The 131418-nt window shown below is 39.0% G+C and overlaps 1 protein-coding gene and 2 pseudogenes across 1 annotated transcript; 2 read left to right on the top strand and 1 right to left on the bottom strand.

Annotated features, from left to right (window-relative positions):
- The first annotated feature begins 12475 nt into the window (after positions 1–12475).
- Positions 12476–12809, top strand: LOC115301436 (annotated as a pseudogene).
- Positions 12810–23168: 10359 nt separating this feature from the next.
- EGF (epidermal growth factor) lies at positions 23169–123667 on the top strand. Its single transcript, XM_029919099.1, has 24 exons — positions 23169–23271; positions 49478–49677; positions 52610–52791; positions 53142–53369; positions 54107–54309; positions 70070–70195; positions 71407–71529; positions 75713–75835; positions 76717–76842; positions 78682–78818; positions 81059–81207; positions 85529–85633; positions 87113–87336; positions 91423–91590; positions 92478–92627; positions 96151–96273; positions 100768–100884; positions 101487–101612; positions 105735–105857; positions 107201–107345; positions 112739–112903; positions 117330–117447; positions 120373–120478; positions 122383–123667. The coding sequence occupies exons 1-24, from the start codon at positions 23169–23171 to the stop codon at positions 122631–122633; spliced, it is 3621 nt and encodes a 1206-aa protein (XP_029774959.1). The 3' UTR covers positions 122634–123667.
- On the bottom strand, positions 73276–73658 carry LOC115286635 (annotated as a pseudogene).
- Positions 123668–131418: the final 7751 nt, after the last annotated feature.

The raw sequence follows: 131418 nt of genomic DNA, 5'->3' as shown, positions 1-131418 counted from the left end.
TACATCAGCAGGGTTCTTATTTTGCATATATAGTGTAATATTAACCGAAGCTTATGACAAGGCTATTTTTCTTTAAAGATTCAAACAATAGTCTGTGAGTAAGGTGCCTCTAACTAGGGAGGAAGTTTCAATCAGAAAATCTGCCCATTTACTGAAACCACAAATACCAAGAGGCATGAATAATAGGAGAACTAACCCCAGTCTCTGATCCATTTAGGTCAAGCAGTCAAGCGCACACATACTCAAGTAGGGGGAAGCAGGGTCCCAAAGGCCACACAGCACTGTACCCCAGTCTCCCAGGACCTATGTTCTTTTTGTCCTGATCCTCAAATGGGGGGAGGGTCAACCATTATCCAGGGTAGCGCCTTCCTAGACAAAGCTAGGGATTTTGCGATTACATACGCTCCCCCCGGAGGCTTTGCCGTCACAGTGGAATCACCTCCTCAGGCTTTTTGGCTGGATGGGCCCCAACAACTTCGTAGTTCCTGGCATAAGCTACAGAGAAGAGGCATGAAAGTGAGTAGGACCAGAGTTGGAAGCCTTGGAAAAACACTGCGTTTAGTGGAGAAGGAGCTGGAGAAGGGTGGTACTTGTCAAAGACATGGTAATAAGAGAAAAGAAAGAAACAAGAGGGGGGAAATGAAAGCAAATGCATTGATAATTGATCATTTAATACATTTAATTGTAGAGCAAAGACTAAAGCAAGAGTAGATATACGAGCGGAAGAATTGTATGTGAACAGTGTCCAAACTCAGAGTATAAAGAATGCAACTAAAAAATGGGAGGAGAGGAACTAGAGAAAGAGAAGAGTAGAAGATTGATTGTCTGCTACATAAGTAAAATGTGGGAGTCAAAGGATACTATATAAAAATTATAGACCAGGGGCACCTGGGTGGTTCAGTAGGTTTACATCCAACTCTTGATTTCAGCTCAAGTCACAATTCCAGGGTCATGGGATTGAGCCCCATGTCATGCTCTGTGCTGAGCGTGGAGCCTGCTTAAGATTCTCTTTTTATCTCTCTGTCTCTGCCCCTCTCCCCCACTCTCATGATCTCTCTCTAAAATAAAAAATAAATAAATAAAATTATAGACTGGATAGTAAAATGTTAAGCAGGAAAGAAGAGAGTGGGAGGAATAGGGGAAAGAGCACACTTTTCTGAGTGTGCATTTTGAAAAATTTTTTCCTTCTGGAAGCATATTAATGTTCTACATACTCAAAATAACAATTGAAACCAAAGGTATGGGAAGATAAAAACATAAATGCAAACAAAACCAAAATATTCCAACTATAGCCTGTCCACATTGAAGTGGGGGGTGGGAAGGAAGAAATAGTTCAAATGTTTTTCATTTCTGTTTTAAATTGAATTTTTAATTTGAAGATAATTGTAGATTAATATGCAGTGGGGAGAGGCGAGGATGCTTCCTTACAGTCTGGCAAGGATGAACGTCTAAGCTCCTCATCTGGCCTTTGCTGGCAGTGAAGGTGGGGCCCCAGGTTTGTCCCCAGTATTTGACTGGAGTAGAGTGGTTACTGTCCAAAAGTTTCCTGTCTCACTTGGCTGTCCTTTCCTAACTCGTTGGCTAGAGAAGGGAGCCTTTTGTCGTTTTTGTCTATGCTTGTTGGCATTTCTGGATCGCCAGTTTCATCAGCTCCAAGTGTGGCACACAGAAGCCAAAAAGAAAAGCCAGGGAACTGATCATCATATTGTCCCTTGGATCTTGAAGTGCATGGCTAGTTTGCCTTCTCTCCCTGTTTCGGAGTCTTCTGTTTAAGTATAAAGCCCATATTTTTTAGTTGTAGTGAACAGAAGGAATAAAGCATATATTCCATCTTACTAGGAATGGAAGTTTCTCCCAAGTGATTTTCGAATATAATCCTTTTACTACATAATCTTGGTCTAGGGGGAAGAAAGACCCACAAACAAATCTCGAAGTCTTTTGTTTTTGGCATTTTTTCCTGGTATATTATAAGTGTAACAATTCTAAAATGATTTCCTATTCATTGTAGGAATTATGAGCAAATGGGTTGATATTCTTGGAAAACAGGATTTATACTGTGCAGGAAGTTACAAATATGGAGAAAAGAAAGGCAAGGAAAAACTTGGTCGGGTGGATTGAAATTTGGAATTGAAGGTATGAACTGATTATTTCATCTATCTATCCACCCGTCTGTCCATCTGTCTACATCCATCCATCTACATATGTTTGTCTCTTTTAACTTTCTGCCTTTTGAACCAGCTATAAGCAATTACATTACAATAGTAATCAGCACACTTAGTACCCAAATCTTGCTTACTAAAAGGAACATTCCTTGTAGAAATAGTTGATGTCAAGACTGTGGTAGGAAAGGTAAGAGTTGAATCTGAAGCACCTTGTGTCAGAATATAAAAAAGTGCTAAAAAAAAAAAAAGGGATGGGGTAATGTCAAAATTCCCCTTGAAACCACTTTGGAATTTCTTCTCCTGGCTAAATCTGAGACAATTTGAGCATAAAAATAAGTAAGCACAGTAATGAATTATAATCCACTAAGTAAAATAGAAATCCATGAGTCAATCCATTGATAGTATATAACAGACAGGTAGGTAGATAGGTAAGAAGATAGATGATAGATAGATAGATAGATAAATAGATAGATAGATAGATAGATAGATAAGAAGTCAGAGCTGTTCCTTATAGCAGAAAGCTGACTGATAAATCAGGAGTTGGAAAATCACCATTTTGTAATCATCATACTGAAGGTTGGTTTGAGCAAGAATCACCCATGAACGACAAATCTGGGGTAGGGGGATGACATTGAGGAGGATCAGGATATTTGCATGATTTTCCAAGTGTCTCCCCACAGACTGCTCATTATTGCAATGAGAAAAAATAATTATACAGTAGATAAGCAGAACAAACCATTAAGAAAAGAAAATTAACATCACTAGTCAGGGGACAACAGACATAACCTGCCTTGATATATGATTTCCTGAGAAGGACACAGTATCAGTTACATAGTATTCTGGCTGGGGATGCAATAAACGGAATCTTATGAGAAAACAGCAGACTAGCCCAAATTGAGGAACACTTGAAGAAAACTGACCTGTATTCTTTGAATGTACTTCTGTCATTAAAGACAAACAAAGACTGACAAAACTGCTCCAGATTAATGGAGACTAAAGACTAAATGACAACTAAATGAAATGTGTTATCTTGGACTGGATCCTGGACTCTTTGAAGAGAGAAAAAGTATTAAGCACATAACTGGTAAAATTAGGATAAGGATGACTGATTAGGTAAAAGTATTATATCCATGTTAAGTATTCTGAATTTAGTAACTACTGAAGTTATGTAAGGGAATAAAGTCAATATTCATGTTCTTAAGAGATGTGCATGTAAGTCTGAGGAGTAAAGAGGCATGATGTATTACAATGATGCAAACTATGCTTTGATACATATTTGGAAAGTGCTAGAGGTTGAGAGGGCAAATGTGGCAAAATGTTAACAATGGGTGAATCTGGATAAAGGATATTTTGGAGTTCACTTTGTAACTTTATGAATTTGAAATTGTTTCAAAGTATGAAAAACAACCAACAATGCAGCATAGTAGACCAAAGATTAGAATGAGGGGAGGAAAGGAAAATCCTGCCCCCTAGACAGAAATTTGGAATGAAACTATTTTTGTTCAGGTTGGCAGAGTTTATGATCATAATCATTTTTCACATATGCGACCCATCCTGGAACAAACAACAGAACTTCAATGAATATAAATGGTTAAATCAGGTTCCTTAGCTTGTTAGGGAAGACTAACATTTAATTAGCAGTGAAAACCAAAAAATTGAAAGTTGATTTTGATATTAATGCAATTAAAGTGCATCTTTTTTAAAGTTTATTTATTTATTTATTTATTTATTTATTTATTTAGAGATCACGTGAGCAGGGGGGAGGCAGAGAAGGAGGGAGAGAGAGAATCCCTAGCAAGCTCTGTGCTTTCAGCACAGAGATGGACCTGGGGCTTGAACTCATGAACCATTAGATCATGACCTGAGCTGAAATCAATAATCAGACGCTTAACTGACTGAGCCACTCAGGAGCTCCAAGGTGCATCTTTAGATAGAATTCAATGGTGCATATGTATTATTAGAATACGACTGCTTCAGGCAGGCATTTTTGGTATTTGTTTAAACATGATCTATGCCATATGTTCCAACACACTATATCTATAGCCAATGTCCAAACACAGCAGCTGATTCTCTTTCTTCTGGACAAATGGAGTGTTTCTTTGGCCCAGGAAAATACTTACAAACTCAACATTCATTGAATTCTCTTTCCTCAGGACTCCTTCCCCCATCTCTTCACACACTCCTGCCAATCCTGATATCCTTTTACTCTTAGTAGAATCTTATTTCACTTTAGCAGTTTGCACATTTGTAAAATTGGACACCTGGGGTTTTAATTTTCAAAGCATTGCTCAATGGGTGTGTCCCAGCTTCTTGGCTTCTTTGAATAATGCGTGTGCATCTAGTGCTTATGTGCACGCATGGCAGTCTGCTCCTTGATAACCTGGCCCTCTAGTACTCTCTTAGAATTCAAATAGAGTTTTTCATGTATGGCTACAAACTTACTGATTGTGGTCATGTTTCAGAGTCCAAACTCTCATAAGACAGTGACCATGTCAGTCAATTTGACAGGTGTCATATATGATTATTTAATAGGTGATATCATGACCAAGGAAATTCCTTTGGAGAATAGTTTTATGGCTCTGGTATACTTTTACTGAAACAGGAATGAGCTAAATTATTAGCTTTTTGCTTGATGGCAGAAAACAAATTCTTACAAAGGATAATCAAAGATTAAAATAGAGACACACATGTAAAATTGGGGAGTAAAGAGAAATGATATATGATGATGTATGCAACCTTTTCTTCAATATGTATTTGGAAAGAGCAAGAGATTGATAATGCAATGCGGCAAAATGTTAAAAACTGGTGAATCTGGAAAAAGGATATTTTGGAGTTATTTCCCCACCAAGAAAATAAAGACCTCCTCACAGTCTCATGAGAAGTCATTTATTATTTCAATTTGAATTAATTTTTTTCTTGCTGAGATTGAACGTCTATTTGCCCATATATTTTAGTTGTTTATTTTTTTGTAAATAGCTTATTTTTTGACTTCGCACATTTTTCTTTTGGGTTGGTCTTTACCTTTTTAATTTGTAAGAATATTTAAATATTAAGCATATCAACTGTACATCTGCTATCAACATTGCAAATATTCTTCCCTTGCTTTTCACATTCTGTTTAACATTGTGGTGTTTTGCAAAGAGAAGTTTTACATTGCTGTATAGTTAATCCGCTCATATTCACACTTAGGATTTCTGGCCTTACTCCCGTACTTAAAAAGTCCTCAAATCACATATTCTCCAAATGTTCTCCTACACTTTTTGTAGCTGTATCTACCGTGAAACTTTTAATTTATATGCAATTTTAATTTATGCATGATGTGAAGTAGAGAGCAAATATAATCCAAAATTTTGGTGAATTAAATTTTTGGTGAATTAACTTAGTTTTGTAAATTTAAAAATATTTCTTGGAACTTCACAATAGAAGGAGCAGACTATCTATGTTTAAAGTATTTTTATAATGAAAAAAATTAAATATATAATTAGAAAACAAAAAAATATGCCCTGTCTCTGGTTAGCTTTAATCTACATTTGTGGGATAGGAGTACGGTCAACTCGGTGAAAGATATTCTATGCATTGTGTTATTGGAGGTAGAAGTGCAGTGTTTTCTCCCTAGAGCAGGACTCTCAACCTTGATTGTACATTGGAATCACCTGCTTTTTACAATGCTAATACCAAATCCCAGAGATTCTGATTTCACTGGTCTGAGCCTACCTATCTGGGATTTAAAAATCTCCCCAGTTGGTTATATGATGCACTGCTGAGGTTGAGACCACTGCATTAGAGCTTCTTCCTGATGTCTAACTGATATTATTTGCTAAAAGCTTAACTATGATTCAAGTAAAGTTTTGTCTCTAAATTTTAATACTAAAACTCTCCCATCTCTGAGCTATAATCTTAACTGAATATAGCCTGGAGAAACCACTAGGACCGTGGCACTGAGTTGGATATAATCTTTACCTCCTTCTGGGTACATTGTATACACAATGAATTTAAGAGATTGGAAGAAGTGATATGTCTAAAGAATTTTCAGAATAATTTCCAATGAGAATGCAAAGTTACCTCAGCATTTACCTTAGAAGTATATGAATTTACCTTTAAAGTATAACTAGACAAGCTTACCTCAGAAGTATAACTTTCTACAACGATTTCTTTGCAGATTCAAAATCAGGGACTTTCATAAAAGCTTTGTAAGGCAAAACGTTGGCACTTCATGTTGCATTTTCCTTTTGGCATAAAGTAAGAATATACCAATTTTGGATTTTAGACTGATTTTTATTTTCTATATCTGCCAAGAATTATTTTTACAATGAATGCTTATTACTTTTGTCATTAGAAAACATGCTATTTTTTAAAACTAAAATGAACATTTATATCATATGATCAAAATTCTAGAATATATGCTGAAGGAAATGCATTTGTTATTAATTGTTGCCTCCAGATGGTTGAGACTATGAGCAATTAATTTTTTCCCTCTTGCTGTGTTTTTATATTTTCCAAATTTTCTGCCATAAACATATATTACTTCCATAAAGAAAAAATATTTATTTAAACTAATTAACAATTCACATATTTTACCCAAATATTCTCAATAGGTTTTATTTTATAAGACCAATACAATCATTTAAATAGTATTCTGGGGGCATGTGGGTGACTCAGTTGGCTAACCATCCGACTTTGACGCAGGTCATGATCTCATGGTCCATGAGTTTGAGCCCTGCATCAGGCTCTGTGCTGACAGTTCAGAGCCTGGAGCCTGCTTCAGATTCTGTGTCTCCCTCTCTCTCTGTTCCTCCCCTGCTTGTGCTTGCTTGCTCTCTCTCTCAAAAATAAACATTTAAAATGATTTTATTTTATATTTTTTATTTGATTTAAATTCTTCACAATTTAAATAACTGTTTTATTCTCAAGGGGAGAAATTGTTTTTCTATCTCAATATTTCCATTCAACGAGGTATTATCAGGAGCTCTTTTGGTGTTCTTTCACCTGTTTTTTTTTTTTTTCCCCCTCCCCTTTCTTCAAGCCTCTTTTTCAAAGGGGAGCTGCTAATGTGAAAGTCAAGTGTCAGCTGGGTCTTTATTGCAGTCAACAACCTCACAAAGTTGAGCCTGCCCCCTACCTCCTGCACTGCCCACCTATGGATTGGTCAGAATTAGATGTTTTCCCTGGTGTCTGGTCTTGTGTAACCAGGCTATGAGGGGGCAGGCCCACTTGTCCGCTCTGTGGGCATGCCTGGGTGATTGTGAAGGCAGTTTGTGGTACTCTGCCTTCCCAATAGTTCCCAAAGCTAGAAGGGGGGAAGAATAAACCTCATTTTGGCCTGAGTCTAAACCATATTTGCGAATCCATCTTCACCAGGGCATCTTGTAGGCTGAAACTTACTGTGCCTCCAATAATAAGGGTTGTCACGGTTATCTCTATGTAGGTATCTCTGGGTTGTGTTTATGGGCTATTGGAGCAAAATCTAGAAGAGAGTAGACCATGGAGTAGAGGAGGAGTAAACTGTTGGTACCTCAGCTTCTCTTTCATTCTCTTAGAAGCATTTCATGACATCCAGCAAATATTTATGGGGTGTCTACCATGTGTAAAAAGCTTTGGAATGGACAAAGTCCTCAAAGAGTTCACAATCTAAGTGTGCGTAAGTGCCGGGGGTGGGGGGTGAGCATGCTTGTCTATGTGTGTATGTTGTTCAAACCTGCACTCAACTAATTATAATGCAGTGTAGTAAGCGGTAGAAGAAAGATTAGCAAAGAGCAACAAGAATAGAGAGAAGAGGCATTTGACTCCTCCACTCCTTAACTCATGCCAGACTTCCATTTTCAGTAGATTTGACAAGTGTGCTTGACAGCCTGTTGGAAAAGTACATGACAACATGTCAAGAGATTTGGGTCTCAGTCTGTTGTTCCACCACTAACTGGGATACCTTTTTTCTGTGGGCCTCATTTTCCCTATTTTGGTAACAAAGGGTGTTGGAGTTAGCTTTCCATGATTCCTTATAAAATGCTGTGATTTATTCCTTTTAGTAGATGAACAATTAACTGTAATCGGCAATTCACTGCCAATCATAGCACATATTATCTGTGAGTCAAAAGACACCTTGTAAGTCATCGGTACAACCCTCTTATTTCACAGAGAAGGAAACCAGCACCCAAAAGGATAAGTATCTTATCCAAGGTCAGAGCCATTACTGGTACCCAGGCCTCCTCACTTCGGTGCAGCTGAATTAGTTGCAGCCTGATGTTAGACTAGGAGAACAGAATTTGGTTAAGAACTGCTGGACTAAATGCCCAGTAGAATTTGACACAACACAATCAGTATAAAACAAATGCATGCAATCCAAAGGATTTCAGGTGAGATACATTCCCTTGAGCAATCAACTGGACATTCGCGGCAGGAGGCAGTAATGTGACTGGGGAAATATCTATGATTACCATTCTTTCTGTGTCCCAGAAATGTCACCCTTCTCAGGAATGTGATTAACTGGGTGCTTAGAAACATAAAAAGGCATGTGAAATAGACTTCTCAGATACTGAAAATTTTCCTCTATTCATTGTAGAGCAAGTGGCTTGTTTACAGCAGATTAAGTAAAAGGCATATTATTTGGTTTTGGTGAGCTTGGTGTTCTCTCTTGATTCGTTTCTTGATTTTATCAGTGACTTTTAGGTGAAAGTTAAGGACGGAGTCAAGAAGTATGAATTGCTCCAAGCACTGTGTCATGTTGGTAAAAACAAAGGAACACAGCCATCAAATGAAGTTCTGGTTTAAAAAGATTTCTAGCAAAGATCAATTTGTTTAAATATTAAAGGAGTCTAAGCACCAAATTCACTCCTGTGCCCTCTGACTTTGCTCTCAGTTGGCCTCCTTGTCCCCATCCAAGCATGGACAGCTGTAGTAGAAAACAGGGTGTGTCTCTGGCTATGGGGCTCAAATGCCACACACTGGATTCTCTCTCTCATCGTGGCATTTGAGGTTGAGATCCACGCGTTGGCTTTGTTCCCTAGGCAGCTGGGAGGTTGTGTGGGGTCACAGGGCTTCTCACATGGGTGCATGGCTTCCCCTTCCCGGTGGCCTCATTTCCTCCTAGGGTAGAAGTGACGCATTTCCATTCCCCTTTAGTATTCCTCAGTTTTCCAAATGATGAAGTGGGGTTTTACTTTGGGATGATGCTATATTTGGGGGATGACCTGTATGGGGGAAAGGTACTTCACAAAACCATCAGCTTCACAGAGGACTTTGCTATTATTGGGTTTTTGGAAACTATTTGACTGTGGGTAGATTTTTGTCTCTATTCACACAAACACACACACACACGCACGCACGCACGCACGCACACATACCACAAGATGTTTTCAGTCTTGGCAAGGATATACTGAGTGCCTGTTCTGTGCCAGGCACTATCTCTTTATTGACAAGATGTATGTTTGGTCATACATCATGTGACTTAGCAATCTGGTAAGGGTACTCTGGAGTAGTTCCCTCTGTGATAATTAACTTTAAATAAAAATAAGCCAGTCATCCACATGAAAAGATGCTCAACATCACTCGTCATTAGGGAAATATAAATCAAAACTACAATGATATAGCACCTCAAACCTGTCAGGCTGGCTAAAATCAAAAACACAAGAAACAGCTGTTGGCAAGGATGTAGAGAAAGGGGAACCCGCTTGCGCTGTTGGAAGGAATGTGCAGCCACTCTGGAAAACAGTATGGAAGTTCCTCAAAAAATAGAACTATCCTATGATCCAGCACTTACACTACTATTTACCCAAAGAATACAAAAATACTTTTTTTAATACAAATTCAAAGGGATACATGCACCCCAATGTTTATAGTAGCATTAGCTATAATAGGCAAATTATGGAAACAGCACAAAAATCCATCAACTGATGAATGGATAAAGAGGTAGTATATATATATACACATATACATATATACATATATACCTATACATATATACATATATACCTACACATATACGTACCATGGAATATTATTCAGCCACAAAAAATAATGAAATCTTGCCATTTGCTATGACATGGATGGAGCTAGAGAGTATTATGTTAAGTGAAATAAGTCAGAGAAAGACAAATACCATATGGTTTTGCTCATATATGCAATTTAAGAAACAAAACAAATGATCACAAGGAAAAGAGAAAGAGAGAGAGAGGCAAACCAAGAAAGAGATTTTTAACTGTAGAGAGTAAACTGATGATCACCAGAGGGGAGATGGGTGAGGGATGAGTGAAATAGGTGATGGGGATTGAGGAGTGCGCTTGTGCTGATGAGAACCAGATGAGATTTGGAAGTGTTGAATCACTATACTATATACTTAAAACTAATATTACACTATATATTAACTAACTGGAATTTAAACAAAAACTTAAAAAAATTAAGCCAGTCATCAAGCAATAATAATTTTAGAGAGTCATAAAAGGAAATGGGAAGTGTATAATATCCAATGACTATTCCCAGCATCAGCTTTCTTATTTGTGTGACCATGAGTTAATTTACGTAGTTGCTCGTTTCCTCAGAGTGAAGGAGTTCTTCGGCATCAGAAGTAGAATGTGATTCCTGTGGTGCTGCAAGAATGAATCGAACTACACCAATCCCTTCAGATAAATGCCAGGCCTATTATAAATATTTTTCAAAGCCAGAAGACCCTGTAACTTTATACATGAATTACTACTGATCTATTCCAAAATGATTTCTAACTTTTGATTCTATGCTTTTGGTATACCTCTCTATAAATGTAAGATATAAAAAATTATGTTTTTCCTCATAAATATAAAAATCTTTAATTTACAGCCACAATTCCTGCCTGTATCTTTTAATCCCTAGCCAATCTAATCCAGATTTGACTATCTGCCTGGGGGCTATGTTTTCTACTCCAGGCATGTATTTTTTCTCAAAGAATGGTGAATCATGAGACCATTTGTCATGCTGAAGACTCAGATGTGGATAAAGATTATTATACATCTAGGGGCGCCTGAGTGGCTCAGTCAGTTAAGTATCCAACTCCTGATTTCAGCTCAGGTCATGATCTCATGGTTCATGCGACTGGGCCCTGAGTCGGGCTCTGCACTGAGTGTGGAGCCTGCTTGGGATTCTCTCTCTGCCCCTCCCCCACTCATATGTGCACACTGCCAAAATAAATATTAAAAAAGATTATTATATATCTAAAATTTCCTACACATGAAATGTTCCACATGGAAATTTGTTTTAAAGCTCCTGAATCATATCACATTACCAGGTTAACACTTATCTGAGGAAAAGAGAAATATTTGACAGTATTAAGACAAGCTTAATAGGAAATGACGGAGAGTCTCATCTTGAAGAGACACAGCAGTGGGCCAACTCCAAATAACTCTCAAAAGAAATTTTAAAGGAAATGCTTTAGTAAATCTGTACATATACATAAAAAATAGACTGAAAGAAACTACTTAATAGGATGGAAATATGAAGTTATCATATAAAATAGTGTTAAGTACATGTTTCCACCCACACATGCCTACTTTCAATAATTATGTCAAGTAAACATCTACTTTCTCAGTAATTGTCAGGGAAAAACTATCCTGTCAAGACTTCATGTTTCTCCTCGTATGCTGGAAATATGTAAATATGTTGGATGAAAATTAATTTGCTAACAATGGGAATGATAGAGATTTGAAATTTTAAACCAAGTATCCTTTGGAGAATCATTCCATCTTATGTCTCAGTTTTTAAGTAGAATGTATGTTTTGGACTCCTGACTGTCCTTGACATGAACTATTGAGGCTGCAGTGTAGAACCTGTACATGTGAGGTCTTGAATTCCAGGGGAATTCTGAGTAGTTTAAATGTGGCTCTCCCAGAGGCAGAGAAACATCCTAAGGGAATTACATTATTATTATTTTAATATTTATTTTTGAGAGAGACAGTGTGAGCGGGGTAGGGGCAGAGAGAGAGAGGGAGACCCTGAGTCCAAAGCAGGCTCCAGGCTCTAAGCTGTCAGCACAGAACTTGCCATGGGGCTTGAACTCATGAACCATGAGACCATGACCTGAGCTGAGGTTGGACGTTTAACCGACTGAGCCATCCCAGGTGCCCCAAGGGAATTATATTATTTTTAAATATTATTTTCCTTTTAGTAACCAAGGCAGTCTGAAAGAGAGCACTATTAGAGGCTGCACACATGAGAAAGGGTTTTTGGGTTATAAGAATACTGAAGATAATGCTCCTCATCTGAAGGTCAGTGGATATCTTACTAAATTCCCTTTAAAATTATAACTTCAGGCCTTAAAGACTGGGACTTGCTAGGACTGCGAAAGGATCCACATGCCTTTAGCTAGAGATTTACTACACCGTCCTTGGAATAAGAAAAGAAAAAACATAAAAAGAAGTGGTTAGTTCTAAGCCCAAATTCCTAGTATTTAATGGATGTAAAATGTCTAGGTTGCTACAAGATTATCAGTTTTTAAACCACACTCAGATGGTCCTCCGTGTAGGCTGTTCAGCAGTGTTGAGCCAGCCAACAGGAGGGAAGGCCAGACTCACGGAAGGGTGCTCATCTAGAAGAAAGCAACACTATGATCCATATAAACTCCTGAATTTGTGTTGTATTGCAGAAAGCTTTATCAGTTCAGTAATTCGAGTCACTCTACCAATATAATCAAATATAAAAAATTATGTTTATTGGGGTGTCAGTTTTTCAATAAAGCTTGATTATGGGCAAAAATTAAATATTTAAAATTACAACCTAACTGACCAAATCTTAACTTAAAAAGGAAGAAAAACCCATAATCTTACTGCTTAGTCAAATAAATTATTATCAGTTTTTCTGTGTCTTTTATCTGTTTTAGAAAAATAATAAGTACTATAATTGTAGGACAGATAAGAGTTTGTATTTTTTTTCTATTAATACTGCAGCAAACACTTCCCTTTCAATCATATTCTCATAATAATTTCTTAACTATTTCTGTTATTGTAAATGAACACTTTCTAATTTTTGCTATCGTGAGTAATATTATAATACCTTTTTGTATGATTATAACTTCTTTTTTTAGAGGAGACATTATTCCTTTAGGGAGAAATTGCCAAGTGTGAGATTACATGGCCAACGCCTATGAATATTTTTATGGCTCTGAAATGTGTTGCCAAATTGCTTGCTAAAAGGGTTGTACCAAATGCAAGTTGGCTTTTAAAGGTCAGACTTATTTTGATACAAGATCAACATATGTGTTATATTAAACTGGCCACTTACCTAACTGGTGAGATACAAAACATTATCATTTCCTGATATATAGAATAAGAATATAATCTAGGAATCATGCCAAAGTCTGCTATATTGTGAGTGGGCTAGGCAATCACAAACCTCAGTTCTGTTCATTTTGGATGTAATTATAAAGTGGATCCCTTCCGGAAGTTATATTTTGGGCAAGCTATAGACTAAGACCCAGAGAAGATAATCTCAATGCTTCATTTTGCCTCAGCATGGGAGAACTGAGGCCATCATTTTACTTGTTTATATGCATAGTGAGCTCAATTTTATTTTGTAGTTTCCTTCATTCGAGAGGATTAAGAATGAAGATGACAGTTCCCAAACTCCTTGGAAGCAATGTAATTTTCCTTTCAAGAAATAAGGCAGTCAGATTCTGATGCATAGTTTAAAAATAGCACCCACAAGTTTTATCTGTACAATGCCACAGTTGTATCATTTTGTTATTCTTGGTTTAGCAGATACATTTAATGAAAGGGCTAAAATGAATACATGAATGCATCCAGGGAAACGAGCTACAGGTGACCTATGAGAATGAATCCTTTCTACTACACAGATTTAATTTGGGTGAGCTATCACAGGATCTGAGATTCAAGTGTTTTACCAACTGTCCCAGGATATCTTGGTCTCAGCAAAAGTGGCTAAATCTCTTCCTCTCTTCTTTCTCCAATATACGTAAAGTCTTTGTGTAGAGTTTGGAATAACACCATTTATTGGTTATGCCACAAACACTTGCATTCATTCTTCAGGTTGTTTTCTTAAGTTCACATGTGACTTCCTTGTCTTGAGTACTGAATTAAACTTCCGTGATGACCAGGAAATTTATTTATGCAATGTAATGGCTGCCTCTTTTTCTTATTATCTCCAGGCACATCTTTATGGATCACTGAAAAAGACTACTTTGTTTCTCAGACAACACAACCAGCACCCACAGGGACCTTATCAGGTAGAATTCTCAACATAGGGGAGACACCAAGAAGTTGGCAACAGAGAACAGGAGGATAGATAGGGTAACTCATATTTTCCTATTGGTGCCCTGGTTGCACGAGCCTGCGTGGAGGATGGGTGCCCATCTTGACATTATTAGTGAAATAAAAGAAGTCCTAGAGACTAGTGGTTTAGGCACAAGTTCTAGAGTCAGAAGGACTCGGAGTGTACGTCTGTCTCAATTATTGATACCATTTCCATCACCCAATAGCTCTGAGACTTTGGGCAAGATCCTTAACTTCTCTAACTTCAGATTTACCTTCCATAAAGTGGAGTTAATGTCTATTTTTCATAGGGTCAATTAGAGGTTTTCTTTTCTAGTTTTTTTTTCCTGATGTGGCTCCTGACTGATGGCTGATATTTGGTAGTGATATTTGAGAAAAAAATGACTATGTGTCTTATTTTAAATTTTACATGTGGTATTGTGGGAGAAACATATTGGGCTTTGGACTCATTGAAAAACTCCTTGTATAATGAAATATTTAATAAGGCTGGAGGATATGAAGTCCATATATAAAATTTAATTTTATTTCCATAAAGGAGCAACACAGAAATAGAAAATAAAATTGAGAAACAATTGAAAACCTATTCATTTATAGGGACACTGAAGAACATAAAATACACATAAATTTAACAAAAGATAGGTAAAGCTCTACACTGAATAGTGAAAAATATTGATGAGAGAAAATAAAGAAGACTTAAAATAAATGGAGAAATATAGAATGTTCATAGACTGGAAGACTTATTATTGTTAAGATGTCATTCTTCCCAAATGGAACTATATATTCAGTGACTATATATGTAGAGAAAAATAAATCTTTACCTCAACCTCACATAGTATACAAAAATTAATAAAGATGAATCATAAACCCCAACATAAAAGCTAAAACTATAAAGTGCAATGAAAAAAAAAGGCAGAATATACTGAGCCTGGAATAGGTGATAATTTATTAGAGAGAACACACACAAAAAATGTAACCATAAAGAAAAAAATTAATAAGGTAGATTTCATCAGACTTAAAATCTTTTGCTCATCAGTGACACTATTAAGAAAATGAGTGGACAAGACATGGACTGGGAGAGAATATGCATAATACACAGAGCTGATATACATATTTATATATTTGTAATACACAGATAGGAATTTATGTCCAGAATAGAAAGAAGTATAAATCAAAAAATGTTTGAAAATGAAAAAAAGTAGAAATGGGCAAAAGATATAAATAGACATCTGGCAAAAGGGGCATCACAATTAACATATGAAGAGATGGTCAACACCATTATCGATCAGGGAAAGGCAAATTTAAAATTGCAATGTAATGTTAGGTCACACTTTTTGAAATATTTAAAATTAAAAAGATGGACAATACTAGATGTGGGTGAGGATGTGGGACAACCAGAACTCATATGCATTGCTGATAAGAGCATAAAATGGAGCAGCCCCTTTGGGAGAAATGTTTGGCAGCTTCTTATGAAGTTAAACATATACCTAACCTATGAACCAGAAATTAGGTATTAACTAAACAGAAATAAAAACATTCATTGAGCCAAACCTAAAAATAATCCAAACGTCTGTCTATAGGAGAATGGATAAACAAATTGTGATATATTCATACTAAAGAATACTCCCAGCAATAAAAAAGAAAGAAGTATCAATACATGCAACATGGATGAATGTCAAAAACATACTGAACAAAAGAAGTCAGATACGAAAGTGAACCTACTGAACAACTGCATTCATATCAAGTTCAAGAACAGATCAAACTGAACTATGATAGAAATTAGAACAATGGTTGCCTGTAGACATGGGTGGGGTTGACTAGAGGGAGCACAGGGGGTAATTGGTGGTAATGGAAACATTTTAGATCTTGGTCATAGTGTTTGTTAAATATGTATATACATTTACCAAGATCAGACTATGTGTAAGATCTGCTCCCTTTAGATAAATTTTATTTTATTTTACTTTATTTATTTTATTTTTGGAGAGAGAGAGCATGCGCGCATGTGAGCAGAGGTGAGGGGCAGAGGGGTAGAGAGAGAGAGAATCACAAGCAGGCTCCACTCCCCAGAGAGCACAACACGGGGCTCGATCCCATGACTGTGAGATCATGACCCAAGCCGAAATCAAGAATGGAAGCCCAACCAACTGAGCCACTCAGGAACCCCTACATAAATTTTATTTTAATAAAACAAATAATGAATGCACCTAAATTAGAAGTCAGGCTGGGAAAACCAAATGAAAGCAACTTAACTTATTTTATTTCTCTGGTACTTGAAATTTAAAAAAATATATCATTTACTCAAATATTTTCCACCATCTCTCCTTCCAATTTTAAATGGTAAACTATGATTATTTACCCCCAAGTAATTTCTCTCCTAGGGTAGAAGAAAGAAGATACTGTTTCACAGTTTTATAAATATAACCAGAACAAAGAAACAATGCAAACTGTGGTTTGCTTTTTCATTAGTTTCCAACAAGTAGTTTTAATTACGTGAAGTTTATAGCGTCTCGAGTACTTCTGTCAGCCTTCGAACACACTGCACTCAACACAACTATGCGTCTTAGAGATTCGGCAGAACCGAAGGTCAGGGAAAAGACTGTATCGTGGATGATTTAAAAGAAAAAGCCAGAGGTCTTTTCCCTAAACCTTAACATTTTTAGAAGTTAAAAATACCTGAGAGTTGGGGTCAGTCAGTTAAGCATCCGACTTCAGCTCAGTCGAGATCTCACAGTTCGTGGGTTCGAGCCCCGCGTCCAGCTCTGTGCTGACAGCTCAGAGCCTGGAGCCTGCTTCAGATTCTGTGTCTCCCTCTCTCTCTCTGCCCCTCCCTTGCTCACGCTCTCACTCTCTCTCTTTCTCTCAAAAATAAATAAAACATTAAAAAAAATTTTTTTTAAAGAACAAAATACCTGAGACAGTGGTGATGGAGGCATTGCTGGAGGAGGTCCTCAAGAGGATGTGACCTCCAGTTGACCCACGAGCTGGACCAGGCAGTTGGAGGCTCCTCACCTCCTGTCCTGGACTTGGAATGTACGTTCCGCTGGTTGTTCCCGTAGCCGGAGCCATTTCAAGGATGCAACCTTGAGAGAGCGGAGCGGTGCTGAGACTCTCTGTAGGATGTATGTGATAGAATCCAGTTAAGGCCTCTGTATAAACTTTCAAGATTTTGGCGAGTGAGTGCAGAGGTCCGCTCCTCTTGCAAGCCTCCTATGTTAAGCCTCCTATGTAAGTTCCCTTGCTTATTAAAACTGTCACCTCTCCGGCTATCCTAAAATGTGTGTAAAAAGCAGGTATTTTATAATAAAATTGTGCAGTGCATGTTTTTTGTGGAGTTCGGAGGAAAACCCAGATTCAGTGATTAACAATGCCAAAATATGCAAGTAATTAGCCATTGTTCACGTAAAATAGGGGTGCCATTTCTCTTTTGTGGCTTTTTAGACTTTTGTTGCCCCCAAATTCCATTTTATTGGAAATCCATTTTCCACCTGGTCTTTCTTGACATGGTTTCCCCCCTACTTTAAATAATTTCTAAATAAGATTCTGTATTTCAGGAGCAACAACAAAAATTTAAAAAACAAACAAAAAAACAAACTGCCACCTACCAATCTGGAATAGCCTGCCTCTTTCTTCTGTCTCTCCAGCCCCAGATCCGTGTACAAGAGCCAGTTTCAAATTTCACCCAAGAAACTCCTCAGGTTGCAAACAAACAGGCATGGTGAGATTATGTAAATAAATGCAATGCAGTCAAAAAATTTTTAATGCTTTTTATTTATTTTTGAGAGACAGAGAGAGACAGCGTGAGCAGGGGAGAGTCAGAGAGAGACAGAGACACAGAAGCTAAAGCAGGCTCCAGGTTCTGAGCTAGCTGTCAGCACAGAGCCCGACAGGGGGCTCGAACCCACGAACCATGAGATCATGACCTGAGCCGAAGCCAGACACATAACCGACTGAGCTACCCAGGCTCCCGTGCAATGCAGTCTAAAATGAGCTGTTCTTTTAGATTTAAATTTTGTTGCTGCTTCATAGAATTATAAATTATATATTATAGATTGCTTTGCTCTTCTTTTTTATTTGTTCAGTTTCTGGAGTCATGTTTCTTCCTCTCAGTCAGAGGAACCTTTCTAGGTGACTGGGGTGGACTTAACTGAAAAATGGAGAATGGGCAGGATTCCTCTTTTACTCTTGTTGGCCAAGTGCTTTTTAAAATCTGATTTCATCCGGTAGGAGCGTGGCATTACTTGATCTGCACATTAAGCATAGCATTGCTTACCTGGAGAGTGGATAGTGACACCTCTCTTTTTCTTAAAAAAATGGACTATTTTTCATAAAGCAGTTTTAGGCTCACAAAAAATTGTGCAGAAAGTACAGAGAATTGCCATATTCCTCCCCACCCTGCCCTGTTTCCCTATTATTAATACCTTGCATTGATGTTCTACATTTGTTACAATCGATGAGCCAATATTGCTGCATTATTATTATTAATTGAAGTCCATAGTTTAGAGTTCACTCTTGTTGTACATTATGGGGATTTGGACAAGTACATAAGTTGTAATGGCATGTATCCACCATTATTGTATCATGCAAAATAGTTTTACTGCCCTAAAAATCTTTCCCTGTTCATCTCTCCCCACCCCAGCCCCTAACCACCACTGATCTTTTTACTGTTTCCATAGTTTTGCCATTCCCAGGATGTTATAAGGTTGAATTCATGTAGTAGGTAGCTTTTCAAATTGACTCCTTTCACTTAGCAATGCACATTTATGATTTCTTCGTGTTTTTAGTGGCTTGATGGTTCATTTTATTCCTGAATGACCTTCTATCATATGGATATACCACAGTTTAGTTTTCCATTCTTCTCTTAAATGACATCTTGGTTGCTTCCATCCTTAGGCAATTAAGAATAAGGCTGCTCTAAACACTTGTAGGTGGTCTTTGTGGATGTAAGTTTTCAGCTCATTGGGAGTAAATACTAAGGAGCACAATTGCCCTTTTTCAATAAAACTTTTACATCTCTTATTCATATCTTGATAAACTGTTATTTGCCTTTTGCAGCAAAGTCTTGTGACTGTGTCTCTCCCAATTTCTTTCCTTTCAAACCATTTAAATTTCTGCACATATGAGTCCCAAGAATGCCAGACACATGCCAACAGCCTTCTCTTTGAAAAGCAGAAACTGTTTTCAAACTTGTAGGAACTACCCTGATACACCTTATAGTCATTGATAGAGATAGCCCATGAAATAGTTTGTATACTCTTTCTGCAGGTGGATGTTAAGTGCTAATAGTTATTCTTACCAAAATACTCTGCCTTGTCGCTTGTGGTTCCTGCAGTCATATGCACATGTGTAGTATAAATTTTGCTTTTTCTTTTGATGATGCCCCAGCCCGTTTATTCTGACCAAAACCAAGGCTCACAAGGAGATGATAAGGACTTTAGAGTTCATATAGTCCTCAAATGTGTGTGACACTGGGGAACTTTCTCAGCCTTTCTGATCTCCAGTCACTTCATTTGTGAAAGGGACCAATAATATCCACATGGCAAGGTGACGTGGAAGATTGGAGGTGATGTGAATCAAGCATCTATTTCCTATATGCCTGGCTCATTGGGAGCAATCTGTTGATGGTGTGGTGGTGGTGATGATTAATAGCAGCTGTGCATGGAGCAACTCAGTAACCCAGGAGAATTAGATGCTTTGTGCTTCAACAGGAACATTGTATCTGAAAAGTAAGAAGGATGACCAACACATATAACCATATCTCCCAATAGCCCTCTGTGTCCTATTGATATCCACTTATACTTAAAAACATTCAGAGCTGTGTCCTTGCCATTAATGCCTAATTCTCTTACTGATCTGCCAGCAGGTCCTATGGAGTTGTGTCCCATCAGGATCTAATAAAGAGGCATTTCTTTTCTTTATCCGCTCCTGTTCCACATCCTCTTGTCAGCATGGCTTTCTTTCTCCCCATGCTTATCTGAGACTCCCTATGTATCACACAAAACTTTACTGTGTGCTCCAGTCCACAGTTTGTTGCTGTTGCCCCTTCCTTCGTGACACCCCCAGAATAATTGGTGACTGGCCGTTCATTAGCTCATACTCATAAACTATTTTTTGTTGTTGTTAATACACCTAAGCAAGCTCTTCTTGAACTTAGGGGAACATGACTTCTATTTCATGTACTCCACACAGTGCCTTATCACATATAGATGTTTAAGTAATCAATGAATTAGTTAACTCAATCCCAGAAACTAAAGTGGGTATTTGGCTCATAAAACTGATTTCTAGGCAACTTTAAAATAAGGAGGATTTTCATTTGCCCAGGAGAGGTTCAGTTTTATCTAGGAGTAAGACTATGGAGTATTAAAATGTCCTTGCCAAGTCCTCTCTGGGTAGGTAGCTGTCTTAAGATTTTGCTATCTGGTAGCTGTGAAATTAGGTGATTAACTAGTTGTTACTTAACCTTCTAATTTCTGTATAAGTCTAATTACATGAAATAGAATTTGGGGTTCTGATTTTTTACTTTGCTTATCCATTTGGAGTGTCATTGTAACTACTGTATTGTAAATGATGGAAAATAATTGCATATGTTAAAAAAATAGTGTTATATTCTTAAAAAAAAAATAAAGTTACAAAAAAAAAAAAAAAGATTTTGCTATCTGGGAAATCCTGGATTGTCTATGGATTAGCCGAGCTTGATCTTTCCCATCAGTCACCGGTCTTGGTGTCCACCACAGCCATGCTGACACCGTCATCTCCTAAAAGGGGCTTATGCTCAACATTAATGACAACCTTAGCCCAGGTGGCATGTAATTGGGAAAGTGAGCCTTGTTACAACCTAAAGTAATATGAGAGATATTCATATCCAAATAGAATATAGTTGTGGATTACCTCCTATTTGTGTTCATATCACTCTCCTCGCGCCTCTCCACTAATCCAACTTGATGCTTGACTGTCCTTCTAGTTGTTGTCACTTGTAACACTGACAACACATTTTGCTGAAGGGGAAGCTTAACAAAGTTAGTAACTTAGTGCAGGTTATTTGTAGGACACTCATGCCAACTCCTGAGTCCAAATGAGTCCAGAAAGCAATGGAATATTCCGTATTTCCCCCCACATGACTTCTGCTGCCCTACAGGGTCTGTTTCTCCTGTAAGAAATCAGAGATGTCTGGCCGAGGCTGGCTAAAATCAGAGAAAACCTGACTTTAGCTGTTTCAGAAAGTGACCCAGTATTTGAGGAATGATGAGGACATAATTAAATATGAGTAAAAGGCTTGGAGTTCTTCCTGTTCTCTTCCAGGATGGGTGTTCAGTAGTGTGACTGTTAATTTTGTGACTATCACTTTATCTACATTTTGACTAGCACTTGGAACACTACCTCTGGGCAACTTACATGAAAGCTTGTTTTCCAGGATGAAGTAAACTGGCAGAAATTTCCATTGTCCACCAATTCTGGGGTAAATGGTTTGCGCTTGATGGGTATTTCTGGGCCCCGGGTGTACTCCTGACGAAATAACTGCTGTTTCTCCAAATACAATGGGGTTGAAGGAGACAGTGAATGAATACTTTAAGCTTTTATTTTCTATCCCTGATATGTGAAAAGATAGCTTAAATTGTCTGAGAAGGAAGAGCATTCAGCTCTGCTGGATTTCCAGTGCTTCCCAGATTTTGCACTATTAGCTTATTTTTTCCAACACAGCTCTTTAATAACAACCCACTCCTTTCTCTGACTCCTGGCCCCTCATGATGTTTTATTATGTTCATGCTGAAAGAAAAGGTGTCTGTGCATACTATATCTCTTCATTTGGCTTCAGGGATTTCCCTTTGATTTGGAAAGAATAATCTTTCAAATTCCGCTATAAAATATACAGGAGAGAGAAAAAACGATTAAGCTCCAGGAATGTGCACTGGTGTTGACATTGTGTTCTGATATTGCTCCTGCGAATGATCAATTACTCTAAGTCTGAATTATCGGCACTGCTGTTCACCACCGATTTGTACGGCATGGTTTAACTTTGTTTCCATCCTTCATGGCACTAAAGCCTGACCACTCTTCGCTAGGTCCCTCCAAGACACCAGGAGCAACTCCACAGCTCCCTAACTGCTCTCTCCCTAGTTCTGCCCGGAATATTTATGGCGAGTAGCTGGTTATCTCCTCTCTGGCAACTGTCCCTGCTTTCCTGTAGCGTGGAATTGCCCACATTCACATTTGCAAACAGAGGCTCACTCAAGTGTCACTAAGGGAGAGAGGAGGTGGAGCCAGAAGGCCTTTAAAAAGGAAAGGGAGTCATTCTCCTTTTCATAAAGAGAAACTGTTTGGGGAGGAATCCTATCTCTGTACTTCTCCCTGCAGCCTCATCAAGGGTTGTGGTTGGAACTTTCCATCACTTCTTTCCTTTTCTCTCTCACTAGCCGTTGCCTGCACCGCTCTGCCTGTCACAGCAAAGTCAGCTGCAGGCTTCCAGACTGCGGCTGTTCAACTGCGAAATTTGTCATACGGGTGTCAGGTATTTCTTCTGGACTTGGACTTCCCAAAGACGCAGAGAAGGAACTCTTTACTGGAGTGTCCCTTTCAGGCTGCAGGCCACTGTCTCGAGTTGAAGGAGACAGAGCTGGAAGACTACAGCAAAACAGCCAAGTAAAAGATGCCCCAGGGCTGCAGGCCAACCCAGGGGCACACGCGTGGGGTCAGACGGACCCCCTTTGCCCGGGCTATGTTCGAGCAAAGTCAAGTTATTTTCTATTGAAAGTTCAAGCCCATCAAGATTATGCTGCTCTTCCTTATCATAGTTTTTAAGTTTAGTTTTGTTAGTCTCTCGGTACTGCCAGGCGGGGACTGTCCTCAAGGAAAGGGGAATTCTACTTGTGTGGGTAAGTAATCTCATGAAAAGGCATTCACATCTTCCCAGGAACTGCCTTCAAATGCCTGTTCATTCCATTTTGTGTACTTGGGCATTTTTTTTCTGATTTGTCTTTGGGTGTATATATTTGCTTAATTGTTGTTTTCTAATGCATGTATATTTCCTTCCTGGTTGTTAGAGGTAATCTGCTACCAGCTATAAAAGTTCACAGCTCTCAGACTGTTCTTACGTGTGTGAGTGACTATGTTCTCATTTATAACTAGCTGAACATTTCATGTAAACCTCTGTGTTTATTCTGACATGAGGAGTAACTACTCAGTTGCTCAGCTTTATACTGGAAGCTGAGGAAACAGATGAGTTTTGTTTTTGTTTTTTTAACTGTTTCTATGTAAGCTATAAAAAATCCTTCTTTCTGATAACTTTGAGTAAGAACTCAGAAGTTGCTTAAAAAAGCAGTGAAAAATGGGAAGGGAATAGGGAACAAATGTGATTCTACCACTGTGAAAGTTAAGCTAAGTTTCACGTTAAATCTCCACTCTCTCCTGCCCTTTCTGGAGCCCTGACTGCAACTTCAGTTTTCTAATAACAGGTGCATTGTAACTTTGAGCACCCCTAAGAAATAGCAGAGAGTAAATATGCCACGCCCCCTCTGATATTAAATGGGTTTTTAATCAAGGAGAAATAAGACTTTTACTGAATGCAAATAACAATCCTGCCTAAGGATTTTGCCTGAAAAATCTCTCTCTCTCCTCCCCTTCCTCTTCTTCTCCCCTTTTCTCTTATTCTCTTCTCCCCTGCCCTCCCTCCTCTCTCCCTCTCTTGTCATCTTCTTCTTTCTCACTCTCTCTTACTGTTGATTTGTTTTATTTATTCCTTGGGTAGGTCTCCAACCTGCTGCTCAAACACAGCAGCCATTTCCACTCTTTAGAGGGCACTAACTGCCCTAACATACCTATCCTGTCATTCTGACCTTTTGTAAAGGGGTCTGGCTCCCAAAAAGAGGTATAGTGAGGGACACACACTACAGATCTCAGACGAGAAACCTTTGGAAGACAGCACCAAGTAATGGGAATAAGGAGAACAATTCTGAGTCAAACTGCCGACCTTGGGCTCCTGCCCTGGCTCTCCTATGAAGGAAGTTATGAATGAGGAAATCAGGTGCTCTTGCTCCGAATCTCAGGACTCTGTCTCCAGGCAGTACTCACTGTAACAAGTAAGGGGAACCCTAGGGCACTGGAAGGAAGGGCTGAATTCTAGTGATCGCTGTGTCTCCAGCACCTAGAACATTTCCCCCTTCATAATGTACTCTGTACATTCTTCCTGAATGAATGAGAAGTCTCTCCCTGATCTGCTAATCATATCATGCCAGAGGATAGCTACAAAAAGGGGGTGCTCTACAAAAGGCCAAATGACACCATGAACCAGTTACTCAGCTGTTGGAGCAGAAATAAAAGCTTTGGGACAGTTATGTCAAGTGGACTGGAGCTTCTCTGGGGTGGGAGAATTTTCTGAGAGTAGTTGGCAAGTGACCAGAGGCAGGCACTGCCCTCTCCCTGGGATGTGAGGGGAAATGGTAGGAGCCAGTCAAGAAGCAGAACCCGAGAGAGCACAATAAATTACAGAAATGAACTGTTACACATAGCTTTAGAATCCCGGGGAACACCCCGATTCCTGCTAGCAAAGGAGCCTCTGCTTTGTGTTCCTTGCTTTCCCTGTTGGTGGCTCACAAGTGCCTTCACTAAGGCTGGTTGCACCAAGTACACCTGAAGCCCAGGATAGAGATAGTGGGTCAAGGAGGCTGTGCCAAAGAGCGGAAGGTTTTAGAAGTGAACACATCTCATTTCAAATCCATTCCACCTATTTAATACTTGAGTAATACTTGAATGCTGCTGGGAAATAATGATACCCCTTTCAGGATTGTTGTGGGGATCCTTAGAGGCAACACATGACATGCACCGAGCACAGAGGGCTGCGGATTGTGCTCAGTAAATGTTCTGTTGGCACCATGTCTTGTCTAAAACCATTTGATCTAATCATATTATGAGATGCCTTATTTGAATAGTCGCACAGACCCCACAGAGTGTGGAATGTCTGGATGCTGCTTTGTGACTCTGCGTCTGCTCCCTCGTTCCTTACAAGTCACTGGTATAACCCTCCTACTTTACACTCCATCTCAGGTTAGCTGATACCTGCCTGGGTCACACCCTGTGCCCCCTGCATTTCAGAGGATAGTATTTCTCCTCTCTAAATAGATAGATTGCTATCATCTTTTTTTTTTTTTCCCAATTAAATTCTGCTCACCTTATTTCTTGCCTTTGGCATTGAGACAGACCACCTCTGGCCAGCAGGAAGAAAGCTTTGTGGTCTGACAAGATTCGGGTTACTTTATGCAAGGTTATCACTCATGTGACTGGTAGCCGGATAAACCTCCTGATAACACAGCATTGAGTTTTCTTCTCGTTCCTCTCTACCCCTCCTGCCTTTAAAAAAAAAAGAAACTAAACTAAATGAGTATGTTATTAGCCTCTATTTGAGCCAGAATAAATGAGGAGTGCAATAAGGAAAACTGCTGGCAAGTGGCTTCTGAACTTTCAAGCCTATTTGCCCCGGAGGAGAAATATCAGTTGAAAAAAGGAACTTTTCCTGTTTGCTGTGTGTACCTATGTTATTTATTTGAACTTTCTTGGTAAATAAAGGGTGAGGAAGAAGGACAGGCCAACCCTGAGACAGCTGGCTGCAGGAGGGATCCTGGGACACCACGTTAGCCAACTGGGGAGATCACTCTTAGCAGTAAACAGTGAAATCCCCAACTCAGCACTGGCTAAGGCTTGGTCAGCTTCCCAGTCATGTGCAAAGCAGAGTAATTCCAGGACCAGAGTCTTGTTTGTTTTTACAGCCAAGGTTATGCAAAAGTTTTTTTTTTTAAGTTTATTTATTTATTTTGAGAGAGAGAGAGAGAGTGGGAGAGTCAGGTTAGGGCAGAGAGAAGACTCCCAACTCCCACCAGGCTCCTGTGCTGACAGCACTGGGCTCGAACCCACAAAACATGAGATACTGGCCTGAACCAAAATTAAAAGTCGGACGCTTCACTTTTGCAGGTGAAATCCAGCCATCATTTTCTTTGTTATTCTCCCTTGGCGATTCTAATGGCCATCATGGGCAGCCTGGGTTCGGGACCACTAAATTAATACATATTAGTGCATAAAATAGAGCCTGGCACATAATTAGCACTCCTTGAGTCTTTACTGTTATTAATATTTTTATTGTTGTCAAAATTATTTCTATTGGTGGTAATAGTAGTAGTATTTTCTAAATATGGCTTAGTTTCATCTACAATAATTGAAATTTTTTGTACACAGAAAAATATCACATTGAAAAACTTGATGATAGTTTTACATTTTAAGATGTAGCCAAAATAATTTTAACACTTATATTTTTGTATATGTTTTTTGTAATCAGAAGAAATGTTTATTAAAAACATGAGAAATTTCAACCTGTTTTAAGTTAATGTCCTTGTGGAACTATACTTCCAGTGTTTTCTTTCTGTGACATCAACTGCTAAAAAATTCCACTGAGCACACGTTAAATCTGCTTGTTAGATTTCTTACCAATAATAATTTTGTTTTGATAACAATAGCAAAAACAAGCCACTTGAAAAAGATTATTTTAATTTTTTAAGGTTTATTTATTTATTTTGAGAGAAAGAGTGCGAGCAGGGCAAAGGCAAAGAGAGAGTGAAAGAGAATCCCAAGCAGGCTCAGCGCTATCAGCATAAGCCTGATGCAGGGCTAGAACCCATGAACTGTGAGATCGACCTGAGCTGAAATTAGGAGTCCAACGCTTAACTGACTGAGCCACCCAGGCACACTGAAAATGATTATTTAAATTCTTGCATATTTTTTCTTACATTTGTAACCAATTTCTCTAAGATATTTTTTAAAAATTTTATTTTTAAGTAATCTCTATACCCAATGCGGGGCTCGAACTCATAACCCTGAGGTCAAGAGTCACATGCTCCTCTGACTGAGCCAACCAGCTCTCCTTTCTCTAATATTTTTAAAGCTGTTGAGGGCATATAAAAATTATAAAAATAATTCTTTAAATAAGTTTACATTTTTGGGCAAGTTGGGGTTGTCCAAATGTTTGGCATTCAGTTTAGAAGTTGGAAGGTGGGAATTTGTGTTCAGGAGACAGCAAGTAATTGACTCCCATTAAAAGTAAATAGACTAGTAAGTTGGCTCATGTAAATTGAAGATCTGGCTTTACCAGCTATAAGTTTTCCTTCATGAAAATCCATTTGAGATAGTTTCTGTTTAAAGTGAATGAATGGTTGTTTTCTTTCTTTTTTAACATCAGTAGTCTCCAATACCATCCCATCAAGTAAACAATTAAAATGTGGGCAAATGCTCTCAGGATGTATCTGTTTGTCAGTTACATTCTGTTGAGAACTACAACTATGAACATTACACAACACATAATGTTTCTAATATTTCCTTTCTACACAGTAGTGGTCTCTAAGTAGTACACATCCTACTTGGGAGAGACTGTTCTAGAGAAGTAATAACATGATGGAGCAAACGCTTTATCTTTTTTCACTAATACCTCATCCCTGTTCACTTAGGTATGAAGAGATAAAAGGATTGCTAATTTCTTTTTCAAGTAAAGGGGACTTATTCATAGTGAATGACTTTTCTCAGAGTGCATAAGAGAAGAAAGAAAAAGGCAGCAGGGCTGTGCTGAGATTCTTTCATAAGGACCAGAAGGCCATACCACATCCCTGAGGATGGGCTGGAGTTTCTGATATTCCAAAGCTCTATGGCCTTGAGTCACTATGTGTTCAGTTGTTAAAGAAACATATCTTAGTCTAACATCCTATGTTAGGGGAAAACCCATGTCTCCTCCTTTTATCTTGGAGGGTTCCTGGGCGTGGGGACAGTGACGTGGCATGGAAGGCTCTGTTCCCTCTGGTCCTTCCATTGAATTACTCATCTACTCTGGGCCTCACTTCTCTCATGTGCTGACCCTCTCCCACACTCCATCACCTCACACTGGACACTACCCTGGTTTATTTCTCATGTATAAGTCATAAGGGTATAGACTTTAACTAAAGACTTTCAACGAAAAGTTCTAGCCACGTCCTAATCCGGCACATTAAACAGAACAAAATATTTTTCATTCTTGTTCTTGAAAGGTAAGTGATTGTTCTCTGTGGCAAAGACTTACCGCTCATCTCTTTTTCATGGAATTAGTGATCCACCATGGCAGCTGGCCCTCTTTCTCCCTGGGTTGTGTGATCTGTACCTAGCCCTCTTTGCTTAATCTATTAGGGAATTCTATTAAGGCCTTCTTAGTCTATTTCAAATGACCTACGTTCCTCTGCAGAACACTTCATATATTTATTTATATTTACAATAGAGTTAACATGCAGTGTTGTATTAGTTTCAGGTGTACAATACGGTGATTTGACAATTCTGTACATTACTCAGTGCTCACCATGTTAAGTGTACTCTTAATCCTCATCACCTATTTCATCCATCCTCCCCCCACACTTCCCCTCTGGTAACCACCAATTTGTTCTCTATTGTTAATTAAGAGTCTGGTTTTTTTTTTGTTTGCTTCTTTTTTCTTTGTTTATTTGTTTTATTTCCTAAATATAACACATGATCAAGTCATATATTTTATCTTTCACTGACTGACTTATTTCACTTAGCATTATACCATCTAGATCCATCCATATTGTTGCAAATGGCAAGGTTTCATTCTTTTTTTTTATGACTGAGTAATATTCCTTAGTATGTACACACCCACCACTTCTTTTTTTATCCATTCATCTGTTGATGGACATTTAGGTTGCTTCCATAATTTGGCTATTGTAAATAATGCTGCAATAAACATAGGGATGCATGTATTCCTTTGAATGAATGTTTCTGTATTTTTAGGGTAAATATCCAGTAGTGTGTGATCACTGGGTCGTAGGGTAGTTCTATTATTAACATTTTGAGGAAACTTCATACTGTTTCCCAGAGTGGCTGTACCAGCTTGCATTTCCACCAGCACTGCACAAGGGTTCTTTTTTCTCCACATCTTCATCAACACTTGTTTTTTGTGTTTTTGATTTTAGCCATTATGACAGGTATGAGGTGATATCTCATTGTAGTTTTGATTTGCATGATGAATGATGTTGAACATTTTTTTATGTGTCTGCTGACCATCTGTATTTCTTCTTTGGTGAAATGTCTCTTCATGTCTTCTGCCCATTTCTAACTGGATTATTTGGTGGTGGTTGTTTTTTTCTGCTGATGTTTAGTTATATAAATTCTTTATATATTTTGGATACTAATCCCTTATTAGATATGTCATTTGCCAATATCTTTACCCATTCAGTATGTTGTATTTTGTTTTGTTTTGTTTATTGTTTCTTTTACTATGAAGAAGCTTTTTCTTTTGATGTAGTCCCAACAGTTTGGTTCTTTTTGCTTTTGTTTCCTTTGCCTCAGGAGATATATCGAGAAAAATGTTTCTATAGCTGATGTCAGATAAATTACTGTCTGTCTTCTTTTCCATGATTTTTTAAATAGTCTCTAGTCTCATGTTTAAGTCTTTGATCCATTTTGAGTTTATTTTTGTGTATGATATAAGAAACTGGTTCAGCTTCACTCTTTGGCATGTGCCTGTCTAGTTTTCCCAGAATCATTTGTGGAAGAGACTGTTTTTTCCCCTCACTGCATGTTCTAGCCTCCTATGTCAAAGATTGTTGACTCTATAATCATGGGTATATTTCTTGGCTTTCTGTTCTGTTCCATTGATTTAGGTGTCTGTTTTTTTGCCAGTACCACACTGTTTTGATTACTACAGTTTTGTACATTACAGTTTTGTAGTATATCTTAAGATCTGGGATTGTAATACCTCCAATTTTATTGTTCTTTTTCAAGATTACTTTGGGTATTTGCGCTTCTGTGATTCCATTCAAATTTTAGGATTATTTGCTTTATTTCTATGAAAAATGCAGTTAGTATTTTGATAAGGATTGCATTAAATCTGCTTTGGATAGTATGAACATTTTAACAATGTTTGTTCTTTCAGTCCATGAACATGGAACATCTTTCCATTTGTTTGTGTCATCTTCAATTTCCTTTATCAACGTTTTATAGTCTTCATACTACAGGTCTTTTACTTCCTTGGTTAAGTTTATTCCCAGGTATTTTATTATTTCTGGTATGATTATAAATGGGATTGTTTTCTTAATTTCTCTTTCTGCTACTTCATTATTAGTGTATAGAAATTGTGATAGATTTCTGCATACTGATTTTATATCTTGTGACTTACTGAATTCATTTATTAGTTCTAGAATATTTTGGAGGAGCCTTCAGGGTTTTCTTTATAGACTATTGTGTTATGTGTAAATAATGAAAGTTTGACTTCTTCCTTACCAATTTGGATGCCATTTATTTTTTTGGATTGCTGTGGCTAGCACTATGTTGAAAAAATAGTGAGAGTTGACATCCTGGTCTTGTTCCTGATATTAGGGAAAAAGTCTTCAGTTTTTCACTGGTAGCTGTGGGTTTTTCATACATGTCCTTTATTATATTGGGGTATGTTCCCTCTAAACCTACTTTGTTGAGGGTTTTTATCATGAATGGATATTGCATTTTGCCAAAAGCTTTTTCTGCATCTATTGAAATGATCATATGGTTTTTGTTCTTTCTCTTGTTGATGTGATGTATCTGATTGATTTGTGAATATTAAACCACTCTTGTATCCCATAGATAAATCATTTGATCGTGGTGAATGATTTTCTTAATGTATTATTGAATTCAGTTTGCTAATATTTTGTTCAGTATTTTTGCACTTATGTTCATCAGAGAAATTGGCCTGTAGTTCTCTTTTTTGTAGCGTCTTTATCTGTTGTTAGTATCTGGGTAATGCTGGCCTCATAGTTTGAACTTGGAAGCTTTCCTTCCTCTTCTATTGTTTGTAATATTTTGAGAAGAATGGATATTAACTCTTTAAATATTTGGTAGCATTCACCTGTGAAGCCATCTGGTCCTGGACTTATGTTTGTTGGAAGTGGTTGGATTACTGCTTCAATTTCATTGTTGGTGATCAGTCCATTGAAATTTTCTATTTCTTCCTGATTCAGTTTTAGAGGTTATATAAATATATGTATATATTTAATGTTTATTTACTTTTGAGAGAGAGAGAGACAGAGTGTGAGCAGCGGAGGGGCAGAGAGAGAGAGGGAGACACAGAATCCAAAGCAGGCTCCAGGCTCTGAGCTTTCAGCATAGAGCCTGAAGTGGGGCTCCAACTCATGGACTGTAAGATCATGATCTGAGCTGAAGTTGAATGCCCAACCGACTGAGCTACCCAGGCACACCTACAGCCTTTGTTTTAGAGCCTGTTTTTTCTGATACAAGTATTGCTACCCTGTCTTTCTTTTCATCTCCATTTATTTATGCAGAACATTTTTAGATTTCTTCCTTCAACTCTTTTTTTTAATTTTTAATTTTAGATAGAGTGCTCTTGGAGGTGAGGGGCAGGGAGGGAGAGAAAGAATCTTAAGCAGACTCCACGCTCATCATGGAGCCTGATGCAGGGCTCGATCCCACAACCCTGGGATCATGACCTGAGCAGAAATCAAGAGTTGGGCACTCAACCAACTGAGGCACCCAGCCGCCCCTTCATCTGTTTTCTGATCATATCCTGGGCCTTCCTTCTTAAATGATAGAAAAAATTAAATTACTAAATAGCATAATGAAGTGTTTTAATAAACAAAGTGTTTCTCAGAAGAGACATTCTGACCATAGGTTTTGAACCATTTTTTCTTCCTCTTTTCTTTCCACAATGGGAGAATGCTAATTTTGAGACAGAAATGAAGATTCTTGGAGGCAGGTGCCAGGTGGTGGGCATTCTACCTGGAGAGGAGACATCTTCCTGGACTCTTAGGCTCTTTCAGGATTCTGGAATTCCAGGGTTGAAGAGTGTCCTTTCTTTGGCCAAGTCAGAAGTGGGGCAGGGTACTGACTTCAAAAGAAACCTTCCTGGGTATGGCCTGACCAGTGATTGGAAGCTACTTTATGATTTATTCTTCTTTCCTGTTATTTCCAGTCTTTAAAGAGGGTCTTATTAAAAATTAGAGATTGATCTCACTTGTGCTGAGGAAAATGAGAGAAAGGCCAGTCATGTTTCAGGTGAAGTGATACAATAAGTGGCAGGTGGGAGAGACTGTCTTCCAGAGCACTGTGCTCCCACAGTGGTGTGACCGGAGGCGGAGAGTCTCAGATGAGAGCCCTGGAGGTCGAGGTTAAGGGAGGCAGAGCATTTCTCAGCCAGTGGTTTAGTATAGTAGTCCCCACTCATCCACGGATTTGCTTTTTGTGGTTTCAGTCTTGCACAGTCATCTGGAAGCAGATGGTTCTCCTTCTGACATAAGGTCAGAAAGCCAATAGTAGCCTAAACAACATCCCAACGCCTAGGTCATTCCTCTCATCACTTAGGCATCTTATCATGTCACATCATAAGAAGGGTAAGTACAGCAATAAGGTATTTTGAGAGAGAGAGAATACTCTATATAACTTTTATTACTGTATATCATTATAATTGCTCTATTTTATTATAGTTATTTTTAAAAGTTTACTTATTTAGAAAAAGAGAGCGAGTAGGGGAAGGGGTAGTGAGAGTGGGAAAGAGAAAATCCCAAGCAGGCTTTGTGCTGTCAGCACAGAGCTCAATATGGGGCTTGAACCCATGAACCATGAAATCATGACCTGAGCTGAAATCAAGAATCAAAGGTTTAACTGACTGAGCCACCCAGGCACCCCTATTAATTATTGTTTTTAATCTCTTACTGTGCCTAATTTATAATGTAAACTTTATCAAAGTTATTTATTATAAAGAAAACATCTCCTCCCTTATTTTTATCATTGATTTGTAGATTTTGTTGTACTAATTTTAGATTAATTTATGTTGTTACAAAATCAAATACTGGACCTCAGATAAAAGGTAACATGTATTCTTTACCTAAAAAAAAAGCCCTCCAAAATCTGTGCAATATTCTTAACCAAAAAGTTAAGTCACTTTGATTGTAGTAGAGGATACTAGCAACTTTCCAATACATATAAATTACTCAGTGTAAGATATTTTATACAATTATTTTAATAAGATAGTTTTGTAAATTTGTTATGAACAAACAAAAAAGTCATTAACTAATCTCAACAGCTGGAAAGTACTATACTGGAGAGCTTGTCCAGAATGTCCAGATCAGTTTTAAAGGACTTACTTTCTTTCAAGGAATTTCTAAACATTTTTCAAGAAATTTTCAAATTTCATGAAGCAGTTTAGCCTTTAGTTCAGTTTTAGTTTTTATTCCAAATTTGAGAAATCCTAGAGCTAGGGAACAAAATGTTCTGTTATAAATGTTACGTTAATCAATGTTTTGTTATGTTATAGTTTCTAATGTTAGCATTAGAATGAACTTTTAGAATCACAAGGAACAACAACAGCAAAGGAAAGCCTGAAGCATTGGAACACAATTTTCCCCAGTGTCCGTTTACTTCTTGCCCAAAGGTCAGTCCTTCCATCTAAAATGCTAGTACTACTCACTGTGAAGGAGGAATTACTCGCATTTTAGGTGAATCAAGAATGCAGATTAATTTTGTAGAAATTCTTTATTAACAATGGTGTTTATAAATACTGGTATTGCATACCACCGTTTCAGTCCTATCCCATTTGCTGGGGCCCACAACAACAAGGTGACTGAGATCCAGGCCTGGAAGGATGAATAACATTTTTGTCAGGTGTAGAAGCAAAAATTAAATTAAACAGGAGGGATCTTTATACCCTGAAAGACCATGCTATATCTGAAAACACTTTTTTAAGTTTATTTATTTACTTAAAAATTTTTTAATGCTTATTCATCTTGAGAAAGAGAGAGAGACCAAGAGGGAGCACAAGTTGGGGTGGGGCAGAGAAAGAGGGAGACCTAGAATCTGAAGCAGGCTCCAAGCTCTGAGCTCTCAGCATAGAGCCCAAAGCAGGGTTCTAACCTACAAACTACGAGATCATGACCTGAACTGAAGTCGGATGCTTAGCCAAATGAGCCACCCAGGTGCTCCTAGTTTATTTAATTATTTTGAGAGAGAAAGAGCAAGTGAGCATGAGCAGGGGAGTGGGGGAGAGAGAGGCAGAGAGAGAATCCCAACCAGGCTCAGTGTTCTCAGCACAAAGCCTGATGTAGGGCTAGATCTCATGAACTGCAAGATCATGACCTGAGGTAAAATCAAGAATCGGATGCTTAATCAACTGAACCACCCAGGCACCCCTGAAAACATGTTTCTATTTTATTTTATATGGCAAACATTTCTAGCCTCTGAGGGCAATTGTGGAATAATGCATGTAAATATGTTTTTCTTTAGGTGTTTGTTCTTTGTTTTGACACCATCATTCTGTTGGAGAAACAAGAATTCCTGTCCCCCCCAACCTTCTTATACTATTGGTGGGAATGCAAACTGGTGCAGCCACTCTGAAAAATAAGGTGGAGGTTGCACAAAAAGTTAAAAATAGAACTATCTTATGACCAGCAATTGCAGTACGAGGTCTTTACCCAGAGGGTATAAAAATAGTGATTCAAAGGGGTACATGGACCCCAATGTTTACAGCAGCATTATCAACAATTGCCAAATTATGGAAAGAACCAAATGTTCATTGACTGGATGAATGAATAAAGAAGATATGGCACAAAAGTAGAATGAAATATCGGGCATCACGAAGAATGAAATCTTGCCATTTGCAACAATGTGGATGGAACTAGAGTGTATTATGTCTACATAATAAGTGAAATAAGTCAGTCAGAGACCGACAAATACTGTATGATTTCACTCATATGTGGAATTTAAGAAACAAAACAGATGAACATAGGGGAAGGAAAGGAAAAATAAAATAAGATAAAAACAAGAGGCAAACCACAAGTAACTGTTAAATATAGAGAACAACATGAGGGTTGCTGGAGGGAGGTGGGTGGGGCACGGGCTAAATGGGTGGTGGGCTTTAAGGAGGCACCTGTTGGGATGAGCACTGGGTGTTATATGTAAGTGATAAATCACTAAATTCTCCAGAAAGCAATACTCTACTATATGTTAACTAACTTGAATTTAAATAAAATCTTAGATGAAAATAAATAAATAAGGAGCATAAACTGACTATTAAGAGAGGAAGAAAGTTGACAATTGTTCCTGAATACTATAAAACTGTGAAATTCCAATATTCTAAAATTTCCAAATATACGTTCTTTGGAAAATATGCTTTTCTAAAATATGTTACCTGATATATTTTTTAAATAAAACATATAGTTAAAAAAAAGATTTCCTGTCCCCTAAAAGATCCTTCTAGCTGGAGTGAGAATCAAGATGACATGAAACAGATGAACAGGAGAAACTCGAATTTAATAAGTATACGTATGGGGAATCCACATGGTCGTGAACATTCTGAAGACAGGCATAATGAGGTATATGTGTCATTCTGAACTAAGAAGCAGGTAGGGTCTGAGACTCCAGAGAAAAGGAATGTAATTCACAGGGTGACAAGAAGAGCAGAGATTTGGTAAGTAGATGACTGCCCTGCCGTGCAGATGGATCATTCAGGTAAAACTTATTTCCGTTAATAATTCTTATTCTGGGAAGGGCCCCCAATTTAGATTCTTCTATGTAGTTAAGGGAGGGGCAAGATTTCCTCATAAGCCCGCAGGGTCTCACGTGCCTTCAGCTCAAAATAATCCACATGCCAAAGTGGACATTCTTGGGGCGCCCTGTCCTGAACCCCTTCAATTCAAATGCTTCCTTTTGATGGGGGCAGGCCAGGTCCAAGCACCCAGAGGGGTTCCCGCAGGACCAGGCAAGAGAGTCCTTGGCTACATGCTGGATAGAAATTAAACATGAGCGGGGAAGGCCTGAGAGCAGAGTTTAGTGCAGATATAGAAAGAGTGCAGAGCATCCAGGAGACTTGGGAAGGAAAAAGATAGAGGTTTTTACTGAGGATTGTGGTGTGGGGTACATGTCCTCCCAGGTATCCAGAGTCCGGTCAGAACAAGGGCAAGGGTCCAGGTGTCCTCCATAAGTCACTTATTCCTCGGAGCCAGCGGGTCTTGGTGTCAAGATGTCTAGTGCTGGTGGTCTGGAATACGCACAGGATGGCTTCACTCGGTCATCCTCGCCCAGTCCTTCCTTAGATGTTATCTAATGTGCTGGGAGACTAAAGAAACCATTAACTCCTTGTTCCTTACAAGGAGGAGACATTATTTGTACTATGAGGCATATGGAAAGCAGGCATGCAGACCCTCGCAAGGATGGAAGCAGGAAAAGGAGCAAAACGCAGATTTTTATGGAGTCCCTCAGTTTCCCTCTGTTACTTTGATGCTGGAATTTAGTTGAGGTATGGAAACTTCAGTTGTTTTATCCAAATATTAGGCAGAAACTTTTGCTCTCTTCACCTCTTGACTTTCTTTCTAAGCCTGGAGTTTGAATTGGTGTGTCTGTTTCCACTTTATGACCTTGATTTTCTGATTCTCCCAAGCCTGGCTAACCATGTCTCAGGGTCTGGGTTTGCCAAGTATTTCCCAAGATACTTAGTGCGCTGGAGTTTGTGTGAGTATGAAGGCACGTGAGAGCCAGTGGACCCCCGTGACAGTGATTCGTGGTAGGGGCGGATTTATTTGCAGGCCCCTTCCCAGTGGCAGGATAGAAAAGGCCTCTCAGAGAAAAGTAGTACGTTTTCTTCTGGAACAGAAAGCTAAAGAGCAGCTACTGTGCATGGACATCCCTCTTTCACATAAGCGATGTTGATGCGTAGGAAATGACTAGCTTTTATTACTTCCAACAGACAGAGTGAAATGCCATTTTTGAAACAAAGGACACATTTTAAACAGAGTGAATTGTGGTCGGTGCATTGCACTGTGGACTGATCTTGTCGCAGGAAAAAGCGGAGCGGTTGCAGGCAGGTGGTTCTGGTGTTACCTTGCTTGTTGCCTTAATCTGAGTGAAAGCTCTCCTCCACCCTCAGTCGATGGGCTGTGCCTGGCAGGGTGTGTTAGGCCTCAGCTTTTGAAATTAATAAGGTTCAGCTTTGTAGCTGATATGAACTTCCAGTATCCACCTCATAGGACTTTATGAAGACTAAATAAATTAATTCATATCAGGTGCTTAGACTCTTGCCTGACTTAGCGAGTTTCCGGTAAATATTAGCTGTTGCTTTCCACCAAATACGTTGGCTGAGACCTTTAGAACACCTTTGCTTTGTGAAGGTTTTCTACTGCCTATTTCTTCAAATTTATAATGAGCCTTAGTTTCTTGGGATGAGCCAAGTCCTCATAATCATCTTACCCACAGTTATCTGTGATTTGTTATTATGCTTGATGATGAAGTATGACACAAAATTTCCAATTAATTATTTTTTCTAAGTAATTACTCCATCATATCTGCCTTCAACAGTCCAAAGAAATTACATGAAGGAGTTTTTTTCTATATTTATATAGCCATACATGCAGCTGGGGTTTAGGATTAACTGGTTGGTCAGGGTAGAATTAATAAGAAAAATGAAATTGGACTCAGGAAGCATCTAGAGTCCAACACTTCTTAATTTAATTGTTTTTGTTTATTTGTCTAGGGATACTAAGAGTGAAGTGTCTACGGGCAACTATTTATTTGTTTAGGCTTGTAATTTGAGAAACATTATCTTAAAGTAGTGAAAGAAGATAGCTGTGTTAATTATAAATGAGACCCACACCAAATTTTGTGCCTCTAATACGTTTTTAAAACAGATTTAATCAATTCATTAACTTTTTAGACTTCTTTAAGAGGGTTGAGTTATAGTGTCGGTGCGGGGGTGGAAGTTATTTGTTTTAGGTTATTGTTTTATTTCCTTTAGTGATTGATTTGGTATTGAAGTTTAGCAAAGCAGAAAGAAGAAAACATTTCATAGAAAAAAAGTTAAGATAAATAACATCTATTTATGAATTTACCATAAGCTTAGGCTTCTTTATAAAATGCCACAAGCAAGGAAACTATTGAATTCTATAAGCCCGGCAGGATAGGAATTGATGTTAGATTAGAAAGACCTGTAAGATCATTTAGCTGAAGTGTCTTATGTTAACAATGAGAAGCTGAGGTCCAGAGAGATGAAATAGCTCATCGGGATCCTATATCACCTTGAACTCGGGACCCTGGACTCTTTCTTTATCAAACTTACCACATACATGCCACCTCCCATGACTAACTGTTGAAAGCCCATGAATGTAATGATTAGTTCTTCCCACCAAAAAGCATTAATAATATTAAGTTGCTTTAGGACAAGTCTCTTAATATATCTAGTTGTTTCTGTTGAAAGTGCCTTGAAAGTGGGATTGAGATTTCCTTTTGTATAAATTATACCGATAAATTAATTCAAATCAATTCCACAAATATTTATTCAATATTAATTTTGTGTTTGGACTGACAGTGGTGACATCACTGATCCAAATGCCCAGCATCTCCTGAGGGGACAGTGGGGCTCCCAGCCCAGAGGGCCAAGTGTGGGGCGGGCTGCAGTTACACAGACCATCCCTGAGGACTTATGGACCAGATTAGTTGGATTTACCAAAACTGACTTTTGCAAAATCCAACAAGTGGTTTAAGAACCTTCCTGGAAGGGAACTAAAGGTTGTGGACAATGCTACTAATGCAAGCTCAAGAGAATAATAGAAAGGACAGCACTGACCCTTCTCTTGTTCCTAGAATAAGCTCTTTCTTGGTTGCATAAGAGACCAAAACAATGTCTCTTTAGACTTGATGAAAAATAAGAAAAAAAAAAAAAGAGAAAAAAATAACAAGACAACCTGAAAACTGGATTTATGTTTATTATTATTAGCGATAAACCACAGAAGTGTAAAATTTGCCTTGAAATGTTAGCTAATGACAACATGAAGCCCTGAGGACAAGAAAGATATTTTAAAATGAGTATCCAGAATGTGAAGCAACTGTTTATGATTTTCACAGTTGTGTTCAAAGTTATGATATTTGAGACTATGTTTACTAAGCTTAATGATAAAAAGTTAGAAGGCTCTTTTGAGATTTCTGACATCACAACAAAAATAGACAAGCTTCTTACTATTAGTGAAATACGTATTTCTTCTGTTTCCTGCTGTGGTAGAACATAGCTACAAAAAGACATGGAAAACCACATGACAACAGATTGAAAAGTATTCTTTTGTCAGCAAATACTATTGAAATCTTTGCAGATAAGCATTACTGAAATTTTGAAGAAAAAGTATAAAAATTACACAGTTGAGTGAAACTAAAGGTGTTTCTAATATATCTTGGCCTATGGTATATTCCAGGAAGTAATAGTCAACACTTACTGAGAACTCACTATATGTGAGGAAAAATTCTAAGCATTTGTGGCATGAAATAATTTATTTAGTATTTATAATAATTCTAGGAAGTAAGTACTATTATCATTTTCTCTTAAAAATAAAGAAACATACACAGAGAGGTTAAGCAATGAGCTAAAGGTCACACAGCTAAGTAGCAGAGCCAGAAAAGAATCAAAAGGGATTTTCGGTCTCCAGTGCTAGTGATCTCAGCCACTCTTATATTCGCCTCTCTGTTTCAACAACGAAATGCACAAAGAATTAATATTTTTCATTAGCCAATAAAGGAAAAAAATGCATCAGAGAAGAAATTTTCTCCATAGCCAATGACTTCTTTATGTATTCATAAATGTATTATGAAAAAAGTAGTACAAGTGTATCCAGTGGCAATGGTACCTCTGCATTTACTGGAACATCAGCAAATAAGGATTCTTACGTGAGGTCACAGTGGGCCCTAGTTATAGTTCCTGGCAGTGTCCCAGGGAAGCAGTGGTGTCCAGAAATTGAAACCGCAGTTGCACAAAGTGCTCTGGGACATCACTGATGTCTTTACTCCTCTAAAACCAGACGTAATGGGGTTGTTTGTATCCTGTGTATTGGATGGGGAGTGACCACGAAAACACATTCTTCAACAGGCTTCCCACAAAGTGTTCTGAAGCAAGACACTCGAGAGCAATGAAATGGTACATAGTTTTTTGTTTTTTTTAAATGTTTCCATTTTTTAAAACTTTTTCTGTGATGACAACTAGGCGTTACTGGTATGCCACTCAAAATATAACTAAAACAACAGAATTGTATCCCTCCAAATTGAAGGTGACATTCTAACAATCAGGAAGTAAATCCCAGTTGTAAGAAACTTGTGTATAAAGAGAGTTGTTTGAAAACAGGTATTGGAAAAGTTTCCACTGTTAGGTGATTGAACAACCTAACCTCAATATGCCACCTATTAAAAATTCTCAAGTCTGAACTCTTAAAAAAAAACCTTATAAACAGTTTTTTTGAACTTAAAAAAACTTCTAGATGATTTTGCCCCTTTTAATATACTTGTTAAAATATAAAATATAACACTTTCTGGTTAGTTTGGATTTCCTGATCGAAATCTAGGAAGATAGGCATTTGCTAGTCAAATTTAATACAATTTGTGAATAATTGATGGATGGACTTACAAAGTGTATTTTGTAATTTTGTACATATAGCCAGTGAAGCATTTCTTTTGTTTGGCATACATATAATTTTGAAATGTGGGTTTTCTGGGGGTGGGTAGGTGCTATTGGCAGCTATCAAGGACTAAGTTTCAAAAATTGAGCTGAACTTTAAACCAGATTTTAAGATTCCTATGCTACATTCAGTTTTTTCAGTAAATGCAAACTAATCAGAAGGTGTTGCATAATTTCAATTTTTAACATACAGAGGGACTTTTGGGACTACGGGAAATCCCCAACTATAAATGTCCAGCAAAGAGTTGGAAATGCAGTGGAAAAACTCAGAAGACAGGTCAAGATAGTGATTTCTGAGTTTCTGGGTGTGTGTGTTTATGTGTGTGTGTGTATGAGAGAGACAGAGGGACAGAGACAGGGACAGAGAGGAGAGAGAGAAACATTAGGAAAAACTTTTCTAATGTTTTAATGTTGGTGATTGCATTTTAGTCTGGTAGCAGCAGCCTTTAAATAAAATTGAGCATAATTTATGCTAACAAGATGAGGGATATTTAAACATGCTTACATAAGATGAAGGATTTCCTAGAGAGCAGGACCTTATAACAGGATTCACTCTTCTACAAACTGCATTTTTATGCGTTTTTAGAAAGTTATACTGATCTGTGGTATAGCCAGGAGATGGGCTAGATGGAGTGGACTAGATGGAATTGACTAGAAAGTTCAGAAATGGACTTAAGTTAATATGGTCTTTCAATATTTGACAAAGGTGCACAGGCAATTCAATGGAGAAAGCACAGTCTTTTCAATAAATGATGTTGGATAAATTAGAGATTTCTGAGCAAAATAATGAACCTCAACCTAAACATCCTTTATACAAAGATTAACTCAAAATGGATTGTCGAGCTAAATTTAAGATGTAAAACTATGAAATTTTTAGGCAAAAGAGAAAGGGAGAAATTTTTGTCTTGGCATTCACAATTCTTGGAAGTGACACCAAAAGCATGATATATACAAAAGGAAAAAAATGATAAATTGTACTTCATCAAAGACAATGTCAAGAGGATGAAAAGATATGCTGTCTCCCCAGAAGAAAACATTTGCAAATCAGGTATTTGACAAGGCACTTGTATCCAAAATATATTTTAAAGAAACCTTTCATATGCAACAACAAGAAAACAAATAACATAGTTAAAAATGGGCAAAGGATTGGGGCGCCTGGGTGGGTGAGTTGGTTAAGTGTCCGACTTAGACTCAGGTCATGATCTAACGGTTTATGGGTTCGAACCCCACATCAGGCTCTGTGCTGACAGATCCTTGCTTACGGTGCTACCTGTTTCTTCTCCCTCTCTGTCCGACCCTCCCCCACTCTCTCTCTCATTCTCAAAATAAATAAAATTTTAAATATGGGCAAAGGATTTAAGCAGATACTTCACCAAAGAGAATACAGGAATTCTAAATAAGTTCATGTAAACATGTTCAACGTTACTGTTGTAGACTGAATATGCCCCCAAATATGTTTATATCTTGATTTCTGGAACTGTGAATGTTACCTTATATGGCAAAAGGGACTTTGCAAATGTGATCTTGAGATGGGGTAGTTATCCTGGATGATCTAGGTGGATTGTAAATGTAATCACCAGGGGCCTTATAAGAGGGAGTCAAGAATCTCAAAGAAGGAAGAAGGCACTGGAAGTGGAGAGAGATTTGAAGATGCTACACTGCTGGCTTTGCAGATGGTGAAGGAATACATTAGACACAGGAAATATATATGGGGTGCAATATATTATAAAGTCACATGGACAGTTATCCAGGTGATGGAATTATAGGAATTCCATTAAATATCCATTAATTTTATTTAGTATCCATTTAAAGGGACCCACTTTCTTTTACTCTTTTTATTACTATTATGTAAGTTTCAGATATACAGCTTTATAATTTGACATCTGTATACAGTGAAAAGTGATCACCACCATAAATCTAATTATCATCCATCACATACAGTTGATCCACTTCCCCTTTGGTAACCACTAGTCTGTTCTCTGAATTTATGTTTGTTTTATTTTGTTTATTTGTTTATTTTATTTTTTATTTTATTTATCACTTCCACATAGGTGGAAAATCATATGGTGTTTGTCTTTCTTTGTCTGCTTAGCATAATACCCTCTAGGTCCACCTATGCTGTCACAAATGGCAAGAATTCATTTTTATGGCTGAGTCATATTCCAATACATATATAAATATATGTACCATATCTTTATCCATTCATAGATTGATGGACACTCAGTTTGTTGTCATGTACTGGCTATTGTAAATAATGCTACAGTGACCATAGGGGTACACATATCTTTTGAATTAGTGTTTTTGTATTATTTAGATAAATACCCAGAAATGGAATAGTTGATTTGTGTGGCAGTTCTATTCTTAGTTTTTTGAGGACTCTGCATACTGGTTTTTATAGTAACTGCACCAATTTACAATCCCAGCAACAGTGTATGAAGTTTCTCTTTTCTTCACATCTTCACCAACACTTGTTATATTTGCTCTTCCTTGTCTTTTTGATAATAGCTATTCTGACAGGTGTAAGGTGTTATGTCATGGCTTTGTTTGCATTTCCCTAGTAATTACTGATGTTGAGCATATTTTCATGTGTCTGATGGCCATATTTATGTCTTGTTTGGAGAAATGTAGGCTTAGATTCTGTCCTCATTTTTTTAATCTTTATTTTGGGGAGGGGAACAGATCGTGAGTGGGGGAGGAGCAGAGAGAGACAGAGACGTAGAATCTGAGGCAGGCTGCCAGCACAGAGCCTGACACAGCGCTTAAACTCACAAGCTGTGAGATCATGACCTGAGTCAAAGTTAGACCCTCAAACTGACCCACCCAAGAGCCCCTCTCCCCATTTTTAAATAGGGTTTTTTTTCATTTTTGAGCTGTAGACAATCTATCTATCTATCTATCTATCTATTACATATTTATACCTTATCAGATATATGGTTTGCAAATATCCTCTCCCACTCAGTAGGTTGCCTTATCATCTGATGATGGTTTTCTTTGCTGTGCAGAAGCTGTTTATTTGATATAGTCCCAATTGTTTATTTTCGCTTTTGTTGCTCTTGCCTTTGCAGTCAGATTGTGAAGATGGTGCTAAGATCAATGTTAAGGAGCTTACCACCTATGTTTTCTTCTAGGAATTTTATGGTTTCAGGTCTTCCATTCAAGTCTTTAATCTATTTTGAGTTAATTTTTGTGTGTGGTATAAATAGTAGGCTAGTTTCACTCTTCTGCATGGTAGCTGTCCAGTTTTCCCAACATCATTGATTGAAGAGACTGTCTTTTCTCCCTTGTATATTCTTGGCTTCTGAATTAAAGAGATGCATTTTCTAATCAGTTCCTGGAACATGTATGCAGAGAATCTGGCCTCAGGGTGAACATGCCTAGAGTAGTGTTTCCCAAAGTGGGTTTCTTAACACAGTTGAACTATGAGACCCTAACCAGTTAGAGTTCTTGTTAAATTCAGTTAGAGATAAGCAGTACAGCATGATGTTTAAAAGCTAGACTCTGATCCAAAAGACATGGCTTTATTATGTATAAATAATTTAAATCTGTTACTTATTGGCCACGTGACTATGGCAAGTTAACTCTAAACTTCAGTCTCTTCTGTACAATGAAAACGCTGAGAGCCCACCTCCTGGTGTTATCCAAGTTAATGAAACAATACATTCAATGTGCTACCCTAAGAGATAACACCCAAGATGTTGGCTAGTGTTGGTAATATTCACCACCCACCTTCTTAGAGTATCAAAAAGTGTAATGGCACATTAAAGAGTGAGAAGTCCTATTGAACATTTTTTTGCAGAACCTTCTCATCTCCGTTAATATCCAGAGAACCTGGGAGTAGACCTCTTAAGGTCTACAATGAGAATCGGGTTGAGGGTTAGGTAGGGGCCATTTTCTGCTTTAGATGACACATGTCTACCACCACTCTGGGACTAGGGTGGCAAACTTCATTCACATTTTCCAGGAAGCAACATCGAGTCTCCGGACTTGTCTTTCGGGTTTAAGATTTAAATTCGCCTCTCTGGTTCCCCTTTCTGGATGTATTGTTTTTGGGTCACTTGGGTTCTCTCTCACCTGCCTTGAATTTTGACTCTAAGGAATAAGCTGAGAAGAAAGCTATGATTGTGCACCAAAACAGATGGGGATACTTTTAAAAGTGAAATAAAACTTGCTGCGCTTCATAAAATCCAAGTTACCCCTCAAATTAGCCCCTTGAGAGCCAGTAATAAATGCCTTTTCTTAGGGGCTGATGGTAGGAGCAGCGAGAGGTGTCAAACTAGCTTATGTCACCAGGCCATCCGTTTAAATCTACATTCTTTTTGCACGGTGTTGTTGAATCCTGAAGGTCCAGCACTTCCTTTTCACTGTCTGTCCTGTGAACCCTCAGTCTGTTTTCAGATTTAGAGCAGGACACCTGAGGTGGGGAGAGCAGGGTGCCATGTCTGCCGGAGAGAAGACAAGGAATTTTTGTTAATCTGGTTGCCAGGATCATTGATGTGTTAACTAGGTTCCTGTGAGTCTTTGCCCACAGGGGGCAGACGATCTTGGCTTCTTTTCTCATTTACCTGTGTGGGGCCACTCCCACCAGCTCAGAGCAGGTAAAGGAAGGGCCTGCTGTGAAATACTCTGGCTTTCCATCAAAACCTGCTTTTCCTAATTGACCTCTGAACCAGCTCTTGGAGTCACTAATGAAAATCTTCAGGATGCTCCCAAGCATTCTGGCCTCCTTTGTAATTTCTGTGGATCCCCTGCTAATCCTCAGGCTGAGAAGTGAGGTTCCAATTGATTTGCTGTGACTGGTTTGCTGTCTTTGGATTTGTATTCCTTAAAAGTGATGTTTGATTTTCTGTGCACTCCCTCTTACTGAATGACACCCAAAATAAACGCCATAGGTTTTGTTATGGGAAAGTTTAGCAGTTCCAACATGCACACTCTGCTGACATTCAGATCCACAGATTGTCCCACACCCTGATGGTTACAGACTCTTTCACAGGTCTGAAAAACCCTAACTTATTTATCATTTCCTGTGGTAATACAGAATGACTATTGCACCAAGCCTAATTCTCAGTCTTTCATTTTTAAATGAATCATATTGCATTTCAGGTCGACAAATACTCACCAGGCCCTAGGGTTACACAAAATGATGCCAACAGTGTGGGGGGGGGGGGGATAAACAATGTTTTGAGGGAAGTGGAACTAAAACTGGTTACGTAAGCAAAATGAAGATTGTAATGTCTTGACATATGACAACCCAGACTAAGGCAGGAAAGAGGGGGATATCCAGTTGCTGATTCCAGCTTGGCCCCGACTAGAGGTGGCCTTTGGGAAACATCATTGAGATTCGTCATCTGAACTAGATCCATGATTTCCAGTTCACCAAGATGTATCTGGAGCATCTAGCCCTCAGCCCAGTCCTACCAAATCTCAAAGGAAGGGATCTGCAAAAGACACACACACACACACACACACACACCACTCTGATTCTTTTGAAAAATTTTAGGAAACACTGAATTAGCTAATGTTCAGGATTTTTAGTTCCAAGAGGATGCTCTCTATGATTCACCAGTGAATGGGAAAAAAACTGAAGAGTAAATTCATTAATTTATACTTAGTACTATAGTAAATATTTTCTATTTTTGAAAAGTTGGTTAATGTTATGGTTTATGTTTTATGAATCTAAGTATTTTTCAGATTTCTCTTTTCTCTTTGATTTATTCATTGTAATATCTGGCCCATCTAGCTCATGGTGTTGTATTAAGGGTAAACGAGATCAAGATGTGGAAGCTTGTAGGGTACCTGGGTGGCTCAGTTGGTTAAGTGTCTGACTTCAGCTCAAGTCATGATTTCAAGGTCCGTGAGTTTGACCCCTCATCAGGCTCTGTGCTGACAGCTCAGAGCCTGGAGTCTGCTTCGGATTCTGTGTCTCCCTCTCTCTCTGCTCCTTACCTGTTCATGCTCTGTCTCTCAAAAATGAATAAATGTTAAAAAAATTTTTTTAAAGATGTGGAAGTTTGTTATTATTATTTTTTTTCCTTGCAATTAGTAAAATAACCACTAGGATTGAGTATGCTTTTATGAATTTGATAGATCTGGTGCTGTCTTTGGCTTTATTCCTTTGCTAAAAGCCAGACAAATAAGCAAAATACAATTATTTATTACTCTTTTATTCAAAAAATTTGAGTTCCTATTATGTACAAAGGATTGTGCTATATTCCGTCTAAAATATTTAGAGTACCTTTTTTTTCCCTTCTTTTTTTTTTAAACCTGGAAACCTCCATTCAGTAATACTTTTATTTGTTAAATTTTTTTTTCTGTTTATTTCTGGTTGAAAGAGAGAGTGAGAGAGCGAGAGAGAGAGAGAGAAAGAGAGAGAGAGAGACAGTGTGAGTGGGGGAGGGGCAGAAAGCGAAGGAGACAGAATCTGAAGTAGGCTCCAAGCTCCAAGCTGTCAGCACAGAGTCCAACACGGGGCTTGAACTCACAAACCAGGAGATCATGACCTGAGCTGAAATCAGATGCCTAAATGACTGAGCCACCCAGGTGCTTCTATTTGTTTTTCTTTAAGTTTTATTTATTTTTTTGTAATCTCTGCACTCAACATGGGGCTCATGCTCAGGACCCTAATATCAAGAATCATATGCTCTTCTGACTGAGCCAGTCAGGGGCCCCCATTTAGTAATACTTTTAAATAAATAAAAGTTTTATTGAATGAATAAATGTATCATTTGTGCATCAAGTATTAGTGCATAAGAAAATTAATATGTATTGGGCACATTTATTCAGTTTATAGAGAACACATGATACACATTTCAAAGAGAGGACTTCTAGCAATAAATCCACAGGCCCACAGATCATAGCTATGAGTTTAGGGCCCCTTTTGCTCTCCCTTCTTTTCCTGCAGGACACAGTGCTGTAGGAGAGATGAACTATGCCAGCGTTCTCGTCCGGGGCTTCAAACCTGAACAGTGGCACAAACCTATATAGTGAGACCTTGGTTGTGGGAATTGGCAATGGCAAATTATCTTTGTGTAGTGTTCCATAATTAATAAAATGCTTTATTTCTTTACTCCATAGCCCTCTGATGCAGCAGAGAGGTCCTGGGTAGGGAAGCTATGGTGCCAGTACTAGAAACAAGGCCTCCTGGCTCTCAGTCAGTGCCCTCTTCCCACTTCGTCCACGATACATCTGTTTCCATAGCTGGAGTGGCAATAGGAAGTGGGCTTTCCTTCGCATCTGTGCAGGGGTCTTCTGTTGTGGGACACACGTGGGAAGAGTGATTTGAGCTAATTCTCTCAGACATTCATGCCGGCATTAATTTCAAACTCTTAGGATCTTGCACCTGTTTCTTCTTCTTGTATCTATTCTGATGTCCTCTAAGGTGGAGTTAATGTTTTCTGACTGTAGAACACAATCCTTGAGTAAGAGGATGTTAATCCATCATTTTGTTTAATCTTTAGAACAATGAACACATTTACTATGTCACATTAAGGTCTTAAAGACTAATGTGGATATAATGTGAATAATATGTGAGAATAATGTGAACCTAGCAGAGAAGCAACAGTGTGTTAGCATTCACCTACAATCCCGCCTCATCCCAGAGCTTCCAGAGTTATCTAAAGGCAGGGCTGAAGGAGCCTTCTCACACTCAGGCAGAAGAGACCAAGGCAACTAACCTGGCTGCAGGAGCTGAAGCTATTCTCTGGCATTATCTTGAGGCATCAGAGGCAAGCTCTGTGCAGAGTCAGCCAATAATGTGTGCTGATGTTTCCAAAGAGAGGTATCACGTTCCCAAAGCAGGTGTTTAATACTAGGGAGTCTGAGAGGGAAGGTGGCATCACGTGGAAGAGGGACGATAGGGTGAGGGTCCCTGGCAAGGCCCTGCAGGAATCAAAAACCCAGTGAGGTCTACCACTCAAAATTAGCAGATAAAAACACAGGGCAACTAATTAAATTTGAATTTCAGGTAAACAGTGAAGTAATTTTTTAGTGTAAGTATGTCCCATGCAATATACTTGCAATTCAGACTTAACTGGGCATGCGTGCTGGCTTTTATGTGGTGATGCTAACGGGGACGGAGCATCTCAGGGCTTTCACAGGGTGGCAGTCCAGTTTTCCCTGTTTCTACTCGAGACCTTTTCTTTCCGCCATCTTCTATGTCATTACCCTGACATTACTATGACATTACCCTGGGGTTCTTTCTGTTCATAAGGTAAGAAGAGGAGGTGGGCTCCATTTCCAAAATGATAATATCTGTAGTATTATTTCCAACTTACATAATTAAAAGTTACCTTCATACAGACCCTAGCCACAATAGAAAAAACAGGTGGTTTCTTTTTTTTAACATAAAGTGGCGTTAGGTAGATCAGAGTAGAAAGCAGTTTTCTCTTCAAATCGTTATTTTTTCATAATTGGGTAATGTTCATTTCTTATAATCAATTTGTGAAGATGATATATACAATTAAGTAGGAATACCTATAGGAACTTGTTCTCTATGCAACTGTCTTCATTTAAAATATAAAACTGAGACTTTACTTGTATTAGCTGTCATGGGGAAATGTTTTGTGTAAATCAGATAAAATCCTGAAAACTTCTTTCTTCCCATACAGGTCCTGAACCCTTCTTAATTTTCTCCCATGGAGGCAGTATCTTTAGGATTGACTTGGAAGGAACTAATTATGAGCCGTTGGTGGCAGATGCTGGCATATCAGTGCTCATGGATTTTCATTACAATAAGGAAAGACTCTATTGGGTAGATCTAGAAAGACAACTTTTGCAGAGAGTTTTTCTGAATGGGACAAGGCAAGAGGTAAAGTACATTTCCCAAAGTATTTGAGGGATTTCTGTATAGGTTGACAAACACGATATAGTTAATTTGCAATGTATAGATGAATGGAAATTATATTCCAATTCAAATGTTTCTGGCATTTGTAGATATTTATTATTTTATAGCTCATTTATTTATTTTGAAGGAGAGACAGAGAAAGAGGGAGGGGTAGAGAGAGAGAGAGAGAGAGAGAGAGAGAGAGAGAGAGGGAATGCCAAGCAGGAAATCAAAAGTGGGTCACTTAACTGACTGAGCCATCCAGGTGCCCCATAGATATTTAATCTGTATCTGTGGCGTTTTACTAAACAAGCCCATAAATGTGGCACAGATATTCAGAAGCCCCCAAAAGGAATCAGGGTGTTGTTAATACCCAAGATTTCTTTATCGTCCCCAAAACCCAGAGACCGCCAGGGAGACCGAGTCACGCATGCAAAAGCAAAGGGCTTTATTACCGGCTTAGGCTCGCTAGGGCCTAAACTCGGGCTCACAGACTTTACCGGTGCGGTGGATCCATGCTGAGAGCCCTGAACAAAGGTGGGGCAGGGCTTTTATGAGTTTGGGAAGGGGGAGTTACAGGAAATTGTGACATAGGTACAGTGATCCAATTATTATTATACAATATTATTGACAGCAGGTTTATCCAATTACAACATTTAGAGTGTTAACCAATTACAGAGTGGACCCAGGACCCAGGACCCTCACGTAGGGTGTAACCAGCCTTAGGCAATAACTGATTACCTATAGCTTCTATTTCTAGGCCTGCCCCGGGTATTACAAGGGTGGTCGCTCTTGCCTTGGGCAATGTGTGCCCTTCTATTGTCTCAGTTTCTGTCCTGCATCCTTACAAATGTGAGTGTAATTTTGAAAATATGTAAGTTTATTAAGTCCTAATTATTTACGTGATTAGTTCCAGTGGTTCTCAGCTGAGGGCAGTTTTGCCACTCAAGGGATATTTGGCAATGTCTGGAAACAATTTTGGTTTTCACACCTGGATTGGGAAAGAGAGAGAATGTACTACTAACATCCAGTGGGTAGAGGCCATGGATGCTATGAAACACCCTAAACTATACAGGATGGCCCCCACAACAAGGAATTATCTGGCCACAAATATTAGTTGTGCTGAAGTTGGGATGCTGTTTTGTCTAAATGTCTGTCGTGGGTTTTAACACCTGATATTTAGGAGAAAAACCTTTTTTGATTCTTAAGGTGGAAAAAAATTTGATTCTGGAAAAAAATAATAAAGCAGGTGTCAGATATAGAGTATTTTGCTTCAAGTACATACAAAAGATCTTTAGTCTTTCTCTGTAACTCATGGAGCCCTTAAATGAGTCCCAGGAGGAATGTTCTCTGGATTCCTGAGAAGTGGATTATAGAGACATGTGACTGGAGAAACCTTAAGCATTTATTCCCAACACAAAGTACTCATTGTTTTGTTTGTTTTTCTTTAAACCAAACCTTTCTCCCTGCAGTTATTCTTAGAAGCTTCAATTAAGTGCTAATCTCGTTTATCACGTCTCTGATACTTACTAATGTCACCTTTAACAAGGATGACTACTCATTATTCTCCAACCATCGTTGAAGAATAGTTTCAAAATTTTAAGTCTCAAAATCTGGAGGGTTTTCTGTCACAGACTGGGAAAAAAAGTTGAACAGTTGTGAATTTGTGTCAAGTCATTAGGAAAGGATTGACCTGATGCCTAAAATCCACCATTGTATTCCCTCCTTTGGATTAAAACATTGTTCAAAATGGACACCTGTTAAAATACAATTCACTGGGTAAGCTAGATATTAGCAACCAGTTAAATGGATTGGGTAGATTACTTTGTGTGAGGTATAGGGTTAGTACAAGCTCTGAGATTGTTGGATCTGTGCCCAGTCCAAGCTTAGTCATGTCATGTCAGTGGCTGGAAATCAGCAATGGTGGGAATATTTACACCCAGTGATGGTAGGAATATTTACAAGCCAAGGAAATCTGCAACCACACACATCAGGGCTTCTCGCCACCCCCTCCCTCCACTCCCCAGGAGGACTGACTGGTTTAGCTGCATGCCCTGGAATGGGGAGATAACAGAGGTTTTTGTTTGGTCATTTTTATCTTGAGAGAGCAGGAGGCTCTCCTACCGAAGGGCATAAAGAGAAGCCCTTCCCTTTGGGCCATAGGGTCAGAGTGCGAGGGCACTTAGGACTTGTACAAAAGGAGGGGCCTGATGGAAGAGGAGGGGCCACGAAAGTGGGACTCTCATGAGAAATTGATTTATTTTAAAGCTCTGTGCACAAATGTCAAGGACATCTTTGGAATCTGACAAAGCTTAGAATTGGGTTCAGGTGAGGATATGGAAAATTCCATTAGCAAATGGATAGTGTCTTTATTTTTTTTATTTTTTTAAAAATGTTTTATTTATTTTTGATACAGAGAGAGACAGAGCATGAGAGGGGGAGGGGCAGAGAGAGAGGGAGACACAGAATTGGAAGCAGGCTCCAGGCTCCGAGCTAGCAGTCAGCACAGAGCCCGACGCCGGGCTCGAACCCACGAACGTGAGATCTGACCTGAGCCAAAGCCGGAGGCTTAACCGACTGAGCCACCCAGGCGCCCCGATAGTGTCTTTAAAATAGCATGGAAATTCCACTGTTATTATAGTTGAAATTATTAGTACATTATGGTCGATTGCCTAATTTCAATAAGCACAGGATAGTTTTCCACTTGAGAACTAATACATAAATCCTATGCCGAGAAATAGTCATGTGGTAGGGTTAGCATTGATCCACCAAAACAATGGCGCCCTATCTGTGCGATATTTTAAGATCTTGTGAGTGCACAAAAATGGCAAGTACCTGAAAAGATTTTTATGTGTAAAGATAAAAGCAATGTTGATGTGAATGAGAAATATTAATATTTTGAAATTTGATTTTACAGACAGTATGCAATATAGAGAAAAACGTTTCAGGAATGGCAATAAATTGGATAAATGAAGAACTTATTTGGTCAAATCAACAGGAAGGAATCATTACAGTAACAGACATGGAAGGAAACAATTCCCGTGTTCTCTTAAGTGCCTTAAAATATCCTGCAAATGTAGCAATTGATCCAGTAGAAAGGTAACTGCTGTTTTCAGACACTGAAATGTGTTTCAAAACTCCGATGGTAATTCTGGAATCATAATTTTTTGAACTCAAAAAGACCTTCTCCTTGAGAAGGTTGCCTGGATTTGAACCAAGGCAGGCGCCCTGTACAAATAGTGCTCGTGACTACCATAATTTGCTGCTTGAGAAGCACAACTGCTTTTTTTAACTTCAAATCACGTGGAATTTCCACAGCAGGGCAACACATATTTGTTGAATTGGAATTTCATTCAAAATAGTCAAACTCATCCTGAGGGCCTCTGAAACACTGAGAGTGTTGGCCATTTACATTCAGTTACATGTCTATGCAATGTGCTTGCTCTCAGGTTTATATTTTGGTCTTCAGAGGTGGCTGGCAGCCTCCACAGAGCAGATCTCAACGGTGCGGAAGTGAAGATTCTGTTAGAGACATCAGAAAGAGTGACAGCTGTGTCACTGGATGTGCTTGATAAACAGCTTTTTTGGATTCAGTACAATAGAGATGGAAGCAATTCTTATATTTGTTCCTGTAATTATGATGGAGGTTCTGTACATTTTAGCAAGCATCTTACACGGTAAGTTGTGCTTTTGATGTAAAAAACAATTGCTGCGAGAAGTTTGTCCAGCTAAACTGCTGGAGTGATTTAGTACAGAAGTCCAAAAGACTTGAGTACCAGTCCTAGAGTTGCCATTTATTGGACAAGTGAGTTCCGGAAGGTTACATGACTTCTCAGTTTCCTTTAATGTGAGGATAATAGTAGTAGCTGTTTCTTGGGATTATTGTGAATTTTAGTAAGATTAATTAAGAAATGCTAATGAAAGCAATTAACAGAGTTTTGGCATCTGATAAGTTCTCATATGTTGGTTACAGTTTATTCTTTTTGGAATTACTATGTCATATGTTTGTGAAGCACCTATGATTCATTTGATTTGCTATCTTGCCTGAAACTGACTCTCCCCCTTGTGGTAAGAGGCAGAAATTAGTCAAGTGTGAAATGGATATAACCAGAATCCACTCTTATACAATTGCTATTTTCCTCCCTATTTTATTTTCATCACACTTAAGTGCTGATTAGCAAAAGAATAAGAAAATGAAGCTTAAGCTAGAAATTAATCCCATTAATTCAGATTATGACCACATAAATAACATTTTAAATTTAACATCTGCTTCTAAACCTAAATGAGAAACAATTGAACAGGTAGGTAATTAAAATTTAGTGAATACACTGAAATGAAGTGACATGTTAATAAGCCCAGGAAGAAATGTTCTGTCATTCTTTGTGTTTTTATCTGTTGTCGTTGTTGTTTTTAGGCACAATTTGTTTGCAATGTCCCTTTTTGGTGATCGTATCTTCTATTCAACATGGAAAAAGAAGACAATTTGGATAGCTAACAAACACACGGGGAAGGAGATGGTTAGAATCAACCTCAGTCCATCATTTGTACCACCTGGTGGGATCAAAGTAGTGCATCCCCTCTTACAGCCCAAGGCAGACAGTGATGCGTGGGCACCTGGTGAGTTATCTTTGACCTTGAACAGGGTCTGGCACTTAGTCCCCACCTGTCCATCTGATCAAGCCAGACATTTAGGGGTCATCTTTGATTTCTCCCACTGCCTCTCCTCCGATTTCGAATCTACCACCAAATCCTTCCCATTCTACCTCCTAAGTATGTGTCCAATATCCATTGCTCTTCTCTGCTGCCACCACCATAGTCCAAACAACCAGCGTTTCTTGCCTGGCCTGCTGTAGTGGTAGCCACTCAACTAACCTTTCTGTTTTTCCCTCTTGCCCTTAAGTAGTTAGTCTGATCCATTAGTTCCTGTGCTTAAAATCCTTCAAAAGCTTTCCTGTGCCTTTAGACTCAAATGTAACATTTTACTAGGCCAATCAATATATGATGGAACTGATCTAACGCTCCCCTCCCCTCGCTGGACTCTGACTCAAGTCTTTCCATAGTGGCTTCGACATGCCATCCCCTTCAAGTCTCTAGACTTTTGTCGCCACTCCTTTCTCTGCCTACACTTCCTTTCAATTCTGAGCTTAAGTATCATGTCCTCAGACAGTCCTTCTCTGTCATCCAGTCAAGAGGAGGCGAGGACCTACCTCTCACCACCCTTCTTTTTCTTCAGAACACCCTTCATTGAATTCATCCTGAGGTGTGGTTACATAATACTTTGCTTTCTTTTTTATTTTCTCTCCTGCTTGATTATAAATGCCGTGCAGGCAGGGACCATGTCTGGTATGTATGTATTATTAATTTATTTAAAACACCCTATATATTCAGTGGTTATTGATTTATTTATACATGAAGAATTTTAGATAACATTAATAAAATGAGTGGATTGACTGAATCTAGTCATAGTCCCAAATTTCTATTTTCAAATGTAGTCTTCTCTCTTTGAACTCTTCAGCACATACTTTTTAAAGGTAGGCTCCTCAATATGGCTTAAAAAGCTTAATTTCAAGCAGGCTTTGACATATGTTTAATCTCATCCCCGATTAGCCTTCTGAGGTTCTGAAGCCAAGATGGAATTGTTTGTTTTCTCTTCTTTCTATCTGTTGGATGCCACTAGGGTTTGGTAACAGAGTGGGAAATGGTAGGGACTGTGAGTCCCTGCCACAATTAGTATATAAATGGGTTTGTCCCTGCCCTAGACATAGCTCCTGAAGAGAGCTGTGGAGACTGAACAGGAGGAGGACAGGCACGAGATGGCTGAATGGAGGCTAGAATCTAGGGGGATTGACATTATTATTACTTAAATCTTCAAGGAAGTAATAAATAGTGTAAGTGCTGTTTAACTGATTTCTTTAAAAACTTAAAACTATAATCTAATTTGTGTAATGACTGTGCTTTCAATGAAAGTAATGAGGAACTTCCAAGATGAAAATAAATCCCAAGAGATAAAGTGTTTAGTTAGATAAGTTACTTTGTAAATGTTTATTTTTGAGAGACAGAGAGAGAGTGAGAGAGAGAGAGAGAGAGAGAGACAGATGATCCCAAGCAGGCCCAGCGCCATCAGTGCCATCAAGAACTATGAGATCATGACCTTAGCTGAAACCAAGAATCAGACACTCAACCAACTGAGCCACCTAGGTGCCCCAGATAAGTCATTTTTGAAAACTGATTTACTTGAATTTACAAAACAGAAGTTGTGGGAAGCAACTATACCATTAAATAGCAACAACCTGATGTAAGTGTTATAAATGAGATGGTGACCATATTCCACACATGAACAATGAAACTGATATTCTGCCAGAAACCTTCCACGGGAAATTTGGACTCAAGCTGTCTTCAAATATGACTCATTGTCCAACTGGTGATGACTCGCAACAAAATTAGAACCAACAATTACTGCGAATAATTATTGAGTGTCATTCGTGATAGTTATAGATATGTCCATCAATATCTCTTACGTTTGTGTGTAACCTCATAGTTTCCAAAGTAGTTTTATGAACACTATTTTATTGGTTTGTCACAGTAGTGCTGTGAAACAGGTCAGCAATTACTCATTTCATAACTGAGAAGTCTAAAGCCTAGAGAAGTAAAGTGAGTTTTCCAAGATTACACAGCTTGTTAATGATGGATTTTGGGGGAAAAAAATCCTGGTGCTAAGTCTGTCGGTTTATTGTTCTTTCTACCACAAACACCTTAACTCTTCAGAATCCTTCACTATTATTCAGCTTTTTTGATAGGGAAGTCGAATACAATAATTGGAAGCATGAATTTCAGAAGAAAATCTGTAATGACTTATTACAAAACAGCTTCAAACAATCTGGCCAATAACAACATTTGGTTGGGAAGCCACTGCCAGTTGCAGGGCTAAGACTGAGCTGAAATCTAGAAGGCGATGACATTGGACATACTGGCTCCATTGGAGATACTGTGCTTCATGTATACTCCAAGTGTGAAGGACTTTTGATTTCAAGAATACTGTTACTTTAGCTATCATTAAATAGATGTAAATTGTTTTAGTGCCCAGCAGAGGAAGAATTCTTTACATGGGACTTAGGGTCTGTACATCTCTTGATTGTATGGTCAGACTAAAACATGCAGTTGTCCTTCCCTAGGAAGATGGTATAGAGCTGCCATCAGGTTCTCAAAGTGCCTTCACGTTTAAAAGACATACTACTTTAGAGGCTGGTTAGTTCCTTCTGGAGGGTGGGCTTACAACAGGTGGATGGTAATAGTCCTTTAGTTTGCAGGGCATTTAGTCGTGAGATTATTTCAGTGGGGAGATAACAGAAAAATCGTGTAACCTGGTTGATATTATTTTTTACATAAAATATAAGTATTTATACACATGAGCGTATCAATAAACTTACCTCATGCCAAATGTCTAAACTAACATTTATCAAAGCATGTTCTAAAAAAAAACACTGATTCTGTGGGATATTATGGGACTCTTTGGGGGCCAAAAATGTTTCAGGGTCAAATGATTTAGACAGCTGGGTTAAATTAAACTAAATGGGATGTCTTTTTCCCAAGCGATTTCCCAGAACCACTCATCTGGATAAGTGCGTTGTTAGTCTCTAAGGGCCATACATCCTATGCCATTTTCCTATTTTATTTCCTACGCAGCAGCCCACTTGACTCCAGAATCTATTATTTCTAGCCGGACTGCTTTCTTGAGATCTAGACCAATTAGAAAAAAAAGAGAGATGGCGGGCACAGTGAGGGTTGAACTGCAGAGAAAATGGATTTAAAACATTGGGGATTTATTCATAGCATGTGAAAGTGAGTAGCACCAGTGAAGACTGTCCAACCAAGGGCAAGGCCACAAAACTTCCCAAGGAAGCCTCCAGCAATTTGCTGGTTTAGGTAATCCATGGCTTAGAGATCATAGAGGAGCTGGTTGCATCTGATGGCTGAGCCCCAAGTCCACACAGTAGAGCCACGGCTTCACCGTCAGGCAGGTCTTCTGATGGCTTCTGACCAGTTTTCTCAAAGTGGTCACTCAGTTCTCTCATCTGGGTCACACCTGCTTGCTGTCTGCACCCTCCAGGCTCAGGCTCCTGCAGTGGGCACGTGGTGAATTTCCTTATTAAGGCCCATATATTTATTTGCCTTCTGAGCACTTCTACTTGGATTTCTAGCATGAACTTCAGGCACAAAGGAAATAATTGACCTACCAACTTTAACCTCCCTTTTCCCTGGCTCTCGGGAAATCCCCGTCTCGGCAAATGGCATCTCACCTCCATCTCCCAAGGCAGAAATCTGGGGTGACGCTTTCTTCTCTCTCTCCTGCTCCTACCCCATGACATCTGCCTCCAGCCCCCAACAGTCCTCTCACCTGCCATCGAACCACAATTGCTCTATTGGGCAGCGACCCATCCCTAACATCTGCTTCATCAGTATTCCTGCCTCTCTTCTCCCTACTGCAGGGAGCATAACCCTTTAGAAATCAGAACCCAATCATGCATTCCTTGGTTAAAACTGATCAACAATTCTGTTGCCAATAATAAAAACCCAGTCTCTTTATTTGAGCTGTTTACAGCTGTTCACAGAAGGCTCTTAGTTTCATCTCTTGCCGTTATCTGCGTTACATTCTGTGCGGCGGCCCTGTTCAAAGGTTTCATTTCCTCCCACAAGACATGCTTGCTCTTTCCCCCCGGCTTTTCAGCATGTCCAGAAACATGCTTTCTCCATCTCTGCATGGGTTCATTCTCCTCATCCTCTAAGAAATAGCTCAAAATTCCTTCTTTTAGAAACACCTTTCCTGACGCACTCACGGTGAGCCTTGTTAGCTTTTCAAAGAATAACAGATTTGCCTCACTTGGCACTTACTGTTCGTTCTAAATTTCCTTAATCCTATGAGGACAGAAGAACACCTCTCCATTGTACTCCAAGTGCCTAGAGGACATTTTATAAATAACAGTTTGGGGAAAAAAAGAAATAGCAAGAAGCCCAGAGATACACTCAAAATGTTTTGTATAGCCTATTCCACAACAGAAAATAAAAGATTTGTTCTATAAAAAAATAAACAAATGAACAATAGTTGGGGGAAAATGATAGAAAGAATAGCCTTTGTCACTTTCTCTCTGAAATAATATGCTGAACAAATTTAAAGAGGTATCATATCTAAGTACGTGTTGTTTCCCTTAGGTGTTGTAAGCCCCGCTCTTCCCTTGATCCAACAGTCTTCACTGGGTCTGCTCCCTTTGGTTTATTATAACTAAACTCCCAAGGCTTAAAATTTTTTTAATTTTTATTTATTTTTGAGAGACAGTGAGAGAGAGCAAGAGACAGAGCACAAGTAGGAGAGGGCCAGAGAGAGAGGGAGACACAGAATCCAAAGCAGGCTTCAGGCTCTGTGTGTCAGCACAGAGCCCAATGTGAGACTTGATCTTGTGAACTGCAAGATCATGACTTGAGCTGAAGTTGGACACTTAACTGACTGAGCCACCCAGGTGCCCCTAAATTCCCAATGTTTTACATCGGTTTTCTCACTTAATTCCCCTTGTGCCTTGGTGTCTTTTTCTTTTTCCTCTAAATTGGTCTAGATCTCAAGAAAGAGGTCTTAGCTAGAAATAATATATTTGGGAGCCACATGGGCTGCTGTGTAGGAAAGAAAATAGGACAATGCCACAGGCTCTATCATCCTTAGAAATAATAGAAATAGGGGCAACTGGGTGGCTCAGTTGGTGAAGCATCTGACTCTTGATCTTAGCTCAGGTCTTAATCTCAGGGTCATGAGTTCAAGCTTGCATTGGGCTCTGTGCTGGGCATGCAGACTACCTAAAAAAATAATAGAAAGAGTCATAATTATTGAATGTGTAAAGAATTATCTGCTCTGGCTTTACCCATACCATCTCATTTAATCTTCACAACAATCCTACAAACTAGGTGTGATTATTATTACCATTTTATAGGTTAAAAAGTGGAGTTGCAGGGGCGCCTGGGTGGCTCAGTCGGTTAAGCGTCCGGCTTCGGCTCAGGTCATGATCGCATGTTCGTGTGTTTGAGCCCCGCGTCAGGCTCTGTGCTGACGGCTGGGAGCCTGGAGCCTGCTTCAGATTCTGTGTCTCCCTCTCTCTCTGCCCCTCCCCGCTCATGCTCTGCCTCTCTCTGTCTCAAAAATAAATAAAAAGTGGAGTTGCAGAAATGTCACAATATCTTGTTCAAGGTCACACTCTGGAGGAATTGGGATTTGAATCCAGGTGGGGTGACACCATGTTTCTTCCCCCACCACACTTATTATTGTCTATCATTTTGTCTCTTAGATTTTGTTTTATTTGTTTTCAAAAAAAACCTGTAACTTGGTGTATTCTTGTCTATCCATGGCCTCCCAGGGGTTAAATGCTTTGGTGTGCACAGATCATGGGGCTGAAACCTCTCTCACTCTCATGTGCATGCACACGCATGCATGCACACACACATGCACGCACACACACACACACACACACACACACACACACACAGAATTGATCCCCCATTTTTGTTGGCATGAAAAAGTCACTGGGCAACAATGCTCTCCTGGCTGCCCCAACACTAACACTATTATATGAATCTCAGAGCCAGGGTGGGAACTCCTTTGTATATGGTATTAATGACATTATTTCAAGCTCAATTCTGGTGATTTTTGCAACTAGTTTGTTCACAGATATTATTTTATAAAAGGTCCAAATATTTTTGCTTTCTTCTTCTTCGTTTCTTTTTGTATTCTTTAAATGTAGGTTTCAGTGGAGCACCAGGGTGGCTCACTCAGTTAAATGTCTGACTTTGGCTCAGGTCATGATCTTGTGGTTCACAAGTTCAAGTCCCACGTGAGGTTCTGTGCTAACAGCTCAGAGCCCAGAGCCTGCTTCCGATTCTGCATCTCCCTCTCTCTCTGCCCCTCCCCTGCTAGTACACTCTCTCTTCTCAAAAATAAATAAAACATTTAAAAAAATGTAGATTCCAGTGTTATGCTCATAAGAGAGTTTCAAAAGCATATTCTGTGGGAAATGAAGGGTGTCTACCATCAATACTGTGCAGAATACTTTTTATTCTTTTCTTGCACAAAAATATTGCTGAATTTCTTTAGTTCTGAGAGTTCATGAAGGAGAACTGCTTCCACCTGGAGATCTGTCTGCTCATGGAAGTGATTAGTACAGATAAAACAGCCCAGGTGGGACTCTGATTCATTTTATGTCATTGCTGCAGTGTCTACTATAAAACCTTGGTTATTTGGAAAGTCCTAGAAAAGAATCATTGTAGAAATGTATTTGTTTCCAAAATTTTCCCCCAATTTTTTTATTGTGGTAAAACACACTTAAATTTATCATCTTAACTATTTTTTTTATTTTGAGAGAGAGAAAGAGAGAGAGAGAGAGAGAGAGAGAATCCCAAGCAGCCTCTGTGCTGTCAGGTTCCACGCTGAACCCACAAATAGAAAGATCATGACCTGAAGTGAAATCAAGAGTTGGACCCTTAACCAACTGAGCCACCTAGCACTCCACCATCTTCATGATTTTTAAGTGTACAGTTCAGTGGCGTTAAGTACATTCACATTGTTGTGTAACATTGCCACCACCCATCTTCATAACATCTATTACTCTTTTCATCTTATAAAACCATCAATAGTAACATCTCCCAACCTCTAGCAATTACCATTTTAATTCCTGTCTTTATGATTTCAACTTGTCTCTGTGCCTCATATTAGTAGAATCATACAGTTGTCTTGTGACTGGCTTTTTTCACTTATCATAATGTTCTCATTTCATCCACATAATAATGTATGTCAGAATTTCCTTCCTTTTTAAGGCTGAATAATATTCCATTGTGTGTCTTACCACATTTTGCTTGTCCATTCATCTGTCAGTGTATGCCTGGGTTGCTTCCCTGTATTTGCTATTGTGAATAATGCTGCAATGAACATGGGAGTACAAATATCTGAAGACTCAGCCTTCAGTTCTTTTGGCTGTATACCCAGAAGTGAATTGCCGGATCATATGGTATTTCCATTTTTAATTTTTTGAGGAACCACCATACTATATTCTACCCAGTAGCTGTACCATGTTATATTTCCACTGATGCTTATTTGCTGTTTTCATGAATTTTAAATGATCCAGTTCAAACACCTACATCTCTTAATTTTTCATAAAAATCTTAGTAAAATATGGATGGCTATATCTTCCTAACATTATTTGTAGATAGCTGTTGACATTTTGTTAATGATGAGGATCAGGTTTACAAAGATACATCCCACGGGGGCATTCATCAGATGAGTAGGAGACAAAGCTGGGTTTTATTTTATTTATTTTTTATTTGAGAGAGAAACAAGAGTGTGAGCAGAGGAGAGGGGCAGAGTGAGAGAGTGAGAATTTTAAGCAGGCTCTATGCTCACCCCAGAGCCCGATCCAGGGCTTGATCCCACGATCCTGGGATCTTGACCTGAAGGGAAATCAAGTGTTGGACATTCAACTGACTGAACCACTCAGGCACACCCAAAGCTGCGTTTTAAATGCAGGTTTGCACTGACACCAAATTGCTACTACCTGAAACGCCTTTTAAGTACTTGGAATGGTTCTTTATCATTTTTCTGTCTTCTTTCTTGCTGTCAGATCTTACTTTTTGCTGGTTTTCTCCTACCCGGCTGTGGACTCTGTTTGTTTTCTAATGAGGTATTTCTTTGCCACTTATGTATTGAGGAAGCCAGATCACTTACTTGTCCTATAGAATTTCCACATTCTGAATTTTGCAGATCATAACCCCATGGTGTCATTTAACATGATTCTGTATTTCCTATAAACAGGTGGTTTTGGCCTAGAAGCCTGATCAGATGCAGATTTTTTTCTAAGAATACTTTCTAGGAGGTACAGTGTGCTTCCTGTTGATCACACCAGGAGGCATGTAGTGGCTAATTAGATCTTATTGTGGTGTCCAAGGGTCATCAGCAGTTCAGGGTCATCATCAGTTAATTGCCAATGTGGTCCATCCATTGTAAAGTTTCCCATCAACCTTTCATGTAATTGTTTCAGAAGCTATTGATTATCATTGCCTAGAGCTATTTTTTCATTAGAGTTTCAAAGGGATGACATTCTACTTGTATCACTGCTTATGCATTTGTTAGCTGAAGAACTTTTCTACATCAACTATGATTTCCCTGGGGAGGCTCTTTTATAGGAAATATAAATTAAATGTTCAATTCTTTCCCTTATCTGTTTTCAAAATAAAGGGTCTTTTAAAAAAATGTTCATTTATTTTCGTGAGAGAGGGAGAGAGAGCAGGGGAGGGGCAGAGAGGGAGACAGAGAATCCTGACCAAGCTCTGCACTGCCAGTGCTGAGCCCCATGTGGGACCCCAACTCACGAACTGTGAGATTCTGACCCGAGCTAAAATCAAAAGTCACACACTTAACTCATGGAGCCACCCAGGTGCTCCAAGGGTCTCTTTAAGCATCTTGATAAACTTAGAGGTTTAAAAAATATTTGACATGTGTCTATTCATTGCAGTTATTATCATTTTGACACTCAAATTGTACCATGTTTCTCCAGGAGGAGCCCTGAATTGAGGCTTCTAGTCTTTGTGAGAGAGATGACCAATAGGGTCACCTCAGCCGCCTTCTCCCAGTAACTGGCCCTGGCAGACTGGAAAGCTGGGCTGAGGCAATGTGTGGGCTCACTGGAATCATGCAGTCACTTCCGTCAGACGGGAATGCGGGGGTGGGGGGGGGCGGTGACAGAGGGAGTGTCATGAACACCTTGCATTTCCATTTCTACGTTGTGGGCTGCCATGGTCACACCTATTAGAAATGGCAACATAATAAGACTGAGTGGGCCCAAGGGGCTCTTCTGAGAGTAAAAAAATGTATACAGTAAAACTTTGGCTTAAGAGCATAATTCATTCCGGAAATATGCTTGTAATCCAAAGCACTTGTATATCAAAGCAAATTTCCCCATAAGAAATAATGGAAACTCAGACGATTCATTCCACAACCCAAAAATATTTATATAAAAATGTTTACAATACTGTAATACAATATAAAATAATAAAGAAAATACAAAATACAAAGAAAAATAAACAAATTAACCTGCACTTATCTTTGAAAACCTTCATGGCTGGTGTGAAGGAGACAAGAGAGAAGAGGGTTATTGTATAGGATGACTTTCACTATCACCAACAGGTATTGACTACATCACAGTATTTAAAATTTTTTAAAAAATGTTTATTGTTGAGAGAGAGAGACAGAGCATGAGTGGGTGGGAGGAGAGAGAGAAACAGAATCTGACACAGGCTCCATGTTATGAGCTGTCAGCACAGAGCCTGATGTGTGGGGCTCAAACTCATGAACTGTGAGATCATGACCTGAGCCGAAGCCGGACACTTAACTGACTAAGCCACCCAGGCGCCCATACAGTCCAGTATTAATAAACTCTTGTCATATACTATTTAATGTAACTGGCAATAAGGCAGCAGAGAAAGGGTCTATATCTGCAGGCAGCCTGACCTAGAATGAAGCGAAGCATTCCTAAGCTTCCTCTTGTATGAAAAAGCAAAGACTGTCGATAGGTGCTTTGAAGTGACAAAAAATGCACCAGTGCCAGTTGTGGGCACTTTCCAACATTCTGAAAAATCACTGATTTCTGCGGCATGAGACCAAGCATCTGAGCATGGGAGACAATCACCCACAATCCCTCAGTGAAAGAGAGAGAGAGAGAGAGAGACCCATTGGCTCAATTGTGATTATATGATGTTTCGTACTATTCATATGGCAAGACATTGCTTGTTTATCAAGTTAAAATTTATTAGAAGTGTTTGCCTCTCTTGGGGAACACTCACAGAACAATTACTCACAATGCAAGTTTTCACTGTATTTTTTAACGGCATAAAGGCTGTTGATTTGTTTACTTTCTGATTCTTAGAGGAATTTAGATGGATCAGGATACTAAGTAGCTGAATTCTGGCTAAGTGGTTTTTGTTTTTATTGTAATTGGGAATTCCACTAGCACAGAATGACCATTTTTGTATTTTCTTCCTTGTTATTTCTATTAACAAAGAAGATAAATATATTATACAGTGGAAACTTTTTAAGGAAATTGAAGAAGTCATTTACTCAGAGAACTCACTAATGAGGAAGACAATAAATAAATGAAACAAAAATATAACTAAGTTCTTATAGAGAATATATTATAACGATACCTGGGTGGCTCAGTCAGTTAAATGTCGACTTTGGCTCAAGTCATGATCTCATAATTTGTGAGTTACAGCCCCACATCTGGCTCTGTGCTGACAACATGGAGCCTAGAGCCGGCTTCAGATTCTGTGTCTCCTTCTCTCTCTGCCTCTCCCCTGCTCATGCTCTGTATTTCTCTCTCTCAAAAATGAATAAACATTAAAAAAAGAAAAATATATAATACATATTTTTCTATAAAACCCCATAGTTTTATATATATATGTGTGTGCATATACAAGGGTACATATATAAAGAAGTGGGATCTACAACCAGAAAGCTTGAGCTTGAGTCCCAGATTTATCTGTTATTACCTATATGTGGTCCTTAAGACACTATTTCCTAATTTGTAAAATGAAAGATAATATGTGCTTTGCATAGCTCAAGTGCTTCTTATAAAACTCAAATGAAAATATGTAAATCCTTTATGAAATGTTATTCCAATTTTTTATTGTGTATGCTAAATACTGGGTGTACTAATATTTAGTATAAGACTGGCTAAAGTGAATGAGTTCAAATGGAAGAGACTAGAAAGGCTCTGTTGATGAAGCGAGTCTTACACTGCATTTGAGGTAGGGAAACGGTGACCAAAGGAACAAAGTAGGTTGGGGAGTCCCATGTGCACCACTGAAGAACCGGCCAGGTACAACTTACAGATTTACTTGGCGTTAGAAAAGCTCACGAGAGCCTGTGTGTTAGGCAGGCATTTATTGAAGGCGCAGTTGGTGGTGGACATTAACTCCATGATTAGGAGCTTTAATGTGATCTCAGAGGTAATTAAGCTGCACTGCTGGGCTCTGGGAGGGGTGTTATCTGAGGTCAGCAGCAGCAGTTTTGAGTGCTAGCTTTGGCCTAATTTGAAGCTAAAGAACAGCAGCAGATTAAGAAGATTAAACAAAAATATAGCCCTCAATCCTCTGTGTTTTGCCACTTCCTAAAATGACCTTTGAAAGCGTTTAGTGCCTGAATTCAGGTCTTATCCTCAGCCTAACATTTAGAGGAAACAGTGATTGCTTTCCTGCCCATCTTTATCATTAAAGAGTGATATATATTGCTAAGGACTACCATTAAAACCACCAGCAGCACGGTAGAATGGAAGGAGGCCTGGCTGGCATAGTCTGACTGTCTGGGTTCTAACCCTAAGGTTGACTTGAAACTCAAGGAATAACTAAGTGAAGGACTTGAGTCGTAGGTGATATGATCACCGGTTTGTCTGTGCATGTATTCTGTATGTTTGAGGTATACCTGGGCTGGAAAAGGCAGCATGCGAGGTGCCGTTTGGACTATGAAATGTGAATGGGATGCATGCCTTATCCTCAAGAAGCTTATTGGTTAATGGAAAAGGGATGTGCCTGTGTAATTCTGATGGCAATGGGATGCATGGTGATGATAGTAAGAGCGGAGGTGAGCACAGGGGAGAGGTAGGAGAAGAGGGATAGGTGGGGTGCCTGGGTGGCTCAGTCTGTTGAGCATCTGGCTTCGGCTCAGGTCATGATCTCACGGTTCGTGGGTTTGAGCCCTGCATCAGGCTCTGTGCTGGCACCTAGCTCAGAGCCTGAAGCCTGCTTCTGATTCTGTATCTCCCTCTCTCTGACCCTCCCCTGTCTGTGCTGTCTCTCTCTTTGTCTCTCAAAAATAAATTAAATAACATTAAAAAAAGGGATAAGTAATATTGGATTTAGATGAAGAGAACATTTCCTGTACCCTGGACGCTAATTGCTTTTCTTCACTAGAAAATCCCCATTAACACATTATAAGCAGTATATAAGGCTTGAGACTCTTTAGAGGTATAAACTTAGAGCAATTTACCACAAACATCTGGTTCTGTATAGAGCCATAAAAATTTCATTTTTAAAATAGGGATCTCAAGCATATTTATTCCAACATTTTAATTTCATGGATTAAGAAACTAAGATTAAAGAGATCATGATTTGATGTAAAGGCAGAATTAAGACAGAACTCAGTTTTCCTAGTCCTTAAGCCAGTACTTGCCTATCATGCTGGGTTTGAAAAGATTTTTATAAGTGATATTCATAGGAAGCATAATTCCTTGATTTTTTTGTTACCAAGAAAGTGGAAACACTTTGGTTCCATTAAAAAGCCAAGTCCAGGGGCGCCTGCATGGCTCAACTGGTTGAATGACTTCAACCCAGGTCATGATCTCACAGTTCATGGGTTTGAGCCCCGCATCGGGCTCTGTGCTGACAGCTCAGAGCTGGGAGCCTGCTTTGGATTCTGTTTCTCCGTCTTTCTCTCTCTTTCTGCCCTTTCCCTGCTTGCACTCTATCTCTCTCTCACAAGTAAATAAACATTAAAAAGCTAAAAAAAAAAAAAAAGCCAAGTCCAGGACTGCCTCTCCACCTGCTGGATAGAGTGTTGCTGGATTCATGAATCATTTAATAAAGGTCAAGCCAGACCCTTCTGTATTTTTGTTGTTGTTATGCTCTTGCAAAATTTATAAAGTCAAACACAAATATAAATTCAAATAAATGTGTTTTTTTTTTTTAATTTGAAGTGGGTGCATTCTGTCTCCTAATTTTAGTCATTTCCTTTTAAAATTTGGATCATTTTCATTTTCATTTTGCTTAGTTACAATTTGAACATGTGAAGCATGTAGGAACCTGAAAGCAGTATAACTATACATGTCTGATTGGTGTAAAACCATAGACAAGAAAACAAAATTTTGAGAAACAATTCAATGTATATCTGAACTGATTCATTAGGTAGGTAATACTGAAATGGTATTGAATAATTGGCAAGATTTATTTTGTATTTAATTCTGTCATCGTGTATGAATAAATAAGTTAAAAATGTTTTAAATATTTTATTTATTTTTGAGAGCGAGAGGGACAGAGCATGAGTAGGGGATGGGCAGAGAGAGAGGGAGACACAGAAGGTGAAGCAGGCTCCAGGCTCTGAGCTGTCAGCACAGAGCCCGACGCAGGCTTGAACTCATGAACCATGAGATCATGACCTGAGCTGAAGTTGGGTGCCTATCAACTGAGTCACCCAGGTGACCTGGATAAACAAGTTTAAAATAATTAAGGAGATAACACAGACTTGCTAAAAGGGGGTATTCATAACTGAGGTGAGGCTGGGAGATTTCATTAGTACATTCCTTAAGTGTTCCTCAAAGTGTGATGTGAAGACTCCCAGCAACAGAATCAGAATGATTCCTGAAATGATTATTTCTGAGCCTTTTTCTTGATTTTTACTATATCAGAATCTCTAAAAGGTGACATTACGTACGAGTTCACTTCGATGCACGCTAGGGACATTTTCAAGTGGGTAAGAGTATGTTTTTATTGTGTCATAGTGTTATTTGTCAAAAAGAGTGTTTAGTGACTTGAAGTAGCAGAAAATGGGTAGAGTCAGAGTGAGGAGACATCTTTATAAGTAGATAAACAGAAACCAGAGGAACAGCCCTACGTGGACAATGGCCTCAGCTTCTTGCACTGCTGAGCTCAGGCTCTCGTTGGTTTGTTCTCCAGGCCACTCACAGCAAGGCTGTGTTTTTAGCAGTCCTTCTGTTGGGTCCTTCTCATTATTCACAGGCTCTCACTGATCTCAACCCTGCCATGACTCTGGATCCATGACCCTGGTCTTCTTCCCTTACTGTCACCTATTGCCTGAGTTCTGCCTCTGTTTGTTTGTTTGTTTATTTATCTAATAGTTTATTGTCAAATTGGTTTCCATATAACACCCAGTGCTCTTCCCCACAAGTGCCCTCCTCCATCACCACCACCTCCCTTGCCCCTCCTCCTCCCCTTTCAACTCTCAGTTCATTTTCAGCATTTAATAGTCTCTCAAGTTTTGCATCCCTCTCTCTCCCCAACTCTCTTTCCCCCTTCCCCTCCCCCTGGTCCTCCATTAGATTTCTCCTGTTCTCCTGTTAGACCTATGAGTGCAAACATATGGTATCTGTCCTTCTCCACCTGAGTTATTTTGCTTAGCATGACACCTTCGAGGTCCATCCACTTTGCTACAAATGGGCCTCTGTTTGTTTCTTCTTGGATCCTGGAATCTGCCCTCAGATTCAAGCTTAACTCTGTATCTCCCAGAACATTTTACAAATTGTCCTGTCATTGTTAGAATTGGCAAAAAAGAAGAAGGAGCACAATTTGAGCAGGAATCCACGTGTTTGGATCCTGCCTGACTCTGGCTCTGAAAATCAAAGGTGCTAAGTTGGCCATTTGTTGTTCCATATATTTGGCTAATTCAACTCAAGCACCTACCTCACTAAGCAGATTCTGCTATTTACCCTGGGCTGTTTTTATAAGACATGGAATACTGACAGCAATAAACTGAGAAATTTGGGGACAAGATATATGGTAGCGGTATATTTTAAGTCTGAAAGATGTTCTTTAAATAACGATCCTAAAAACAGCAGCTAAACATATAGATTAAACCTGTAACTATTATACTTAAAAAAAGATGTTTTTAGGATTGAAGTTTATTTCTTAAGCAGATATTTCATTTTCAGAATTTTTGTTTGTGTTTTTTATTATTATTCCTTTTTATAAAAGTAAATCAGAATGAGTGAAAGGAAGGGGATTAAGAGCACACTTATCTTGGGGTGCCTGAATGGCTCAGTCGGTTGAGCATCCAACTTAGCTCAGTTCACGAGCTTTCGGTTTGTGAGTTTGAGCTCCACATCCATCTCTCTGCTGTCAGTGCAGAGTCCGCTTTGAATCCTCTCTCCCCCTCGCCTCTGTACCCTGTGCAGTTATCTTTATGAGCACTGAGAAATACAGAATTGCATATATAAAAATATAAGTGTATGTTATTATATATTACATATAATGAGTAAAGAAGAAATGAAAAGCTGATAAGTTGTGTTTAATGTTTATAACCCAAGGAATGAATTCTCCAGCTAATTAGGATGTCCATCCTGAGTGCTTTTGTAGGAATAATACAGTTAGAGAAGTAAATGGGCTGCCTCTCTGAAAGCTTCAGAATCCAGACTAATACTGTTTGGTTCCGGAGCAGTGTCACCACCGCGAAAGACAACACCCCTGCTTTTGTCACAGGGAGATTAGACTTCTAAGAACCGTGAAGGAATCAAACAGTGCCTCTTGTCAAAATACCCCTCCACTCCAAATAAACCGTCTTCTCTTTTAGGTCAGAAACTCTGCAAGCCGAGGAAAGGTAACTGCACGGGCAGCGCGTGCGGGCAAGACTCTAAGTCCCGTTTGTGCACCTGTGCGGAGGGATATACTCTAAGCCCAGATGGAAAGTACTGCGAAGGTAACGTGCGGGGTAGCTACCGAAAACAAATGCAGCCCACCTGAGCCAGGGTTGGTCTCCAGCGGGTCATCGAGAGCCTTAAGTGAAACCAATTGAGGTTTCTCCTCTTTTCCCCAGAAAAATATTTTTTTTCTATTGTTGAAACCTTTGTAAAAACTTTCAAGTCTCCTTTACGTCTCGTGTTCCTAGACCTAATGCTCTCAGAGGCTACTCAGAGTTGATATAAGGCAGGGATTCTCTGAGTGGACACCGTGGACCTGCATGGGTTTGATAGTGTGCCAAATGTCAGGATTTTCAGATTTTTTTTAAGGTAGTAAGCTAGTTCCATAACTATCATTAGATCCTCATAGAGTAAGTGAAGTCTACACCTTATCCCATAAAGATCTGGTAGGATCTTGGGAAACTGTGCACCAGCACTGGTTATCTAGGGCTCCTCCTATTTTGAAGCTTCAGGCCCAATTCAGTGAACCCAGGAGAAATACCACATCCCTTCTCCTGGGAGATCCAGTGAGTTACTAACGAAGAGCATCCAATGGCTGCAGCACACATTCAGTAGAACTGGTTGGGGTGAGAGGTCAGGTAAACCTGACATTTAAGGCTAAGCGTATGTCTCGGCTGACCTGGGACTAGTGGGAGAGAGGAAGGAAGCTGCTGGGGAATGTTCCTACATTCAGGTGAAGGGCTCCTGTCAGCCTTGAAAAGGCTGAAGAGCAAAGATGTCCTATCCGCATCAAGAACTTTTACGAGTCCCTGCCTTAAGTGGCTGTGTCTTTTCATGGGAAATTGTACTATTTCTTGAAGGCAGTTCTAGTATGAAAATACAGATTTATTTGAAAGTATAAATGTGACAATAAAAGTGGCTTTCATGACAATTGAACTTACTTCTTTCATTTTTTGTGAAAGTAGCAAAAACAGTCTTTCCATGGTCAGTTACAGGAAATACAAGTGTGACATATTCTACTTTGTGCTGACCTGGATGGCTCAGTGAGTTAAGCGTTTGACTTCTGCTCAGGTTATGATCTCACAGTTTGTGGGTTCAAGCCCTGTGTCAGGCTCTGTGCTGACAGCTCAGAGCCTGGAGCCTGCTTCAGATTCTGTGTCTCCCTGTCTCTCTGCTCTTTCCTGCTCATGCTGTCTCTCTCTCTCTCTCAAAAATGAATCAACATAAAAAAATAACCATCTGATTATGTTTTACTGTTGTCATTATATAGATGTCAATGAATGTGCCTTTTGGAATCATGGCTGTACTCTTGGGTGTGAAAACATCCCTGGATCTTATTATTGCACATGCCCTGTAGGATTTATTCTGCTTCCTGATGGGAAACGGTGTCATCGTAAGTATTCATTGCATTATTTTCTTTCTTTTTCAATCATGTTTGTATGATGGCTATGATCTGGGTTGGTAGACCTTGATCAGCAGTATGCATTGGAATTACCTTGATAAGTTATTATGTACATGAGTTACTGGACTCTACCCCAGGCCTATTAAATCAAAACCTCTAAGGTTGGGAAACAAGAAAAACAAATATATAAATCTCTTTATGTATTTCTTATTTCTTTATCCATATCTTATTATGTATCCCTAAAAGATAAGTATATAAAAAACATAATCATAATACATTATTACATCTAAAACACTAGCTGTAATTCCCTGCTATCATGTAATATCCAGTTAGTTTTTAGGTATAATCACAATAGCATTGTCATACGTGAAAATATTGGCAATAGTCCCCTAATAACCTCAAATGTCTAGACAGTGTTCAAATTATCATACAAAGTTTTTTGTCAAACAGTTGATCTGTTTGAATAACCATCTAGACAAGAGCTGTGTGGTGTATTTAGCTTAATACTTATCTTTTATTCTACATATTCCCTCATGTCTTTTTTTCATCCTTGCAAGTATTTGTTGGAGAAACTGTATTTTTCCTGTGATTTCTCAAATTTTGGATTTTACTGATTGCTCTTATATGATGTCCCTGGCTTTCTGCAAACTTGTAGTTAGAGAGAAGGGCTTGAGCAGATTCAGCTTTGACAATCTTGGTAGGAATACTTCATAGGTGTTTTTATACTTCCATCAGGAGACATATCTGGTCTCTGTCATCGATTATATAGTTCCTCAATAGCCTTAAAAATTTTTTTAAATGTTTTATTTATTTTTGAGACAGAGAGAGACAGAGCATGAGAGGGGGAGGGGCAGAGAGAGAGAGGGAGACACAGAATCAGAAGCAGGCTCCAGGCTCTGAGCTGTCAGCACAGAGCCCGATGCGGGGCTCAAACCCACAGATGTGAGATCATGACCTGAACCAAAGTTGGAGGCTTAACCAACTGAGCCACCCAGATACCCTTCCTCAATAGTCTTTTATTTTCTTTTCTTAAACAAGCTCTGGTCAGTTTTACTGAAGAAAAATTTTGCATGATTTACTTTGCACCAGTCTGTTTTGGCATATTTCTTTCTTATTAAAATATTTTATTTCATCTCTTATTCTTAAAAAATTCTAGTGTAATTAACAGACAACATTATATTAGTTTCAGGTACACAATATAGTGATTCAACAATTCTAACATTACTCAGTCCTCATCAAGATACGTGTACTCATAATCCCCTTCACCTGTTTCACCCAACTTTCCACCAGTCTCCCCTCTGGTAACCATCAGTTTGTTCTCTATAGTTAAGAGCCTGTTTCTTTGTCTTCTTTTCCTTGTTTATTTGTTTTGTTTCCTAAATATCACATATGATGAACTTGTATGATATTTGTCTAAGTTCTCTCACTTAGGATTATACCATCTAGATCCCTCCATGTTGTTGCAAATGGCAAGATTTCATTCTTTTTTATGGCTGAGTAGTATTCCATAGTATATGTATGTATTACCCCCATACACACTCACACCCCGCTTCTTCTTTCTCCATTTGTTTGTCAATGGACACTTGAATTGCTTCCATAATTTGGCGATCATAAATAATGCTATAATAAACACAGGGGTGCATATAGCCATGTCCGTTTGGTTCCCTACAACTAGTGGTGGCAAGTTTGTTCTGCCAGTCTTCGGGTTGTTTTCTGGGTGATGTACACTGATGTGTGTTATGTAAGTGTATCCTGGGACAAAGTGAGCTTAGTGTCTTCCCACTCTGCCATCTTCTGTGGGAGCTGTTCAGACATATTTCGAATGATCTCAGAATCACCTGGATCAATAACAGCTAGTTTGCATACTCTGTGATATTTTCCACATGTGTTGCCTAATTTAATATTATTGCCATTGTAGTGATGGACATCAGCTTTGGCCGATGTGGCACAGTACTCTATTTTGGATTTCTGCAAGCTGGCAATAGTTGTTGGCGAGGATATGACCGGTTTTATTTGCCTCATCTAATGATTTTCAAAGTTTTCTTGGACTTGAGTATGTACTTTCCACTTTTCATAATGAATTGGAGCCTAGAGTTGATCTACTCCAGAGACTTTTTCATGTTCTGCATGGACACATCTCCCTGCCTTAAGTGCAGGACAATCTCCAAACAAGAGCAGTTGCTGAGATGGTTGCAAATGGGAAAAAGCCCAGTAGTCTTTCAATGAATGGTTGTAACAGCCATTAACAATAATCTACTAGATCCATTACTTCACCGAGGGTTTCAAATGGTGATATCTAGTTGTATTATTTAGTTTAGTTATTAACTGGAATACTTTCATAAAGAGAATTTTCATTAATTTTTTGGTTACCTCAAGATACAATTCTTACAGTTAAGGCAAGATAAATGTTGTATTTTTTTCTTCTTTACATAGGGTTTCTTAACCATATTGTTGAATCACTGTTCACCTTTGAAGAGTGACTGCTTTTTTAAATTGAATATTATGAAATCATGGGTTTTTAACATTTCTAATATGGCTCAACCCACTGCAATTGCTCTCCTTACCAACAAGCAAATTGTCTTCCCTTGGCCAGTGAGAGACTCTTCAAAGACCCTAGTGATCTTCAATAGTTTCTTTGTTTTCTCGTAGGACATATTTTCCAGACTTGTCTTGTCTTGCATATTCTTTGTTTTAGACCTGGAATTAGCAATTTCTTAAAGAGCATTGCTTCTTTTAATGAGAAAATTATATTTAGAGAATATAATCTGCTACTAAGTTAGTCATGGTGTCTAGCCTTTTGGGGCATCAGAGCCAAGAATACACTTTTTAAAAAGAAAAATACACTATGAATTTATATGGATGTGCTAACTTCAAATTTAAGATTACATACCCAAGTACCTTCTTTTAGGTTTCTTATTGAATCTACTAACATAGCTAAATAGAAATTAATGTTTAAAATCATGTATGTTGTCAAGACCTGTTTCACAGAGGATAGGGAATAGGTCAGTCTCAGTGTCATAAATGCTTATGGCATATAAGGCATTTAAAAATAGATGGATGCTAATGAAATTTTTGGAAATTACCCACTACATTTGTGCCTGCCTATAGAACTTGCCCTTCTTCATATACCATGTGATTTACCTGTTGGCAAATATAGTTGAATGCATGATATCAATGTGTTATGGGATCCATATGTGCCATGCATGACATTCATAATCTCAATTGATTGTCAAAACTTCTAAAACACACATATTTTATATTTTAATCTTTGATTTACTTGGAATTTATTTTGATGTGTGGTGTAAGGTAGAGATTTAACTTTTGCCCCAAATCATTTCACAGTTATTTCTGTACCATACTAAAAGAGCTTTCACATGCTCAGTGATTTTAAAATATCTTTATCACATGGTACATTCTTATATGTACTTGAGTCTTTTCTAAAATGAGCTTTCTATCTGGTTCTACTATCCTCTCTGTCTATTCCCACACTCATTACCCAATGTTTTACCTAGGCTCCTTTAGGATACATTTTGATATTAATTAAGAGCCTCTCATTCTCTTCTTGTACCTAACCACACTCATACATGTTCTTAGCTTTTCTTACATACGCAGTTAGTTTTCCAGATGATTTGCAAATGATTTGCTTAAGTTCCATTTAAAAAATTTTGGAATAGAGGCACCTGTGTGGCTCAGTTGGTTAAGCTTCTGACTTTGGCTCAGGTCATGATCTCATGGTTTGTGGGTTTGAACCCCATGTTGGGCTCTGGGCTGATGGCTCAGAGTCTGGAACCTGCTTTGGATTCTCTCTCTCTTTTTTTCTCTGTCCCTCCACTGCTCACACTCTGTCTCTATCTCTCCATCTCTCAAAAGTAAAATTATAAAAAAATAAAATATTTTGGAATATTGATGACTAATAACTTTGAAAATATTATTTGATATAAAGGAAACTTAGAGAAAGCTAGAATCACTTTCCAAAATGAGAGGTTTTTCTTTAATTTTTTTAGATTTGAATTTTTTTTTAATTTTACAACTTCCTTACCAAAGTATTTCAGAAATGCCTGGTCTTGATTTAACTTACTCTTTTTAGCATAGCAATTTTTATTAGCAGTCGATTTTGCTAAATTTCTACACATCTGGTGTAACACTAATCTTGACCTTATGTTTCATTGATTAGAATTAATTTCCTGTCCAAGCAATGCATCTAAATGTAGCCATGACTGTATTCTGACATCAGATGGTCCCACATGTTTCTGTCCTGAAGGCTCAGTGCTTGAGAAAGATGGAAAAACATGTAGTGGTAAGTTTATGTACTTTTTATTTGTTTGAAAACATTACTTTTCTGAGTGACATCTAAAGATTGATCTCATTGATAAAGGAGAATAGATTTTTCAACATTACACATAGAAAGATACTTATGGAACAGAGTAGCATATAGATTTATATCAGACTTTTGTTTGTGTGGTTTTTGTTTTTAGACAGCATAGTGTAGTAGTGGTTGTGAGCAAGGGTTTTGAAGTTGGACAGCTATCAGGTGGCATTACTAGAGCAATCTTACTTTGGTCTACTTACCTGTCCTTCATTATTCTCATTTTTCTTATCTGTACAAGTTAATCATACCTGCCTTCTGTATTGGTGGCCAGCATTGAAAGATAATGGACACAGAATTTTTAGCCTGCTCCTTGCAGCTAATAAATATCTTTCTACTTTGATCTTCATAGAGACTGAAGCATTATAGAGGGCTGGATGTAACTTAAAATTGGCAGAAGAGTTATGTGTAGGGTTTTTTTAAATAAAGAAAGCAAAAGAAATCAGGCCAAAAATACATGTGAGAAAAAATATATTACTCACCAGCAAGAGTTAGACCAGCTGTCCAGTTCATCAAAATATATTTCTTATTGCAGCCGCTGCCAGTGCACTTGTTTTCAAGCTCAGTGACAACACAGAGGACAAGGGCTGTTGGGATGTGCAGGGTTAACACTCAAGATATCAAGTTATAGGAAATGGAATGCGATGACATTTTGTTTTTATGGTCTGAAAAATAAACTTGTTTGCAGCAGTATAAATAATTGTGGAAATGGATTTAAAAGCCAATGTATACTTAGCTCATTCAATATTTTGATGAAAAATTGTTATATTTTTGAATGACATGACATCATTAGCAAGTGATTGTTTTTGTAGGCTGTTCATCACCTGATAATGGTGGATGTAGCCAGCTCTGCCTCCCTCTTAGCCCAGTATCCTGGGAATGTGGTTGCTTTCCTGGGTATGACCTACAACTGGACCAAAAAAGCTGTGTAGCATCAGGTTAGTGCTATGGACGTTTGAACATGTGTCTCTGCAAAAAGATTTGTGAAAACATTTTATTTAGAAACATAGAGAGTTAAATTGCTTTTGGCTTCTGAGTAGAAAATCCGAGTTTTTATTTCTGGCAATGGAACACAAAATCACATTGTAAATATAAATAGGAGTCGCATAAATAATAATCATGGTTTTGAGGAATATTTCTTTTTTATGATTATAATTTATTGTCAAATTGGCTTCCACACAACACCCAGTGCTCATCCCAACAAGAGCCCTCCTCAATGTCCACCACCCATTTTCCCTCTATCCCAAAACCCTATCTACCCTTAGTTTGTTCTCTGTATTTAATAGTCTCTTGTAGTTTGCCTCCCTCCCTCTCTGTTTGTATCTATTTTTTTCCCCTTCCCTTCACCTATGGTCTTCTCTTCAGTTTCTCATGATCCACATATGAGTGCAAACATATGGTATCTGTCCTTCTCTGCCTGACATATTTCACTTAGCATGACACCCTCGAGGTCCATCCACTTTCCTACAAATGGCCATATTTCATTTTTTCTCATTGCCATGTAGTACTCCATTGTATATATATTCACACCACATCTTCTTGATCCACTCATCAGATGATGGACATTTAGTCTCTTTCCATGATTTGGCTATTGTTGACAGTGCTGCTATGAACATTGGGATACATGTTCCCCAATGCATCAGCACTCCTGTATGCCTTGGGTAAATTCCTAGCAGTGCAATTGCTGGGTCATAGGGTAATTCTATTTTTAATTTTTTGAGGAACCTCCATGCTGTTTTCCAGAGAGGCTCCACCAGTTTGCATTCCCACTAACAGTGCAAGAGTGTCTTCGTTTCTCCACATCCTTATCAGCATCTGTAGTTTCCTGATTTGTTCATTTTAGCCCCTCTGACCAGTGTGAAGTGATATCTCAGTGTGGCTTTGAGGAATATTTCTAAGTCAATTAGCACTCAGCGAAGATTTGCCATAACATCAAGCATGGCATGCCAGTATATGTGAAAGTCATGACCAGAATAATCTTTAGAGATGTTTAATAAATATTTGTTGATTGATTTGATTTTCATCTCTCCTGTGAATGTAACCATCATAATACTTTGAAAATTCCTGTCCTTTTTTTAAAAATCCTGTCCTTTCTATATCAAGGTTTAATATGTAGCTGTATGCTTGGACACTTTTTTTTATCTTCTGACATATCTCTTTTGTTTGTCAGCAGCCTTAGAAATCCTAGCTTTATATGAGATTGATGTCATCGCTCCCAGAGTTCATTATGCTTGTGATCTGGGATAACATAATGATGACCTTGCAGAGCTTGCCTTAGTCCCCAATACTCTTAGCTTCTCAGGGCTTTAGTGAATGTGGTGTAATGTGAGCTCTGAAAATGATCAGGGGTCATGTTATTAACTCAAATAATCATGCCTCCCTTTTTAAAAGGACCAGAGAAGGGTATTTATTTGGACACGAATTAATGCAATCTGCTGATATTAATATGTTTCCATATGTGTGAATCAAGGAGATTATGGCACTAAGACTTGCATCATCTAGCTCTGATGTTCGCTATTTGATGCTGGCTCTTCAGACAAGTAATTTGCATTTTAAAAGCCGGCACCTAGACTGAAGGGAGTCCCATAAAATGGAATTCTGGTAAAATGTTGCCTCATACAAGAAATTGTCTTGCCTGTCTTAACCTACACCACACGGGTGGGAAGTTAAGAAGACGAGAACTGCAGAAAGCGGGTACAATGAAAAGGAAGAGTCAGAAGTGCTTTCTGGGTTCCAAGGCATATTTAAATGGAACCATACTTGAATCTGGTTAACAGGACCAGAGCCATTTTTGCTGTTTGCCAATTCTCAAGATATTCGACATGTGCATTTTGATGGAACAGATTATGGATCCCTGCTCAGCCAGCAAATGGGAATGGTTTTTGCCCTTGATCACGACCCTGTGGAAAATAAGGTATGGTTTTGTCGCCCGAACAGATGTGGCTGTGCTTTAAGGACAGAGTAAAGGATTTCATCCTAACAGATGACCTGAGCTACTTGAAAATCCTCTGCTAAGCTCAGAATGATTAGGCACAGAGAAATGTAGTAACGTCATTTAGGAAATGTTAAGGATATTCCTATTCTCGTAACCCCACCATGGTCCTTATTGAGATTGCCATTTTATTGGGAATGATTGGACAGAATCTTAAATTTTGTTTCATTTCGGGAGATGAGGATAGGAGGCTAGCTGAATGCCATACACATAGGAAGACTGCCATAAATAGGTTTTCAGTTATTTGCTGATAAGGAAAGGAGTGGGAGGTTGGGGTGGGACATTGGAAATATGGGCTAGTAATCTGAATTTAATATAAGTTCTTGAAAGATAGAATTCAATTGCCTCTTAAGCATGGCCATCAGAAACACAGATTTTATGGCTCATGTGGGAATGACAGTCTTACAACATTGTTTATATAATAATCAATTTTATTTTTTAAGTTTAAAAAATTTGTATATTGTCACTTGTATCAACTGACCATTTGATCTTTAATTTCTGGTTATATTTGTGCTAGGTTACAATGTGCTTGAAATGATATGCTACACTGTCTTGTGGAAGCTAATCACACAGTAATTATAAATTTACATAGTGTTAATTAATAATTTAGTTATAACTAGATGGTGAATTCATTCCTAGAATTTTAAACTTTGTATTTTTGTTTCTTCCTGATTTGAAGCAGTCTAGTAAATGGCCAAAAGAGGCAGAATGAAGCAAATCGATTCTGTGTCTAATTGCTATGGATTTATAGCCAAATATAACTGTTTTTTGCAAATAGAAGTTTTGTACTTAAATACTAGCAAAAAATCCTTCTTTCTTTACCCTGTACTGAATCTATATGATTCCATGGAAGAATTATATTAACAAAAAGAAATAATCAACAGAAACAATCAGTTCAAGATTCATTTATTACTAAACTATTTTTTTTTCCCCTACATAGTCAGCATTCTTTATAAAGTGAATAAAAAGACCTAGAATGGACTAATTTTCATTTCTCTGGTCCAGTTCTCATTTTTTGCTTTTTAAACGGTGGTCCTTGGACCAGAAGCATCAACACCACCTGGAGCTGGGTAGAGTTGCAGATTCCCAGACTCCTCCCCTGACCCCTGAGTCAGAAACTGCATTTTAACAAGATTTCCACATTTGAATTTGAGAAGAAGAGCTCTAGCTTAGTGTTTTTTAATATGAGAAGTACCCATTTTTGTGTTATGGAATAGAACGTTTTCTATTTTTATCTTGAAAGATGAAAACTCATTAGATAATAAATGTTTATGGACATTCTCATCATTGATTACAGGTTTATGTAGATGTATGCACTCACAGCTAAAACTCCACACATGCTATCATTAAATTGTCAGCTGACTCAGGGCAGTTTTTAACCCTCTTGCAAAATTCTTGTGCCTGTTTGATAGTGTGCATAGTAGACTGAAAAAAAGCTTTGCACCTGCAAGGTATGTTCTGTTGAACAAGGTGGACTAATTAAAATGAAATTAAATATGGCTAGAGATGAAAGAATCTTTAGCAAATATCTAGTCTAACTTTGTCATCTTTATTTACCCTTGAAAAAATTGAGGTCAAAGACTTGGCTGCACAATTAAATAAATGAAGGCCAAATCTAGGAGAGGAACCTGTGTTTCCCAACTTGGAGTGCCGTGCAGTGCTGTGAATTGGGCAGTAGAAGACACAGCCAAGTGAAACTGCTCCTCACTGTTCCCTTTCAGGCTGTAGAAGCCATTAGAGTTCAAATGCAATGGCTTGTTATTGACCAATGACCAAAGAATAAAATACCAGTAGCAATAGAAATATGTGTCAAGCACAGAGCTAAGGAGTTATACATATATATGCACATAATATACATATATTTATATATTCACACAATTACATATATACACATATATGTACATATAATAATGCACTTGGTATTATTATCTGCATTTAACAAGTGAGGAAATGGAGAGTCTAAGACACTGAGGAACTCGCTGAAGTTTGCAGCCATCTGGGAAGCAGCGACGGTGGAATTCAGTGTTGCTGTGTCTCTCTCCAAAGCCAAGCTCTTAATGATTACACTGTATGATCTGAAGGTTACCCTCCGCATTTGTATATATTCTACATTAATTTCTTAAAAGCAAATCAGAGAGAAATGCCTATGTTCTTTTTTGTAGATATATTTTGCCCATACAGCCCTGAAGTGGATAGAGAGAGCTAATATGGATGGCTCTCAGCGAGAAAGGCTTATCGAGGAAGAAGTTGATGTGCCAGAAGGTCTTGCTGTAGACTGGATTGACCGCAAATTCTACTGGACAGACAGAGGGTACGCTTCCACCTTCAGTTTTAAGCCACATGGGATGGGAGTGATGGCATAGGTAATACTGCTGGTCTCATCCTCCACTTCGTACTCAAGAAAATGTTGCTGGGCACTTGGCTGGGACTGGAGGAAAAATGCCCCTTCCGCCGTCCATATCCCCTCTTCTCCCCCCCCACCACCAAGCACGATGAAATCAAGATTGGATCTGTATCCAAGGGAGAATTGTGAGGACCAAGAAAGTAGTATGTTTTTGCACTTCCGGCTGTGGTAATCAGAGAAATGTCTTAATTCACTCAACAAGCATCCTTTGAGCACCTACTATGGAAAAAGCCCAGTCCTGGGTAACAAGGGAAATGCACCGGAGCATGAGGAGTTGTCCATCTTTGCGGTCAGCTTACAGTTTAGCCAGGGAGCTAAGGCATGCGTACACAGGCAAAACCAGTACAAATGCTTGGTCTGAGTATCAGTACAAGAGATGTATAAGTAAGGCCATGAATAAATTATTGCCAAATACTCGAGTGGTGTACAAGCCCAGAGGGAGCGATGGAAGGGGCTTCAGGGATCAGCTAGCCCAACCCTCTCATTTTACAGACTGGAATCCACATGCAGGCTCCCGGTTAATAAGCATGAAGGAAGGAGCAGGGCTTCATGTGGGAGTTGTGAGGAGAGTCCCCACGAGATTGAAGAAGGTGGTCTCCTTTCCCTTACATGGGAAAGAACGGAACTGGAGAGAAACTGTGATGTTTCTGCCCTCTGGGTACACTGCCCTTGGGGCTGCAGGAGTGGCAGCTGCACTTGGTGTGTGTGACCTGTGTGAGCCCCAGGAATGTGGCCAGTTGTGGGGGGATGGGGGAGGGTGGTGGGAGAAGGGTCTGTGTCTCTTATGTGTGCTCATGAGAGCCCAGGCCTTGCCTCTGAGACAGGTAGCTATCCCAAGAATCCAGGCAGCTGTCACAGAATGGCATTGAAATGCTCTGTGCTCTAGGATGTTTCCTTAAAGCCATAAAGTATAATGGTAATCAACCTGAACATCTGGTATCTATGCCACTGTGTTAAAGTAAAAGAAGATAGAATTAATTAGGATTTCACCTCCATGAAATCAGTGGTCTCAACACAGAACTTCTCCCAAGTCCCAGGGAACAGGTTTATATGCTTGGGAGTAGGTTTCCTATGTCCCAGAAAATCTTTTTTGGTCTGGATAATCCACAGGAAACAAATGATGTTCTAAAAATGAGTCAGATGTATGGTTTGGTGTACAGTTATCAATAATACGGTACTTTTATGTCCAGGGTAAATATATTTTTATTCATTCATTCATTCACTTACACATATCTTTCTTTATTCTTTGGATATTTATTTATTGAATCACTGAGGTGCATCAGACACTGTGCTAAGACCTTTATGTCCATGACACTATTGAAAAAGGTGAGGTTTCTTGTCCCCAATTTAAAGATGAAAACATTGAGAATGAAAGAAGTAAAATAACTTTTCCAATGGCAAGCAGCCAGCATGAAGTAGATCTAGAATTTCAGTTGTGGTAATGATAAAAGTCATAATAACAGCTTCCTCTGTGTTGAACCTACTTGAAAGGACATTTTAAAGTGTCAGCTGTGCGTAATAACAGAGCTTGTACACGGCTGTTCTCAGAAGGGTAGCGTTGATCAGGACAGCAGATGTCAGCCGCTCTCGGCCTCTCTGAGGATGCCGGGTCTCCTCCTATTCCCCACATGTGCAGGGCACCTTTAATTTTAACAGTGTTTGATTAATAGCCCCACGGTACCTACAACAAGGCAATGCCTTCAGGAGACCGTCACACACCTCCGTGTCCTGGAAAATCAGACCTCAAATTTCCTAGTTCATTAACTTCCGTAATAACAAGCCCTTCTAAGTCCTTCCCTCTAACGGCAGCTGTTACAAGAAAACCTTTAATTTGTCTGGAAATGAGAGGTTTATAAGCTTGAAAACCTTGATATTAACCAGAAATTGGATTTGAATAACTGAGATTCCAAGTTTATGATATTAGATTATATGCAAACTTTTAACCAATTAAAGGAACCAGAGTAGATGCTTACTGTTTATACTGGCTGAGGAAAAGACAGATTCAAATTATCATCTAAACATAGGAAGGAAGCTAATTGATCATTCCAATGGTAACGCTATTATTTAGCATTAAGGAATCCTGATTCTTGAAGTCAAATGCCCAGTAAAAAAAAAATGAATCAGGAGGGTAAAAATAGTATGTTAGCTCCTTCTGCTGAGGTAACAAAAACTATCATGAGGTATAAATCGCTCTTCTGTAGTTCTGGATGGACAACTCCTATCCAGGAAATAGGGTGGGTTTTGGAGGATCCCAGTGGCATTGAGACCAATTAGGTAATGGATAAAAAGAGAGCGGTGCTCCCCTAGATAAAGGGTCATGCTTGAGCTCCTGTGCACTCAAATGTCCGTCCTTGTCTTTGCTTTCCTATTACCAACACCAGAGTTAGAGATTTGCTTTCTGGCTGAATCAAATAGAGGTCGATTATTGGGTGAACCCCTGGGGGGGGCTTTGACAGTCAATTCCAGCAGTCCTGCCTAAGACAGCGCCAGGGTCAGGAGCTTGTGTCCGTCCTGATTCTCATCATTTCACTCCTGCTCAAAACAGTAAGAATTTAGAGATGATGTACCAGTGAGATCAGAATTGACAGTTTTATCTCCCCTGGTCACAAGGAAGTGGCTTCAGAATTCCTTCCCTCCCACCAAGGGACAGTCTCAGTGACAGTTGTGATTGAGTGAATTTGACACATTGAGCTCAAAAATACCTTCCACCCAGCAGTACCTTTCCGACCATCACTTCATCTGGGAATAGAATTATCTTTTAAAAGTGGCCCTGGAATACATATGGCTTCAAATTATCCACTGCCTTGAGCTGTACTTGACCAGTACAGGCCCTGAGCCAGTTTTAGCTCGGCCTCTCTCCTTCATATAACCTGTGGGGGCAATATATGAAGCCTCTTCCCGACCGAGTGGCCAGAAAGTACACTTGAATGAATCACACAGAGATTTCCTTCCTGTTTAGCGGAACAGGGAAGAGAGAATAGTTCTTCCCTGTGTTTCTGGGCAGGCTTGTTTCATGTAGACATTGCCCACATGAACAAGAGATAGGCCCTTTTCAGGTGTTTGTTGAATGAATTAAAGATAATTATACTTTCTGGTTTGCAGTAGGGAAAAAGGCTGAGCAGACAGCATGTGGGGGGGTGGGTGGTGCTTCTTATCCCCTCTGCCTGTGGTCCTGCCTGCTCCTGGCTGCCGCTGGGAAACCTGGGTTGGTGCACAGGGTGAAAGTGTGCTGCAATAAGGCATCTGCCTTGAGGCTGCTGACTGCATTCTTTATATTTGCTATGCTGTAATTCTCTCTCCCTCTGTTGCTGAACTCTAAGTTCTGTAAGGACAAAGACAGGGTTTTGTTTACTGTTGTCTCCAATGCTTAGGCCAGTCACTGACACACAGTAGGTGGTCAGTAAGTGTTTATTTAACAATAAAGGTCCATTTAACAAGTAAATGGAAAAATGAGGGAACAGGGATTTTTCTCCCCTGCCAGATTCCAAAGGGTTATTATTATTTTTTTAATGTAAAGAATCGCAAATAATATTTCAGTACTCTCATTTGTCTTAGAATCATATAGAAGAAAGTTAAGTCAGTATAAATCTCTCCGTGCTGTCCTTGTGCTGGCTGTCTGTGCGGCCCTCGGGGTCTGTTCGCTCTCCTTCCTGTGATCTATGGCCACAAAGTTGACAGTTCCTCTCCCCTGGCTTTGTCCCGGCCAGCCCCTGACACCGTCCCCTCTTACCTTTTCCTTTCACTGTGTATTTTAATTGCGTGGGATAAATATTGGGATGCTAACTAAAAGACTATTTAAGAAAAGTAGAATTCATGGGTGTTATGTCCTGACCTGTGTGTGGGAGGTGTGTGTGTGTGTGTGTGTGTGTGTGTGTGTGTGCATGTGCATATGTGATGGAGGTAGTTTAGAATGCCTATCTTTGCATTTCAGTAAGTAACAGAGAAAAGGAGTTTTTTAGTATAAAAAGTAAAGTTGATGTAGGGGTGCCTGAGTGGCTCGGTTGGTTAAGCATCCGACTCTAGATTCAGCTCAGGTTGTGATCGTGTGGTTTGTGGGTTTGAGCCCCATATCGGGCTCTGCATTGACAATGTGGAGCCTGCTTCTGAGTCTCTCTCCTCTTTCTGTCCCTCCCCCATTCATGCTGACTCTCTTCCAAAATAAATACATAAACTTAAAAAAAGAAGTAAAATTAATGTAACAAGCTCCTTTATATTATATACATTTTAGGAGATCTCTCATTGAAAGGAGTGATTTAAATGGAAAGCATCGTGAAATAATCATCAAGGAGGACATCTCTCAGCCACGAGGAATTGCTGTTCATCCAACGGCCAAGTAAGTATTTGTAAAAATAAGGCACTTTCCCACAGAGGTCATGAGACAGTTCATGTTTGATTTACTAGTGTCCAAAATTTGTCTTAAGATGTTAAGTGTTCAGTGAAATCAGAAATCAAGAAAATCCATGAGATTCGCTCAAAATTTTGGAAATGCTATACCTATCTATATCATAGGTATAACTTTCTCATCCTTTTAATGACTTTTAACTTTCTATTCACAAATACAGACTTCAGTATTCAGATAACTTTTATTTTAAGCAAATTTAATTTTTTTTAACAAAAGAGTGAGCTATAATTCATTAATCAGTTAGACCCAAGCCCATTAGACTACTTTCTGTAAAAATTTACATTTTGCTTTCCTGAGTGAAGGATGGTATTTAGATTGCATGGCTTATGGATTCTATTTAGAAAAATTATGAGTTCATATGATAGGTTATTCCTAGATTTAGACATGTGAAAATAGAAATCATAAAAGATTAGAAGACTGTGTTGTTAACTGTGAATTAGTGACGTATTGGTGACAGATGTTGGTTTAGGTTTAGAGAATTAAGGAGAATAATGGATTCCTTCCTAGTTGTTAAACCAAAAGGATTAAAAACTAATGCTGGGGGCACCTGGGTGGCTCAGTCGGTTACGCCTCCGACTTTGGCTCAGGTCAGATCTCACGTTCCTGGGTTCGAGCCCCGTGTCAGGCTCTGTGCTGACAGCTAGCTCAGAGCCTGGAGCCTGCTTCCTGTTCTGTGTCTCCTTCTCTCTCTGCCCTTCCCCCTCTCACTGTCTCTCTCTGTATCAAAAATAAATAAAACATTAAAGTAAAAATAAAAACTAACGCTGTTTTGTTTCTAGTGAAAATTTTGCAATGGTCTATGGGAAATAATAGGCTGGTAGTAGTTGATAATTGATTTGGAGCCAGCCATCTGATCAAAAAAGTAGGACTATCAAACTAATCAGCATAAAAGGTAATGAACCACATTGACCACAAAAAATGCACCTCAGCATCTGATTAATGGAACTTAAAATTGACCAACTGAGTACGTTGTATAAAACTAGATAACAGATAAATATGCTATTCCCTTTATGTTGTAACTTAACATGTATAATGAGTATATACATGCATGGCAGAGGGTCAGGCTAACAAGATTGTATTGCCTTTTGCACCATGAAACACTAATTTAAGAATATGCTCTTGAACTCACTTTCAATCAGTAATATAGTACAATTTTTCAAACTAATAATTTCTTCTTTATCCAATGACTTGAGTCTTAATCCAGCATTTCCTGTCCAAGATGCTCTACAAAGAAAGATAATTTTTGCTATTGGGAATTATTTGTCCGATGTCCTCTGCTATTGTCTCTGTTACTTAGTGTACCGCTTCAGTTTATTCTATCTAAAGTGATTTACATTGACATTTTCAGCAATGAAAGAATGGAAGATTTTTTCATGCAATTTTATGTGTTGTATGCTTTCTTGATTAAAGGAGATTATTCTGGACTGATATGGGGATTAATCCACGAATTGAAAGTTCTTCCTTTCAAGGCGTTGGCCGACGGGTTATAGCTAGTTCTGGTCTGGTCCGGCCCAGTGGAGTAACGGTTGATTATGTAACTGACAAGTTGTACTGGTGTGACGCCGAGCAGTCTGTGATCGAAACGGCCAATCTGGATGGTTCAAAACGCCAAAGACTTGCCCAGAACGATGTAGGTGAGGCTTTGGGATGAGTGATTTCTTCATCTTGGCCTGAGTGCTAATGAGTGTTAATACAAAATGAGTTTGGGGTGCCTGGGTCACTCATTCGGTTGAGTGTCTGACTCTTGATTTCAGCTCAGGTCATGATTCCAAGGTTGTGAGATCGAGCTCTGCATTGGGCTCCAAATTGAGCATGGAGCCTGCTTAAGATTCTCTCTTTCTCCCTCTGCCTCTCTCTCTCCTGCTCTCTCTCTCAAATAAAAACAAACCCCACAAAATACATTTAACACACGCACTCCCCTCTAGGCACCCCCTCCCCCCCTCAGCCATAAGATAAAAAAGTATGGAGACAAACAGACCGACAGACTTCTTGGGGGATTCCTGAGTTACAACCGTTAGCTTCATATTGGAATACTGGATAAAACATAGTGACATATAATCATTTCTCTTTGCCAAAATTTCCCCAAATCAGAAGGAAAATATTAAAAATTTTAGGATCTCTTAGGAATAAGAACTTGGTTGAGTTGTCATATCTTATGTTTTAGACAATGTCATTTGTACTTCGGTGATAGTATCACCTTTAGACATTAATGTATATCCATTTACATGCAAAGAATAATAAATATAGTTTTCTATCCTATTATATTTTCAGATTTTGCTTAGAGTGTTGTGTATGTTCATAAATATAATTAAAATACTATAGTCTTTGCTAAATGTTCTTTTTAAATTTTTTTTTAACATTGATTTATTTTTGAGAGACAGACAGATCATGAGCAGGGGAGGGGCAGAGAGAGAGGGACACACAGAATTGGAAATACGCTCCAGGCTCTGAGCTAGCTTTTAGCACAGAGCCTGACGCAGGGCTTGAACCCACGAACCGTGAGATCATGACCTGAGCCGAAGTCAGATGCTCAACCGACTGAGCCACCCAGGCACCCCGACTCTTTGCTAAATGTTAAAAGAGAAATACTGAAGGTACCAGGAGCCATTGCACGTTCCTGAACAGGAAATGTATATGATAAGGCTGGTACCTCAGCATTACCACTTAGGTAATAACATAAGGGTTGGACTGAAATCTGGAGAGAAGGAAATTAGTCAGGAGGCTACAACAGTTGTTCAGTCAATAGTTGATGAAGGCCTCGGATAGAACATTGCCATTTCAAAGTGAAACAGAGGATTAGAGCTTTAGAAAATCATGATGAATGAAAAACAGAGAGGATATGGTAATAGATTGAATATTAGAATGAGAGTCAGGGAGATAATGAATATGCTTTGGAGATTTAGAAAATGTTCAGTTGAGAAGGTGCAAAAATTTATGAAGAAGCTAGCTAATAATCTGTATAAGGTATTTATTTTGTCCATTCTTTTTGGCTTAGAGGAATTGAATTTCTGGATTTGTATTATCCAGTAAATAGATCAGGATAAGTACAATTGAACATTTTATATACTTACAAGATTCTTTAAAAATTAAAGGTACACTTTACAATAAGTTAAAAGCTTATGTGCCACCATAAACTATTCATCCATGCACTTGACAGATATTTATTGAATCATTTGATGGGAATGGAAACACAGTAGAGAGTAAAACAAATATGGTTCCTGTGAAGTCATGGAGTCTAGTGGGAGGGGGGCGTATATCATTTTAAAAATACATCACCTAAATAATGGAAAATTATAGCTTTGCTCTATGAAAGTATAAAGGAATTTGAAAATTCCTAAGCAGAATGTAAAAATACCATACGCTAAACCAAAAGCATAACATATTTTGTGAATGATTTCTATTGCTGCTGTAATCTAATGACTAATATGACTTCCTATTAAAAACTATTATCAAATATTTAATATGAAAATAACTAAATGACCATTTCCATCATTACAGTGCCATCTACTGGTTTTTAAGTGGTAACTTCTCAGCTGCTAGCTCAGGATTTTTAATTTAAAGATTGAAGGAATTCATTCTGAACTTAATATTCAACTGTGGGGGCACCTGGGTGGCTCAGTTGGTTAAGTGTCCGGATTTGGCTCAGGTCATGAACTCACGGTTTGTGGGCTCGAGCCCCGCATCAGGCTCTGTGCTGACAGCTAACTCAGAGCCTGGAACCTGTCTTCAGATTCTGTGTCTCCCCCTCTCTCTGACCCTCCCCTGCTCACACTGTCTCTCTCTGTCTCTCAAAAATTAAAACAAAACAAAACAAAACAAAAAACATTCAACTGTGGCTCTTATATTAAAAAAAAAATAAAGAAGGGGCACCTGAGTGGCTCAGCTGGTTGAGTGTCCAACTCTTGAATTCAACTCAGGTTATGATGTCAAAGTTTTATGAGTTCAAGCCCCGATTTGGGCCCTGTGCTGACAGTGGAGCCTGCTTGAGATTTTCCCTCTCTCTCTGCCCCTCCCCTGCTCGCACTCTTTCTGTCTCTCTCAAAATAAATAAATAAACTTAAAAAAAAATAAAGAAGACTATATTAGTATGAAATATTTGTTAAAAAAAACCATAGCTAATTCTCATGAACTATACTTTGCTATTAAAAATAAGAAAAATAAATTCGTCAAATATGGTTAAAAAACACAGCTAATTCTGACACATGCCACAACATGGATGAGCCCTGGGCACATTATGATGAGTGAAATAAGCCAGTCACAAAAGCCAAACACTGTATGATTGTATCTATTTGAGGTACCTAGAAGAGTCACATTCATAAAAGGAGAAAGTAGGATGATGTTTTGCCAGGGACTAAGGAGAGTGGGAAGCAGGAAATTGTTGTTTAATGGATATAGAATTTCAGTTTTGCAAGATTAAAAAGTTAGATCTAGATATTGGCTGCACAGCAAAGTGAACGTACTTAATACTACTGAAATGTGCACTTAGCTTAAAGATGATACATTTTATGTTAGACGTTTCTTACCATAACAAAGAAACCTCATAGCTACATAAAAGAATTTCCTTGATGCATTTATGGCTTTAATTGGGGACAAAGGACTAGAAACGAAAATACATTTTAATGGCCCTGGTCAATAATAATGGGTGGAGACTCATGGTCACCAGGACAAGTCATTTGAATATGCTGCCAGAAGAGGGAGACATTTATTCTAATCCATCAAATCCATTGTTCATTTGCAAAAACAAAAACAAAAACAAACAAAACTGTCCTGGAAAAAGTGACTCAACATGATTAAAGCTTCCCAATTTCGGGCTCCCTAGCGTAGCCTCTAACCACTTGAGATAGTGTATTACAATATTTCCTTGCTTACTTACAAGTACTTGAATATTTTATCAGTTCTAGGAGCATGGTGAGATGGGTTTAATTGAGGTGAGGTCAGAAGAACCCACTTAGGGGTTGATAGGAGCCATGAAAATGGACGCAGTAGATAATAAATGACTTAAAAACCTTGGCTAAGAAGGGAAAGAAAAAGAAAAATATGCTAGAGGGGCCAAAGAGATGAGGATATTGATCAGCTAAGGGAAGGAAGCTAGTAGAATGAAGAGAGTAAAGATGTAAAAGAAAGGGGTAATTGACAGACAAGTTATGAGAGAAGGCAGGAAGAATGAGACCAGGAGCACAGGTCCGTGGACTCATACTACATAGTAAGAGAGATAGGAAAAGGGGTGGGGGTCCAATGCAGGGAAATGTGCTGGTGGAGATGGGAATTTAAGGAGATAACTATTCATTTACCTCAAATTATTAAAGACCCTTATAACAACCTGTGAATTTAGTCTACTACTTATTATAGCCATTCAAAAGACAGGGGACCTAATGCAAAGAGAGATAAAAATCACTTACTGTAGTCAGAATCACCAAACATGGAAACATTCGCATCCTGGTCTTCTCCTTGATATTCTGTCAATCAACCCTTACTCTCTCATCCCCCACGTGCTGTGTGACAATGCTAAGACCACCTGGGGCCGGGCTCCCATTCTAAGATGAGGTTCGCTCGTCATGTGGGTTCTCCTTGATGCAGGCGTCTAGTGGCGCCTTGCTTAGCAACTATGTTAAGGAGTGATTTGGTGTGGGAGTTGTGTGAGTATGTTATACGCCTTGTCCTTTTTTAAAAATAATCATGGCAAAGACAAGATATACGTAATGGATTTAAACTGATTCCAGGTCACCCGTTTGCTCTTGCTGTGTTTGAGGATCACGTGTGGTTCTCTGACTGGACCGTGCCGTCGGTAGTCAGGGTGAACAAGAGGACTGGCAAAAACAGGGTACGTCTTCGAGGCAGCATGCTGAAGCCCTCATCTCTGGTTGTAGTGCATCCATTGGCAAAACCAGGTACACTGGACATGTTACACGGTCTTTCTTTGGCTGGAATCTGCAACTATTTTAATTGTTTGATGGGAGAAGAGGAGGGGGGTATTGTAATTCTCACTAATTTGTGTAGATGTTAAGATTTTGTAAGATGCAGGGGCACCTGGATGGCTCAGTTGGTTGAGTGTCCGACTTCAGCCCTGGTCACCGTCAGTGATTTTGAGCCCCACATCAGGCTGGCTGCTGTCAGTTCAGAGCCTGGAGCCTGCTTCAGATTCCGTGTCTCCGTGTCTCTCTCTGCCCCTCCCCTATTTGTGCGCGCCCTCTCTCTCTCAAAAATAAATAAATAAATATTAAGAAAAAAGATTTTGTAAGATGTGGATTGGGTTTAAACTAAGACAACTTGGTACTGAATTTACGCTTTACCTCTCCAATCTCATCTTTACCTCTCCCGACCAGCTTTTGTTAAATGTTTCTTTTTAAGGACCCTTGGGTAAAGGCCCTGAGGGTGGGGTCAGGGGTTCGGGGTGCAATTCAGACACCTGCCATGGAAGCTTCTGTCTCTACTGGAGTCTTTCTCCACCCCCAGTGACTGAGCATTACCCAATGTCCTGTGTAACTTCCTTCTGAATTGCCCCTTGTCAGTTTGACTAGATGATGAGTCAGGAAATAGGGATCAATTCTGCCTAAAGAACTGCTCGAACAAAAGTACTTGCTATACTCAATAAATACCCATAAGGTAATAACATTCTGAGCTTATCTTAGAACTGGCTCCTTTAGGAGCTCTTCTGAAATCGCTCCATTTAGATACACTAAGTTTCTCTCCCCAAAAGCTGTACACTGTGATCTGTATCAATGACACTCTTTTCATCTCCAAGCCCATCTGTGAATGTACCTCTGTTCCCCACAAGGAGCAGATCCCTGCTTACACCAAAATGGAGGCTGTGAACAGATTTGCCAAGAGAGGTTTGGATCTGCTCAGTGTTTGTGTCATGAAGGTTTTGTGAAAGCCCCAGATGGGAAAAGGTGCCTGGCTCTGAATGGCCATCAGATACCAGCAGGTAAGATGATAAATTATGTGGCTAAATTAGTTTGCTTTGGCTCAGGAGAATAATTCTACATCAATCCTATGCTTTTGCTGATTTTTAGTATTTTATGTTATTAAAAGCTTCCCTGTTTTTAGGGATGCCAAGTTTGTTTTGTTTTGTTTTTCTTTTCTATGAGTTTAGGCTCCTTATTTTTATTTTCTATTTTTTATTTTTTATTTTGAGTTCCTTATTAATGACTAAATTCAATTGATCTCCTCTAGTTGTAAAACAAATAAACAAAAGATAATGTTCAAAATGTGAAGTTCCATCCCTCTGGTCCCCTATTTGCAATGGAATATTTGCAAACTTGGAAATAAACGCCAGCATTTTACCACCTCAGATAAAGTTTGTAGACATTTTGTTTAGAAATTTTATGATAGTCATATACAATCCTTCCACATGACTGGTTTTAGTATGAAAAAGCAAAGTCCTTTATAGTAAGTAACTTCAGGATGTTAAATAAGTGTAGGGAATCCAACCTGAGAATGCTTGTGATCCACATTTAAATTACTTACTATGACTCTGAGGAAGAGGATGGAAGAGTAAATCAAATGTGATGAAGAATCAGTAGTGCTGATTTGCTTTCCTTGAATGTGTATGCAAATAGTGAAGGAGTATTTGGATTCACCTCTTGATGTCTTCATACCAAAGAGAATTTAAATTTTATTTAAAAACTTTTAAATTCATTTATCTGGTAGGCAAGGTGTAAGTTATATGATAGATTAACAGCAAACAAATGGATTGATTATCCATGGACCAGAATTGGTTATTTTATATTTTCAGAATTTTCCATTAATTGTTGCTGTAGAACAATAGTTTTCAATATTTTTGGTTTTAGGACCCCTTTACACTCTTAAACATGATTGAAAACTCCAAAGAGCTTTGTTAATGTGGGTTAAACTTACCAATATTTATGATATTGGAAGTTAAAAATAAAACCAAAAACTGTATCTGTTAAAATTATAATATATTTTATTATGTATGAACATGACATTTTTAGGGAAATAAATGAAATAACTATACTTTCTTTTTTATTAAAATGTTTTAAATGTTTATGAGAGAGAGAGAGAGAGGGAGAGAGAGAGAATGAGGGGGGAAGGGCAGAGAGAGAGGGAGACACAGAATCCAAAGCCGGCTCCGGCTCTAGCTGTCGGCACAGAGCCCGATGGGGGCTCTACCACAAGCAGTGGGATCATGACCTGAGCTCAAGTTGAACGCTTACCGAACTGAGCCATCCAGGCACCCCATGAAATACCTATATTTTCTAAAACAAAAATATGTAGGGAGAATAATGGCATTGTTTTACATTTATATCTTTAATGTCTTTAATGTCTGGCTTCATAAAGGGCAGCTGGATTCTCATATCTGTTTCCATGTTAAATCTGGTGTTGTGTTGTTTTGGTCAAAGCCTATGAAGAAGAGCTGACCTCACACAGACACGGATTTGGAAAAGGGGGGATTGAAAATTTAATAGCCTTTCAGATGCCTTTTTTGTATATCTTCTTTTGATACCATATCAGAACTGGACAGGTGGTAGTTTCTTAAACCTTAGCTGCAGTGTGGTATCTGAAGCCACATCAATAAAATTTTTGTCACCTGTTACATTAAAATCCAGTGGTTTTTTTTGTTTTTTGTTTTTTGTTTTGTATGTTGAGTGGCTCTTTTACTAATGTATGATTTTGTGGCATTATGTTGGTCATCTGAAAGTGCTGGTTGGCTGCATTGTGCATATCTTCCAAGGGTCACACACACATCCAAGTCACATTCACTAATTATTACCATCAAACTCATTAGAAAAGTCCTTGAGTTATGGGGTTTTATCAAGCTCCAGTGTAGTGGGAAAAAATTTTCAGCATTTTAATTTTCACTTGAAAGCTGAAGTTTTATTATTGGCAACAAATACTCTTGATTGTTTTTCTTCTTGCCAAATTTTCAAGTGACCTACTTTGTCAGTCAGTCTTCCAAGTAACAATTATGTCCAATGAAAAGAGAAGCTAGTTTCAACTTGCAACTCAAAGGGTACATATGTGCTTTTCCTCCAAATGACCATCATCGCTTCAATGTGTACATAGTGTGTTTTATAGATACTTTCCATTTCATTATATAGAGTATGAAAGAGCCAAGTATTCCATGGTTGAGATTTTTAAAAAATTAATAATTTTTACTGTTTCTTCATAGGTCCTCTTTTATTTTTCTTCATAGGTCTTCTTAAGTGAAGCTGGATATGTGTGTGTGTGTGTGTGTGTGTGTGTGTGTGTGTGTGTGTGCGCGCGGTGAAGAACATGACTGTTAGTTGAGTTTGACACCATTGCCTTAATTCATACTAAGGCACCAGTCATTTTGCCTAATTGCTTTGCCCCATTAGTATCAAAGTCAACAAGAGAAAAAAGGCGAATACTATCACATGTATTTGTGAAAGTAGTTAGACCTTATGGACTCTGCAGTGGGAACCCAGGGGTCCATGGACCACACTTGGAGAACACACTAGTGTTTTAGGGGTCCATTTTTCCCATGTACGGGGTTGTATGCCTATGTTGAATTATGGCTTGTTTATACCCTTCCATGTTTCTTTTTAAAAAGATTGTTTTAGGGGCGCCTGGGTGGCTCAGTCAGTTAAGCATCCGACTTCAGCTCAGGTCATGACCTCACAGTTCATGGGTTCAAGCCCCACATTGGGCTCTGTGCTGAACATTTGCTCAGAGCCTGGAGCCTGCTTCAGATTCTGTGTCTCCTTCTCTCTCTGCCCCTCCTCTGCTTGCGCTCTGTCTCACTCTGTCTCTCAAATATAAATAAATGTACAAAAAAAAGGGAGAGCCTCTGTAGTTTAAATTAAAAAAAATTTTTAATGTTTAATTATTTTTGAGAGAGAGAGGGGGAAACAGAGTATCAGCAGGAGAGGGGCAGAGAGAGAGGGACACACAGAATTCAAAGCAGATTCCAGGCTGTGAGCTGTAAGCACAGATCCCGAAGTAGGATTCAAACTCACAAACTGCAAGATCATGACCTCAGCTGAAGTTAGATGCTTAACCGACTGAGCCACTCAGGTGCCCCTTCATGTTTCTAAATATAGATAAAAAAGGCTAAAAAATAGTATTGAAAGCAGCCTGAAGGAGAAAGAATATGTATGGAAGGCAGGTTGGGGAGATCATCTTATTAATTTGTCCTTAGTAATAGTGGGCTGTGATTATGAGCTGATTATGTTCATTAGGATTTTGGTATATTCCTCATTGTTTTTGCCAGTATCTAAAATAGTCTTGACTTTTGCCCACTGGCTCTCCCCACCCTCAACCGTCAAGTGCACTGAGTGAAGTTGGGAGGGTGTGGTACAGCTTGAAGAAAACTTGAAGTTTTCTAAGTCACCAAGATATTGCTAATTGAGTGCTCTTATTGTAAGAATAAGTCTGAACTTAGAACCAACAAAAGGCTATAAATATAAATTAAATCAAAACTTTCTTAAATCCTAAAAAGTCAATTAACTATATCTTTTGACCTTTAGTAGGTAGTGAAGCAGATCTAAGTAACCAAGGAACGTCACTGGATGTGTTGTCCAGGAACAGAGGATCTGAAGATAACAGTACAGAATCTCAACATATGCTAGTGGCTGAGATTATGGTGTCAGGTATGCATGATGAGTTCTCCAACACAGCTTTGCTTCCAACAGTTTCCATCCTTCTAATTAGAAGCTTGAGTTCACTCTCTAACTTTGGCTAAATCTACAGAAAACTAGTGAAGCCAAACTTTGGACTCAAATTTTGCTCCTTTTCTGAACCGTGTTCCAACAGTTTCCATCCTTCTAATTAGAAGCTTGAGTTCACTCTCTAACTTTGGCTAAATCTACAGAAAACTAGTGAAGCCAAACTTTGGACTCAAATTTTGCTCCTTTTCTGAACCGTGTGCCTGAGGAAAATGTCTCCCTATTAGATATGACATAAACTTTACTTATTGAGAACCTTTGAACTGAAACTTCTTTGAAGAAATCTAACTTGGAAACAAAGGTGAAAAATAAGACAGAACAGATTTGAGTGTATCCCTATCCATACCTAGTATTTTTTAACTTTAGCCCATCTAGTTATACTTCCATTAGTGTGAAAAAGTAGATAGTAACTGATAAGCATATATAGGTTGGTTGCTTCAGCTGCTCCAAAGTTTACAAAGAGCAAATATTTGAATTGTTTTCTTCTATATTGCACATTTATCACCAACATGCAAAATATTTTGTTCAGTATGTAACAAGTTTAGGGAACCTAATTCTTTTATATTCCATATTCTATTTACTCATGTGATCAATGGTGTTTAAACTTGGCTTAGCTCAGCCCTAGAACTTTTGCAAATCCCACTCCTTCTTAACTTTGCTCTCTGCCCTATAATCAGAGCAGCTCTACTTTGAAACATTTTATTTATGTTCCAAGATTTTATTTTAACTAACAATCAGTGGCTAAAAATAAGTTTGAAAGCTCCACATTAAGATCTTAGATATACTTCAAGCTCTCATCCAACTTTTGTTGTCTGCAGACTACTTTGCCAGTACACCAGACCCTGGAGACCTCTTGTGTCCCCCTATAAGAACTTACCAGTGTGACTTTTTTTTTTTTTTAATAAAATGCAAACAGAGGTGGATATTTTTGGTAATAATAATTTGTACAGAGCTTTAGAGTTTATCAGATACTTTACCCTCTAATGTGATTTTTATCACAACCCACCACTTTACAGGTTTGAAAACTGAGGCTAAGATATATTAATGTAATGGCTTTAACTAAAGAGTTTTGAAAACTCTGACCCAATAATTCATGTCAAGATAAAAAGTCAGGAGAACATGATTACCGTAGGAATATTCCTCATTTAGTGGCTATTTGCTACACACCATGCTAAGCACTAAGGATACCATGATGAGCTATATTTAGAGGTCACAGTCTGATGTGGAGACAAATAAATGATAGAATAAAACAATACAAATATTAGCAGTATAGAGAACCATTTCAAAGTTGCTGGGTTTTCCCTAAAAGGTCATGGAGCATATTTTCAAAGACTAACCTTTGGGTGATTCTAAGACCAAGATGAAAGACAGATAGTAAATTAGACACATGAGTAGGATTGGGGGGGTATGAGTTGGCCAAAGATTTGGGATATATATACTGTATAATAGGCTATGTCTGGCTTCGTACCTGAGACTATACTGTACCTTGTGCAGAATAGATGGAATTGATTGCCTTTATGAAAGCTACCTTCTCTTTTCATATCTAAACTGTGTTCTATTTTGCCTTAGTCTATAAAGTTTTAGTTCTATGTGTGTTAGGCTAAGGGTCATATTTATGTTTTGTAGTGAGATTTCATTTAAACAAAATATGCTAAAAAGAATTTGAAAGTACTATAATAGATTTTAGATTAGTATCAATATATTCTTATTCACCAAAGACACAGAGACTGGTATATAGTCAGTAAATCTATATTCAAGATGGCAAAGAATTCCAATCATAAAAAAGTTTCATCGTCAAGTTTACTAAAATAATGAGTTCTCCTAAATTCATGAATAAAATTTAAAATTCTTAACATGGCCTGTGAGGCTCTACGTGAACTAGTGTATAAGGACTCACCAGTCTCATTGTGTGCCTTTCTATCCTTGTCTTTCTTTTTTATTTTTAAATTTTTTAATGTTTACTTATTTTTGAGAGAGAAAGAGAACACAGTGGGAGTGGGAGAGGGGCAAAGAGAGAGGGAGGCACCAACTCTGAGGCAGGCTCCAAGCTCTGAGCTGTCAGCACAGAGCCTGATGGGGGACCAAACTCACAGACTGTGAGATCATGACCTGAGCCAAAGTCAGATGCTTAACACACTGAGCCACCCAGGTGTCCTGTCCTCAGGTTTCTATGGCCGGCTTCAGTGACACTGGCCTTGCCTATAACATACCGATGTTGTGTTCTCAGCCTGCAGTGTTCTTTATGTACCCTTTCAAGTTCTTCAGATCTTTCGCTCAGAAAGCTTTTCCTATTCTCCTAACCAGGTAAGATGAGAGTTATTTCAACTCTCTTAGAATGTGGTATTGTTTCTTGAGAGTGTTTGTCACACCTGTACTTCAATAATTAATTATACAAGAAAGCAAAGCCCCTGGCGATATGCTCTATCACTGTATTTTTGGCTCTCTTTAAAATTTGACATGTAGTAGGTACTTTTAAATGAATTAATTTTATTAGTTTAATTAATAGGCCCAAGAGTCTTTTCTAACGCTAGAAGGCTAATTCTGATTCAGATGGTCACAAAACTCTTCTTCTTTGTGGTCCTTATTTATATATGTGTAAAATTTATTATTCTCAATTCTTTTTTTAAAAAAATCACTTTTTTCCAAGGTTGGGATGCCTGACTAACTGAGTCAGAAGAACATGCTACCCTTGGGGCACCTGCTGGCTCAGTCCATTAAGCTCCTGACTCTTGATTTTGGCTCAGGTCATGATCTCATGGTTCTTGAGACCGAGCCCCGTGTCAGGCTCTGCGCTGGCAGCATGGGGCCTGCTTGGGATTCTCTCTCCCTCCCTCTCTGCCCCTCCCCTTCTCGCTCTCTTTCTCTCTCAAGATAAATAAATAAACTTAAAAAAAAAAGAATGTGTTACTCTTGATCTTGGGGTCACAAGTTTGAGCCCCACATTGGATGTAGAGATTACTTAAATCAAGAAAGTTAAACAAAAATCACTTTTCCCCCCAAGTCCTTACAATAATCATGTGAAGTAAACTGGACAAAAAGTGTCACTTATATGTATTTTGGGGAAGAAAAATGTGAAGCCCAGGCATTCCTTCCAGAGCTAGTTGGTGGCAGAAAGAACTTTGGTGATGGCCCATCCCCCTACACCGGCACATCCGTTGCTTTTCATTATGCAAAAGCTGCCTTGGAGTTTGCAAGTTTCCAAACAAATCCTGAACCATATTCTAATTTAAGACAATTCTGCAAGTGATTTAAAAGGTCTTGGGTAATGGGATACTGTCCACCCTACACTGAATAGCCTTGTGACTTGAGCACTAGTCTTCCAAATACATGCCAAATCAGGTATAATTGATGCAGTCTGAACTTGTCCATCTTGAAGAGTCATGGGTGACAGGAGATGACCAAGCAAGAATGAAGGGCATGTGTTCCCCCAAGAGAAACCTCACTCAAATAGAGAAGCAAATGCAACTACCCAGTGTAAGCTGAATCCTACTTAGATCATTTACCTTTCTTTTATTTATGGGCAAGTTTAGAGTGCTTCTTTTACCTCTTAGTACACAGATGAGCAAACTTACCAGTGAATAGAGAGATGATAGTTCATATCCTGCTGGGGTATGTCAGATCCCTCCCCTCCACTGCAAAGGGAGGAGACATTTGGGGAATGATTATATACATAAGTAGTCAAAGGAAAAGAAAACAAAACTTGCTCACGTTTATCATTCAACATGTAGCTCCATCCCCTGGGGCATTTGCATTTCAATGGAGTATGAAATGAAATGATCCATTTATGGCATTTAGTTTGTATGGTTAATGACTTTGTAAAATTGCCTTGAGGTTTGCAAGTCACTGCATAAATCTTGATAATAAACAGACATTGTGACATACATTTCTCTTATATATGAAACATAATTTTAATAAATTGACAATAAATCTATTATATCTTGTATTATTGTAATAAATTGTTATTGTTTCTCTGTCATGGTGGTGCACAGCTCTACTTGTTATATATTAGTCTGTGTCTCTTTGAGGATAAGGATATATTGATCCCTATTGTATGTCATGAAGGTTGGAAATTTTCAAATAAACAATAAAACTGCTGAAACTTGAGTCCATTTACTCCTAGGAATTTTATAGTTCAGATTTGCAAATGCTTTTTAAAAAATTATAAACAAGTTCACACAGGGCTGTTTGAACACCAAATAGTTCTTTAAGACCAGATTTATTGAGAGCATGTGTATGGAAACATATGGCTGGTGGATGCTTTGATATAGATAGAGCTTACAGGTCAACAAATTGTTTCCTTTGGAGGTTAACTATCCCAGAGCTCAGGAGAGGAAGTGTTGGAACATTCTATAGAACATTCATGTCCGTTTCCCCCCCTGAGGTCTTCACATAATCTGATGGGTTTCTCCCTGTCCGCAGATGATGACGACTGCGGTCCTGTAGGATGCAGCTCATGGGCTCAGTGTGTTTCAGAGGGAGAGAATGCCACATGTCGATGTTTGAAGGGATTTGCTGGAGATGGAAAACTGTGTTCTGGTAAGAGCACAGGCCAATGCGCATAATATCTAGAAAACAATGAACCAGATAATGCTGATTCAAAATCTCTAGAGGATTTGTGTAATCGGCAGGATTGAATAAGTTATTTGATATTAGCTAAAAAGATAATGGGTGGTATAGATAGAATATATGAAACAGATAACATGTGGTTATATTTCAGTGAATTTACATTAAAATTACATCATATATGCAATCAACATTAAAGAAAAACTATAATTAGCTTCAGAAACATAAATGTGAGTACAAGTCAAATTTATGAATTCACCAATTCCAATGAAAACATGACTTTCCTCCATTAAAGCTGAGATTGTGCTAGATAGGTTTCTATCTTATAATAACCTTGAAATTTTAAGTTAGTGATTACTGTAAAAGTGTCAGTTTTCATGGTCTGAAGCTCTGGCACAGTGTGATTTATTTATACATATTTAGCTAATCAGACAAGAAATCTGTAAAAATTGATTCGGAAGGCAATCTGCAAGCGGCTGAAAGATTGTATTTGAGCTTATGCTTATGTTTTCCTATGATTCTCATTTGTACCGGGATTGTCTACATATTTCATTAGTTGATCATTTTGCCCACAGATATAAATGAGTGCGGGATGAGCACCGCCGTTTGCCCTCCCGCCTCCTCGAAATGCATCAATACTGAAGGTAGCTATGTTTGCCAGTGCTCAGAAGGCTACCGAGGAGATGGGATTCACTGTCTCGGTAAGAAAGCGTGTATGCCGAGGGAGGAGGGTGGAGGCAGACCTCAGAGAATCATGAAACACGGTGGGCGTGGTGGACCTGGAGAAGACAGGCTATAATTTAAGTGCCATGCATGTTAGGACTGAAAGAGAAGTTGTGTGATGTTCAAACGGACATATCTCAGTTCTTGATGAATAGTGGGTTTGTGCCTTTGTTCTATGACTGCAGTCGTCGACTTCAAGACCCTGAAGAGGCGGTTTGCTGCTCTGCCTTTCTTTCTCTGGGGTTTGAGTGACCCCATTGCCTCACCAGGACTCTGTACCTCCGGCCATCATGGGGGGAATTGTACAGTTCACTGAATTTGGCAGTTGAACTGTGGGGAACTGCAGAACTGATGGCAGTTTGTTGGAAGTCACTGCCATGTGCATGAAGGAAAGGAAGACTGGATCTATGAAGGGGTTCATCAGATGGCTCTTGATAAGTTTCAAAAGATGAAAGATTCAGGGGGCTCCTGGGTGGCTCAGTCCTTTCAGTGTCTGACTTTGGGTCATAATCTTGAGGTTCATGGGGTTGAGCCTTGCATTGGGCTCTGTGCTGATGGCTCTGTGCTGACAGCTCAGAGCCTGAAGCCTGCTTCAGATTCTGTATCTCCCTCCCTCTCTGCCTCTCCCCTGCTCACACTCTGTCTCTCTCTCTCTCTCAAAAAATAAAACATAAAAAGAAAAGATGGGAGATTCAAGCCACTGACATTTAGATACAAGTAAAGAATGATTAAGGCCTCTTTCATAATCCCCGTCCTCTGCCAAGACCTGGGTGTAGCTTTTGGGTTGGGTTGGGATGTCTGGTTCCATTCCAAGTGTCAGCATAGCATAGTAGTGCAACACAAGTGGGGACCTGCCTGCAGTCATCGTGGCCCTGCTAAACGGTTATCTGAAGCTTAACGGGGCTTTAACATGTCTCTGTCAGTATTTTCTTTTCCTTCTGAAGACATACACATCTTTTCATGGTGAGGGGCAGATGACCCGATAAGAAACTAAAATGCTATTGCTTTCTCCCACATGTTGAGGTTAAAGATGAAATCAGTCATAACTAGCAGTTTTCTAGATCTGGTTGGTTTAAACCAGACCTTTATCTGATTAGTTTTGTGGAGCCCACAGTCATTTGTAAATGCTGTTTTAGGCACATATTTGGCTCTCAGTCAGGAAAATGTCACTGCTCTAATTAAGCAGGCTCATAGATAATTAGACAAGCAGGCTTTATGTTTAATTTACTTTAAAGAGGAAAGAAGGTATACTTTCTTGGATGTTTGAACTCATTGTACTTTGTAGTCTCACTGTGTCAGTAACTACCTTCTTCCAATAGTGAGTGCACAGTAGAGCATTATGGCCTGGCCTGCCTGGTTGGCATGGAGTCCTCAGGCCACATGGAAGAATGGGCCTGTCCTGTTCTCTCTCTGTGGGTTGGTCTCCCTCTCTGTCTCCCTCCTCCTCTCCCTCTCTGATTCTCTTCCCCTCCCTCCTTCTTTCCCTCCTCCCTCTCCATACATATGTAGATACAGCATTTTAAACCACGCCTGGCACATAATAAGTGCCATGTAAAAGTGTCATTGTTATTCTTGTTCTTAAGAGTGGTTGCATTTTTTGGCCAAGACCATATCTTTGTTTTTGCTTCTTAGAAACGCTTTCTCTGACTCTCAAGATAATAGTTCATAGAAATTATAATAGGAAGTGAGTAAAAAAAGACTCAGTTTGAGCCATTCAGGATAGCAGTTCAATGTGACAAATATCTGTTTGGCTCCTACTAGTGATAAGCCACAGCATTAGGAACTGTGAGGCATACCAGAATGCTGGAGGTAGAGCTTGCTTGCGAGAAGAGGAGGACCTAGAAGAAATGGAATGATAAGTAGGGAAGAAGGACATGCATCACGAGAGAAGTAAAAACTACAGTGAAAGTTCACAACAGGAAGAATATCGGTGTGAGGTATGAGGAAAGACTTCATGAAGGATGTATCACTGTGGATGGACCTTGTGGCATGAAGAATTTTTATTTATTTATTTAGAGAGAAAGAGAGAGTGGGAGGCAGAGAGAGAGAGAGAGAGAGAGAGAGAGAGAGAGAGAGAGAGAATCCCAAGCAGGCTCTGCATTGTCAGATGTGGGCATGAACCCAGAAACTTTGAGATCATGACTTGAGCTGAAATCAAAAGGCAGACGCTTAACTGACTGAGCCACCCAGGCACCTCAAGGGTAAATTTTTATTAGGCAGAAAGGTGGAGGAAGAGGGGACATTCCAAGCATAAACATATTGTAGGGCTATTTGGGAAGTAGAGAATAGTTCGACTGAGCCCTAAGTGTAGAGGGTGTGAGAGAAACAGAACCTGAGGCTGGAAAAGTGATGTCTTGGTTTGCTTAGGCCTTCATAACAAAATACAGCATGGACTGCATGGCTTAAACCACAGAAATGTATTTTCTCACAGTTTCAGAGGCCACAAAGTCCAGATCAAAGTGCTGGCTGAGTCAATCCCTGGTAGCAGCTCTTCCAGCCTTGCAGACCACAGCCTGCTTACTGCCTACCCCATGGCCTGTCTGCTTTTGCTCGCGGGTGGGGGATCTGGTTTGCTTTTTTTTCCTTTAATCTTTTTTGATGTTTATTTATTTTTGAGAAAGAGACAGAGAGGGAGAGACAGAACACAAGTGGGTGAGGGGGAGAGAAAGACGGAGACACAGAATCTGAAGCTCCAGGCTCTGAGCTGTCAGTGCAGAGCCTGACGTGTGTCTCGAACTCAGGAGCTGTGAGATCATTCTCTTCCTTTTCTTATAAGAACTTCAATTCTATTGGATTAGAATAGAATTGGATTCTATTCTATTGGATTAGGGCCTCACTCTTATATTTCATTTAACTTTAATTACTGCCTTAAAGTCTCCATCTCTAAATATAGTGACATTGAAGGCTAGAGCCTCAACATATGAATTTTGAGGGAGATTCAATTCAGTTCATAATAGGTGGGTAGGAGACTAGAAGCTGAGGGTCCGTCATTAAGGTTTTACTTCTTTAGCCCAGCACTATCCCATAGAACTGTAATGTAAGTTACATATATGATTTAAATATTTCTAATAGCCACATCACAAAAAGTACAAAGAAACAGGTGAAATTAATTTTTATATTTTATTAAATCCAATATATCAAAGATATTAATATTTTAATATGTAATCAATGTAAGAATTATTGAGATACTCTACATTCTTTCTGATTTTGGTACTAAGTCTTTAAAATCTGGGAAGTGTTTTACACCTATGCATAGATCAATGTAGACTGGCTGCTGTTCAGGTGCTCATGCACACGTGGTGATGGCTGCCATCTTGGGCAGCTTGGCTCTAGGCAGCAGAGAGCCACTGGTGGTGTGCTGATGAGCCACGTGCTTTAGGAAGAGTGATCTGGCACCGGTGTTTAGGAGTAGAGTGGGGGGAGATGGGATACAGGGAATGGAGTAAGGCTGTTTGTAATGTAAAATCGAAGACAGGAAGGATGTAAATGTCAGGGTGGTGGTAATTGAGAAAGAAAATGATGGTAGTTGGGAAAGAAACGGATGATTTAGCTTATATTTATGTAGAAAAAAAGCAGAAATGTTTTGTTTGATATAACATGTCTGTCAATGACTGGAGGTCTGTTTGCAAAAGTTGAGAATGAATTTTTAGGATTTGATTTTCTGAATGTTTGTTTGCCTAGAGATAGTTTGCCAATGTCCAACCTTCCCACTGGACTGCTGTTGGGGTATCTCCTTTCTCCCAAGCAGTCGGAATACACCCAGCCGTATTTCAGGAATTTAGAACACCTGAATGGGCAGGCAGCTGAGGGTCCCCATTCATCTTTGTGTCCAACATTCATGATATAATTAAAATTTTAAAAAATGTTTATTTATTTTTGAGAGAGAGAGTGAGCAGGGAAGGTGAGCAGAAAGAGAGGGAGACACAGAATCGGAAGCAGGCTCCAGGCCCTGAGCTGTCAGCACAGAGCCTGACGCCGGGCTCGAACTCACGAACAGCGGAATCGTGACCTGAATCATGATGGCTCTTCCAATGGCATAACCCTTTTTCCTCCTCTGCACCTCACTTTTCTCTTCCCTACTTTCTTTTTTTTCCTGGCAGATATTGATGAGTGCCAATTGGGCACACACACCTGTGGGGAGAATGCCACCTGTGCAAATACGGAGGGAAACTACACCTGCATGTGTGCCGGCAGCCTGTCCAAACCTGGACAGACATGTCCTGGTAGGTTGGTGGGTGGTCTAGATCCAAGGAAGGGGCTTAATTGTGGAAAATCCTGTACCCCAATGTATTTGCTCTGGAGATTCTGGAAATCATTGGATTCAATTGGCTGGTGAGTTTACTTTCCTGATTAGGTTGATACTAAGCTTGAGAATGTGAAATAGTCCAAATTTTCTTAATTTAATAGCATCTGGAATAAATTCTTTTTTTTACTACTCACAATTCAATAAAGGTGGGAATACAGATGGTTCTGTTTAACTATGAGGCTGATGTCTTAATTTGTAATGTTGATTTCTGGGATGCTGGAAAAACTTTGCAGGTCAAAGCAGGTCAGGAAGAGCATCTAGACCCTTAGCGTTTTGAATCACTCTTAACGATTTTAAAATATTACCTTAAAAATTAGTATTTCTTGATCTGAATTAGAACTTCATCTCTTTGTTTTTCCTTTTTAAATGTTAATGGTTGACTTCTGCTTCCTCAAGACTCTTCCCAGCCCCAGCAGGCGGCAGCTTCTCACCATTCCCACCAGGGGGCCTGGCTTCACCTCGACCTTGGAAACCAGGATCAGGGGCTCTTTCCCCACCATTGCCGGAAATTTACCCGTCTCAGCTCTGCAAGCAGAAAACATCCCAAGAAGGGAAATTTCTGCATTTACTCGGATGTTTTTTTTTAACACATTATTTTTCTCAAATATTGAAGGACTGCTAATATTTATATAGTCAGCTACACATCCTAATGTTCTCCTTTTAATGACCAGAGAACCATTCAATAAAAGGAACTTTACTACTTTGACATTCCCTCTGTTATAGTAACAGTTCTTTTCTGTCAAAGTTGCTAGTCTAGGCTTTGAGGGCTCCCCTGAAAGTTGAATTGTTTTTAGAAGAAAGCATTGTCTTGGAGAAATTTTTGAGGCTTTCAGGATTGGGAGTAATGGATTGTATATAGGTGGGTGATTTATGAGCCATAAAAAGATACTGTTGTTCAGTAAGACCCGCTTAAAGCTATCTGTCATTTCACACAGTGAGTGTGTGTTTGCGGATGACAGATGTGCTTTTATAAGGAGACCAGGGGCTTGGGATTCATGGAGTTATTTAGAATTGACCAATCTCTTACTTGCCTCCACTATGCTTTCTGTCAGATAATACTGAACCTAAAGAAAGAATGGCTGGCTTCAAGGTGAATGACATGAAGTCTGGTTGGGAAAGTGAAACTAGAGTCACTTGTGACAGTTCTTATCACTAAAAGATACTATATCACAAATTGTTCACAGAGACTAATTCCTGATATTGAGACCTGAAAGATCTAATCACTTCAGAAAGTAAAAGTTATATCTTTGATTCTTGTAGATTCTACTGCTCCTTCTGTTGTCATGGAGGACAGCCGCTATTCTGTGAGAAATGGTTACCAGGAATGCCCCCCGTCCTATGACGGATACTGCCTCTATAATGGTGTGTGTATGTATATCGAAGCAGTGGACAGATATGCATGCAAGTAAGTCAAGCTATCTTTGTGGTGGCACAGAGATAGGATACTGCAGCCCGTAACTTTTAGCTAACTGGTAGAATTGTATCAAGGAGATTTTTCTGTAAGTAGGTTTTTACTAGGGAGAAATATATAAATACACATATATAAATTGTGTGTCCATACTGCACCCTCCCTGGACATCACCCCCAACCCCCAAGCTGCCCACAGTAAATATACATTTAAAGAACTGGTGATTTTCCCTTTTACTTAACTTGATGTCATGACTGGTACCGTCTGGGACATAAACCTCTCATTCTGGTTGAAAACTTGGGTTTGTGAAAGAATTTCTTAAAACTTTTGATTTATTTTCTGCCGCATAGGTGGAGAACACCCACAATACGTTTCTGAATTCACTAAACTATTATATATTCACTTTGAACTTCTTTCCTTTAGTTTTCAAAACTAGCAAAAAAATTGTTTCTCTTCATTTTCTAATACTTGGGGTTTACATTTTTGTTGTTTGGTAACAAGTGTTGGAAGCGGCACCTGCTGCCCTTTGCTCCTTTTTTTGTCCCCATGATGGGTTCACTGTGGTCACGGTCAACTGAAGAGCAGGTTTGAGGATGACCTGAAACTACAGGTCCCTCTACCATACTTCTCAGAAAACATTTCCACTGGGGCTTTTGAGAAAACCACACTCACAATATCTAGTTCTGCATCAAATTTTACTTTTTATAGATTTTATATTTTGATGTCAATCAGGGGAACGGGTAGGTACTGTAAATGAAACAGGTCTCCTATGGCTAGACTCCTGATTCATTGATAATTTTCCCTGTGCCTGAGGAAGAACTGATAAAATATTCTGATCTTCATGAATACATGCCATAAGCTTAAAGGCTTTTATTATTATATGAGTAGTAATCAGCAGAAACATAGTCTAAATTGTTAGAAGAACAAGTTATATCCTGTGAGAAAGAAAATGGTCTTGCATTATAAATCATGTGAGCTAGACAAAAATAATGAAAAATGCTTATGAATATTAGTGAAAATGACTCAATTCTCATAGAATTGTACCTTCATAGTCATATTTTTATGTTTATTTATTTATTTTGAGAGAGAGAGAGAGAGAGAGAGAGAGAAAGAGCTAGCAAGTAAGGGAGGGTCAGAAAGAGAGGGAGAGACAGAATTCAAAGCAGGCTCCACACTTAAGTCAACCCTGATATAGGGCTCAAACCCATGAACTGTGAGATCATGACCTGAGCCAAAATCAAGAGTCAGAAGCTTAACCAACTGAGCCACCCAGGTTCATATTCATATTCATTCATTATCATATTTGCATGTTGTAATTTTCTAAGATAAATCCAATTTTCACAATGGTTATTCTTGATTTTGGTTAATACAAACCATTTTTTTTACTTGTTCATAATTTTTTATTATCCAAAATAATGAAATTATGAAGACAAATTTATTAGGTCATGGTTTGTTTTTCTCTATGATACTTTACCTTGAGATTATAAAAGACTTTACAATAATGTGAAAGGCATTTCACAATTTCGTATTGTATTTTGTACATTATTTTCATTTGACCTAATAGCATCAATTCATTAAATGATTTATGAAATCTTAGTAGACTGATTTTCTTTCTGTCATTAAATCCTAATGAAAATATCTTATTCCTTGATAGTGTTTTAAACCTGAGTTGCTACAAAATGACAAACTAGAGATAACACTCACATCTGAGGACCTTTAATCAAAAGCGATATTTAAAATATCACCAGTGTTCCCATTAATCTGGATCACAACTTTGTTTTTGAATTCTACATTTAATAAAAATGTGGTTTAATCAAACATTCAACCTTTTCCTCCTTTTGCCCTGCTGACCTCACCTTGTATTTTTTTAAATTCTACAATTACACATCTCTAGAAGTGCTCACCAGTCTAACTTTTATTAGAAACACCTCATGGGCATCCTTCTGCAGAATGTTCTTAGCACTGTCAGTAGCTTTAGAAAGGGCTGTTCTACTTCCCTTGCTGGAAGGCAATGGAAGCTCCCCTCAGATACAGAGATCCCCAAGTTGCCTGAGGGTGCAGAGGATATGGGAACTGAAGTCCCCACGCCCACGTCTTCCTCAAAGATTCCTTGGTCTGGAGAGTCTCAGAAGACCAAGCCTCCTGAGCTAGGAGGAGGTCCTCCTTTATTCCGTGTTGGCTTTGAAACACCCCCCAACCTTCTGGGCAGGTCTTCTCGAGATCAAGATTCCCCAACACCAGTGCTGTGAAATGTTTCATGGAAAAACGAGTTCTGTGGTCAAATCAGTTTGAGAAATGCTACACACCCTAGCCCTCAGTTCCTGATCATAGTACACCACAATGTGAAACAGTCCTGTTGACCTTTATTCAGTTCAGTACTAACTAGTTTAAAAGAACTAGTTAGTAACCCAAAGAACTAGTAGTGGGTGGCCCATTCATGTGAGATGCTTACTGACTGCTCTGGGCCTTGTATGGCCCAGAAAGGCCTGGATATTGCAGTTGTCTTGGCCCCCAGCACTCTTGTCTGGGTGATTGGCATATTCCTTGAGACCCTAAAATCTCCAAGATTAGTATCCAACAGTTTAAAAGAGGCTGGTAGGCATTGGTAGTAAATGACTATAACCAAAGATAGTTAGAGTTAAAACAGTATCCAGGAAAGCCTGGGATAATTTGATGGCCCTTTATACATCCTACCATCAGATCCTGTCCTTTCTTTCATGGTCTGTTCTAGAAGAATAGCTTTTTTTTCCCAATTTTTTAAGGTTTATTCATTTTAGAGAGAGAACATGAGGGGGAGGGGCCTAAAGAGAGGGAGACACAGAATCCAAAGCAGGCTCCAGGCTCTGAGCTGTCAGCACAGAGCTTGATGTAGGGCTTGAACTCATGAAGTATGAGATCATAACCTGAAATGAAGTTGAATGCTTAACCGACTGAGCCACGCAGGCACCCGAAGAAGAATAGCTTTTCAGAGGTACAGAGAGCTCAAAACCCTTTTTGGAAGTAGCCCAATGCAGCAGAAAGAACATAGGCCTTGACATCAGAAAACCATTTAGATCAAACCTGCCATTCACTGGCTAAAATAAAAAAGACAAAAAGTAACAAGTATTGGCAAGGATGTGGAGAAAAAGGAGCCCTCATACACGGTTGGTGGAAATATAAATTGGTATAGTCACCGGAAAACTGTATGGAATTTCCTCAAAAGATTAAAAATAGAAATACCATATTATTCAGTAATTCCACTATTGTATATTTACCCCCAAAACTGAAAATGGTAATTCATAAAAATATATGCACCCTTACATTTATTGCAAGAATTATTTACAATAGCCTAGGTATAGATGCAACCTAAGTGTCCAGTGATAGATGAATGAATGGATAAAGAAGATGTGGTGTGTGTGTGTGTGTGTGTGTGTGTGTGCATGTGCTCATGTGATGGAATATGACGCACCCACAAAAAGGATGAGATGTGACATTTGAGAAAACATGGATGGACCTAGAGTATATTATAGTAAGTGAAGTAATAAGACTAAGAAAGACAAATACCATATAATTTCGCTCCTATGTGGAATCTAAAAAAATGAGTGCAAAAAGCAGAATCGGACCTATGAATACAGAGAACAAACTGATGGCTGCAAGAAGGGAGAGAGATGGAGGGGTTGGGCAAAATGGGTGAAGAGAAGTAGAGAGACATAAGCTTCCAGTTATAGAATAAATAAGTCACAGGAATAAAAGTCACAGCATAAAGGATACAGTCAATGATGTTATAATAGTGATATATGGTGACAGATGGTAGCTACTCTTGTGGTGATCACAGTAAATATATAAACTTGTCAAATCACTCTGTTGTACCCCTGAAACTAATGTAACATTGTTTGTCAGCTATAGTAAGCAAGCAAGCAAGCAAGCAAACAAACAAAATCCCTGCCATTCATCAGCTGTATGACCTGGTACAAATTACTTAATGCCTTTGAGCCTCAGTTTTCTCATCTATAAAATGGGAATTTGCTATTGAAAGTAAAATGATTACAAGGGCCTAGCATAATGTCAGACACGTGGGTGCTTAACAATGCTGGTTCTTCTCCCTCTCTCTCTCTCTCTGAAAGTGACTTTCCAGTGCTCTTATGACCAACTCAAGATTGAACTTGGCCTAGGGTCCAGATCTTCTGAAACTTCACTCGGTGTTTTTCCCATGCTGTCTCTTCCCGTCATGAGGACCAGTACCAATTCCCTGTGTATTCATTCCTTCAAGTCCTTTTGGAATGAGGGATGATATGGACATAATAGACAGTTGATCTAGGGCCAAGGGCGGAAGAAAGTCTTAACAAGTGGGTGTCTCAAAATGTTTAACAGGTTATACTTTAAAGTTTATGCTCTTGTGAAGAGTAATAGAATACAGTTGTACCCAAGATCCCATAATTTCTGGAAGTATACATTCCCAGTAGGTGGCAGCATTGTTTCACTTACTTTTATCTAAAAGGTTGACTGCGTGTTGGCTGCTGGTAATGCTGGTTACAGTTTCACTAATGAAATCCTGCGCCTGAGCGCCCCCTTTCCTCCCGTTAGTTTTTTCTCCCTTGAAGAAAGTAGACAAAAGTTCACGTGTTGCCACTAAGATCTTTTCTCTTGGGTCAGTGGTGATTTTTTAAAAAAGAAAGAGGGGCGCCTGGGTGGCTCAGTCGGTTAGGCATCTGACTTCTGCTCAGTTCATGATCTCACAGTTCTTGAGTTCAAGCCCCTCATTGGACTCTGTGCTGACAGCTCAGAGCCTGGAGCCTGCTTCGGATTCTGTGTCTCCCGCCCTCTCTCTCTGCCCATCCCCTGCTCACGCTTTGTCTCTCTCTCCCTCAAAAATAAATAAACATTTAAAAAATTGAAAAAGGAAAAAGAAAAAAATGTTTCCTCAGCTGACGAGGCTGTACCTCCTGTTCAGAGACTACACATTCTTTTATAAGCCTGGTCTCAAGCGAGGGGCTATGCCTTCAAATTCTTCCCTCCTTTGACCTACACTCACTGCAATCTAGCCAAACATTTGTTTAAAAATTTCTTCGCTCTTAGGGCAGAGTTGCTTTGTGTTGGTGTTAAAGGTAGCTCCTCAGGATTTTAGCCTAACAGAAGCTGATCTTTAATCAATGTTCTGCAATGCCTTATAGAGGTGGTATGCAAATATCCCCCATCCACCCGGGGCAGACAGATCTAAGGGGGAAGTCCATGCCGCAGTAACGCGTAAACCAGAGTGCTTTCAACTGACCCCTGATGGATTGTTTCCATATGCTTCTAAAGAGCTGAGCCTGGAAATGCAGAGGTTGAAAGACAGCTGGATATCGAATCTGAAAACTCTAAGTGTTTTTGGCCAGGGTTTACCGCTGACCTCTGTTTGTGTGTTGTTACAGCTGTATTTTTGGCTACGTCGGGGAGCGATGTCAGCACCGGGACTTGAAATGGGAACTGCGCCACGCTGGCCAAGGGAGACAGCGGCAAGTCACTGTGGTGGCCGTCTGCGTGGTGGCGCTGGTCCTGCTGCTGCTGCTGGGGCTGTGGGGAGGTCACTTTTACAGGTGACCTTTTCTTGCCATTGGCACTTTTTTAAAATGTTGATTTATTTGTTAGAGAGCATGAGTGTGCCCGTGCACGCGGGGGAGGGGCAGAGAGCCAGGAGAGAGAGAGAATCCTAAGCAGGCTCCATGCTGTCAGCACAGAGCCCCATGTGGGGCTTGATCCCACGAACCTGTGAGATCATGACCTGCGCCCAAATCAAGAGCTGGATGCTCAACGGTCTGAGCCACCCAGGGACCATTGGCACTTTCAACCTCTCTCTCACTCCTCCTTGAGTTGACTTTTGTTACAAACTTGTTACATTTATTAAAAAGGTGGAGTAACAGTAAAAGAAAACCAGAAATGTCTCAAGATTTCACTGCTCTGAAACATCAGTGGCTTTATTTTTCCTTGCTCATTCCAGTCTTTGTTAGTATATCTATGTTGTTTATGGGGTTGTTACTGTGCATAATGCATTTTTATATTCCACTTCTTTCTCTTAGCATCACATGCTTCTCCTGTAGTCTACGCAATTTATTTCTCATGGCTGTCTTCCACTGAGTCAGTTTTCCTCATAGTTTTACTTCTGTTCAGGAGAGTCAGTATTTTCCCTCACTCAGAAGTTCCTTCGGTTTTGTTTTTGAGTAATTTCAAACTCTGTGGAACAAAAATATGTATACATTTAGTTAAAAAAAATAGGGATGCCTGGGTGGCTCAGTCAGTTAAGCCTCCAATTTCAGCTTGGGTCATGATTTCACAGTTTGTGAGTTCTAGCCCCAAGTTGGGCTCTGTGCTGACAACTCAGAGCCTGGAGCCTGCTTTGGATTCTGTGTCTCCCTCTGTCTCTGCCCCTCCCTTCCTCATGCTCTGTTTCTCTCTCTCAAAAGTAGAATAAAGAAAATTTAAAAAATAATACTACATTAAGATGATGGGATAGGTATCACATTGTTTGCTTATTTTCCATTTTTTTTAATTAAAAATTTAAAAAAATATTTTTGAGAGAGGGAGACACAGAGTTGAGCAGGGGAGGGTCAGAGAGAGAGGGAGACACAGAATCTGAAGCAGGCTCCAGGCTCTGAGCTATCAGCACCCAGCCTGATATGGGGCTCAAACCCATGAACTGTGAGATTATGACTGAGCTAAAGTCGGCTACTTAACTGACTGAGCCACCCAGGCACCCCTAAAAATTAAAAAATATGTTTATTTACTTTTTGAGAGAGAGAGAGTGAGTTGGGGAGGGGCAGAGAGAGAGAGAGAGAGAGAGAGAGAGAGACAGAGACAGAGAGATAGAGAGACAGAGAATCTGAAGCAGGCTCCAGACTCTGAGCTGTCAGCACAGAGCCTGATGTGGGGCTGGAATCCATGAACAGTGAGACCACGAACTGAGCCGAAGTCAAACGCTCCACTGATGAGCCACCCAGGTGCCCCCATTATTTTCTATTTTCTTAAAAAAGGACATCCTCCTCCACTATCATCAATGTTGAAAAGCATTTTATGTGCTGTTATAGTTTGTGTGGCATAAAACTATTGAGTCAAAACATGTTTGGGGTAAAGGGGACTTTTTATCTAAGTCAGTTTCATTATTATATGGCTAAAGAGCCCAAGACTCACTTAACAGTTCCAGTTCTCTGGGAACGTAGGGAATACTATCTCACCATCTGCAGATAAAAATCCAGTCACACTTACCAGTTCTACACAACCATTTGGGAGGCCAGTGTTGCGTATTATGGGGAATTTCAGCACGTCATCCAAGATGCGTTTGTCTGAGGTCATGCTGTGTCTTAGTGTCGTGGCTAACAGTGTGGGCTCTAAGAATCAGACGACGCGGATATGTCTCTGTCATGCCTAAGTAACATCACGCATGTTATCTAAAACCTTTGTATTCATTAATTTCCTTTGCTATAAAATGGAAACAAAAAACAGTACTTATCTCAAGAGTTATTGTAAAATTGATTGAATTAATTTAAGTAAAGAGTTTAGTGTAGAACTGGCATATAGGAAGGACTTAATAAACACTGTATGTTATTATGATGATAATTTTTTAGGGAACTGTAATCTTCCCCTAAAGAGCAACATGTTCTAAACCCTTTTACATCTTGAGAGACAAGATTCTCAAGCACAAACTTGAAATCTGTAATTCAGAGTTCCAACAATAACCATTTCACTTTTTAGCCTGGTATTGTATTTGTGGAAAGAATATCGAATAATCAAGAATTATTCTACTGGACAGAGTGCCAAAAGAAAAGTAGATACTTGGCAAATAGTGCAGAAAAAAATGGAAACAAGAAACTCAAGTTCATGTGTGCTATAATTATTAAGTGGTTTTTCTTATTCTATGAGCTATGACATAGTAAGTAAGTTTTATATTCTATTGATGTTCTTCAGAGCTCTGGGTTGAAAGCTAATGTCAGATTGCTGGTCTTTTGGACTTAGAACTCAAAGACCAGCTCAGCTGGTCAGCATAGACTTTATATACAAATAAGAATGTTTTTGGCTTCTGACCCCCATATACCTAAATCAAAAGTGGTAAGAATTATTTCTTCACAAAGAAAATTCATCAGAACCCTTTCTTTTACTTTTTACTGAAATGTATCCAGAGTTGCAAAGTGCTTTCTGAGCAAATCTATGGTTGTTTACTTAATACTTCTGATCAGTGGAACTGCTTACCCAAATTTTGAGCTATGTGTTTGCAACTCTTGCCATATTGATTTTGAGAAGATCAAATTAAAACTTCCTGTCTAAATATTGCCATGTCACTAAAGTATACTAATAAGTATAGACCTTAGTCGTGTTGAATTATTTTCTTTAAAATTTTTTTTATTGCTTGTTTATTTTTTGAGAGACAGAGACAGAGTGTGAGCAGGGGAAGGGCAGAGAGAGTGAGGGAGACACAGAATCCGAAGCAGGCTCCAGGCTCTGAGCTGTCAGCACAGAGCCCAAGGTGGGGCTCAAACTCACAAACCATGAGATCATGACCTGAACCTAAGTTGGAGGCTTAACCGACTGAGCCATCCTGGTGCCCTTGAATGATTTTCTTTAAAGAGTTAGAATCAGTTATTTCCTCCTTTTGTATTACCACTTGCCTGGCTTGTCTAGATTGAGCATTTAACACTCTGTCTGGTATATCTTTCAAAAGTATGTTTGCAGAACCAATGTAATATTATTACTTCATAAAGCTTGTAAATGTTGTAATATTATTATTTCATAAAGTTTGATTTCTTGGAAGGACCCTCTTGTAAGAAAATCAACAGGAAGGATTCTGTCACAAACTATAACTTTGTTACTTTGCAACTTGGAACAGTTTCTATTATTTACTTGTTTCAATATTTTCCTTGATGCCTTTGATTAAAAACAATAACAGCCCATACCACCACCCAGTACCATCTGTCACACTGAACTCAGTTTCTAGAATGGTTTTCATAGGAGCGCCTACCTTCCTTACTACCCTTGGTCAGACATCCAGGCAGGCCTATTTGATAGAGGCTCACACTCCTAGAGGGACTCAGCTGCCACCTGCCCAAGACAGCAGTGCTGTTTTGGAGTCTTGAGCTGCCGAGTGGTCTTTGCCGTCACGTTTCTTCCATTGCCGTGCCTTAAATGGCTGCTCAATACATTATGTCCCCATCTCTCTGCCTCTAGAGGCTACTGCTTTGGGGATAGGGATCGCAACTTAATCTTAGATCTCCTTCCCTTTACCCCCCTTCCCCTCAGTGCAGGACCCCATGTCTTCTAGAGACTTTGTGCTTCATGTTTGTCAAGCAAGTAAGTATTTATAAAGCTAGATATGGAGGCAAGAGACCTGTTCTGCTTCCTAGCTTGGCGAGTATGGGGTAGTATTCTCTTGGATTCTCTCCTCTGTGTGTCCTTGCATCTGATGCCTTTGAGCAGGCGAGGGCACCAGGCCAATGGAAGGGGCCTCAGCTTTGTGTCCTTATGACTAGCTCCTGAGTTGCCTTCAGTAGCTGTGTGCTTTGGGTGAGTCACTGCTAACTTCAGTCCCACTGGCTTCACTTATAAAATGGAGCTAACATAGTCTGTGTCATAGTTGCTGTGATATTATTTCAGGAGACAATCCCTGCCCCCCAAATTGTAAGTCCATGAAGGAAGAGACTTTGTTGTAGTTTCTCCACTCCAGTACGAGGGCAGTGTCTGGGGTATAGTTAGTACTCAGTAGATACCCATGAGGGAATGAATGTGTGGTTCCCCAACCCCCAACCCCCTGCCCAGCCCTCAACATCTCACAGAGCCTTGGAAAAAGTGAAGTGTCATCTGGAAAGTTCCACAAAAAAGAATGCCTTAAATGCTCCTAGTTTTCTTAATATTTCTTCTATCTCATACATTTTAAGTACCTACATTTCAGTAGCAAAAGCAGTTGTCTCTGACCCTCACGAAGAGGGCTTCTGGTTGTGTTTTGTTTCGAAATTGTCTCACATTTTGGCTTTATTGCAGGACGAAGAAGCTGCCATCCAAAAATTTAAAGAATCCTTACGGAGAGTCGAGCAGAGAAGTTAGCAGTAGCAGGCCTACAGACAGCGAGGCGGGGATGGCCTCTTGTCCCCAACCTTGGGTAATGTGACCGAATCCCAGCTCATTTGTTCTCGTTATTTTTTCTGTCATGTACCTTCTTTCTATAACTTATATTTTTATGGGTTGTGTGAAAAGTCTTTCCCAATTTTTAGGTAATCTCTTTCAAATGGAGGTCTTTAAAACCCAAGGTTCTAATCTTTCTTTCTTTCTTTCTTTCTTTGTCTTCTGGTTTCTCACTATAGCTGTTTGTTTGTTTATTGAAATATAGTTGATGCTCTCATTTTCTGAATATTTCTTTTCTTCCAACACATTTTTAAATCTGTAAAATTCAGCAGCAAGATTGTCGCCAGACTTAGCAAATAAAAATATAGGATACCTTGTTAAATTCATACTTACTCTGAATGTTAAATTTAAATTCAGATTTAACTTGGTGTCCTATTTTTTAGATCTACACATTTTCCAAAAAGCATAGTCATTGGGAAGTTCAAAATGCTTCATAAATCACCCACTTGAGCAGTTGACCTTGGAACAGTACACGGCAAGTTTGGGATAGGCTGAGGTCTCTTAAAACTGTTGGAATTTCCATCCAGACACCTGTCAGAGATCACTCGACCAGTTCAGTGTGTACTGCTGGTAATATTTGTTGTGTATATGGCAGATCCTTGGGGGTGGGATTGAAACCTGCAGGCAAATAGGGAAAAGGTTATTAGGAAGATGTGACGCAAGAGCAGAGGCCTCCTCCCCACACCAGCTCCCCACTCCCCTGCCTGCCCTCACTGGGCCTTCCCAGAGAGCAGCTTTCTCGTGGCCACAGTTTTACCTACCAGATGATATTGTCCCTGCTCCTTATAGGCAATCAGTGTATACTTGAATGGCTGAAATTTGAGTACAAAAACAAAGTAGGCAATGTGAAGTCTTTACCCTCCTACTAATTGGCTGTCCAATCTTCAGCAAGTCATTTAACCCCTGTTTCCTCTTCAGGGCACTGAGAGGTTTGGATTAGGTGACCTCGGAGGCCCCTGCTGTATCTCAGATTTCTAAGTGTGCCTCTGGGCGGACTTAACCTACGGCGTGTCCTCGGTTCTTTGCGATCTCATGGCCATGTAGACTTCTAAATGACCACTGTTGCATCTATTGGTCTATATGATATTTCATTCAGGTTTTGGGTAGCAAGTTTAATTCATGTTATTGAAATCAGGGGATAGTGAGAGAAACAATCTTTATCAAGTTTTTAAAAAATCAAAAACACTTGCCACTGTTATTAGCAGCATGATGGCTAAGAGCTGTACTAGGAGGCCTGAGGCTTCTGAGCCCTGTGCCCCTTGCCATCCTGTCCGCCATAATTGTCATCGACATCAGCTGCTACTGCAGATATCAGTGGGAATGAGAGAGAGCTGAGCATCTGAACTAGCAGGAAAAGCAGCAACCCCGAATCTGGTTCCATCAGCTGCCTTCCCCAGCTCAGCCGAGAATTCTAGGGCTCATGTTCTGCTGGCAGAAACACATGTGGCTGGAAATTTTGAAGTGCAGAGGGCTGGATTTTGACTTCGGTCAGAAATAATGGGTATGTGCCCTTCAACAGTGGGTCATGTAGTAATTTTGCAAGATGTTGTTGGAGAGAAGCCATTAATGAAGAGAAAGCAGTGAAGGATAATTAGCATTGTGGAAAAAAAGAAAATGAAAACACATGTTCAAGGGATTCACCACCATTTCTCTCCCTAATCAACGTCAGTCAGTATTCTTCCTATACTTTTCTCAAAGGGAAATGTTAGCAGGGACGTTTTTTTCTGCTCCCTTTTCCTCATTGTATTTCTGAGTCTGGGCTTTGTTCCTGTAGAGACCCCATTTCTGATGGGCTCATGATCAGCTAAAATCTTGGGACAGTCCCTCTGCTGGGTTAGAAGAAGGACTGGTGAAGAAGGACTTTGCAAATTACACCCTTTGTCTTCACCATGAGATAATTTATTTTCTTTAATTTTATTATTGATCTTTTTTGTCTGTGTGAGACTGATTCTTTTTTTAATGTTTATTTATTTATTTTTGAGAGAGAGGCAGAGCATGAGCAGGAGAGGCACAGAGGGAGAGGGAGAGACACAGAATCTGAGGGAGAGACACAGAATCTGAAGCAGGCTCCTGGTCCTGAGCTGTCAGCACAGAGCCTGATGTGGGGCTTGAACTCACAAACTGTAAGATCATAACCTGAGCCAAAGTCAGACGCTCAACTGACTGAGCCATCCAGGTGCCCCTTGATCTATTTTTTTTATTGATCTATTTTAATAGCTAATCTATCTAGTGTGAATGTGAGCCAGTGGACTCTGGTTAGCCTGCATTGCAAGTGCCCAGTCAATTACGGGTAATACAATAAGAACAAAAATAATCAACTTTTTGATCAAAGAGAAATGCTGAATTTTTCTTGGCCTGCCTTTTAGAATACTTGTTCCCAAGCTATTCATCTATGAAAAAGTATTTGGTGGATCCCTGCAAAAGAGTAGTTCCACTATTTGTTATTAGTACCCATTAATGACCTCAAATTACTTAGAACTTGGTAGCATGTTTAAATGAATTTTATAAACTAAACACATACACAAATTTGAACAGCTGGATCACATATGTATATGAGATCTTATCTGGCTTTTGGGCAATCGTTAAAACACTTATGGACTCTTGGATTGCTTAAAGTAAAACAGTGGGATTCTTGGGATCCATGACCCAAAGTTGGGATTCCAGAATTAGAATAGATTCTTCAGTAAAGCCATTGGTAGTGCCTAGTTGCTTTAATAGAGGAAAACACACGGCTCCTGAATTTTTCATTAGCAAGAGCAGTACATTTGACAGGGCCTTTCAACTTTTGCCTTCCATAGGTTGAACATAATGAAGCCATAGACTTTGGTTTAATGTATGTTGAGATAATTTATTAATTACAGCAGTGTCTTCTCTTTCCTCCCCTCTCTTGTATTCTCTGCAGTTTGTGGTTATAAAGGAACAGCAAAATGTCAGGAATGGAAGTCAGTCTGTGGCCCTCAAGGATGGTGAGGCAGCAGATGTTAACCCGTTTTCCTCTCTGGAGACAGGTGAATGGCTATCTTTACTTGGATCCTGAATGTTTTCCTGAATGTGAAAGTCTCATTGACATACAGAAACAATGGTTAAACTGTATAAGCTATGTGGGAAGCTGGGCTGTATTGGAATGCCATAGAACTTTAGAGAAATGTATGTGGATTGGATTCCTGTCTTATGTGAAGTCACCATGCGCTCAAAATTCTGGTCACATACCAGTCTGCTAGATCACTTGGAGCGTGTGCACAATGAGTGAATTAGGTTGGGGTTTGAGGTCATTCTTGGGGCTTGGGATCTGTATTGGTAGATAATGGTATAGTTTGGGGAAATGATAAATGGCTCCAAGAAAATGCGTTCCATGTTCTACTAGGAAGGTTCCTGTGAATTTAAATTGATCTGGGGGGTCCTCCTGGGGATTTGGGAGTGTTCCAGTCTTCTCAGGAGCTAGCTCTCAGCCAGATGCCTGACCATCTGTGAAGTCCATTCAGGTTACTGGGAGAGGGGCCGTAAAATTAACCAGGTTCTCAGGCTTCTCTGGATCTCAGTCTTCTTAACATGGAAATGGAGTTAGACACCCTTTAAAATAATACTTTTGCCAAGAGTTGCATTATGATAAACATCTTGGGCATGGGGCTCAGATGTTAGTTTTATTTCATAATCCAAAGGACAAAGTTGAACATGTTTTGAATCATATGCTGTTAGAAAGTTTCAGAGAAGCTTTGAGCCAACATAAGTAGTTTCTCTGCTGAGTGGGGCTTCAACTTTACTTATATTTTCTGACATTTCCTTTTTATAAATATGCATGTTACCATACTCTCCTCTGCAGATTTTCTTATAGAGAGAACATGGGATTCTTATTTTGAAAAACTCATTCTACATTTCTGTCTTATACACGTATTGCCATGTAACCCAAGTTCAGTAGAACTTGTTTTCCTTGAGGAAGGCCCTGGATATTGTGGTACACTTAAGAATTGAATGTGAAAATTACAGTAAATATACTTTTATATATACACTGTTACCAGTGTTGTTACTTGCATAACAAATACATTCAGCATTTTCAAAAGTTACTTGGGTTTTGTTGTTATTACTCACATTATCAGAAAGTAATGGAGTACCTTGTAGTTACATATTACTTTTTCTCGAGGAGCTAAAAGCACAGAATTCTTTGTCACATAAGTAATTCACTGTAAAAGTATATACAATTTTGCCAGTTAATCAGTAGCACAATGATTTGACCAAGTATGGTTAAACTCCAAAAAAGAACTAAGGACTTGGTTAGCTGAGTACACAGGAAGAGATGAGAATATGTCCCTTTTTGCTCACTCTACTGCAGCTTGACCCATTCTCTGTGGGCCATTCATAAAACTGTCTTCCAGAGTGAGTGATCACACCCCCAATCATGTCCAGCTGTCTCATAAATACATGGTGAAAGTGCACAAAAAGCTCGGAGGTAAGGAAATCAAGTGGAGAATGGGATAAAAGATCAAGACTGGCTCTGAGCCAAATCCTTCTCTGCTCCTGGAAAACCCATTAAAATACAGATGGTGCTAGTGCTGGATCCATGGAACTGTATTTGTTGACCTCAGCCAACATCAGTTGGTTCAGGTTAAGGTAGCACTGTGCTAGGGGCAGAGACCCATGCCAGGGGATAGGCATGCAAGTGCATTTAAAAGCTGACCTCTGTTCTCAAGTCTCCCAGATGGGTAGAGAAGAAGTGCACAGAGAAAGTTAAAGTGGAATGTCAGGTAGCATAGCTTTTGGATCATCTCATCCAACCAAGACTAATTTTTTTAAAAATTGGGTCCTGGTAGTCTGACAATGGATTCATTCTGTGTCTCATCTTTTAGGCCTTCTCTCCAACCACTATTATGAGGGCCTCTATTGCTGAATCCTAAAATTTCTTTTTCGTTTTCTATAGGGTCAGTGCAACTGCCATCATGGAGAAATGAACCCCTGGTGTACATGGGCACAGAGCAAGGCTGCTGCACCCCACCATCCAGTGATAAAGGCTCTGGTCCCCTCGAAATGCAGCGGGGGGTTCATCTCCCCTCTGCTGGGGCACAGCCCATTGCTCTGGGAGTTGAGAAGTTGCAGTCTCTCTTGTCAGCGAACCCCTTATTGCAACAAAGGGCCCCAGATCTACCACACGACAAGAAGCTGACTCAGTGAACACTGGAATTAAAAGGAAGGTCAAGAGGTATAAACTGTATTGATAGACAGGAAAACTTCATTTCAAAAGTGTATGGAAAATACAGATTTTGGTTTCACAGTCTCTATAGCTAATTACCTACTCAGCATCCTGGAGACAAATATGTGGTTGTGCTTTTGTTTCTTCCTCCACACAATCAGGCTGCAGATTCACAAGGAAGAGTCACAGGGAGAATCACTTGGTGACTCATTAGAAAGCACATGCTGCTTTGTACACTGTGTTGTCTTTAGTAGTTAATACAGATATTTCTTTCGTTGCAGCCCCAGAGGAAATCTGGGGTTAAAGTAGGTAAACACACTGGCTTGGTCAGTTGTAGGGTAATTCTTTTTATTTGGACAGTTCATTTAGCTCAATCTGAGAAGATGATTAGAATATTAAAATTACTGGTATGACACATTGCGGGCATTTAACCTATCATAGGTGTGGTTCATGCTGGTAATCTCACAGAATGAAATTTGATAAATTAATCAAGAAATGTACTGAAAACCCGATTTCTTCAGAATTAGTTGGCTTATGTTTTCTTTTTTAAAATCTTTGAATGAAAATATTTTATTTTAAAACATTACCCAACAGACATAAGTGTTTCTCGAGCATTACTATCCTTTCCCCATGGAATTTTTTTAAATGAAAATGGTAAATTTTCCCTTCATGTATTTGCACAAAGTTTTTACTTATTTTCAAATATGAAATTGTAAGCAAATTTCCAGATTTATTTTTGTTTTGAACAATCGATATCTTCTAATTATTTAAATAAAATCACCATAAACATAAACATTTTGTTGTATTCTTGGTTAAGTAATAAATTGTGGTCTAAGGGATATTAGAGTTGAACCAAAGTGATTTTCCAGGCTTCCTATTTTTACACTTTTGAAAATAATTTTGAAATCTATTGCTGTAATTTTATAAAGTGAAACTATACGTGTACTAATTAAATCTCATTTTTGTAGCAAAGACATTGTTACTACAAATTATACAACCTAATACAGTAAGTGTAGACTGTTTGGCCCTTTGGATGACTCTGTTTATGCATTAGCTAATCCCTTTGCTTATCTTTTCTTGTGTTTCTCTTCAACTCCTTAGACTTTGGTTATACCAGAAGTCAGCATAAAACGGAGCTGATACTTAGAAATTTGGATAAGGATTTGGTGGTGATGAGGATAACTTATATTAGATAATTATTCAGTATGATCCCTCTCCCTAGTTAATTTAGATTTTTCTGTACTCTGTATTAAGTTTTGCTTTAATTGACAGTCAATACCCTGAAGGATCAGAAGATCTATTTTTTTCCCCTAATGAGTGAAGTGACCTCAGAAAACAATATTCAGAATGTTTTTAATTATGGGGGAAAATATATATTATACATTTTTAAAAAGTTTTTACTACCTCTTTCTTTTAGGATTTCAATGATAACTAAAGAGATAACATGAGACCACAGTTGCTCATGACATTACCTTTGAGCCAGAAAGCCCTGTTTCCTTCAAGTTTTTCAATGAGTCTGATACCTCATAAATTGGGAGCATATTAAATCTTGAAACAGGCTATAATATTGGTTTCCTGGTCAGATTAAAGAAAAATGTATTTTGTGTTCTTTAAGCAAAAAGTCACCAGGAAGAGATAGCTTCCTTTCTTGTGGTTCTACTCTTCTACCAGAAATATCCTCCTTTAAAAATTTATTTTTAGAAAAGAGCATTTTCATCTATGATGTTTGATTTGCATTTTTTCACCAGACTGAGTACTTTTATCTCCTAACTCCTACAGTCTCATTGGGCACAATACCTGATTGTGATTCTATTTGACTAAATGTCACCTACTACATATAAAATGGGCATTATACACTCTTTTTCTAGCATCTAATGAAGGCTTAGTTCTCTATATTCTTTTAAAACCATACTGTTCCAGTTTCACCTATTAGCCTTGATTTCCAACTCATATCATTTTCATATGAACAAATGATTATTGTGCGATATTTTGAAAATGTGTTAAAAGCACTAAATAATAAATTTTTTTAAATGAGAAAAAAAGAAAATAGTCATTTAAGTAGCTGTGATAGTCAAGATGTTGATTTGTTTTGCTTTTTCTTTCTTTTTTCAAGTCTTTAAATGAGGAATCCTAGTTCTATGCATTGATTCATCTTGAGCTCTTCAAATATGGACAATGACTAAAGCAGAAAGTTCTTTCCCATTTGGAACTTTGTAGGATTTCTGTAGCTAGTAGCTACATGCTAGCCACAACACAGCTCCATAGGAAAGTACGTGATAGACATTTAGTATTATGTTAATCATACATATATCTGAAACAGGGACTTTAAGGAAGCATATAAATTACAAAACAAACCACCTAGTTGGTGTCATATATATATTTTTCTTCTACAGTGAATATTTGGCCATTCTGACATGATTCAATTCCATGTCTGGTGGGCCAGAAGAAAACGAAGATGTGCCCATTCAACAATTAAGCCTTTTTTTTTTAATTGCAGTTAATTAACATACAGTGTTATGTTGGTTTCAGGTGTACAATACAGTGATTCAACACTTCCATGCATCACCCTGTGCTCATCACAAAAGTGCTCCTTAAACTCCTCCACCTATTTAACCCATGCCTCCACACAACTCCCCTCTGATAACCATCAGTTTGCTCTCTGTAATTAAGAGTCTGTTTCTTTCTCTTTCCTTTTTCCCCCTTTGCTCTTTTATTTTGTTTCTTAAATTCCACAAATGAATGAAATTATATGGTATTTTTCTCTAACTGACTTATTTTGGTTAGCATTATACTCTCTAGCTCCATCCATGTTGTTGCAAATTACAAGATTTCATTTTTTATGGTTGAATAATATTCCTGTGTGTGTGTGTGTGTGTGTGTGTGTGTGTGTGTATGTATGTGTGCGTGTGTGTGCGTGCGTGCGTGTGTGTGTGTGTGTGTATCTCATATCTTCTTTATCTATTCATTAGTCAATGGTCACTTGATCCACTTCCATAATTTGGCCATTATAAATAGTGCCACAATAAACATAGGGGTGCATGCATCCCTTTGAATTAGTGTTTTTATACTCTTTGGGTAAATACCTAGTAGTGTGATTGCTGGATTATAGAGTAGTTCTATTTTTTCTATTTTTAAGTTTTTGAGGAACCTCCATATGTTTTCCAGACTGGCTGCACCAGTTCACATTCCCATTAACGGTGCCATAGGGTTTCTTTTTCTACACATCCTCACCAATACCTGTTTCTTCTGTTGTTGATTTTAGCCATTCTGACAGGTGTGTGGCAATATCTCGTTGCAGTTTGATCTGCATTTCCCTAATGATAAGTGATGATGAACATCTTTTCATGGGTCTGTTGGCCATCTGTCTGTATTCTTTGGAGAAATGTCTGTTTATGTCTTCTACCCATTATTTATGTATTTATGTATTTAAATTTTTTAAGGTTTATTTATTTTTGAGATAGAGAGACAGAATTCTAGTGGGTGAGGGCAGAGAGAGGAGGAGACACAGAATCTAAAACAGGCTCCAGGCTCTGAGCTGTCAGCTCAGAGTCCAACATGGGGCTTGAATTCATGAACCACGAGATCATGACCTGAGCCAAAGTTGGATGCTTAACCGACTGAGCCATCTAGGCACCCATCTACCCATGTTTTAAATAAATATTTGGTTTTTGGGTGCTGAGTTTTATAAGTTCTTTATGTGTTTTGAATACTAACCCCTTATTGTACATGTCATTTGCAATGATCTTCTCCCATTCCATAGTTGCTTTTAGTTTAGTTGATTGTTTCCTTTGCTGTGCAGAAGAAACTTTATTTTTACGTTTTAAAAGTTTTATTTCTTTATTTTGAGAGAGAGAGAGAGAGCTCATGTGAACAGGGGATGGGTAGAGAGAAATGGGGAGAGAGAAAGAATCCCAAGCAGGCTATGCACCATTAGTGCAGAGCCCAGTGCAGGGTTCATACTCAGAAATCATGAGATCATAATGTGACTCAAAACCATGAGTCAGACTCTTAACTGACTGAATCACTCAGGCACCCCAGGGCTTCTTATTTTTGATGTAGTCCCAATAGTTTATTTATTTTTTTATTTCCTTTGCCTCAGGAGACATATCTAGAAAGAAGCTGCTACAACTGATCCCAGAAAAATTAGTGCCTATGCTCTTTACTAGGATTTTTATGGTTTCAGGTTTCACATCTAGGTATTTAATCCATTTTGAATTTATCTTCGAGTATGGTGTTAGAAAGTGGTCCACTTTGATCCTTTTGCATGTTGCTATCCAGTTTCCCAGCAGCATTTGTTGAAGAGACCGTGTTTTTTCTCATTGGATATTCTTTCCTGTTTTGTTGAAGATTAACTGACCATATAGTTGTGGGTTTAATTCTGGGCTGTTCTGTTGATCTTTGTGTCTGTTTTTGTACCAGTACCATACTGTTTTGATTACTACAGCTTTGTAATATAAATTGAATTCTGGAATTCTGATGCCTCTACGCTTTGCTTTTCATTTTCAAGATTGCTTTGGCTATATGGGGTCTTTTGTTATTTCATACAAACTTTAGGATTATCTATGATAGCTCTGTGAAAAATGCTGTTGGTATTTTGACAGGGGTTGCAGTGAATATGTAGATTGCTTTGGGTACTATAGACATTTTAACAATATTTATTCTTCCCATCCATAAATGTGGAATGTCTTTCCATTTCTTTGTGTCACCTTTGAGTTCTTTCATCAGTGTTTTGCAGTTTTCAGAGTATAGGTCTTCCACCTCTTTGGTTAGGTTTATTCCTAACTATCTTATTATTTTTGGTGAGATTGTAAGTGGGATTGTTTTCTTAATTTCTCTTTCTACTACTTCATTATTAGTGTATAGAAATGCAACAGATTTTTGAACATTGATTTTGTATCCTGCAACTTTATTGAATTCAGTTATCTGTTCTAGCAGGCTTTTGGTGGACAGTCTTCCAGATTTTCTCTATATAGTATCATGTCATCTGCAAAAAGTGAAAGTTTTACTTCTTTCTTATCAATTTGGATGCTTTTTATTTCTTTTTGTTGTCTTATTGCTGTGGTTAGGACTTCCAGTACTATGTTGAATAAAAGTGGTGAGAGTGGACATCCCTGTCTTGTTCCTGATCATAGAGGAAAAGCTTTCAGTTTCTTCCCATTTAGGATAATATTAGCTGCAGGATTTTCATAGATGGGCTTTATTTTGTTGATGCATATTTCCTCTAAACCTACTTCTTGAAGGTTTTTATCATGAATGGATGTTGTACTTTGTCAAATCCTTTTTTTTTTTGCATCCATTAAAATGATTGTATGGTTTTTATTCTTTCTCTTATTGATATGATGTGTCCCATTGATTGGTTTGTGAATATTCAACTACCCTTGCAAATCAGAAATAAATCCCACTTGATTGTGGTGAATGATTTTTTTAATGTATTCTTGGATTCAGTTTCCTAGTATTTAGTTGAGAATTTTTGCATCTATGTTCATCAGAAATATTGTTCTGTAGTTCTCTTGTTTAGTGGTTTCTTCATCTGGTTTTGGTATCAGAGTAATGCTGGCCTCTTAGAATGAATTTGGAAGTTTTTCTTTGTCCCCTATTTTTTGGCACAGTTTTTTTTTTATTATACTTTATTGTCAGGTTGGTTTCCATATAACACCCAGTGCTCTTCCCCACAAGTGCCCTCCTCCATGACAATCACCCCCCATCCCCTTTCCTCCTCCTCCTTCAGCCCTCAGTTTGTTTTCAGTATTCAAGAGTCTCTCATGATTTGCCTCCCTCCCTCTCCCTAGCTCTTTCCCCCACCTTCCCCTCCCAATGGTCCTCTGTTAGGTTTCTCCCGTTAGACCTATGAGTGCAAACATATGGTATCTGTCCTTCTCTGTCTGACTTATTTCGCTTAGCATGACACGCTTCAGGTCCATCCATGTTGCTACAAATGGCCAGATTTCATTCTTTCTCATTGCCATGTAGCATTCCATTGTATATATATATATCACATCTTCTTGATCCATTCATCAGGTGATAGACATTTAGGCTCTTTCCATGATTTGGCTATTGTTGACAGTGCTGCTATGATCATTGGGGTACATGTGCCCCTATGCATCGGCACTGCTGTATCCCTTGGGTAAATCCCCAGTAGTGCTATTGCTGAGTCATAAGGGAGTTCTATTGTTAATTTATTGAGGAACCTCCCCACTGTTTTCCAGAGCGGCTGCACCAGTTTACATTCCCACCAACAGTGTAGGAGGGTTGGCATAGCTTGAGAAGAATAGATATTAACTCTTCTTTAAATGTTTGGTAGAATTCACCTGTGAAGCTATCTGTTTCTGGACTTTTGTTGGGAGTTTTGTAATTACTGTTTCAGTTTCATTGCTGGTAATTGATCTGTTTAAATTTTCTATTTCTTCTTGTTTCTGTGTTTATATTTATAGTTTATATGTTTCTAGGAATTTATTCGTTTCTTGTAGGTTTCCAATTTATTGGCACATAGTTTTTCATAATATTCTCTTATAATTGTATTTCTGTGGTGTTGGATGTTATTTCTCCTTTCTCATTGTGATTTTATTTGAGCCCTTTCTCTTTTTTCATGATAAGTCTGACCAGAAGTTTGCCAATTTTATAGATGTTTTTAAAGAACCAATTCCTGGTTTCATTGATCTGTTCTATTTTATTTTTAGTTTCTTTATCATTTATTTCTTATTTATTTCCCTCTCCTTGTTTTAGGTTTTGTTTGTTGTTCTTTTCTAGCTTCTTTAGATGTAAGGCTAGTCTTCTCGCTTTTCGAAGTAGGCCTGTCTTGCTCTAGACTTCCCTCTAAGAGCTGCTTTGGCTGCATCCCACAGGTTTTGGACCACTGTATTTTCATTTTCATTTTCATTTGTTTCCATGTACCTTTTTATTTCTTCTTTTTTTCCCTGGTTGATTCATTCATTATTTAGCATACTATTGAACTTCCATGTATTTCTGGTCTTTCCATTTTTTCTTGTAGTTAAATTCCAGTTTCATAGTGTTATGGTCAGAAAATATGCGTGGTATGACTTTGATCTTATGAATCTGTTAAGGCTTGTTTTGTGGAATAATGTGTGATCTATTCTGGAGAATGTTCCATGTGCACTTGAAAAGAATGTGTATTTCCTTCTTTAGGATGGAGTGTTCTAAATATATCTGTTAAAGCCATCTGTTACAGTGTATCATTCAAAGCCATTGTTTCCTTGTTGATTTTCTATTTAGATAGTCTGTCCATGGATGTAACTGTTTAATATATTTGGGAGCTTCTGTGTTGGTGCATAAATATTTACAATTGTTGGGGTACTTGGGTGGCTCAGTCGGTTGGATGTCCAACTTCAGCTCAGGTCATCATCTCATGGTTCATGGGTTTGAGCCCTGTGCCAGGCTCTTTGCTGACATCCTGGAGCCTGCTTCAGATTCTATGTGTCATTCTCTGCCCCTCCCCTGCTCATGCTCTGTCTCTTTCTTCAAAAATAAACATTAAAAATTTTTTTTAATTAAAATATTTACAATTGTTATATCTTCTTATTGGATTATCCCCTTTATTTTTATATAGTGCCCTTCTTTGTCTCTTGTTATAGTCTTTGTTTTAAAGTCAACTTTGTGCAGTGTAAGTATTGCTACTCTAGCTTTCTTTAGATATTCATTTGCATGATAGCTATTTCTCCATTATTCTGCTTCTTCCAGCCTGGTGTTCATTCTGTTTGTCATGTTTCTCATTTTGTTTGTTGTGTCCTTTGTCTCTGGTACAGTATTCCTTATCTCTGTGTTAATGGTCTCACTCATGTCCTCCACTCTTTTCTCAAGTCCAGTAAGTATCCTTATGATCATTACTTTAAATTCTCTATCAGGCATGTCACTTACATATGTTTCACTTAGATCTCTGGTCATGGCTTTGTCCTGTTCTTTCATTTGGGATAAATTTCTGTCTTTTCATTTTGTCTAAGTCTCTGTGCCTGTTGCTATGTGTTAGGAAAGTCAGCTACCTCTCTCATTCAGGAAATGGCCTTATGCAGAAGAGATCCTATAGTGCCCTGCCATATAGTTCCCCTTACTTCCCAGGACCTGGTGCTTCCAGGAGTGTCTCCAGTGGGTGCTGTGTATGCTCTGCTATTTTGTCCTGGCTGCTTTGTCCTTTAGGCCAGTTGTTTGCAGAGCCCTTCTTTGCCTGTTATGAGCCAGTGTTTGGTCCTTGGCCTGAATGTGGCACATTTTAACTAAGTGTGCTCTGGTCTGTTTGTGAAATGAGACCTGTTGCCACCACCACCAGAACTGAGGCTCTGCAAAATTCCTAGGTCAGGAGGTGGTTTGAATAGGGATTTGGGTGGTCTTCTGGGGGAGGGGATCCACTGTCCTGGGACTGAGGCAAGCACAACAGGGAGTGGCAGTTCTACTAGGGTTGGGGCTTGTCAGTAAGCAAGTTAGGTAGTGAGTGTCAGTGCTGAGCTTGTTCCCACAAGTGGCTCTGTATTTATGCTGAGGGGTGGAGGGTGCACATAACACCTGTCGTAACCCGTGAGCCGGGGCGCTCGTCCTGGGTGATAGGCGATAGGCGGTACCTATTTCATCCGCCCCGACCGGCAGGGCAGAGAATCGTCGCGGGTCCTTCTCCTGAGGGAGGGAGAGAAAAAAGGAGAGGGAGACGCGAAGAGTAAAGACAGAACTCACGGTTCTCCAATCAGGCGAAAGAGAGAGTTTATTCAAAGAACTGTTCTTTATATAGTCTTCAGGGGGGAAAACAAGGCAAGCTGACCTAGG

Source organism: Suricata suricatta, chromosome 1 (genome assembly GCF_006229205.1).
Source record: "Suricata suricatta isolate VVHF042 chromosome 1, meerkat_22Aug2017_6uvM2_HiC, whole genome shotgun sequence".
Classification (NCBI taxonomy): Eukaryota; Metazoa; Chordata; class Mammalia; order Carnivora; family Herpestidae; genus Suricata; species Suricata suricatta.
Note: the sequence above shows the minus strand (reverse complement) of the source record. Positions and strands in the feature narration are given on the sequence as shown.

Coding starts and splice junctions, on each gene's coding strand:
- EGF (XM_029919099.1), top strand. CDS start 23,169: ATGCTGCTCTTCCTTATCATAGTTTTTAAGTTTAGTTTTGTTAGTCTC. Junction 75,836..76,716: donor AGATGGAAAAACATGTAGTG/GTAAGTTTATGT, acceptor TTGTTTTTGTAG/GCTGTTCATCACCTGATAAT. Junction 81,208..85,528: donor TTCTACTGGACAGACAGAGG/GTACGCTTCCAC, acceptor TATACATTTTAG/GAGATCTCTCATTGAAAGGA.